The 120317-nt window shown below is 45.5% G+C and overlaps 1 protein-coding gene and 2 long non-coding RNA genes across 5 annotated transcripts; 1 reads left to right on the top strand and 2 right to left on the bottom strand.

Annotated features, from left to right (window-relative positions):
• Window positions 1-29336: 29336 nt before the first annotated feature.
• LOC135908176 (SEC14-like protein 2) lies at window positions 29337-119599 on the bottom strand. Its single transcript, XM_070533905.1, has 12 exons — window positions 119180-119599; window positions 84257-84326; window positions 81531-81574; window positions 80937-80999; window positions 79140-79233; window positions 72970-73064; window positions 53483-53561; window positions 41865-41945; window positions 35989-36075; window positions 33683-33795; window positions 32467-32815; window positions 29337-30931 (listed from the first exon to the last, which is right to left on the bottom strand). The coding sequence occupies exons 1-12, from the start codon at window positions 119231-119233 to the stop codon at window positions 30831-30833; spliced, it is 1230 nt and encodes a 409-aa protein (XP_070390006.1). The 5' UTR covers window positions 119234-119599; the 3' UTR covers window positions 29337-30830.
• Window positions 45782-47182, top strand: LOC135918886 (uncharacterized). Its single transcript, XR_010569816.2, has 2 exons — window positions 45782-46014; window positions 47049-47182. It is a non-coding gene; the product is annotated as an uncharacterized lncRNA (long non-coding RNA).
• LOC135918888 (uncharacterized) lies at window positions 55833-67355 on the bottom strand. 3 transcript variants are annotated; one of them, XR_011512118.1, is made up of 5 exons: window positions 65494-67355; window positions 64683-64773; window positions 61748-61933; window positions 59825-59933; window positions 55833-55971 (listed from the first exon to the last, which is right to left on the bottom strand). It is a non-coding gene; the product is annotated as an uncharacterized lncRNA (long non-coding RNA). The 3 variants fall into 3 exon arrangements; XR_010569818.2 differs by having other exon boundaries at window positions 55834-55968; window positions 59772-59933; XR_010569817.2 differs by having other exon boundaries at window positions 55837-55971; window positions 59772-59933.
• Window positions 119600-120317: the final 718 nt, after the last annotated feature.

The following is a 120317-nucleotide window of genomic DNA, read 5'->3' as shown; positions in this document are numbered from 1 at the left end:
GTCTCCCATCTGCGGCTCTGAGCGCTTTGCGGAATAAAGTAACGAATCTAATTTTCTTTTGCTTGGGTGTGCTGTACACATTCAGCAGGAATATGCTATCTCTATTTTTCTTCCCTGTGATAATCTCGACGAGAACAGCCTCTGCCTCGCTGGGGGAGACATCATGGACAATGGCTGCAATGTTTCGCTTTACGAAGGTGGTGACTCGGCATTTATCCCCCTTGCCGCTGTCAAAGCTTTGGTAACCCGATAATCTAACATGGGCCTTTCCCGTTTCCTGCACGACTATGGCTACGGGTGCTTCCTGTTGCAGCTCGAGGTATTGTTGCAGCAACGCTCTTTTCTTTTGGTACCCCCTACAATTCCACTGCCAGAATGTGGAGGCATTTTTCTTAACCGAATTTTTATCCATTTCTATTAAGAATAGCTTCTATGGCGCCGATTTTCTCGCACAGCCTAGCTATTGTCGTGCCTAAGGTATCCATCGAAGTGCTTAGGGCGTCTATTTTGCAAGATTGTTGGTTTACTTGCACCTGTAATAGCGCAATTGCTCCTCCATTCTGTAGCTGTCCTGCTTTCATGGTTTCGTTCTCCTTGTCCATTTTCATCAGCCACGTTTCAATTTTCTTTTGCCAGCTCGCCAGCGGGTCGGTCTCCCCCGCCTTACGTTTGGAAGGGGGTTGTCTCGTAAAATCCACATTCATATCCTCTTCCTCCTGACCAGATGCAGCTGGTACAGGAGCAGGAGGAGTGATGTGGGTGTTGCATTTTTTGGGAGCCTCTGCAGGTACCCTCTGTGTTTTTAGCGCGCTCAGCTGAATTTGGGTTTCCCTCAGCAATCGTTCTAACCTCATGTTTGCTTTCTTCTGCTCCTCTATTTCTTTCTTAAGTAAGCTAACCTCATCTTTTTCAGCCTGGGAGCCCTTGCTACAAAAGCTTACCAAGTGGGTATTTTCTTCTTTCTTCTTTTTTCCCCACGGGTCCTTCGGGTCCCTGGGCGGCAAGCCGGGTCCCCGGCCCTGGTTAGCAGGTCCCCGGCCCTGGTCAGCAGGGCACTTGGCTGAAGTCTGCTGGCGGCCTCTCCGGACCACGAATTGGACCTCCTTCCGGGTCTCGAGCTAGATCTCGCTCTCGACTGCTGCCCCGCCTGGTCTCTGGTAGCATCCCTTGCTCTGCCTCGGTGCTCCTCTCTAGGTGCCGAGGTGGTGGCCTGGGGCTTGCCTTGAGTTGGGTATTGCACTTGGAGCTTCTCTTGTTCTATCTTCTTCTCCCATATTTTTTTCTTTATTATGTACGGCATGCGATATATCTCCCGGCACTTGTTGTCGCCTAGTAGGTGGGCTTTCTTGCATAGCAGGCATCGAGGCTCGCAGCTGTGATCTGGTTCGGGGTTTTCGGTTCCGCACCCCCGACATCTGACGTCGTTGGGGTTCGGGCAAACATCCGCCCGATGTCCAAGTTTTCCGCAGGTGACGCATACTTCATATTTTTTCTTGTATAGGTAGCAGCGTGTGGGGAAGCATCGGAGGTAAACTTGCATCGGCACTTTCCAGTCTTCAAACAGGATCAATACAGATTTGGATTTCGCCCCAAGTCTTCTGACTCCAATGATCGATGGGTTTTTCTTATTTCTTCTAAGTGCATCGAGGATTTCCTCGTCAGTTGCATCTAGCGGGACGTCGTGGATCACTCCTTTCCCTCCGCTTTCCGGCATGGCAATATACGCCTTCGTCTCGACCATCGATCCACAGATCCGAAGGGCCGTGATCGCAGCGTACTTGCTTGCCCGTGTCGCATCTATCGTAGCTATCATGATCGACTGCTGCGTCAGGTTTGGTGATGCTACGTCTTCGTCTGCAGCCTCCGGGTCGACCCCGGCTGCCTTGGCCAGGTAGACGTGCATGCGCAATCTTCCAACTTCCTCCAGGATGCGATTGATACCTCATTTCGGGCGAATAATAATTTTCTCAGCACCTTCCGGAACCTCCGCGTGCTGCTTCTCGACCGATCTTGCAGCCAGCTTCTTCCCCAGTCGGGGGTTGGGCCTCGTACCGCTCCCCGTCGCCTCGCGCACGGCGGATGTGTCACTTTGCTCGGGCGTGAAACGGCCTTTTCTCCGAATAAACCACGTTCCCCCGCTTGAGAGCTCGTCCGGGGGAGCAGCATCGTCCATGGTCTCCATTTCCAGGTCCTGTTAGCTTGCGAGCGCCGCACCGCCTCGCCTAGGCTTCGGCTCGGCCCCTTCGCGCGTGGAGCTCGGTTAGGCCTAGCGCTCAGCTGGCCGACTTCGAATTTCAAATGTCCGTAAAAGTCGAAAAAGGGGCCTACCGCCAGAAATCCGGTATCCCCATGTTTCTTGTAGGTTCCGCCGGTCGCTTGTATGTAGAATTTCCAGGAATAGTTCGATAGTCCGCCAAAGCACAGGAAAAAAGCAGAGCCGGCACGAAGCACGTCCGCACTTCGTGGTCTTCTCTACCAGATGTGATCCCACCTTGACTCGCGTGACGCACTTCATTTGAAATGGCTGGCTTTCGCAGTGTTCCGAAGAGTTGTGAACGTTTTATTCACGTCGCGACGAACTATATAGAGCGCAAGAATGCATACGATGGGGAACATGGGTCATCATACCTGATAAGCTTCAGCGAATGGTATTGCATTGTAGCTCACTACTGCGTGCCACAATGGTCCGGTCACAAAAGACGACAACGACACGCCCAGCACGCTGGCGGTATGCGAGCAGTGGAATCGGCGGAGTCAGGCTTCCGTCTGATTGAGCGAGCTCAGCTAAAGATATAATTTGTGGGCACCATACACCAGGATCTGTATGACGAATCGTTCCCGCGTCGCCGCCATCGCCACATGCTACGGTGTCGGCCATCCCTATGCGGAACGCGTAGGCGTTGGTAAACGAGACGCCCAACCATTGACTACACAAAAGGGCCGCGTCTCTTCGGGGAATTCATAGTGGAATTCGGAGGCTTAAGGTCGGATCCAGGGTGAATAAACGTGTGTGCATAAAATGTGGTTCATTCCAACCTGTTGTAGTGCATTGGCGTGCAAGTAGGTGAGCATCCTTGCAGCATCTGTCCTAGACAGCGGGATCGATAAGCAGTGGTCTTCTGCATCAGCTGAACGAGCGGTTTGATCGGCACCTTCATTGCCGATGATACGGCAGTGACGTGGTAGCCACTGAAAAAAATATTTCATGTCCTTTCTCAGTCGGGTGGTGTATGGCTTCTGTGATTTCAAATGCCGACTGTTCATGCGGACCGCGCCGTAAGGCGGACAATAAACACTGTCTTAGAGTCACAGAAAATCGACCGTTTGTGTTTTGATTCGTCCCTAATAAAGTGTAGTGGGACTCGAAGCGCTGCCCCCAGCTCTTTGGACCAACCTGACGCTGCACCTACGGCCGAGCCGAAAACTGTGCGCCGTAGCACACGTGTGCGACATCCTCAAACATTTACCAACCCAGTCACTTTCGGAATCGGTGTAAGGGCGAAGAAGTGCTGTAGCGTGACGTCGGAGAAACAGTGTCGAATACCTAGTACCGAGCCTTGAGGAACGCCAAGTTTAACTAAACGGGAATGTGAGGAACCATTATCAGCTATTACATATTGAGTGCGATTAGTCAGCAAGCATTCAGTCCCATGCACTTCCATGATGTTCGGGTCGGTATTTTAAAGCACTAAGTTTTAAAAGTAGCGGCTGGTGGGACAATTTGGCAAAGGCTTTTGCAAAGACTACAAATGTGCAATCAACGGCTGTTGTCCTGGATTCACCGAATGGCACAATTCTGTACGGCTTCAAGGATGTTAGTGAAGTAGATTATATGAAGGCACCACACGGCGGAAACGTATTCAAGTTTAGGCCTAATGAAAGATTTGTAGGCTAGAAGTTCAATATGGGAAGAATTTTTCCTTAAGTGACGTTTCAAAACTTTTCAATAATTATTGTTTTAGATTTTCTAATGATGTAATCTGTCCTTTTCGGTCAATTTATTCTGGTAAGGGAAGCAGTTCAGTAATCAATAACGTGATTAAGGAAACATTTTCAGACACAAAATGGGTACTAGAAGACTGGACGTAATTCCCTATGTCCGCATAAGATCCAATCGGCCGTGTTTTACGCAAGCGACCCTGGACTAGCGCTTTACCGGCCGGTATTGGTATTCAGCTCAGGGATTATTGTAGACGTGCAGTGAGCCAGGCACGCAATACTAATGCGGACGTGTTTAAACGATGAAACATGCTTTATCGAACGCATTTCATCGGCACAGGTCCACGCCTAGTTGCGGTCAAGACCATCGACGGAGAAAGTTTCGTGTGCATTCAGCTCCGTCTTTTCGTGTTGGTAACACGAAGTGCACCTTTCGAGACAGATGTCCCGTTGGGCGTTTAGTATGCAGTGCGTGGAGACCGACTTCCTGCTATTCGTTGCGAACGTCGTGAACGACGTCCTCGAGGATGTCGTTGATCCAGCAGTACTTGTGCAATTGTGCTTTCTTACTCACTTCACGACCCACGACTTCGGGTAATAAGACGTCCTAGTGCACTGCATGCTTGACAAGATGGCCATTCGAGATCAGCAAGTCAGTTTCCTACAGGGTCATTAATGGATATTATCCGTGCGCTGTTAAACAACTGCTGCACTACGCTGGCTCAAAGTGGTAGGCATGTGCAGTCTACTTTGTGTGCAGTTCTGGTGTCCCTGGAGTAGAGGAGTGTTCTACAATCTAACATGTTTTACGTGCAGTAAACAGGCATTAAAGAAGCAATCTCACTGATTGCAAGCAGAGAAGAAGGCTCGCTTTCTTCCTACCGTTGGCGTGTGTGAACGACGATACACATCAGCGTGTTTTTGAGCTCCAGGTGGTGCTGTACTCGCCTTGGTGTTGCTCTCTCTTTCTCTCTCTCTCTCGCACCCTTGATATATTATGTTATACTTTTCTTCCCCACAATGTATGGTAGCAAATACGATTTTCCTATCCGGTTAATGTCTTCGCTTTTCCCTTCTATCCCTACCTCCTTTCACCAATATTCTCTAGTCGCTGCTGATAGCACAATTTCACCAGGCAGCAGTAGCAGAGTCAGAAAAGTATGAGATTCTTGACCTAGATCAAAATGCATGGGAATGTGCTTCAGCTAATTTGGGGTAGGTGACCGCCATGAACCATGCGTTACGTACGTCGAGCGAGTAACCTCTCCTTCATTACAGACAGTCGCGAGTAACCTAGCGAATTATGATCTCGACGCACGATGGCCACGTCCTTGGCTCATCTTGTAGGTCTGCCTCGCCAAGGTATTGCTACTAATCCTCGGTGTCCACACTGCCGCAAGCCCTAGGGAGGCTACATGCAAGCTCGGAATGTAGGCTACCTAGCAAGACCTAGACGGCCCTTCACGTGGCAATGACCGGCGTGGCAGCAAAACATTTCTAGAAGCGAATACATCCCATTGCTTCAGACTAATACTGCCAACCGTCGATTTTCTCGTGATCGATGTGTTCGCATTTCTCTCGAACTCTTTCTGTTGCTGCTGGCGAGCTAGTATTCTTGCGAGTGCGGTCACTGAGAACTCGCTCTACGCATGCGCTGTAGCCGCCTTTGGTCTAAATATGAAGGGTGCGTTTGGAAACAGCTAGCAATAGGATGTATGTGTGAGCAAGTGGGCGTGCCATTATTAAATTATGGGGTTTTACGTGCCAAAACCACTTTCTGATTATGAGGCACGCCGTAGTGGAAGACTCCGGAAATTTTAATAATCGAAATGCGGCCGCCGTGGCCGGGATTCGATCCCGCGACCTCGCGCTCAGCAGCCCAGCACCATAGCCACTGAGCAACCACGGCGGGTGGCATTCCATTATTGGAAAATTAGACCGTGTAGGAACGACAAGACACGATATACGATGTCTCGCGTTTGTGTCATCTACTTCGTGTCTGGTCGTTCCGGCGCTCGTAAAGGCTATCGATCATTAATTTCCTTTCCTTAAGTGTAAGCGTCAGCAGCGTTAATTATATGAAAATAGCATAATGCTGCTAAATACAGTGCATGTGTACGGGAATGTGATAAATTTGTAGAGCACATTTCCTGCGATTCATGGAATATTGAGTCGTATCGCGATAATTTTGCGTTTAGTTTCTTGCAGAGTATACGCTGTTTTATGTTAATTTTCTCCATGAAAGTGTAAAGTCAACTATACAATATTTTACGGAGTTTCTGTAAGAATATGCACAGCCATGTAGATGCAGCACTCCAGAGAAAGACCTTCCGGATACGCTCGCGCGACGAGCTTTACCGTAACTAGACCACTGTCGTTATATCGCGAATAGTAACAAAGAAAATACATTCGCAGAGACGCTTGTCGCCAGTCAAATGTCCTTCTACATTCCATTTATCGGAAGAAAATTAAATGAATCATTCAAACGGTCTAGAATTAAGGAAGCCGGCCAGAAGCGATTATTTCATTGATATGACCGGATGCAGCTGAAAACTCTGACAGCGTAAGTTCGCGACTACGCGCGGGAACTTGAATCTACATGTACCGTAAGAAGGGGTATTAGACATTCCCCATGAGTTGCACTTAGATGTGCAGACGAAACTGTATGCATTAGTAAAATGTCATATTCGCGAGATCAAGATGCATCCGCAGAAGGATTGTCTGCATTACATTTGTTATAGACACCCAAGGGAAGCTATTAAGGGCACTGGGGGACAAAGGTTATAAAAAGAGATGAAGTGCCTCAGAAAGGCTGGCTAACGTTTCGATAGGAGGACATATCTTCGTGAAAGGCGAAAATAGGTTGTCCTATCGAAGCGTCGGCCGGCATTCTTGAGGCACTTTATCCCTGTTTGTAACCTTTGTACCACAGTGTGATAATAAAAAGAGATGAAGTGCCTCAGAAAGGCTGGCTAACGTTTCGATAGGAGGACATATCTTCGTGAAAGGCGAAAATAGGTTGTCCTATCGAAGCGTCGGCCGGCATTCTTGAGGCACTTTATCCCTGTTTGTAACCTTTGTACCACAGTGTGATACCCCATCTGCCAACTCCCTTCTTGATTTTGGATTATTAAGGGCAGTTATTATGCGAAGCATATTACGAGAGCTCAACCCAGCTCCTCAGGCGCGGCGGTGTCGCCTTGAATACCACGTGACACCGTGACGTCACGACAGAGGAGAAGTGGCTTTGGCTCAACTCTTGCAAGATGGGCTGGGTGGGAATCGAACCAGGGTCTCCGGAGTGGGAGACGGAGACGCTACCACTGAGCCACGAGTATACGATGCTTCAAAGCGGTACAAAAGCGCCTCTAGTGAATGCGGTGTTGCCTTAGAAACGAGCTGTTTCTAAGGCTCAGGCGTGCGTCGCTTGCTCAGGCGCACATTTCGTTGCCGCGCCGAACGCTGAGTTGCTCGACGCTCACCGCGTCCAATGCGGGGCGTCCAAGGCGAAGCAGGGTAACGCATGAGTTGTTTCTTCGTCTAGCCGAACCAAATATAGCCAAGCAACAGCAGTTCACCAAGCTAAACAGTGGTTCAACAACTAAAATAAAGGCTAGTATGCTTCGCATCCTGGGCTTAACCTTACCTAAGCCACAGCCATTTTTTTGTTAATATCGATGAATGCAGGAACTATATCAGGGGCAAGTGAAGATTTCAGCACAGGTCTGTCATTATTCTAAATGCATGCGTATATTGCCTTTCATGTACACAGCTGTGGTTCAGTATTGTCTTCGCACTTCCTGTTAGACAATACCTCCCAGGGATTTTGCCACACGCACATACAAAAAAAAAAACAAGGCAAAAAGCAATAAAGAGGTTGTAGAAATCCAACGAAATTATTTATATAGCAAATTCTTCAGCGCATTTTGTCCAGTGATGTTTCGGTGCAGTCTTCAGACAAACAAGTTTTACGTATTCTTATTAAGTATGTAATTAATTATTTAATCAATTAGGCAATCATTTACCTAATTAATTAATTAATTGTTTGTCTATGCTCTTATCTTTGCTATCAGATATTGCCTGGTGGGTACAGCATGGGTATATGCATAAACAGCGCATGAATCCACGCTCAGCGATGCTGATCGAGCAATGGCAGAACCAGGCCTCCTAATTTTTGTGCCATAATACAGTGAGCTAGGCTGTTTGTTGCAGCCAATTAAGCTTCTTGATGTACTTACCGGAAGCTGCGCCAATTCTAATGCTAACGAATACTTCTCTTCCACTGGTCGAGTAACCTCCGGTGTACCGCAAGGCTCGGTTCTAGGACCATTATTGTTTTTAATTTATATTATTGACCTCCCAGACCAAATTAAATCATCAATTAAGTTATTCGCCGATGACTGTGTTCCCTATCGTGTCATTTCTAACTCTGGCGACTGCGATACTCTTCAATCAGACATTGGCATAGTAACATCATGGTGTGCTAGATCCCAAATGAAGCTCAATTCTAATAAATGTAAGGCGATGCGTGTGTCCCGTGTTGTAAGAAATACCACCCTTCCTGCGTACAATATTAACAACATACCTGTAGAAAATGTATCATCATCTAAATATCTTGGTATCTACATTACACACAATCTTGCATGGAACATTATTATAAAATACATTTACGGTAACGCTAATCGCATGCTTGAGTTTTTACGGCGTAATTTTTCATCGGTAACTGCAGCTGTCAAGTTATTTCTGTACACATCCTTAGTGAGGCCTAAACTTGAATATGCATGCTCCATTTTCGACCCTTCTACTCTAAAGTTAAAAAAAAAACCATCGAATCCATTCAAAACCGAGCTCCTCGTTTTATTCTGTCGAATTATTCTCGTCATGCAAGTGTCTCACTAATGAAACTAACCCTTGACTTGCCTAACCTAGAGTTACGTCGTAAATACTTTCGCCTATGCCTTTTTCACAAGATTTATTACTCTAACGAAGCACTTAAGGATGTACTAATCTCCCCGCCATCATACATATCGTCACGCATGGATCATCGTTTTGAGGTTGAAGTTCTAACTTGTCGCACCAACGTTTATTTTGATTCCTTTATAGGAAGAACAACGAATGACTGGAACCGCCTCCCTGCCTCCATCACTGCTATTTCTGACGCCGCAAAATTCAAGAATATTGTTAACGAATTTGTTTGTAATAATCACCACTCCTCCCTGTGATGCCTCCGGGCCTTGAGAGTATGATAATAAAAATAAACAAATAAATAAATAAATAAATAATAAATAAATATGCAGTTGAAGAAACTTCGTATGACCTCGAAGAATCATTCACTGAAGTGATGGCCTTAATTACCTGTGTACTTACAAGACCTCATAGTAGGAGACAATTCACTTTCACAGCCTGAGTCTTTTTGCAACGCCAAGCATCTGGCGTCTCTCGGTGCTGCAATCTTCGTGGAATTGTCGTATACATCACGATCAGTAATACTGCTTCTTTTCTCGGGAGAAACTGCAGCCTCCGTCTCTCGCTCTCTCTCTCTCTGTGTTTTACTGTCAGTCCGACTATAAAGGTTACTGCACATGACTGCTGTTGATTCTCATTTGGAGTGAATCTGAGTTGGCTTTATTTCGGTCATTTAGTTCATTATACAGGGTGTCCCTACTACCATAGGTTTTCAAAAGAGATCAATCGCGTTAATCGAGCAAAACCTAGTGCATATGGTTTCCAGCACAGTGGAGCAGCCGCCAGCAATTTTTCGTTAATGATATTTAATTAGCTTATTCCAATTAATTATCTAACTCGATAATTAATCGGCATTTGCAATAAGGCATTTGCAGGCACCACCAAGGAACATCAAACTGCGGTATTTTCAGTGACGTACTAATTACGTACAATTTTTTTTCCTAGTGGTAAAGATATCCCACGAATTATCAACAAATACCACGTGGTCGCGCTCTCACCCGCATCCATAAAGCAGCACCCTGAAATGAGCTGATTGAAAGCAACTTCACTGCCTGTCGCAAACCGGAAAAAACAGAGCGTCACCTTGATAATGATACGGAAGGCGCACCAACGGCAGGTTTTGCGACTTCGCAACTATTACTTTCTTTCATTTCTATGTTACACTTACTATCCGTCTCACAAGGCCAACTGACCACATTGATAACAAAAGCCGCTTGATAACGCGGCTAAAGCGCCCCTCTGACCACGCACGAAATGCGAAGAGCAATGTAATAGGCATAGAATGTTCCAAAATCACGGCTTTTCTCGCAACGCATCGGAAGAGTGCGCGCGAGAGCTATATTTCGCACCAGAAACTTGATTCGGACCAAGACCAATTTAAAGTGAAGGTTTTAGTTCTCACGACAGTGCATACCTGCTGCAAGAACAAGCTCGTGGCAAAAAATAAAAGCGAAATAAACAGACCGGGAGGCGACTCACGTGTAGAGAAAAGGCAAAACCGATGCGTTCAAGAAAGTAAAAAAAATTAAATTATGGGGTTTTACGTGCCAAAACCACTTTCTGATTATGAGGCACGCCGTAGTGGAGGACTCCGGAAATTTCGACCACCTGGGGTTCTTTAACGTGCACCTAAATCTAAGCACACGGGTGTTTTCGCATTTCGCCCCCATCGAAATGCGGCCGCCGTGGCCGGGATTCGATCCCGCGACCTCGTGCTCAGCAGCCCAATTCAACAAAGTAAATGTAGCGCTTCTAAATCAGCTGAATTGTGAGTCGGGACGTCTGCACAAAAAACAACTGAAAAAGAAAACCATTAGATTTCAGTGGCCCTTATTATCTATGAATGCGTAAGCGCCATTGAACACCAGCTGCTGCATAGAGGGCTTGTTCGAACAGTTGTCCTGCTGCCGCTAGGCGGTAATGAGTCCGCTTTATTCAGTGGCGTTCTTGATGACAAACGCTCGAATACTACGGCAGACATCCGTTATCCTTGCCTCTAACTAATATGAAGTCCGTCTCGATCATGTAAGCACGATCTTTCAAATAACCCCAAAGAAAGAAATCGAGTGGAGAGAGCTCAGTTGACCTAGTCGGCCAATTTACAAACCCGTGCCTTCCAATCTATTGAGCATGAAAAGTCGCGTTCAGCCAGTTTCGTGCTCAGCTGCTGCTGTGGGCTCGCACCCCATCTTGCTGATACCACAGGAGTGGAGGACAAGACAGTGGGACTTCGCTGAGAAACTCATCCACTACTCCTTCAAGGATTTCGTCCACGTAACGTTGTCCATTGAGCGTGTGATCGAAGAAGGTGGGACCGATTATCACAACGGAGTAAATTACGCACCGCACATTGAACGCCCACTGGTACTGGTGTCGAGTGTGCTTTACTCAGTGTGGATTGGAGTCACACCAAATGTGTGTATTATGCAAATTTACCTGGGCGTTTCTGCGAAGATTGGCTTCATCTGTGCACATGATGTCGCTCAAAAAGTCCGGTGACTCATCGGCTTTTGTGAGGAGCCAGTTCAGGAAATCTAGGCGATTCTGCAAGTCTCTATCTTCCAAGCATTGGTGCTGTTTAAGGTGGTACGAGTGAAAGGCCGAGTGATTTAGAATCCTCCAAACTGATGACTTGAATATTGGTACCTGGGCGGCCACGTCCCGTACGCTAGCATGAAGGTTTGAGGCCATAAATGCTAGAACATCCGTGCGTAGGCTAGAACTCAAGGATGGAGTCTTCCGCGGCTGTTTCTGGAAGCGGCCGCTTTGTCTCAGGTTTTGCACAATTTCTGATGATAGTCGATGCGTTTGGTATACCGCCACACTTCCATGACTGATATACATTTGTGGCCTTCATCTTGTTGCCATTTGTAGCTCCCAAGGCAAGGATCATTTTTTTCCTTCTGCTCATGAGAGAAAGACTTGGTGACTGGGACGAAACAAAACGCGCCTTTAAATCTTTGCACTCACGCTATCAATTCGCTATTGTGGTGATAGGCTTGTGGCAAAAAAAGAAAAAGAAGAAGAAGACCCATGCGTGCACTTTATCTACACATAAGGCAACATCTATATATGACAGTTTGTTTTCAACTGACACCAAACGCGGCGTGTTACTTCGGCCAGTGCGCGGCAGATACGGCACTAGCTCGATCGCGACGTTTTTCTTTATTTCCTTTATTTCGTTCTGGCTGACTCAGAGGGAGCCTGTTCGAGGGCGCTGCTTTATAATGCAGGTGGCGGCGCATCCACGTGGTATTTTTCATATTTCGCGGAATTCATTTACCAGTCGGAAAAAGTTAGTACGCTATTAGTACGTTGCTGAAAATACCGCAGTTAAATGTCCCTTGGCTCTGCCTTCAAAAACCTCATCGACACTTTTTAATTAGGATACTACCTCTCGAGTTAGATAATTATTTACAATTACCTAAATAAATCTCAATAACGAAAAAATTACTGGCGTCTACTACACTCTACTGGAAGAAATATGCACTAGGTTTTCGTGAAGTAATGCAACTGGGCTTATTTTTAAATGTTGGCGCATCATAGTTAATTGGGACACCCTGTATATATTTATGACCTCTGCTTGAAAGTAACGATGTTTCCATCCTTTATAAATGTTGTAACTTATCAGAAGAGTTTCTCCTTTTTTTCATGAGTCGTTAGATTTGGCTAATAGAAAGAGAAGCAATACTGAAACACATCTTTCACATGCATTTCATACGCCATTCATAAGATGCTCTGCCGAAGGGGTCACTGAAGTTTGCAGGTTTTTCTTTTTCACGGTCAAAAAAAAAAGCAAGCAAAGAAATTTGAAACGAGGTGAACATACAGAAAGATATTCATTCTCTAGGCAAAGACTATCCATAAGTTTAGAAATAATTGTTAATTGGCTACCTCCGCATCTTGCAAAAAATATAATAAACTTTGTCCTCTGTATATACATAAATATATTGTATATGCGGTGGTGTTCACAGTGAACATTTAAAACAATGATGAAGTGAGAAAATAGGGATGAGACAGCCGCCGCTGACGCTTCTCAAGCGCTTGCCATCCTATTGTCAGGGTTTGAAGAAATAAACCGAAATTATGAATTAGAAGCCGTGCGCGTCCGCGCCAACAATGATGCAGTAAGGTAGTAGCCCCAATGAAATTTTAGGTGAAAAGGTAGAGGCAATGAAAATAAACCTCAAATGATGTGGGTGACAAAACTGGTAATGACACTTTAAGTGTGTGTGTGTGTGGGGGGGGGGGGGGGGTGAGCTTCGGCATGTTCTAGGTGGGGGGGCACAGCCCCTATAAAACCCCCGTAGTCTCTCTCTACCCCCCCCCCCCCCCCCACGCTTTGTCGGCGCCTATGGTTATAATTACTGAAAACCTTTGAACATTTCCACCGGCAAACCACTGGTCGCCGCTTTGATTCCGGCCCAAATATGCTCTCGATCCGATGTTCTTTGGCGATTTGCGTTAGCCGCACGAGAAAGGGTGTCGCTTACACGAATTATAACTTTAGTCGAATCATTCCGTGAGGTGTTAAACCGATAACCCGACAAACAGGTGAAGTTATTTGCATTCACTCATATGTTTATTGCATACACGCGAAATACAGGGCACAGTGGTCCTTGTTTACTTCGTGGTTGGAAGAGGGGCAACAAATGAACACGAACACAAAGAAGAACTGGACAGCACCAGCGCTTTTCCTATTCAACACGCGCAGCAAACGACGTTGCTTCATTCGCTTTGCGTCTCGAGAACTTGCATGAGTAATCCATTCACCTTATTTTAACGACGACAATTCAGTCTCTGCAAAAGAGAAAATGAATGAATAAGTAAATTACAAAAAAAGCCTTACGTAGTATACGTGGTATTCTAAGAACAATGCCCTTTATGTTTAAATGCCGTCGCGTGCCTGCGCATGCCCGCGCGCGATGGTCACTGGCGAACACAGTCAAGCGTACTTAAGTCGTGCCGAGCCCTTGGCGCCATCTATGGAGTAGGAATACAAAAAAGAGAAACTAGCTTTATGCCGCGAAAGCCGAATCGGCAAACAGGCACTACTTTATGACGCATTGGCCCTCCCATGGCTCAAAACTCTGTTATACTTCAGTAATCTAGCCCAATCTTCCTTGCGTCGTGTACGAAACACTATGAAAGAACGTACGTGTCTTTGAATTTACATTTGTTGCATGACTACCTTCTCTTTATTGCCCTCTCCCCGCGGCTTTTCTCGGTTAAAAAAGCCCGCTGCCTTTTCGAAAGTAACCAGGCTCGTTCAAATGCGCTATCACACACGTTAAAAGCTTCGTTCGAACGCTCTTAAAGGGAGATCAAGCATGCGCTATCACAGTACTAAAATGTTCATTCATTCGAACCAATAGTACAGGAAGCTTTCTGCAGCCACAGCAAGCTGAGTCCACTTACTGAAAGAATCACTAGGTGTCGTTGTATGTATTACAGCCAACACGCATGAATTCAAACTGTGTGCGCGTAAAATCTTCTCTGTATAATTCGCACCGGAGCCTCGCATGCCTTTCCGGCATTTTTTAAATTTTTTTTTACACTCAGTGCATATAGCTGCAACACTTTCAAGAATTATTAGCGTGGCGAAGACGAGCAGTAGCAAGACAAGCAGCAACATCTGCTTAAACAAACGTGATAATCGGATTACGGCGAAAATGCAGTTGTTTAGGTCAAGTAACCAAGTAGATAACCGGTGGTTCATTAGAGCAACATACTGAGAGCTGATGGTAGGGAAGTGTTTCCGAGGGTGGCAGGGTAACCCGTTAGGTAAAGTGATGAGGTTTGGCGGCAAAGTAATGAGCACGTATACCGTACGGTAGCAGTAACTGGAGATCACTGGGAAAGGGATTCGTTTTGCCGTGGGCCTGGATATGAGGAAGAAAGCGACGGTGGTGGTACATACGGGGCCGCGAGAAAGCGGGTGTATTTAATTATGTAGACTACAGAGAGAGATGAAGAGAGATAAAATCGCGTTCTCTTCGTCAGTTTTAGCCCTGCTTGACAGTTTGATTGCATACAAGTCGCAGGCGGGGTAATACGGTATATAGTAATTTTTTTACTCCTATACATAGTCACGTAAAGCACATGCCCTATCTGACAATAATGGGCCTTCTCAAACGAATGTCTCGCTTCTTTCGTAAAAGAACGGCAAGGAGGAAGTGACTGTAGCGCTCGAATGTGTGACACTTGCACGTAATTACTATTACAACGTTGACGAAGTCGACTTGCACCGTTTCACCATCCATGTCACCACCATCCATCCTCCTTGCACGGTAACTTTATTTTCAAACTCTCATTGTCCAAAGCTGTCATTCTGAAATTTCAAGTTCGCCTTTCATAAAACAACGGTATGCACAACGGTTCGATACGCTATTGCTTATGCCGATTAAAAAAAAGAAAAGTAAAATGGAGCACACTGCACGGCTGTTGATTGCTTAGCAACGATCCGTTCGCTGGACATGAGCGCAGACACGCACACGGGCAGCTGCGCACGCGTGTGCGTGGACCAACCGCTCGGAGCGACCCGCTACATCTCTCGCGCGGTACAGACTCCGTTGGATCAGACTTCTTGTGCAAACAACGCCACGCTTTATGTTCCGGGAAAACAAGGTTCTCGCTGGCGAAACGCATGGAGGGTGTATTCTTTTTCGCGAATGTGTTGGCCCTTGATCGCCCCAGCGCCATGGTGATCCTCGCGATGGTGCTTGAGGCACGTGTGTTTGCACAGGTGGCGCAATGAGCCCGTAAAAGCGCGGACTGATGAGGGATTGATGACGGATGTGTTGGCCAAGCCTGCTCTTCAAAAAATAAAACAAAATAATAAAAAGAAGAATGAACAAAAGGACGATGTGAACCAGCGATCTTTCTGCGTGCATTCATTTATGCTGGAAAATGATTCGCTTTCAGTGAAGGTCACGCTGCCCGTAAGAAATCAAAATTGAAGTTTCGTGTGCGAAACTTATCATTCTTTTCACGGCATAAGGAGCGTATTAGAATCAAAGGTGTCATTAATGATATAATTTAGACTATGGCAAATGTTGTCGAATAGAGCAAGTACAGGGAAGTAGCAGTCGTCGGCGGGTGAAGATGTGTATGGGAATGCATGGGGCTAGTAGACAATTACATTAGATCGGTAGCGCTCCCTTGCGGAATAAAATCTAGTCATGGAACAGCTGAGGATACTGCAGCGTTAATTGCAAGGCATACTTTCATTCGAAATCCGACTGCACTATGATTCTAGTACAGTTCCCGCCGTCGAAAACGAAGCCGTTTCTTCCTGCTTTGGTATCTCCGCAATATGTTCACTTGTTAATGGTGTTATAAAAGCCGAAGAAACAGTTTCATAAAACGGGTATGTTACTCTTCAGTTCGTCATGTCGCCTGGTTCTTAAAGGCGTTTACTTTGCTCCGTGCGCTTCACGCTGTGCACGAATGTGTTACTAAAGGCACGGACTGCGAGTAACTCACGCATTGTGAAGAAACATACGGAAGCGCAACTGTAGGAACTGAAGTTTATAGCATTTAGCATGTTCATATACGTGAACCACGTGATGCTCACTGTCTACCTTACTGCTGAGTTAAAAAAAAGCACAAGCATATTTTTCTATGCCACACCAAGGCAAAGGGCTCCTACCTCTGCACCGATTGTGGCTTCTCCTTAATTAATCTATTTACCTCGGAGGCAAAACTACGCTGTAAAAATGTTTACACCCTTAAGGGTGTTTTATTGTAGCACTGGTAACCCCCTTACCGTTAGGGCCTTACAAAAATCTATAGAGGCTGACAAGGGAAATCTAACTAGACGTGCGAAAACAAAATACGTAGTTGAAAACTATGCAATGATTCGGACAGCGTTGGGCGCGCAGAAATGTGCGACAGGGGAGTTTCATATCTCTCCCGTTGGGACTCGTTTCGCCATGTATAGATACATACGAGGCAAACACAAGTTTACAACCGCGACACCAGCCCCGATTGCTCCCCTGGCTGACAAACTTGAATGCAGAGGGTCGTTTGCAGTATTGGGCCCCTTGACCGATACTCTTCCGAGCTTGAAAATGTCACGGAGGGGCTCGAGACCGCAGGAACGACCGCGTGCGCACTTGCATTAAAGTGCGGGCTACTGGTTGGGTTTCCACGATGGCAAGCGTTCTCCCGCCGTCCCGCAAGCCTGGCACACAGCATTGTCTGTGTTGTTCAGCGGCACAATAGCCTCGAAAACACGCGACACACTCGAAAAATTCTGCATATTTCGGGGAACTTCGTAGACGAGACAAGCGTCGAACTGTAGACGCAGAGTCAAATTGCGCGTATTTATTTTTCGTATGCGTTCTTTTCGTTCGCATATTGTGGCAAGTCGAGTGACTCTTACTTCATCATCATCATTATCGTCATCACCACCGCTATAACCATCTCTTTATGTACACTGCAGGACAAGGGCCTCTCCTAGTCACCTGCAATTATCCCTGTCTTGCGCCAGCTGATTCCAACTTGCGTCTGCAAATTTGCTAATTTCATCACTTCACCCAATTTTCTGCCGTCTTCGACTGCGTTTCCCTTTCCTTGGCACTTATTCTCTAACTCTAATCCGGCACCGCTTATCTGACCTACGCATTACACAGCCTGTCCAGCTCCATTTTTTTTTCTCTTAATGTCAATTACAATATCGGCTATCACCGTTTTCTTTCTGATCTACGCCGCTCTTTTTCCGCCTCTTAACGTCATGCCTAACATCTTTCGTTCCTTTGCTCTTTCGCCGGTCCTTAACTTGTTCTCGCGCTTGTTTTTTAACCTCTAATCTCCTGCCCTATGTTGTAGCACCGCTGGAATCCAATGATTGTGCCCTTTAGTTTTCAACGACGGTGACAACTTGCCATTCAGGATCTGCCAACGCCTGCCGCATGCACTCCGACCCATTTTTATGCTTTTGTAATCTTCCTTATCATGATTAGCATCTCTTGTTAGGAATTAGATAAAGGTACTCCTGAACAGACTCTATAGGCTGACTGGCGATCATTAATGCTTGTTCCAGTGCCAGGCTAATGAACATTTCCCTTTTCTTCTGTTATTAACATTCAATCCCGCTTTTACCATTCCTCAGTTAGGATCCTCAATAATATTTTCAATTCATCCCCAGGGTTGCTGAACAGGACAATGTCATCTGCAAACCGAAGGTTGTTGAGATATTCGCCGTTGATCCCCACTCCTAAGCCTTCCCGGTCTTATAGCTTGAATACAACTTGAATATCGTTGTAATATCATACAGATTGAGTATCATGGGAGAGGCTGTGTCTCCTTGCCTGACTCCTTTCCCGATAAGCATTTTCTCACCTTTCTTGTGGACAATTAAGGTAGCTGTGTATTCTTTGTGGATATTTCCCAAGATTTCACGTATGCCTCTTGTACTGCTTGATAACGTAATACCTTAATGACTTCTTATATTTCTCCTGATTCTAATGATATTTCATAATCTATGAAAGCCACATAAAGAGAGGTTGATTGTACTCTGCAGATTTCTCAATTATTTCATTGATGTCAAGAACGCGATATATTGTGGAATATCTCTTCCTGAAGCCACCCTGTTCTTTTGGTTGATTGAAGTCAAGTGTTGCCCTGATTCTATTGGAAATGATTTTGGTGAATATTTTATACAAGACTGAAAGCAAGCTAGTGGGCCTATAATTCAATTCTTTAACGTCTCCCTTCTTATGGATTAGTATAATGTTGGCATTCTTCTAGTTCTCATAAAACTAAACCTGGCAATGTTTAACATGTGAACACTCTTGAGTGAGACTAGTTTAGCAAGGCTCTCCGCTGAATTATCAAGCATTTCCTGGGATATTAGTGGTCTCAGTCAGGTTATAAAAACTGCTGAGTCATATACAGTGCTTACGGCCACGTCCTCTGCCACAGACGTGTTGTAGATGAGAGAAAAATACGGGGTAGTATTTCTAATTCATAAGGAAATAGCTGGCAATATCGCATTCTACAGCATAAATGAGAGGGTAGCAGTCGTTGTACTGAAGCTAAATAAGAGATATAGATTAAATGTAGAAGCCTATGCTCAAACCTCCAGTCATGATGACGAAGACATAGACCAGCTTTATGAAGATGTTAAATTAGCAATGAGAAATTTGCAAATTCACCTTACTGTAGTGATGCGCGACTGCAACGCAGAAGTTGGCAAAAAGAAAGCTGGCGAACAAGCAATTGGCAACTACATCATCAAACCCAGGAATAGTAGAGGATAGATGTAGGTAGAATCCGCGGAAAGGGGTAGACTCACAATAATGTATACCTTCTTCAGGAAGCGCAGTAACAGGAAGTGGATCTGGAAAAGCTTTAATGGAGAAACAAGAAGTGAAATAGATATCATACTCTCTGCCAATACGAGCGTATTGAAGTACGTAGAAGTGCTAGAAAGGGTAACGGCCAGTGATTATAGGTTGGTGAGCTCTAGGATTGCTCTCAATTTGAAGAGAGAAATAGCAAAATTAGACACGATAAAACAGGCCAGCCTAGACGCAGTAAGAATAAAAGCAGACGAATACAGGGTGGTGCTCACAAACAAGTATGCAGCTTTAGAACAGGAAAATGAAGATAACATAGAAGTAATTAATGAAACCTTAACTTGGCTGATTTCAAGAGCAGCAACTGAAGTGCGAGGTAAGGTACAAAGGAAACCTGTAGGTAAACTCTCCCAAGTAACAAAGGACATAATAAAGAAATTACAAAGCATGAAAACGTCTAACTCAATTCTATCTAAATCAGAGAGAATTCGCTGACTGTCAAGGTTGATAAACACGAGGAAAGTAAGTGATATATGAAATTATAACATCGGAAATATTGAGGAAGCAGTAAGAAATGGCCGCAACATGAAATCCGTGAGAACGAAACTTGGCACAGGACAAGGCAAGATCTATGCAATCAAAGATAAGCAGAGTAATGACATCAGCAAATTCGATGGTATAGTAAAATCAGAAGAATAATTCTGCACTGAACTGTACAGTACCCAGAGCAGCCGTGCTACCCATAACTAGCGATGAAGTTAGAAGGGCCTTGCAAGAAATGTCGCAGGGAAGAGCGATAGGAGAAGATGGAATAATAGTCGATTTAATGAAAGATGGAGGAGATATTATACATGAAAAGCTTGTGGCCCTTTATACGCAATTAATGCCTCACAACTGAAAGCGTACCAAAGGGCCATTACCTGTAGAGCGATAAGGTTTCGTAAACTTCCTACGTAACGCCACGCCCACTCAGTGCTGCGCTTCCAAAATGAAGGGCACTGCAGGATCGGTTGAAAAGAAGCATTTTCGTAGTTGGTTGCACAAAGCGGCCTTTTCGAAATGCTCTAATTGTGACGTCTTGTATAGGCGGCAACTGAAACTGCAAATGTGGATATTTTCTGTGATCTCTATCCGCGGTCTGGGAGGCACCAGTGTGTCGCAAGAACGACATCAGTGGTCAACATCAACAACTTAGTTTTGCCAGTGGTCACATGTCTTTGCAAGCCCCTGCACTGATAGCACATACCTAACCGGCGTCAAAGTAAATATAATTTATCACTGTTAATTACGCTGCTCGACAGCAATGAAGCCATGTTCGAGAACAAACGTTGAAGGATCGAGGGCGTCACTATTGCCCACTGAACTTGAAAGATTCAATGACGGTCAGCAGTTTTTGGACACGTGACTCAACAACATAATGAGTACGGTAGCGCAAGACAGGACCAGGACAAGGAAGGAAACATGACGGCTGCTTGCTTGGCTTGTCCTTGTGTTGCATGTCTTGAGCTACCGCATTAATAATAAACCACAGCGAACAAGCCCGGTTGTCAGTTTAACTAAGTGACATTCACGACTGCGTGTCTTTCGACAAATTCTTAATTACGCAATTCGTTCCTTCAGTTCTCGCAGAGCGGGGCAAATATACTTTGCAAACATATCATGATACAGATACGAGATACTGAGGCGATAAGTATTTGCGAAACAGATACAAAATTCAGGCGGAATAATTGTGTCCGATACGATACTTGCTATATGTATCTTAATATACTTCGATACATTAGTCCATTCCCGATTACATAGTTCCACTGTAGAGGCAGCTACAAGTATGTAGGTGTTTATTCCCAGGTTATCTCTAGCCAGCACACATCACCACTTTCACATTTCCTCTACAAATACGGGCGAAACTTTTCCTATGTTACAATTCAGCGACGATATACGGCACCATCACGACTTGCAGCAGATGAGCGTAAATGAGTGGCGTAACCAGCATTTTTTTCACGCTATCTTTATGAGCGGTACGATGCACTGCTTTGCAGTCCATTCGTAACGCGGGTCAGTGCCTCATGTTGCAACGCGTTTGTTACCATAGTTTTGTAATTGTCTAACATTAAGCTTCAGTGCCTAATCTGCTTGTAACGAACCTAATAGGCTACAATTGTTCTTTGGGCATAAAAAATGTTTATGAACAATACATCGCGCTATGTAGTTTTTGTTTCATGGCGCGAGTAAACGTCGGTTAGTTTATACTAGGGTCTAAGCCCTGTATTCAGAAATTAATTTTGGCTTGAAGCCCATGCTTGACTCGATATAGATGACGCTTGGTGTGAACGCGCCCAAGACGCTCATTGCATCTCCTTGGGTGCGTTCACGACAGGCGTCATTTAAATCAAGTGAAGCGTGGACCTCTAATTAGGATGCATTTCTGAATACGGGGGTAAACGTATAAAGACTTAGGCACACCAGGAAGTCCAAAGAAGGAGCTTGGTAACGCTTGCATACCTGCCCACCAGTGAACATACCGATTCGTAAAATTCCGCGGGGCAAGGTGTAGGAGAAGGAAAGAGGCAAATATCACGCATTTCTTTATTTATTACTTGATGTGAGAACACGTCTTTTCAGGGATACGAACTTGAGTAACGACGAGTTATCTTTAGACACATGCAGCGCACCGAGCAGCAGGAAACTGGGGAAAGCGAATACTGACAAGCAACAAAGTCTTTCTAGGTCATAGTGACTTTTCAGTGACTGCTGCCGGTTTCGATTTCGTCCCGGAAAGCTATTTTTTCAATTGGCGCTTCAGGAACTTGTTTGTATAAACGTGTTCGTATATACGAACTGTCTCACCAGCGCCCTCTCATCATCAGAAGAATTGCAAAGGAAGGTACGGGGACCGACGAGCGAAACAGTTTCGCAAACCAAGTTACTTTTTCGTAAAACTTGACGCAACTTTCGTACATTCGTAAAACGGGCCCCAATTAGTAAACATCACGAAAACATTCGCGAAAGTTAGCAGTTATGCGCATGTCACAACCCAGTTTTAAATCCGATGCATGCATAATCATCATCGTCATAATCGTCATGACAACGGCATAATTCATTTGCACCAACGTTCAAAGTGCATTGAAAAATGATGAAATCAAAATAGAGAAAGCTTTATGATAACTCAAAACGGCTGAGTCCTAGTCACATAATCCACGTAAGGGCATGGTAATCTCTGGACGCGTGGCTGTAGAAGCCAATTTGTCGATGGTGGAATACTAACCCGTAGCGTCAGGAAATGGCGCAGAAACTATTGAGCCTCGTCTGTTATAATGTCAAAGTTACCGCGAAGGGGTTAATAAATATGTAGTTTCTCTGTCGAATGTGTTACGTCTTAAAGGTGGCAGGAGAAAAGTAAATGAACCTATGGAGGCAAATAGTAAAACACGAGAGGAGTCGTAGAGTTAGCCCGCAGACATTACAGCGAAAGTAGACTCCACGTTCTCTTGCACACCTTCCCACGATGCTCCTTAATTGTGACAGCAGCCATATTGTTGTGACTTTTCTAATTTAGGTGATTCCTAATGGGGAACTGCTGACCAAAGTTTGTGCAGCTGCCGTGGAATAATGTGAAAAACAGGGACCTTTAGGTCACATCAGTTTAACAGAAATGCCTGCGTGGAGAGAGGTGTGCGACAGGGGTGGCCGGGTGACCGCGGTGAACGAAATAAGTCCAATAAAACAACGCTATCCTTCTTAGCGCTTTCTTTGGCGGTTTCGAATTTTATTCGTCTCTGTGGGTGTTTAGCGGTTACTAAATCTGCGCTCATAAACAGCAATCAAAGTACTTGGCCCATGGCCAACTGCGGGCCTTCAAAAAAGAGCGCTTCTTGCTCTGAAAAAGTTTTTAGAGGAGACCAACATTTTGGGAAAATATTAGGCATCAGATGATCCGAATGCGCTAAATGAGTTACATAGACGTTGTTCGTGATTCATAATTGGTTTATGAGGCGATCGCAACTTTTATGCAATATGTATAATTCTGTTCTGTACTTGCAGTGCATTACATGTGTTGAGTGTTATGACTGTTCTAAATATCTGAGTTTATATATGCGTACGTGGACTGGACTTATGCACAGAACTTTGCGACTCATATACTGTTGGACTGTATATTTTTTATTCATCCAGTTTTCTACTGAGTGCCATCTTTCGTGTCGCTATTCTCCCTTTTTACGCAAACTTGTTTTCCTTTGCCAAGTGACAAGAAGTAGCCGGTGCCACCATAAAGGCGCCAACCTCTCCTAATATTCATCTCAATAAAAAAAAAAGTACTCCAAGATCTACAGTGATGCGTGTTGATCCAGATATGTTTATTCGGTGTGCAAAATGATGTTTATAAAGGTGTTAGTTGGAGCAGCAGCGCATTCCATGAACCGTGCCCAGAGTGATTTCGTGAACTGGTTAAAGTACGAAGTTCCTAGCCAAATTATATTAATTGACACCGCCTTGACTTCCATTACGTAGTCGGAACTTTCAACCTAATGACAATACTTAAGGAATTATTATATTAAATCTTTATTCATTATTGCTGATAGTGCAGCGTTCAATTTTCTGAATCATCTTTGATTATTCGAAAAATGACCTGAAATGCTGTAAGTGCACTCTGAGTGTCCTTGTAGATTTTGCCACTGTATCTCGTATCTTAAGACCACGATACTTCGTACGATGTATCGAAAATACAGATGCTGCTACAAGTTCCGACGAAGGTTTAACGATACAGATACACGATGCTCACAGAATATCTTGGGATAGTATATAACGTACATGTATCAAAGATACTGCCAAGCCCTGAATTTTCGCAACGTCAGCGTTCAAATGTAACCAAAGCAGTCTTGAGCACGTAGCGCATGTTACCGAGTTTCTGTGGAACATGAGCGTGAACCATAAAATCAGAGTGCTAGTTTTGAGCCTATACGTACAAAATATTATATTTATTACGTTTAGTTTACAGGCAGGTAAACGCTTCGGATAGGCGCATGGGACGAATTTTCAATAACCATGCTGTTCTGAATTGATGAATTTATTTTTTTGCCCGCGCTGAGGTATCTGACCAGAAAGAAACCGTGACTCTGCGTACGGAAAAGACGAGTAAACAGCGGCTGACATTGAAGAAAGATAACGTCGTTCTGGGGGTACCGTCTTAGTGTACCGTGTAGTTTGTTGTTTGGAGTGGACCAGCTGCGGGATCGGCCCACATTTCTGGACTGCGCTGTCCCCAGGATCGGCTCATATTTTTTATGTTACACTTCCGGTTTCAGGTGCCAGCAATTTGAACGAGCGCACCTGCGTTTAAATTCGACCTTTTCACGCTAACTGCGCATTATTACTGCTCCGTACATACATAACTCTATATGCTGACTTGGTGAGGGATCTTTTGTTCGAAGCTTGATTTTGATGCCTTTTTCGTTTATCTACATGCAAATAGAGGGTCTGAAATTGTCTAGTTTGGCGCGGCGAAAGGTGTACAAATACCCAGATCCTACAAACCCCTAATCGGTCGCAAGTCTCCAGAGAAGACCACGTGTTCAAAAGAGCGGCGCGACATTCAGTACACACGAGGTCAACGCCACTTGACAGCAGCGTAGTCGAGGCCAGGCTGGCGTCCGTTTACAGAGGGACGATAGGCTTACGTGTGCAAGCCCGCGCGCTGTACAGCTGCACTCGGCACTGTGCAGACATTGAGAAAAAAAAAATGAAGTAAGCCGGATGAGGATGGCAACACACAGAGGGAGCAGCTTCATGCGTATGTGCGTGTAACTTGTTGGCTGCATGACGAAATGGCGTCGACAGAGAGGTAACTGGGGACGAGCGTTGCAAAAGAGAGGCAGCACGAGCGTTATCTTTTTAGCTAACCAAGCCGGCATTAGGTCAAGAGCCCCCGACTGCTGGGACAGTTGGGACAGAGAAAACATAGTATGCTCGCTACGGATACATTAGTCAACTGTTTTCGCCAGGGACGACGAGTTACACGTTGAAGCGCAAATATCGTGCATGCGTTGACATACTTGATAGCCGATGCTTTCGTGAAAAGAGTGCGCCGTGCATCGATCCCGAGGGCGTCATGTTGCTATTGTGGACAAAGTCAATTTTCCCGTTGTGTCGCAGTGCTAGCGTCGCTAGCTGAGTACGCGGGTCATCATGCTTCTACTTCGTGTTGCAATTTTCGATACAATGAAAACTTGACCGATGATACTTGAGCCACAGTCAACAGCGAAGCGGACCCTTTGTTATTCATAACCCCTAAAAAGCGTTCCCATCGACATGTCCCAAGGAAAGTTCATTCCGCATATAGTTTTCGCATATAGGTATGTAAAAGTTCATTCCGATATCTATTTTCACCAAACATTGACTCCCCGTATAACTACTTGGGCACAGACACAGAAATAGGCAAGCAAGAACATTATAGACTGCTAGCTGGTGGATTTAAGCTCTGCAAAGAAAACAATGACGCGCATAAGTGTCAGTGAAATTTCCCTCCACAGTGATGAAATGGCGTCCAGGGCTGTGGCGTGAAATGCATGGCTTGACTTGTGGCCCTTTTCGGGACAGGCTGTGGAGCATTTGCATTGCAGCACATGGTGGATGCTGCATAAATACTTGGGCTGACCACAGGGCTAATGCAACCTTTACTTTTTCCATGATTGGGATAGTGTGAATTTTCATCAACTATGACACCAACGCCGCGTTCTGGCTCTTCAGGTTCGATTGTAGTTTAGCTGGAAGCCACGGATGATGATGATGAATTTTGTTGTTTTATGGCGCAAGGGCGTAATATCACCGAAGAGCGCCAAGCTGGAAGCCACGGAATCTACCTATAGCGGGCGCAAAGCCTCGGCATCAATTGTTAGAGTCCGTGGCTGCAAGAGAACTGCCGGAGAAATGACGGTAATGGGTTAAGGGCTACCAAGAGATGAACTCTGCTGTGTCGTATGAGAACAACTGTTTTCTTCTACTCGCGGTTATGTTTCTTTACAAGTCCAGATTGTTGAAGCTCAGGAGAAGATGTCTGTGTACTGGTTAGTTCTAGTGCCACAGAGTAAAGGGACGCTTAGCCACATGACTGGTCACTTGAATTGTTTGAAGTCCGGTTTCTTAATCGGCGCATTGCAGTGTTGTCGGGGCGGATGGAACAGCGGCGAAATGCTGCTACACAGTAGGATCCACCTACGCGTTTCATACGATAACCACAGCAGACCAAGTTTGAGAGGCCGTCGTTGGAAGTGTGCCTGACAAACACATTTATTTCTGCTAATAATATATCATCGCTAATAAGAAGTTGAGGAATGGCAGTTTAGTTAGTCCTTTGCAAAATAGTTACTTGTGTTTACAAATTTTAAGATTTCTTTAGATGTAAAACGATCAATAATCCTTGCGTACGCTACAAACAGACTTTGCAACTAGTTTACCATGCGATAGCCTAGTTGGGCTCATTTAGCGCTTAACTTTGACTGTGCTTCAATAAAGCAGCTAGAATTCGTAAGGGTCGGCGATTTCAGAAAGATGATTGTACTGAATGCTTGCATTTTATGAGCTTCGTCGCAGCCTTTGGGATAATTTGTCTTTAAAGTTGAGCTTTATTTGTCTACTTTCCCATGTTTGGCGCGACTGCCTGGCTGTTGGTTAGGTCGCTATCTCACCTGGATATATTGGTGAATAAATATGGAAAGAATACATGAAAGTACCGGCAAGTTCCTCATATAATGTTTGTGTGCTGAAGAAGCATGTCTACCTCTGTTCTGCGCAACATCATCAACAGCAAGTTTCCTAAGGCCCACAGTCGTCTCTAAAGCACACTGATATTTTAATTGAATTGTGACTTGTATTTAACGGTTTCTTTGTTTCGTTTTACTTTCTTCGATTTAGTCACTCTGCACATCGCTGCGTGTGTGCCCGTTCTCAGCTAATTCTCCAGAACGGGCACGTCCAACTATGACGCAATAGGTGCAGAATCCCTAAATGTTGCTTGACACATGCGTACTTTCCTGTGCACACGCCTCTCATCAATAACTTTCGCTCGACGAACATCATACACCGCAGTTCATCCTCGTGAGATTATAGGCGTGAAGTTATGGACATCAGCATGTACTCACACCGATAGTACCTTCTTCCCTCCATCTCCTTTCTTTTCTTTCCTTAAACCCATTCCACTGTGTAGGGTAGGAAACCGGATGTGCGTCTGGTGTGACCTCCCTACCTTTCCTCCTTTTTATCCTCCTCCTCCTCCTCCATCCTCGTCACCTCACTGCGTAGACGTCTCAGAGTGTGCATCCACATAATTTGGAGTAGGCATTTCGGAATAGCTTATGAACTTTACAGTATAGTGGCATAAATATTGCACAATAATGTTATGACCTTTATAGCGGATAAATAAACATTTCATGAGAATACAATTTGCACAGCATGAAAGTCAAGAGAATTGTACGCATAGTCGTTAGTTGTAAAGCATTTATTTATCTCATTCACTGAAGCTTGGCTTCACAGAAATTCCAGCATGCACGATGGATATGTGCATGCATTCTTATATAAATTGAGATCCCAGATGCTGCATTGTATTGTACGCACGTTGAAAAGTACCTGGTTGTGCGCTTTAGTTATGATTTGGCAAATTCACGTGCTTAAACGTACAAAATTTGAACAAGAAAAAAACCTACAAAGCAAGAAAGAAAAAGGCTTTTCCCACACTGCGGGAAAAAAAGAAGGACAGCTATTGCTTTTAGCAAGTGGGGTCCGGTGCATCGTAATACGGAGATCATAGGCGACCTCCAGTGGCCCAGGCTCGAACGGGACCAAGCTTTATATTTCTGTAACGATGGTGACGTCATTACGTTACGCTTCTCTGTCAAAGCGCGTTCTTATATTTCGCAGAAGAATACACAAGAAACACAAAGTATATCCTCCCGATACCCGAAAGCAGCTTAGAGACCTAATCGATTTCCATCGCTTTCCGAATCTATATTACTGGCGGGCATAATAGGAACGCGCCAAACAAATTCGTATATATGTCGCCGTTAGACGCCGAAAACAATATCTCCACGTGGATGAGAGTAGCAACCATATCCTTATGCCAGAGGTGATGAAATATACTTTGTGTAAACGAAGAGACGTAGTTGCAACATCGTGGACTGGGTCCTCGTGTCCACGCGTTATGTTGTGGATTTCCACGTCCTTCTGCGAAATTCGAAACGAACTTCCTGGTTGATTCTCACAGTTTGCTCCGCTACAACGGCCTATACGAAGTGAACGTCAGTTTTCTCAACACCTGTCGGAACGAATATAATTCATTTTTCCCCCAAACGATCCGTGGCTGGAATCGTCTACCATCAGCTGTTATGCATATTATTGATAATGCCAGCTTCGCTGCGTCACTTTGAATGTGTACGCTAACTTGTTTTGCATTGACAACTAATAGGGCCCTCTTACCTATATATCATGCTCAAACATCCTTGTGTCTGTCTTCCATTTCGTTATACGTATGTAACCCCCCCCCCCCCCCCCCCTCTGTGATGCCACTTAGGCGCAGTGGGCAATATGAATGAATAAATAAAGCATACTAAACCGCTTTCATACAGTTCCGTATGCCTTAGACATCGTATCCGGGAATAACATTTAATATTATTGTTATATTGTTAATATTTGGTAGGAGTGAAGTCAATGCGCAATCTAATGTACGAGGTGTCTCAGTAGTGTATAAGAGACAAGCGGAAGAGCAGTATTTTTCATTCGAAATTCGCACCACAGATCATGCATATATGTGCGCGCTCCTTACACTTTATCTGTTGATGTCTCAGTAACGCCCCACCCAAACATCTATGCACGTGTCGCAGTCCACTTCCCTAAAGACACGCATGATCTCACGTATTTTTGTTTCTCGTAGATTTTTTCTGCCGCTCGGAAAGTGGATCACCGGTTACATTAGAGCCACTATTGACAAAGTTGACTGATCGAAAGAAGGTACTCGGCGCAATTCTAGATATTTTGGAGCACGGTCATTGAAGTTGCGGTGCGGAACACATCCATCACCCTTGAGAGTGACGTGCACCTTTGTCGGCCCGGACAAGCGAGGTCGAAGAATGAGAGATGCTGACACAATGAGGAAAATAACGTGCGTTCTGCGAACGCTTTTATTCGCAGTCATCACTGGTCCACCCTTGAGGAACAAGTTCAGATCAAGGCGTCAAGGGGCACTTTCCGCTTCGCCAGCTTGGTCTTGCTCCTTTATGCCGGAGCCGGAAGTGGTGGACGCGATTCGTAGCTGCCTTGGAAGAACGTTTTCATCACAGTCTCTGCCTCGCGTTGCCGCACAAAGGCGTTCTCAGTCATTGAATGTCCATAGCGCTGACGCCGGCTTTCATTTTGAGGAATAAAAACCACAATAATTGGACTATCTAGTTCGTTCACCGTGCTGCTAACATCAATCACAGATAGCAAAACAAAAGAGACTGCATAGGCACGCTCAACCTGCCAAGAGTATACAAGCGGGACGTTTGCACGAAAAGCAGCGCTCAGCCCTTTGGTCGTCTTAAGTTTCAACTATTCGTTTCCCGAAGCCCCAGATAGCTTTGCATGAACCGCGTTCATGGTAACAATGCTCAAAACATGAATGATATATGAGATCATGGTCCGTGTTCACAAAACGTTCTTAGGCTAGAGTATTTCTTAGGAATAACTCGCATACAGTCGTGATGTTGGATGTGTTAACAGAAAGAACGCCAGACCAATAACAAATTGCTCTTACGAACGGAAAACTTCGTAACGGTGGTACTTCTTTCTTATATAAGAGTTGTGTTCTTTAACGTACGATACACAACAGTGGCGCTACAACAATTATATACGACGTCATAGTGTAGGTTACACTGAGAGTCGAAACGACACAACACAAGCACACCATCGTTCTAGGAGAACATTCGTGCTAATGCCAGGAGGCCCAACAAGGGAGTACATAGGCTTCCGAGTGCACCGCTGGAACGCAACATAACGCTCGCTGCAGAATGGTGTTGTTTTGTGGCTGAATAAACAATGTGCAGGAAAACCAGCCGTTTGCGTTTCATAGTGGCGGTACACGTGCGGACATGTCATAATGAGGCCATACGTGCATTTGCATGCAACACCACTCTCCGCAAAATCATACAAGCGCGTCGAGAGAGAAAAACACAATGGAATTGTTATTAGAAGGTCAGTTGCCTCCGCAGCAACTAAATTGGCAGCTCAATCTGTCGAGCGGGGAACCACGGTGTACGCCGTGCGTGTGCATGGTTACTGTTACCCGCGCAACAGACGCAGCTGGCTGTAGCGCTTTTGTCCTACTTCTTACGTGTCGCTAAGGTTTCAACTAACGTCCCACAATAAAGTTTGTACCACTCCCCGGCAACTATCACCCCATCATGTCCAACCTCGTGTCAGTCTGAGACATACGTGCACACAAATGCCCGCTCCACTAGGGTATACTAGGACGGGCCTTACGTTGTGTGCGTGATACATTAACAACGAAAAACAATAACAACGATGGACGTTCTGCTTTGAACGTGGAGACCCGTGGGAAAGTTGAATGCGTCGGCACCGCCGGTGGGCAGGGCGCGCACAGGTTTAGGACTCGGAACGCATCGCAGACGCCTCCAGGAGTCGCACCGAGTAGGAAACCTTCTTGGAGGTGAACGTGCTGAAGCTGTTGTCAAAGTGGAGTACGTCTGCAAGGAGGCACAAAGAGAAGAACGGAGTGTTAACGCAGCCGTGCCGTCGGTGCGTGTGCGCCACGAAAGCACGGTGAATATAAATAAGCGGTGCCATAACGCAAGAACGTTGGACGACGAGCGCCTACAAGGCAGCGAACACTTCTACTGCTCTGAGAATCTAAACATCGACTTAACTCGGCCACAGGAGACGTCGTTCAGATACCACAGCAGAAAGCACACATGGTCTGGAACTGTCACCACAGCACGTACCACCGAACCCTTCACCACACATGAGAAACCTAAAATCACGTTTCGAATTTTGCTGGCACGGCGCAGGCGGATGTCACAGTTTTAAATGCGTAAGCATGTCTATGCCTACCAAACGAGAAATTTCTCCGCCACGTAAGACAACGAATACATCATACCCCTGTAAGCAAGCAAAAATGTACAATGCCTCATACCCACGTAAGGCGCTCAGCAAAGTGAAGCGAACAGCGCATACACTGGTTAAAATTACCTATACAACGTTGTGCATGCAGTGCATACGTTTCAACAAAGAACAACCTCAAAAGAATTCGGAACCATTCAGTAAAGCACTGGATGCGCCCCTCAGCAAATGTGGTGGTGGTTTTGCAACATATTCGCTACATTAACCCTAACTCACCTTAATTAACCCAAAGGTAGTGAGTTTGACTCCCACCAAAGGTAGAGTGTTCGAGTACTTTAATTGACTCTATCTTAATTAACTCTGGCTAATAACTAACCTTAACACCAATGGTCGTGGGTTCAAGTTCTGTATTGAATTATGTCTTAATTAAATCTACCTTATCATGTTCGCTTCGAATATCATAAGCGGACGAATAATGAGGGTTCATAAGCGTTCATACTGGTCGGATGATGTTCCATAACATTAATAATGACACCGGGCTGCGTGGAGATGAGCAAGTGGCATAATGCTTACACAACTACCAGATGAGTTTTTGCGTGATTCTTTCTCTTTCTTGGAGCTCTGAGTTCAAAGCCACCGGCTAAAATATTTGTCGAAAAACTTTCACAACATTAAAACGTAAAATTTCAGGAGTAGTGACGAATTTTGAAATCAACCGAACGACGCATCTTCTGCCAACATACCCCGTATTTATTTTTCTAAAGCATTCAACAACAGCATAAACAATAATGTTTATCGGGTCTACACACCAACTTGTTCGCTTTCCGGCTGTACTACCAGTAACACACTTTACAAGGCCCAATTGTAAAGAGCTCTTTGGTCTTTAATTCTCATCAGGGCAACTTAGCGTAAGGCGCTGGACAGAGACAAAAACGAGATAAACAAACAGCGCTAGTCCTTGTCGCTGTCTGTTCAGGACAGTGCGCGCTGTTACCCTGATTAAAACGTTTTACCAATGGTGCCAAGACCAGCGGAATGTGCGCTGAAGACGAAGTCTTCTAGCCATGAATAAGCAGCTTCGCGAGTGCAACAGCAACGTACACGAAACAATGGTACGAGGTACATTTCTCGGCACCCGCCATGCCGCGCACTCCATACGTACACAGCCCCGCCTTGGAGCACGTCACCGATCCGGTCTCGGGCACCTTGGCCGCAGCCTTGATGCGGTATGGCTTGAGAACGATTTCGGCACTGTTGTTCTCAGCGGGCAACGCGCCGGTTCCCTTGTAGGAGATTCCAAAGAGCAGGTCGTCGCAGACTATCTCCCAGGCAAGCAGCATGCCGGCCTCTTCGACCCGCACGGGCACTTCCAGGGTCGCTTGGCGGCTCACCGCCGTGTTCGCCCGCGCCACTTCCGCGGGGATCTGGTCCGAGCAATCCTGCAGCTCGGACGGCGAATTCCCATTCGCGTTCCGGTAGTAGCGGGCCGGAACCACGCCGCCGTCTATGACCTGTGCAGAGGAAGGAGGGCCGCGTGCTTCAGAGCCCGTGTGTGCACGCATTCGTGTGAAGACATTGGCGCCTACTAGAATTATCGGAAACGCTGAAACGGTGCACGAAACAGTGCACGAAACAGTGCACGAAACAGTGCACGAAAGGTGGTCAGTCACCACATGTAACAGACCGCAAATGAAATATTTTGGTAAATTCATTGTAGCAAGCGCACGCTGGTGGGAAGCCATATGAATAAGAAAATATTTTCGGATAATGTTTCGCGCTTTGCATTGTCTTGACGACGACGCGGGTGGAGCACAGTGCCAAAATGAATAGGAAAAAAGAAGAATAGAACAAGACAAAATTCAACTGCTGCCGTTGCAATCGCTGCAGAAAGTAAACTCTCAGTCATTAGTTGATTTGAATGAAAATAAAGGATTGGATGTCTTGAGCCTGGACTGCTATTGCATCAAGCCATTTAATTCAATACATGAGGCTTGTTCCTTCATGCGCATTTAGTTACTCATCGGGGATGGCAACTCAAGAACGCAACTGTGGAAGGCTCTTGCCATAAATGCTGGTTGAGAACTTTCATCGAAATAGTTTTTATGTACCTAATAAGTACTACACTAGTGGACCTTTATGACGGCAGGTCATACTTCAGATAAGCATTGCTCTCACTACACGCAGTTTCCGAGTGCATCGGCTGGATAGGCTGCAGAAATTTCATAACGTAACGAGTGCTTTTCGTTGCAGTGAAGCATCGCGCTTCAAGTTGCATAATGGGAATGCAAAAGCATCAGAAAGGTTGATCAATCTAGTGTGCGACTCCTTATAGGGTGTTATCTAAATCAAGCGCAGTGCTAACAACACCGTATACTCACCACTGAAGGGCATCGGGGGTTTCCGTCGGGATCTGTCTGCGTGCCTCCCCAGTGTCGCGGCAGCTGGTCCGCGTCGATGTCATCGAGCAGGGCTTTCTTCCAGGCTTGCTCGTCTATCATTCGAAACAGGAAAGAGCTGCTGCAGAACACCGCGTGAACAGCGTGTTCACGAACCAGAGTACTGGGGCACTTTCAATCGTTTGCTGTTTGATAACAGCAAATTAAAGCCCATTATCCGAAGGTGCAGTAAAAGAAGTGAGAGTTCCACTTTCCTTATATAAGGGGCACACACATAGCCCCAAACACAAAGGTACTAAGTCTATAAAAAAAGTTTATGTAAATATCTAGACAAAGAAATGCAGAAGAAGCTAGCTATGTGCAACAGCACTAACAGAAGTTCACGAATATTATTGTTGAAAAAAGCCGTGAAAGCGAATGCGCAATGTAAACAGAGTACACAAAAACCTACAAATCAAACCAATTAGATCGCTGCTTAGTAGGATATGCCCTACGGCTGTCAAAGAACGTCTGTCTTTAGCGAGGCATGACGAAGGACCAAGTATTTTGCTTGCAGATAAATCTATTTCGGGGATTGCTTGTTGTCCACGGTATTAAACCACAGTGGAAAGTCACACAGCACACGTGCATTTTGCCTCGCTGCACAAGATCGAGACTCCCGCACCTCTCATCACAAAGGTCCTGATTACGTGATCACGCTAGAACAGCACTCTGTGGAGATGGAGAGATAGAGAAATGAGACAGAGGGCAATGAACTAAGGACCAAACGCCAGTAGTTCCTATTCTAGTTGAGAAAAAGGGCGAAGAAGTGAAATTATAAGCAGATCACAAAGTGTGTAAAAATAGGTGAGCGGTGGTCTATTAAATAAACCGAGAGGGCGGAGAGAACTGCAGTGATGGCTCAGGTAAATGTGATGTTTCGAGTAAGAGAAAAACTTAGAACTGAGGTGAAACAGCGCGAAAAAGACGAGGACACAAGGAAACAAATACCACAGACAAGCGCTGACTGCCAACCAGCGGCAGTCAGCGCTTGTCTGTGGTATTTGTTTCCTTGTGTCCTCGTCTTTTTCGCGCTGTTTCACCTCAGTTCTAAGTATGAACCAACTAGCCCTCATCAAGATCTTACTAATGCAAAAGAGAAAAACGTTTGTTAAAGGCTGGTTGAACTGTTTGCCTAGCCATACGACTAGCATACTACTCCAAATGACGTTGGTGAGGCATGAAATGACCCACTCGAATAGATTTGGTACACATTACACATGCACACGACACGCACAAGCAACACGGCAACAAGCATGTAGAGTAGCTGGTCCAGGCTAGGGTAAGCTAAGCGGTGGTAGCTTTCGCCTCCACATTTCACGTGACACTCCGACAGGACACCACAATACAGCAGAGAGAGAGAGAGAGAGAGTACTCAAAGCGCGTACAATGCGAGTAATCGTTTATACAAACACCAGCTGCGAATTGATCTCCCGCGATCGAACAACATATGGTGCTGGAGCTAATATTTGGACAAGGGAATTTCCTTTAGTCAAGGCCGTTGCTGCCCTGGTGAAGGCAAACCCCCTTGTACACAGGTCGGCTCCAGAGCTACTTTTCTTGTTCGGACGCTGATGACCACTTGAAGCCTCCATCTTTCTGTGAGCATCTGTCTCGTTTGGACCGACTGCGGAGAGATCATGGCGGCCGCGAGAAGGTGGTACAGAATGATGGTACGGAAAGGCAGGCGTGCAAAGCATGGACCCAAGAAGAACGAGAAGGACAGCACGAAGGCACACAATCACATGCAAGGTCGTGAGGCACCGGAAAACAAGGAGGACGCGAAAACCCTCCACGCATGCTGATGAGAAGGCGACACCAACCCTTCACGGATCGGCGCCCTTGTTTTTTAATTTTTTTTTAATTATGGTGTTTTACGTGCCAAAACCACTTTTTGATTATGAGGCACGCCGTAGTGGAGGACTCCGTAAATTTCGACCACCTGGGGTTTTTTAACATGCACCTAAATCTAAGTACACTGGTGTTTTCGCATTACACCCCCATCGAAGTGCGGCCGCCGTGGCCGGGATTCGATCCCGCGACCTCGTGCTTAGCAGCCTAACACCATAGCCACTCAGCAAACACGGCGGGTGCTGCCATGTTTCAGAACTAACTTACATGACTGAAAGTACAACTTATATCGGCAATGTCTTTTTTTCTTCGTTTCTTTCGTTGTCTTCCCAATAAGGGCCATGAGTCTTTCTTCTATATATTTCGATCGAATTAGTGGCATATGAAAACATTCTCACCTTTACCGAAGAGGACCAGCTTTCGCGCCGTCTGATCACTCAGGAATGGCCGAATGATCTTCCAAAAGATTGGGAAGTACCTGGGAGCTGTAGGCAAAGAGAAGAAACTATTCTCACCCGGCACTTGGCGAAAAAAACATTTGGAACGTTGCGGACAGGAAAGGGCAACGAGGTAAAATACCTCATCAATGTTAACCACAGATATCGCGTGATGAACCAAATTTTATATTCAGGAAAGAAAAGGCATCCGCTGACCGAAGTGGTGTGGTTAAAGGGGTTGCAAAGACGTTGCGCCTTGTTCATCGATTAACGAGGCTTTTAACAAGGTTTCTGCTTGGAAGCCTAAAGGTCTCTTGGCCCCTGCAACCACACCGCGTTGGTCGGCATTTCACTTTTTCTTTCTTTTGTACGAACTGTAGACAGTCGATCATGCACTTCAAAGATTGGCGTGTGACTGCTCCCTCGACTCTGCAACCTCGTCGCAATGAGCCAAGTATTCCTTAGGCTCATAAGCCCTGTTTGCATGAATGCGACGGTGACGCATCACATCGAATCGCATTTTTAGCGAATCGCATTCATGAAAACAGCGGTAATGCGCTAGGAAGATGCATCGCATTAATGCGCTAGGCGAGGGTAAATCTACGGGTGCGAATCGACTCACACATGTGTCGCTAAGTTTTTGCGAGAGTTAATACGCTACATGTAAACAGAATAGCATCGCGTTTTCCATATGTGCTTCGAAATGTAGTGCGCTACCGTCGCATTCACGTAAACGCGGCTATAGGCTGCATTTGACGACGATGGAGTGCCTCTTTGGTAGAACGCGTCTTTCCCTGTGCCTTGCATTTTCGTCAAATTTTCCACATTTTTCGGGGACGCTGCTCCCAGCGGCCTCATGGCGACGGATGCGGAGCCTTCCACAGGCCCGCCCAGCCTGACGTCTGCTATGGCAAGCACCCTGGGGAATCAACGCACCTGATCGAGCAGTAGCGAGGCGATCAGCGCGGCTCACCGCCTTGTGGCTACGGACGCGGTCAAATGCGGTGCCACCAGGCCAGAAGTCAACCATGGTGAGCTCGTCGAGGAAACTAGGTACTTAGTCCAGCACCAGCGAGGACATCAAACTGTACTCGGTCAGAAGCGACGATTCGACAGATGACAGCTCTGAGTCTGATAAACAGGAAGGCCGAAAGAAGGACACTGAAGGTGTCTTCACCAGCGAGGATATTAACTATGAAGGCAAACAGTCAACGTTGGTCGCACACCATACTATTCGTACCTAGGGAACTCCTCCATCAGCCTTCGAACTCTTTACCAGGCAAGCCCTTTCCGTATTTCTCGAGGGGATCGCGCCGAATGAACTAAGGGATGTCCGATTAAACACGCGAAAGAATATCCTCGCTGTGGACGTGACAAATGGAAGCGCGTTGGACAGGCTTCGAAAAATAACAGAAAAATAACAGCTCGGACAGAAGTCCGAGCGATTGTACCATTGGACGGAGCCGGCATGATGGGCGTCATCTACGGCACTGATTCGGCCATAACGAACTCAGATTTGCAAATTCATATTGAGCCAGCGGCCGAAGAAGTTATCATGCATATACTTCGCCTTCGTAGCACCCGGTGCGTAAAGTTGATATTCAAGGGCGATTCCATCTCTTCGCAAGTCAAGGTTGGACACTTGTGGCATGCGGTTCGGCCATTTGTCCTCAAGCCACTTTAGTGCCGTAACTGCATGAAGATTGGCAGGGCGTCTGTACAAAGAGCACGGTTTGTCCACGCTGCGCTGAGTCGCACACTGCGGACGCTTGCCGCGCAAGAAACCTAAAGCGCGGCAACTGTGATGGCTCCCATGATGCCTCATCCAAAAAATGCCCGCAAATTAAGATAGAAATTGTCATTCTCAAACAGATGGTTAGAGACCCCAGCTCATCCTACAGAAAATCTTCTGAAACAGTACTACGTCGGTGAAATCGTCGACGCAAGCGAACAGGACGGGGTGCTGTTAATACGCAAACTCGATACAACTCATCACCTTCGCGCAGAAGTACACCTGCAAACACGAAGAGGAACGATACGCCGCGGGTCACTGGCCTGCTTTTCGGAGCATACAACCTGCCAAGAACCCTCCCCCACCTGATGTCTACTTCTACGCATAATTTGGTTGATGAAATATCAAGGGTTGACTGACAGGCCATACCGATGCAGCGGTCCCTAGTGAATGTCATCGAAGAGTTACTGACAAGTATCGCAACTCCAACCGTTCGAAGTGGCCTGAGGGTGCTGGACGTACTGAGCCCAGTCCTCGCAGCCCCCGGGTAGAACCATGGCTAACACTCATCGATCGTTGCTCAAAGATGTCAGAGAAGCGTAGATTATCCAGTGGAATGCCAGAGATCTTAGATGTTGGATGCTTGATTTTTGTCTTTATGTATTCTCAAACCACTTGGCAATCATCGTAATCTGAACCGAAATTACTAAACCCAATCTGGCTATCCGGCTACGAATCAATCATGTCCTCAACCTACAGCGAAAGCAGCAAGGTCGTTGTGTTTATTCGTTGGGAGATTACCTACGCCGTTCAGCATGTGCCGCCTCATGATAAAAAACAGTATGTTTGCCTGACTGTTAAGAAGAAAAAGCTAACCTTCACACTAATGGGTGTCTACTAATCCCCATCAACCCGGTTTGATAGCAAGAGGCTAGAAGACATCGTGACAGCAACCTCTGGTCCATGGATTATCACAGGAGATCTTAACGCCCACCACTCTATTTTTGGGGAAGCTCGAAAATTAACGCAACGGGTTAGCAGCTGGCATCATTTGTATCTGATCATGGATTGTCCCTGCTTGATGATGGGAGCCCTACCTTTCTACGAGGCTCATCGTACAGCTGCTGTTTTGACTTGGCGTTCGGGTCACGTCGCTTCGCTACTCGTGTGAAGTGGTTTTTAGACATTGAGATGCATGGGAGTGATCATATGCCCACATACCCTAAGAGCAAAGGGTTGGGCAGCTGTCATTCGCCAAACGCAATCCGGCGAATTGATTGGTCTACATTCAAAAGCAGCATGGAAGAAGCTTGTCGCAAAGGCCCCCCTTCTGGCTTTCAGCAAGCTTTCACGGAAGCAACGCAGAATGCCATGTGCACGCTGACATATCGACCGATGTTCTCAGAATCTGAATCTAACGTGAAGTTGGAGCGACTCTGTGTGATTCCCCGGCGTGCGGAGCGTAGATACCGACGCACGAAGTCAATCCATGATCTATGAAAAGCCAGGCCCACGCAATAGATCCAGCGCCGAATGGACAAACTGGAGTCTGAATGGTGGACAATATTTTGTGAATTCCTAGACCCCCGAAAACCTCTCTCTCACATATAAAAAACCGTGCGAGGCCTAAGCGTACTCCCTGAACAACGCGTGCCATTCAAAGCCCTGGCGCTTTTTCAATGCCGAGAGGACATCGACGTAGCGGACGATTTCTGCAGGAAGATTGCAGGTCAATCAATGTACACAGGCCCCCTTGGTGCGGATAGCATCAAGCCGCATTCACGGGATTCACACATGGACCTGCCTTTCACCGCCGAGGAGCTCGATGCGGTTCTTGCATTGCGTAATCGGTCATCGTCGCCTGAACCAGATGGCATATTGTACCGCACCTTGTGCCATCTGGGTGAGCGGGCACGAAATTCGTTGCTGGATAAATTCAATGAATCCCGGCGGGATGGAAACGTTCCTCAAGGATGAAAGACAAGCCGTCTGGTACCACTCTTTAACCTGGCAAGTCACCACTAGAGCTCACATAATGCCGGCCCATCGCGCTGGCTAGTTGCGTAGGTCACTGAATCTAACGCATGATCCTTGCCAGATTGGAGTGGCACCTGGAAGGCTGCAAAGTTTATCCATACGCTATGGCCACTTTTCGACATCTCCACTGCTTCATTGATAATGTCATCAATCTGGTCCCTTACGTCGAACATCAAAAGACATGTAAACGGTTGTCTGTCGCCATGTTTCTTGACGTAAAAGGAGCTTATGACAATGTTGCTCATAGCACTATACTTGATGCTCTTGAATCGGTTGATCTTGGTGGCCGAGTGTACCGGTGGACCCGCAACTACTTGCACATGAGGTCTTTTTATGTGCAGACTGATGACGGTCCGGCATCTCAACCCTACATACACCGTGGTGTTCCACAAGGTGGCGTCTTGAGCCCCACACTATTCAATCTTGTCCTTGTTGGTCTCGTGGAACGCATACCAAGTGTTGTGCAGATATCAATGTACGCCGATGACATATGCGTGTAGAGATCAGGTGTAACCCATCCTCAGGCGCGCGCGAGGCTTCAAAAAGCCGCGACTTCAAAATCGGCGTATCTTGGTGAACAAGGTCTCTAGATTTCACCTAAGAAATGTACGCTGGTCGCGTTTACGTGGAAGCCAATGGCGCCCCACACCATATTTATCAATGGGAAAAATCTACGTTACGCCAGGACGCACAGATTCTTAGGGGCGATCATTGATCGAGACTTCAGCTGGAGTCCCCACGTGGTCCACCTGAAGAAACGCCTAACGGCCATTTCACATCTTTTCACATTTCTTGGAGGGAAAACGTGGGGTACGTCAGCACTCAGTACGTCAGAATAGTGTGCCATCCGCTCTACGTCATGGGCCACACGAAGAACTTGTGCTAAAAGTAAGGCAGTTATATCACCAGCTTGCAGAGAAAGGTAATGAAATCCCTTTTCAGTGGCTGCCACGCCACTGGGGCATCAAGGGCAACGAAAACGCCGATGAAGCTGCTAGGAAAGCTCACGAAGATGCCGTGAAGGAATCCATCTCCCTATCAAGAAGTGACGCAGCAGCAAAGCTTCGCATACTAGCGCGTGATGCCACACGATCCATGTGGAACACGCCAGCTTTCCGACATACTCGACTGCACCGTCTGGACCCATCCCTCCGACTACGCATTCGATCTGGACTATCCCGAATCGAAACAACTGTTCTCTGCCGACTATGGCTAGAAGTGTCTTTCACAAATGCAGTTGCCTGCCGCACAGGAATGATTGACAGTGCTACCTGTGATAGTTGCGGCAGCGAGGAAACAATCGAACATATCCTCTGTTTAGTAACCTCTGCTGGTGGGCTAGTTGGTACATGGTTTTTAGATATGGTTTTAGGCGAAAAAAAAAAAGAGAAGGGCCACAGAATAAGAGACACGGTCAGGCGCGAAGTGCACCTGTCCGTGTCTTTTATTCTATTGTCCAGTCTTATTTTTTTGCGCCCAGACCATTACTAAAATATCATCTGTCATTGCCCTCGGTACAGCTCCCAGAGGCAGTCGCTCATAACGGCTTTGGCACACCTCAATGACCGGCAGCTTTCTGAGCAGACAATCTTGGAGTACCGGCTCATGCTACCATAAGGCGGTGAAGACGCTACTGAGGTTTCCGCGGGTCAAGCGGCCTGCTTGAACGACGGTGATACTCCTGCGTTCCTTTGTGTGTGTGTGTTTCTCATTTTTTACTTTTCCCTCTCCCACTCTTCATCTGTGTGCACTATTTAAGATCTTCTTGTCTCCCCTTACCCTTTCCCCAGTGCAGAGTAGCAAACTGGATATCTATCTTCCGGCTAACTTCCCGGCCTTTCTCATCGCTTATCTCGCTCTCTCTCTCTTCCGTACGAGACTAATGATGCATCTGGTGAAACAAAGCAGGCGCGTACGCTGCAAATGTTCAAAGCCCGAACCATCAAGTCCGGCAAGGCATTCTTTGTTCTGTGCCGTTAGCGTAAAGGAGCCCTATCTTAGCCACTATTGACGCAGGCGTATGGTTGCCCGGTACCAGCGGTACCGTCTCATACCGTCGCAAGCGTACCGTTGATGGCGAATGCCTTGTGCAGCCTCTCTGGATAGTTGTCCTCGAAGATGCACATGAGATTTGTAAGGTAGTCGATCACTGAAAAAGAAAAAAAGAAAGAAAACGAGAAACGTGAGACCAGAAGCGGCACTGAACAAATGAAAGCGAAGTGCCAGGACTTTCTCCCGGGCTAGCGTCACATAATGGCATACGGAACCCTAAAGCGACGCTACTCGTAAGAACTTTAAAACAAGCAACAAAAAGGGAACTGATAAGCGTAACACTTGCCACGTAACAGGAAGACGGTAGTGCACATTAGAAGCAAATATGGATTTCTGACACACTAGTTGAGATTAGAAGAAAGACGGAGATGGCCTAGTCATTTAGAGCATTCAACTGGTAATCGGCAGTTCTTTTTTTACATTACTGCAAAGGGTGACAAAGGGAGACAAAGGCTATCGAATGTGAGAAATTATTCAGTACGGTTATCATATTAGGAAATTTGCAGGCGTAGCACGAAGTCGGCTGATGCATAGAAAGGATAACTGGAGATCGCTGGGAACTGAATGAGTATCACACCCAGATACTGCTATGGACATGAATGGTTTGATTATGATTATGATGGAGATGACGTGAAGCCGCCCACACACCACACCCATTCACTATTGCAGGGGCAAGATAACAAGCGAGAAGGTGAATTCTACAAGGGAACACAAACTGTCCGACGGTATCTGCGATAATGGTTCAACACGCTTAGGTGGGATATATCGGTTATTCAGACTGACAAAGTCACGGAACTCGGTATATGCTAATGTCCTTGCGCTGTGAGGTAACTCGGAAAATAACATGTAATATATAACTGACCAGCTCAACAGGCGAAAACGTAACGGCAGACTTCACAAAAGAAAATGAAAGCCAATGCAATATTCAGGATATAGCTAAGAAGAAAGAGGTTGCATATGACAGCCAGTTTCTGGAGGAAGCGAACTAGCATATGTGCTGTTTTAGTCGTGGGGCCCCAGGCCACAAGAGAAATTTGACGAATAACAAAATATAGCTCGGGATGCATTTGGTAGGTATTAACATACGGAAAGTTGCTTAAGACTATGTTTGAGCATCCTTGAATGGAAAGGTATACATTTTTCGCAGTGAATTGAGAGATTGTTCCCTCCCTACGCTGAAACTGACATTAATTTCTGTACGTCGTGACGCTGAATATATTGCCCAACATAATTAGCATGCCGTTTCATACTTCGAACACAGCTTGCATATCTTTCACCAAGCCTTCTTGCACACGTAACTTCCACGAGCCTAATCTTAACCCTTACTGTGCCCGTACAAATACTTTCAAGTACAGCTGCTTTCCGCGCACTATAGAAGTATAAAATTCCTCACCTGGCTGCCTTCGTTCACTCCCGATAGGCGAATTAGAAATTGCTCTCTATGAAAGCCAGTATGTGTAACTGCTTAAATTAGGTTTCGTTTAAGTTTTATGTGTATGTATTTCACTGCTTCGCTGCTTTTAGAATCGAAGAAAACGATTTTCTACTTCTTTGATTGTCGTGCAAACACAGTTGCAAATGTTGTAAGGGTCATTCATGATTTCACGTTATTTTTTGTTCACCACTGTATTAGCCTACTCCTGCAATAGCCTTCCTACGGGGCTGCAGTATGTACGAATAAAATAAAATAAATAAATTGTCTGCCAGGAAAAAAAAACAATCGCAAAGAAAGCATTGACAGGACGTGTGCAATGTGTCTTTGAGTGGTTGTGTTTCTTTCAATCCCGCAGACAATTGTGCTAACAAATATTTACCAACTACCGGCCGAGATATTCTTGTGGATGTAGATTGTGGTCGGCGATTTCATTATGCTTATGTAGACAACAGGAGAATTGACATAGAAATAACAGGGCACAAAATGTCATTTATTAATAGCATGACCTTACTTTTCTTATGTTTAGAGCTGTCGAATCTGAGAACACATCGTCAGTCCTCACCGTCTCATTCGACGTTAAACTTGTTACATTCCTTTAAACAATTGATTACACGGTCTTAAGGAGCCACTGCTATGATTGAATGCCATGAATGTCTAGCTCAGTGAGCAAGTTCCATAGTTCGGTGTCAAAACCAGCGCAGGAACACTAAGTTTTGGTGCTCGTCGATGCCATCACAACAGGGTCAGTCACCGGCTAAGTGTAGCCTTGGAATGTTGACACCAATGAACTATTAAGCTAAATCGAGAGAGAAAACCAAACGATACGCGATTTGAGCACGCACTTCTATGAAAACATAGCGGTTGGCGACTTGGCCTAAATAAATTGTACGTTGTGTATGCATACATTGTCTGCTGTACGCATACACAGCCTACAATGCATACTGTGTTGCGAATCGAGTCTTCGGACACAACCTGATGAAATCGACTGCGTTTTTCGCATGTCTTACGTCTGTCTGGTAAGTGTTCAGCACATTCTGTTCACAGTATCACACCACAGCGCACCTTAAACCGGTCCACAGAAGATTTCAGAACACGGACGCCAAAAAGAAAAAAAAAGAGAAAAAAATGACTCGCCATTCCGGCCCTACGAAAGCGGATGTCCAGCGAAGCTGTTGAAAACCAAGACTACAACTGTTGAGGTGAGTATCCAGTGCTTTATTGCTTTATAGTAATGGTAGCAATGGTAATTTACACAGGCCTATGTGAAATCTACACACTGCCTCCCCTGATGTTCAGGTACTGGGCCTTGGGAAACAGGAAACCTTTTTAAAATACGTTTCTTAAGCTATCTAATGCACATGTTCTACAACGCCATCTGTTGCTCGAACTCTAGACTCCAATTTTTTTGTATAACACCATTTTAGTAAGAATAACTGCTACTATTTAGCACCTACACAGCTTGACAACGAGATTCCTATGGCGAACTCCCGCAGATTAATCTTGAGATCTAAGTGCACGGACGCCTCGATATTGACATCGTCGAAGTGCGCGTGACAACCACGGTCGGCGAACGAAACCGCGACCTCGTGTTCCGCGGCTCGACCGCACGGCCTTTGGCGATTGTGAATGACGTAATACCCGAAGGCGAGACGAGACGAGACTCGCGCTATTTCAAACGTCCAGTTTTGTAACTGCACGAAAAATGAGGCGTTTGTCATCCTCCCAAATAAAAAAAAAGCAGAAAAAGAAAATACGCGTCTGTACTTACCGGCGTTTTCCTGCTTTGCTGCTAGTCCTCGCTATTCCACCGCGACTTCGATAAAAAAAAATACGAGAAAAGAAAGATATAGCAAGGAAAGGAGAACGAAAAGAGGGGGAATCGAAATACTGGCGCAATCCAACTACGGCCGAACAGCTTACAGGTGCCTTTCTCAATCGCAGATTGAGTAGCTCGAGTTTCCTGCCCACCGCGCCTCGACTGCATACGCAATCAAGGGCGGCGAAATGGTTCTCCGCTCCGTGCTGAGCTGAATCGAGTCGGTGGTTTAAATTTTTTTCCGGGACGCGTCATTTCTCACGTCAGCGCGCTTGTAGCGCCTCGGTCCGCACCTAACTAACCCAACTACGAGCAACGCTTCAGCCTATGCTCGCTTCCTGTATTACACGACGCGAGGCGATTGGACCAACTTATTGCTGAAGACCGGCGCCTAGTTGTCGCACCAGGCGTGTGAACGAAGCGCGTTTATTGAGAACGGCAAATTGTCATCCACTCGAGTGAAGCACGAAGCTGCTTCAGGTACCTTCGTCCAAATTGCGGGTTTGGACTCATTTGCCACAAGCGTATTTAACTATTAAATATTTTCTATTGCGTTCTAATATTTTGATAATTATTTGCATATTGACATCTATTATAGATTGTTGTTTCAGATTTTCTGTATATGTACAGGACAATAAAGACGCGGATGAAAGCGACACGTAATGGACCTTTTCACAAATTCCGCCGCGCCACCAAGCGGCCGCGCAAAGCACTCTGGGAAAACGGAGCGCCGCCGCGCCGCGCTCGCGTCTTTCCGTCCGCCTCTACGACTGCGCCCGGCTACCGAAAAGACTTTCTCAGCCATGTCGTCGTCATCGCTGTTTCTTGGTCTTCCTGTTGTGTCTGCTGTTCCTTTGCATGGCATGACACAGTTGGATGTTGCGTTCTGCCGCCATGGATCACCAGCCGAACACGGTAAGTAGACGCAAAGACCGGCGTTTGCCCACTGCATGTTACATCGAGCCCTCGCCGCACATTTGCGCATTGCTCCGCTGCTGTACACGGGACATAAATGCATACTTCGAAATGATTATGCCCAGCTTGTAGGTCTGTGTTTCGTTGCTGCTGCTGTGCAAGTCATCAGACAGCTTGGTCTGGTACTGATCGTTCGCGGTCGTGTTGTTTCCACTTCAGCAGCAACTGAATGAGCGTGCAACGTTGCTGCCATAAATTCGGAATGCTATAACTACCTTTTCCGACGCGAATAAGTGTCCGTGCAAGAGGAGGGCGAAGGTTTCGCCGCTAGCGCTTCAGCCACCACTTGGGCGTGTGATGTGATGTCGCATAAGATCGCGCTCATATGCATGTTGCGTGCGATGAAAGTAGGTTAGGCAGGTTGGCTGGATATTTTCGGAACATGGAAAAACTCTGTGCGGTTCTGTCCATGTTCGCTACACCACGCTGCGATTATACAAGTACGATGCTTGCATCAAAAGTGTCACTGTCGAGACAGTGGCTCTTGAAATGCTGTCGTAAGCCAAGTACGATGTGAACTTTCAAACCTAGAGCGAGCGCAGGAATTAATCTTCAGTGAAAATATTCAGACGCCAGTTCTGCAATAGCTAATAAAAGTTACTTCCCATTACCAAGAACAATATTAGATTGTTAAAATTTTCGTTCTATAAATGTACAGGTAGTTTTCTTTGCTCTTGATGTCTGCAGAGTAGTGAAGTAAAATGTTTCTTTACAAGTGCTGAAGCATTGAAAGAAAGTAATCTACTGATGAAGTTTTGTGTTAACCTCGCAGGTTTTCAATGGCATGCAGAATTTCTTCACTTCACTGATTGCCTAGAGTATACATATTACTGCCTCCCATCGTAGAGCTTTGAAAGAAATTTTCGTTGCTTATCAGTGACTTATTTTAGTTGCAAAAAACCTTCATATCTACGTTTACATAAGCAATCAAATGGTTACTCCTAGAAGGTATCATTGATTTGTCTATCTTCCAGGCACCACTGCAAGCCGTGGAAAATGTTCAGCCACTATCACTGAGTCTGCCGAAAGGACCGTGGACTAAACAGCTGAAAGACTTGTGCAGAAGTTTTGCGGAGAACTCCATTAAATGGAATGATATGTTTTTGTCCTTTCTTGTGTTGTTGCTACAGCCGGGCACGCAACACGTTTGACCGCCACCGCGATTCTCCTTTGCGGACCTGTCGAACGTCTAAAAAGCACCACAAAACTACAGAAAGATTAAACGATAACCACCACTACAGCCCACTGCTAGATATTACTAAGAAACACCAACAACACGCACGAGAAGAGGCACAAGGCCAGAAAACTGCGGCAGAACAACGCAACACCTGACGGCAGCCGGCAGGCGAGCATGGAAAAAGGCGGAGACGACCGCTCCGTTCTCCCATCATGCTTTGCGCGGATCCGCTAGGGGATGGCGCGGCGCTGCAATTTGTGGAAAGGTCTAAGGTATTTTATTTTTGTACTTAGTAGATAGGCGTACAGGCGAATGATGGATAAAAGTGTTTTTGGCAATAGATTACAATAACAGTTATTCTAATGTAGTAAACATGCGACTATTAATATTATGTCTGTCATATATTTATACAGCCTTAAGTTATTATTAAAAGAATTCTCCATTTTGCATTAGCCCTCCCGGTATATCGCAAACAGGGATTGACAGTACGTACAAATAAACGTAAATTCCGCTGCAGTTTTTACGGTCGCGGTAGCAAAAGTTGATTTTAATGTTCTGTCACTCGAAGTACATTTAAATATGCTGTCACTCAATGTTCTGTCGTTCGAAGAACACGTAAAGGTTGGCTGGTTATATTTGAAAACGGCTCTTATTTTCACAAAGCCCTAGAACACCTGAGACCACATTACTCTCACAAGCACAGCATCTTCTACGATGAGAACGAGAAAAAGAAAAAAAGGAAAACATCCCCCTCAGGCAGTATAAAACTAAGGCACCCTTGCTCAGATCAATGCGAGTTGTATATAGAGCAATACGTTAACTTGTCCGTGCAGGCCGTCAGACCAATCGTTGCCTTTATGCAAGACGCAAGTCATTATACGAGTGGCACACCCCATCAATAGGTCACTAGCGGAAACTCGAAAACATGAAACACCAACTTCTTCAACTTCACCAATACCAACTTCAAGCAATAGCGGAAAGCGAATAAAACCATAGAAGTTCTTCGATGGTTATTCCGAAATTAGAACATCAGCTGAGCCTTTGCAAGGCGCAAGTAAGGCCTTTGCCTTTTCCTTTCTTCGTCAATGTTGGAGTGCATTTTATCTCTAGCTGACCACACTGTCACCTCTTTGTTACGTGCAAGCAAGGGCGCAAAGTCATGGATACATTTTACGTTGCTGAAACTTCAAAATATCAGAAAAAGTTATCCTTGATATCACAGTGATATCATTCTTTTCCAGTGCACTCTTGGAATCCCACCATAATTGCCCTGTCGTTAAGGACAAATAGACAATCGTGAAATGCATCCCCAACTTTGTGCAGACAGGCTTATAAACGTGTAATGTAATGGTCCTCACAGGGCCCTTGAATACTACTACTACTACTACTACTACTACTACTACTACTACTACTACTACTACTACTACTAATAATAATAATAATAATAATAATAATAATAAAAAAATAATCATTGATAACAGTGAATAAAACGTACGGTGGTGTGAAATGGCTTGGGTTCTGCCAGACTGGTGTAAACGCATGTTCTTTTGTTTGCTTGTTTGTTATTTGCTTCTGGTTTGCGCAAAGGTATGTCTTTACCGCATTGTCACGTTGCGGTGGCGGTTAAGAAGCAAGCACTATAGAGCATATTGACGAGTAACTCTTTATTGGTCGAGCTTGTGCCCAGAGAGAGAGGAGCAACACTAAATCACAAAGATTGCGGCGAGCACAATCGCTAGTCCTATATTTACACTTGCTTTATGGTTCGCTCACGCACTCTTATCAGAGGAAACCCTTTCGCTATATAGCATGGGCGACAACTTGGAAGAAACTTCGCATACAGTAGGCGCGCCTTGCACCGTATGACAACAATAATCCAGCGAAAATTATTATTATTATTATTTGTTTTGAACACATATACACACATACACAGGTATTAGGAAAGGGAAAGCGAGGGGCAGGCTGGCAACTGCCACCGGAAGGGGCACAACGCCTGCCTACTCTTCTGAAGGGAGGTGACAGCAACACAGAAATAGAAGATAGGAAGGAGGGGAGGAAAAAGGAAAAAGGAAAGGAGAGCAACAGGACACTGCAACAGGACAAATCTAAAGACTAAAGTTGAACTCTGCAGCCGGAATTAAAGTGACGCCGCGTCGAACAGCCTCCACAATTATCAACCACATCCATGGCTAGTTCGCTATGCGGCTAATTGTGTTCTCCACGATGAGACGCCAAATAAAGCTGCACGTAATCACCGTTTCACCGTTAGTCGGTTCACGATATACACAATAAGGAGTTTGAACCCGATGAACGACAAAAAGAAGAAACAATGAGCGCGTGAGATGTCAAAGAAAATTAGTCACCCCAAGGTGAAGCTAACCGCCGATCTGACAGCCACCTTAACCTTCGCCTTTACTGGGAGGACCCAGGTTGCAGATTAGACGCGGTTTCTTTTTTCTCTTTCTGATAATGTGCCATTGGCATTAGTATAGCTTATTGGTCCTTCATTAGCTTACGTCTGTTGTACTATAGTGCAGAGAGACGTTTCATTTAATTTATTCGTTTTTGCCGCAAACTACTTTTTTCTATTCCATCATAGCAATCGCCTACATCGATGAGCAGCTGACCACTGAAGTGCCCGGAGCGGGAACATGCGATCTGCACGCATTGCCAACCTTTGGAACAAAGCCAGACTGACACAAGAGACGTCGATAGTGGGTGCTCAAGGACGACGGCTATGTCAGGAGGCGTGCAGGAGCAGTTGAGCATAAAGTTATTAATGACCGGCACTCCGACGGTCATTACATCGAGTACGTACTTCTGCTTCACGTGAAGACGACTAGTGCAAGAATCACCAGTTACCTGCTCTCATTTGTAGACATTTTGAGAAACGAGCTCCGAGCCGCACCTTGACTCCCCCATCTGCTCTTAGATGCCAGTATTTGTCAGAGGAGCATTTGCTATACGAAAGGCAGAGAGGTCGGCTTCAGCTAGTGTGTTCTACTCCGCTATGTTGCACGGCGAAATGAAGAAAGGGGACAAAAAACAAAATGACGAATGATGATTCATCATCAGCAGCAGCAGCCTATTTTATGTCCACTGCAGGACAAAGGCCTCTCCCTGCGATCTCCAATTACTTCTGCCCTGCGCCAACCGATTCCAGCTAGCGCCTGCGAATTTCTTAATTTCATGACACCACCGAGTCTTCTGCCGTCCTCGACTGAGCTTCTCTCCTCTTGGTACCCATTCTGTAACCCTAATGGTCCACCGGTTATCTAACTTAAGCATTACATGGCCTGCTCAGCTCCATTTTTAAAATCGTAATGTCAATTTGAATATCGACTATCCCTGCTTGCTCTCTGATCCACACCGCTCTCTTCCTGTCACTTAACGTTATGCCTAACATTCTTTGTTCTATCGCTCTTAGCGCGGCCCTCGACTTGCTTTCGAGTTTTTTTGTCAGTCTCCAAGTTCCTGCCCCATATGTGAGCACCGGTAGAATGCATTGATTGTACACCTTTCTTTTTAATGATAATGGTAAGCTTCCAGTCAAGATCTGACAATGACTGCCGAATGCGCCCAATTCCTTTTTATTCTTCTGTAAATTTCCTCCTCATGATCAGGGTCCCCTGTGAGCAATTGTCCTAGGCAAACGTACTCCTTCGCATAATCCAGAGGCTGACTGGCGATATTGTTCCCTTGCCAGGCTATTGATCATAATCTGTTTTCAGCATATTAATCTTCAACCCCACTTTTACACACTCTCTCTTAAAGTCCTCAATCATTTGTTGAAACTCGTCCCCAGTGATGCTGAACAGGACAATGTCATCTAAGGTGGCCGATGTATTCGCCGTTGATCCTTACGCCTAAGCCTTCCCAGTTTCATAGCTTCAGTACTTCTTCCAAGCATGCAGTGAATAGCATTGGAGAGATGGCGTGTCCTGTCTGACCCCGTTCCTTATAGATATCTTCCTACTTTTCTTGTGGAGAATTACACTAGCTGTGGAATCTTTGTAGATACTGTCCAAGGTATTTACGTAAGCGTCCTGTACTTCTTGCTTACGTAATGCCTCTATGATTGCTGGTATTTCGACTGAATCAAATGCCTTTTCGTAATCCATGAAAGCCGTATAGAGAGGCTGATTGTACTCTGCGGATTTCTCAATCACGTGATTGACGACATGGATGCGATTCATTGTAAAGTGTCCTTTCTGGAAAGCTGCCTGTTCCCTTGGTTGACTAAAGTCCAGTGTTGCTCTTATTGTATTGGAGATCATCTTGGCAAATATTTTATATAATATTGGAAGTAAGCTAATGGGCCTATAATTTTTCAATTCTTTAATGTCTCCCTTTTTGAGCATTCGTATAACGTTGGCATTCTTGTAGCTCTTTGGCACCCTTGAAGTCGATGGACAGTTCGTATCAGGTCGCTAGTTTTTCAAGCATTATGTCTCCACCACCTTTGAATAAATCGACTGGCAGTCCATATTCTCCTGATGCTTTTCCCCGTTTCATGTCTTGCAAGGCCGTTCTAAGTTTATCGCTAGATAAAAAAGGAGCCTCTGTAGCCTGTTTTTTTCCAATTTTTAATGGAGTTATCGTGGCTTCTTTAGGTACTGTACAGGTCAATATAGAATTCTTCCGTTACTTTTACTATAGCTTAGATTTTGCTGGTGAAATTACCCTGTCTATCTTTTAGTGCATACATCTTGGTTTGTCGGATGCCTAGTTTCCTTCTCACTGTTTTCAGGATGCATTCATTTTTTACTACTTCCTTAGTCTTTTTCACGTTATAATTTCGAATGCCATTTATTTTCTCCTTGTTGATTAGTTTTGACAAATCGGGAATTCTATCTGATCTCTTGAGTTGGACACTTTCATTCTTTGTCATTTCTTCATTAGGTTCTTTGTTACTTGGGAGAGCTTACCTACTGATTACCTTGGTGCCTTACCTTCTACTTCAATTACGACATAAGAAAAAAGAAATACCGCATATGCAATAACTGCGCAACAATGCGGTTTGCCTTAAGTTTCATGTCCGATACGGCGTTTCGAGACAGGTCCGTAACAATGTTCGTAGCTGGTTTTGCAGCCGGGCGGTCGCTACGATGGGGACAAAATGGTACCCTTTGATAATGCTTGCATTCCAACGCCTGCCAGCGTAGAGGCGAGTGTTTACGATTGAGGCACATACTCATGACATTACAACAACAACAACAACAACAACAACAACAACAACAACAACAACAACAACAACAACAACAACAACAACAACAACAAAAGAATGTGTTGCATAGTCGCAGGCTTTAGGAGGCATTCACGCAGTTCTGGTTGTCCGCACGACAGACGCTATGTGCATAGCTCGGAGTGAAAGTGAGTTACAGTTGAATTCGATGAGCTGTGCTGCTTGGCTTAGTTTGTCTATAGCTGGGAGACAAAAAGTCCTGTCGGTGCCTACTTCTAGCAAGAGTCCTTGTCGACGGTCTGGTCAAGCCCACTGAGCAACTGCGGAATCTCGTGCGATCGAAGTCAGCAAAGAATTCGTATTGACTCACGAACATGGGATGTTTATTTTTGGGTCTTCAGAATAATTAAATAGGCATATAAGACGCTACTGTATATAATAACGCACTGCATCCTTCACTCACAGCTGGCATGTCACGATTCAGGAGCAGCATAAATCAATTAGACGCCCAATATTTTGATCGGTCGATTGGGTGATTGATTGATTGGTTCATTTATTGGGTTTAAATTTCCGAAGTAACACACAAACTACGAGACGCTGTGGTGGAGGTATCTGGATTTATTTTAACCATCTGTAATTCTTCAGGGCGCACACAAGGCCTGGCAAACGAGCGTTTATGCATTCCACCTAATCGGAAGGCAACCACACCAGTCAGAAAACAAACCCGCGCCCTCGTGTTAACTGAGCCATTGCGACTAGTGCCAGTACTTAGATGACGAGAACTTAATTACCCAGACTAGCAGCTGATTCTAGCTAGTGATCAATAAACTGTACTATACGAGGAATGACCTCGCAGACCAATCTTAAAGTATAAAGCCCGAAGTGAGCGCCTATCTTCAGTCTTACGCCGTCCAATGTGCAACAGTACTTTTATGGTAATTTGAACGATTGTTCTTTGAGCTGGCAATGCAGCACCTGTGAGTGAAGATGGCAGTGCTCACGTGACTACCGAGAATTGCCCAACCTGCAGCGTGAATGTTGCTCACCTGCTTTCGAAGCCAGTGTGGAGAGGGCGAATCCGTCAAAGTCGAAAATGTACGTGATGGTCTCGATGACTTTGCCCAGCTGCAAGTGTCCACACAGGACAGGCCGAGAATAAGGTTAGCATCACAGATAAGCAATCGCAGTGTGCTGAGCAGCTGTTAAACTTATCCAGTGTCACTAAACGGTGAAAAAAAATAGTCTATACTTTATAGATGCCACATATGCTTTGCGGGTTAGTAATAATATTTGCGACCAAAAATCAGTTCGCAATGCCTAATGCACAAAAAAAGCTTATGTAAAAAAAAAACAATCCCAAACATTTGAGGCTTTATGCAAGGTGCAGCTGATTGAATGAATAAGCTAAGCTTTCTTATTTTTATTAGCTGTCAGTTGAAGTGAACAATTTCAATAACAATAGAAAATCAAATCCTGTTAATGATTGGATCTTCAAAAGGGCTCTTAAGAAATGCAGTGCCTAATGTAAAATTATCATGATTTAACATAGATTCTCATATCAGGCACGTACCCAGGATTTTTTTTCGGGGGGGGGGGGGGGGGGCCCACCACCTTCACCACCACCACCACCACCACCACCACCATCACCATCATCATCATCATCATCATCATCATGTTTTATGTCCACTGCAGGACGAAGGCCTCTCCCTGCGATCTCCATTTACCCGTGTCCTGCGCCAACCGATTCCAACTAGCGCCCGCGAATTTCCTAATTTCATCGCTCCACATAGTATCTTGTCGTCCTCGATTGCGTTTTCCTTCTTTTGATACGCATTCTGTAACCCTAATGGTGCAACGGTTATCTAACCAGCGCATTACATGACCTGCCCAGCCACATTTTGTCCTCTTGATGTCAATTAGAATATCGTCTATACCCGTTCGCTCTCTGATCCAAACCGCTCTCTTTCTCTCTCTTAACGTTATGCCTAGCAATCTTCGTTCGATCGCTCTTTGCGCGGTCCTTAACTCGTTCTCAAGTCTCTGCCCCATATGTCAGGACTGGCAAAATGCACTGATTGCACACCTTACTTTTCAATAATAATAGTAAGCTTCCAGTCAGGAGCTGGCAATGTCTGCCGTATGCGATGCAACCTATTTTTATTCTTCTGTGAATTTCCTTCTCATGATCAGGGTTCCTTGTGATTAATTGACCCAGGTAAACGTACTCCTTCACAGTCTCTAGTGGCCGACTGGCGATCCTGATCTCTTGTTCCTTTGCCCGGCTATTTATCATTATCGTCATCTCCTGCATATTTATATTCAACCCCACTCTTACACTCTCTCTGTTGAGGTCTCCAATCATTTGTTGTAACTCGTCTGCATTGTTGTTGAATAGAACAATGTCATCGGCAAACCGAAGGTTGCTGAGATATTTGCTGTCGATCTTTACTCCTAAGCCTTCCCAGTTTAACAGCTTGACTACTTCTAAGCACGCAGTGAATAGCTTTGGAGAAATTGTGTCTCCCTGTCTGACCCATTTCCCTATAAGTATCTCCCTGCTTTTCTTGTGTAGAATTAAGGTAGCTGTAGAACCTCTGTATATATTCTTACACGAAGGACGAGCCAGTAAGACGAGAAACTATTTACAGATTATATTTACAACAACGGTTGCAGCGCTGACCGGTTAGATTCCCAGCGCGAGCCCAGTTCGTTCTTCCTCCTCGTTTCTGGAGTGATGGCGCCCACGCACCTCGTTCAAACAAACAAATACCACACGGATGTAACAATATTTTTCAAGCTTTTTACGTACACTGTAAAAAAAATTTGCCTTACTTTACAGAAAATTTGCTGGTAATTTGTGACCGAACACTCTTCCGTAAATTAAGAACGGTCATTTCCGTAGAACGGACAACTGTAAAAAAAGAGACCGTAATACAAGATACGAGTGCTTCTGTATCTAGAAAACGGAAGATTCTGTATTATGAATCTGTACTATAACCGTTAAAGTACAGGTGCTTCCCGTATTTCATCTTGCAGAGCATATCCATTCGAAGAATGTGCCATCGGGCACAAAATTGCCCAGGACGTGCGAGAGTCGACCGAATTTCATTGGTGTGCTATTTGCTGGGATCAGCCGTGCCACCATCTGCGTTCAGCATGTGCATACGTGACCCACTGTTTTCAGCGGTCTTGAGCAGAAATGCAATTTGGTCAACGCTCGCACTTCCAGGGTACTTTTGTCCACGATAGTACATCTCCTTTAATGCAAATGTCATGAAGGCAGCTCATAGTAAAAGCAGCAGGTCACCATTGAGAAAATTGTCTTGCCAACACACTGACATGGCTGCAGAGATGAAACACTTTGCACTTTGTGATATGAATGCACTGCATAGCATATATACAAAAAGGTGCAACATTTCAGTCCTCAAGTTCTTAGATCACAGAAGCAACTTTATTTTCTTCAATCACTCGTCTTGCACTTCTTCCTGGTGAAAGTTGTTCTTGACTCCAAACACTTGCAAGGATAAACTTGCTGCTGTTAGGAGAAACAAATAGTCTTCGTGAATATCCATCCTAAAGAAAGCGGCAAAAAAGTTTAATCACAGAACACGAGAAAGCAGTAACTTCTGTGTTAGAAAAACATGTAAGTAGATCAACATTGCTGGCACAAGGGATGTTGCTGTAGCCAACATTTCTACATAGGTGCTTGTCATTAGGGTAGCAAATGTTTTCCTTGGCTGTGTTGTGGGATTGTGCATATCTCACTGGCCCCTAGCCTCATTGGGGGAGAAGTAACTGGTGCATTAATAGGTCAAGAGAAGCCAAAGTGTTAAAATAAAGGAAGGAAGGGTGTGCTTAGCAGTGGTGATCGTGATGGAGCGGGTATGAGCAATGCTGTCAGTACTTGCCAAGAGTAGGGGTGACCAAAACAGAAAACGATGTACACATGTATGCAGTCATTAATCCAGTAGAACCAATCTTCCCAGAAGACAAAATAGGTATCAAGATAAACAGTTTGCACTTTTGAAAAAGGAAAACGAAGAATTAAGGAAAATAAATTTTGTATCAAGATGCATCTGGTTAAGATCACTGCAAATGGTAAATGAAGGCACATTATGAATATATATTTTGTTGCAAGCCGATGAAGAAAGTATATATTAACCAAATATTAAAAAATAGGGACATTAAAATTAAACTGGATATGACCATAAAACAGTAAAGAACAGCCTGTGGAAAAAAATGGGATGGATAATATAACCAGGTGCAAGATTGCAAAACGTCGAGTGCTGTTTATATTCATGCTGCTGTTGACGGCTTCAAGTTTCTGTCTTCCTGTGGAACCTTTGTCTTACTTGAACAAGGAAATGGGTCATTTTTTAAACAAGCCAGTTCAAATGCAGTTCAAAGCTTCAGCGGTGTTATAATGAAAGAAAATATTATGGTCAGTTCTCCTGCTCATCTTGAAACTTATTGTGCGCAACAAACAGGGACGAAGAATAGAAGAAACACAATGTTAAGCGCTCGTCCTTGTGTTTCTTCTATTCTTCGTCCCTGTTTGTTGCGCACAATAAGTTTCAAGATGAATTTGTTCCAACTAGGCCGACTCGCAGTCTTGCTTGAGTTCTCCTGGGTGTGCTTTCATTCACCAGTTATTTCCACCGGTGTAAGTTCAAAATTTAATGGTCTAAATGGACCTTAGCTCCTGGCAAACCATTAGCTGGTCTTTTTTTCAACACAGATGCCTGCACATTATATGTGTTGGCAGGAGTGCTAGCGAACTACATTATACTTGTTGCCACAACCAAAGTGAAACTAGGTAACAGTGATTGAAAAAAAAAACCAGCATTCCACAATACTGATTCAAGTCGTCTGGAAAAGTTGCTTAAGTTAACGTACACCCCCTACTCCACCAGACAATTATTCACCACACTGACTCTCATGGTGTCAACCATGCTATTACAACACTAGGCATCAAGTGAGGAGAATTAGGGGATAAGAGGGCACAATGCTTTTTGTTAGAACATCAAATGTGCTTTACATAAATGCTACATTCCAACTAACAAAGGAGCAACCGGTTTGTGAGATAGTGACCAATGCATACAAAAGCTAATGACATTCTGTGCAGCAGAATGTTGACGATGAGGTGTTATGCGCACAAGTGTACTCTTTCACACAAAATGACATCCTGCACTCAAACCTTGTGCCAATATTAGAGTTTGAAAAACACCGTAGTGGAAAGCAAAGAGTGCTAAATTTGTTGAAAATTACTAAAAATTATTCGATTATTCATTATCGTTACTGTTCGTTAAAGATTCACAGATTGTTCCCTATGGGTGCTGTAAACAGGCACCCTGCTTTTACAGTGGTAGCAACAATGATCTGTGGCACAGACAAGAATAAATGCTCATTAAGTTTATGCAAGAGTATATCCTACAAATTACACCCCATTTCACATTCCAATATGGTAGAAGAGGAAGACGAAAAAAACTACTTTCTGGTGGAGGATGCATACCCCAGAATAGAAGAAACAAGCGTACTCTAACCATTGCTGCTGCCTATGCCTGTGCACTAGCAGTTACATATAATATGGCAGTTACAATTGTTTTTCCACAAGCACTGCAAGCTGCGGCCAGTTTACCAGTACACAGCTGTAATAAATTTAGGGCAAGCTAAAGCTCTCTAATGGATTTATCTCATATGACACAATTGGAATGCAATATTCTGCAAATAAGTGAAGCGCGATGTGCCATCCCATACAATGAAACACCTTTGAAGAATCTGAATCACCACCTGCACTCTTAGGCAAAGTTACACCCTTTGGAGTGCCGCTTCTGCCACACAACAATAATCGTTATTTGCCTCGATGCGTTTCCTTTCTTGAAGACGCCACGCCCGCTACTTTGTTGTCGGGAATGCTATCATGCTGATAACGCGCATGCCGTTCGTTACTGGAAAGCACAGGGCTCGCAGCGTTAAAGAAAGAAAATGCATAAAGGCAGATGACAATTATCGTTGTGTGGAAGAAGGGGCACTTCAAAGGGTGTAACTCTGCCTAAGAGTGTGAGCCGTGACGAGGGAAAAGAGTGTGTTCTGTGTAAAGTAGTGCACCTGTATAACCTAAAGCTTTGGAGAATGCATTTAGTATGAGCTGGGAAGGTTCCTAATTTTATATGCACACAGTGAAAACCTCCATGCAGTTTTGCAAAATGCGAACCCCCAACCTTTTTGTTGTTCAAACGTAATGACACGTAGGGCCATAACATGTACATTATGGGTTTCGTTCCCAAACAATCAAAGTGAATAGCACCACCCTAAGTGTTATGTGCCTTCTTGTTAGTGTCGAATGCTGCGATCGGCAGAGAAACGGATTTCTGGAGCAATATAAAGTATTAGGTACTGTGATATCAGTTCTTTCACTGCTGTTTTAGCATTATCGGGTCCTAAAGTAAAGAAACGAGAAATAAATACATGCATATTTTATGCTACAACCCTCATAAGTATTTAGTAGTCTGGATTATAAAGGATTCCAGATTTACAATGCAGGACAGATTTTATTCCACTGAAAGAATGGCATCATGCCAATGATTCTGCATTTGGTGCTATATTTATTTGCATTTAGTTCAGTTGGAATGTGTGTGTGTATCGCCAGCGATATCGCTTGACATTTTTTATATTGGCTGTTTTCTAAATTTAGGCAAATTCGTATTCGCAAATAACCTTGTATGACACCAAGAACTTGCTTAGCAGGAGTATTTCTAACATTTGCAAGATATGAGGCCCTTGAAAGCGGCCTGGGGTACACGCCGCCCCCTAATCTCATCAGCAAGTTTCTGGAACTCATCTACGAGGTTTCTTATGATCAATGTAAAGTTGCTTGAATGGGGGAAATAGGGAATTTATAACAGGTGAATTATGCAGCATAAGAATGATGTCAGCAAGAAGCAAGCATCAAGAACTATAAAATGAAGACTATAAAATGCAAGAATTATTTGGGATGATTTAAAATTCTGGCATTGGAACGAAATGTCTTTCAATCTGTATATAAACTCTGATTATTCACTCTACTACCACTGCCTTCATTAGAAACATTCATAATCATTATCCTATCTATGCCACATCATCCTAGCTAATATTCAAGCCTTCATAAGCTGCTTTTTTTACTGCTAATTCTCTGTGGGAAAGAGGTGTCCGTATGAAGACCATATCATATACTTATTACCCGTTTTTTTGATAAATGATAAGGGAAAAACTTCACACCAAAAATGCATTGAGCTTGAGCAAGTTCTGCGTTTGATGCTGTTGATTCTTTTTTTCCCTTTGCCATCATTGACCCACCTGGTTAGCTAAGTAGACAGAAAAGCTGCAGGAGAAAGGTGGGGATGCCAAACCAGACTTGTGCCCCAGGGGACCTTTTCACGGTCACTGGAGGAACTGCCTGTGGCCTCGGCATCTTCCTTGAGGGCCACGGCCATGTCTAAGAAACCTTGTCTCCACAGGCTGCACAAAGAAAGATAATTTGCTGAGCTAAGTCTTTTTCTTAAAAGAACCCATTTAAGTTGTATTCGTGGCTTTGCACCACAAAACTGACACATGACTGGCCACTCAAGACACTTTATGTGTATTCGCAGGCTTATTCCTTGGAAAAACACTTTTATGTAGCACACAATGAGTAACAGTAACAAAAAAGTGTATCAGGAGGCTTTCATATTGCTCTACAACTTTTCATTGACACATTTCATTTAATTATTTGAGATATTTAATAAATAATTAAGAATTATGTAATTAGGCAGAATGCACAATATAATCAGAGTATCTCCAGGCGATGGCAAACATTACCTTCATTTTGTCTAGTTACATCGCATTTACATATTTCTGAATCTTGGTGCACGATAGTTAAGACACCCTGTAGATCAAAAAACAATATTAAAATTTTCATAATCATCTCTTGCGTGTTATTGGTGGCTATGGCTGCTTCAAGTTATTCTTTCAGTGTGGTACAAGCAGTTTTGAAGTGAAATTGTTTTGCATCGAGGGCATGTAATCTAGGCAATCAAGCAAAAGGTCAAGTTGTGTTCACTATTCAGATGTTTAACTAAGAAGCTGCAGGAAAAGGAAACAAGACACAACACCTAATAAACAATGCAAAATTCGAAAATTTAAACTGAACAAGAAACCAGTTTTTGAAAACACAGAAAAAAAGCCAGCAGCTTACATTGAATACACCCTTGCTATGTACTCCAAGTGAAGTTGTTACCGCAATGCTTGGGCACCATATGAACGTAACAATCAACAACTTCGAGCAGAATATTAACACCACTAAATGAACTGGCCTTTGAAGATTCTTGATCTGAAATCCTCAACGACTTGTTCTGGCGTTTAATCTGTCAAGCTCAATCTGTATTCTCAAAAGCTGGCTCTCGGCCATAATTTCTCTAAACGCAACATCAGCTTAAATCTCAAGATAGGGTTGACCTGTAAATAAACTGGATAATGCGTGGCAAACATCATGAACTCTCTTACATGTTAACCAGAGGGTTCACTCATGCAGCCATGAAATTGTGATGCAGACACGATATATTGAAGCTGGTTTTGTGAAGTGTTTCATGCTTCCAAGGCTTCTTCAGTTGTGAAAGCTGTCTCCGTTAGCTAAATAAGCGATGAGAATAAAAAAAGAACTTCAACATGCTCACAATATGTTGGCCATTTGCAAGTAAACAGCAGCCTTTTTGGGTACCCAGGTTGCCTGGTGCAAATCTACTATGCCACAGTACTTGCGTTACCCAGTACCAGCCACTTTAAAATGCAATGTGTTCAGAACCCTTTCCTTCTGTTTGTCTGCTTTGGAAACAGTTTAACATGTGTTCAGTAGGCGTCGAGAAAGGGGACAGAAAACACTGTGCACCACTGATTTCTAACATGTTTCGCTGGGTGCAGCACACCGCACCGGATGCAGGTGAAGCCAGTGGAAATGCGATGTCATGCAGTCGCTTGTCCTGGAAGCAGGGCATATGGTGGACTAACTAGTGCGTGCGATCAGATAATATTGCTGCCGAAAAACTTTTCTTTGTGGTTTTTCACATTTTAGGAGGTCTCTACATGTCTGGTAAGCACTTTTATGACAATCTGAACCCGTATACGATAGTGTTCTTTTACATCAAGTTTTTTCTGATTTACCAGTGTTTCCATTGCACGCCACTTATGTTAGCGACACTGTAGACACTACAATAGAAAAATTCTGGACACCTCGAAACACTGCTTGGGTAGTTTATGGCACATCAGGCAGGCATGTTAGGGGAAGAAATGCTACACACCCGTGCAACAAAGTGCTGCCGCAAAGTTGTCAAGCACCAACTTCCGGGACAAGGCCGGCTTCAGTCGAGGGCGCTCGATGTGCTGTTCATCCCCTGTAGTAGAGATCAGTGGCGTGGACCCTTTTATACTGGCTGTCTTTTCTGGTCGGAACCTTGGAAACAGCTTCCACCATACCTTTTTTGAACCTGCAACATGTGCAGAGAAAGTCACATCACTGTGCGTTGATTGTATGGCTTTATTGTGCTACACATTCTATCAAATCATTAAAAAATACAGTTCACACATTTTTACTTCTGTATATAGACAGTCTAGTTGCTATACACGCGAAACATTATCATTCCTCTGACAGAATACAACAATAGAAGCGTACACTGTAAAGCTACACTAAAATTTAAATTGATGTGACACCATATGAGCATACAGTATGCTTACTGTATGCTTTAGCCCTGTGTCAAGTAAAAGTTAATTGTCAATCATTTATGGTGTATTCCTACTTATTCTGGGTCATCAAACTGTACAATCAATGTTCCAAGTTTACACAATGTTGGCTTTTGATTGCTTATGTGATCCGTTTCCTACTTACGCATGCAGTAATCCCACTGTATTAAGGAAAAAGAGAATAGGAAATGCCGTGATAATCTTCTACATTTGATGAGGGCAGGAGCAATGACCAATAGCATGTGGTTGAAGCTACATATATACTCAGTTTTCACACAGCTTAATTATTCAGCAAGTAATAAAGAGCTATCCTGTGTACCTCTGCATGACCAATAAAATCTGACTACTTGACACTGCACTAAGGCTGCCGCTTGGTACTGTTCGGCAGTTCAGCTTTGGTTTTCTGATATACAGATCTGTTTAGGTACCAGTAGTTTACTTGCGATAAAATGGAGCTCGGAGCACTGGTCATTTGCACATAAATAATGCGACAGCAAATACAACACAAGGATAGGAATATGGGTCTCTTGGAAAAAGTACATACACATTATGATTATATAGTGATGTCATGCCACAATGAAACAGAAAGCAACGCATAGAAGTGGACGGCGCTTCTATGCCACCAAGGTTATTGGACAGACAGTACTTCAGAAGTGCCCGCAACACAATGTGTTGGCGGGCTAGTTGGTGTGAATCCATAAATACTTTGTTAAGTGCAAAACAATGGACACAAGAAAGACGACCAGCACAAGGCGCTACACTCAACTGACATCACTTTATTGCGTCGCTCCTTTATAAATAGTAGAATCTAGAAGAACATCCGCAGTTAGCACCATGTGCAGAGACCACCAACAACCAATCACAAGAGCGTACTCATGCGACGGGATCCAAAAAACCATATTGAGCACTGCACAAGGTTAAAGAAGGCACACTAATGCACTGTGACCCCAATGACTGTATGAAGAAAGCTTCCGATAACTCTCAGGCGGTGGTATCACAGCACTTTTTCAAAATCGTAGTATCACGAAACATGGCTTTGCACTTCCATATTTTACAATGTTGAGCCAAATGGGAACCTGTGCCTGTTGGTATGGATCGCTTAGGTTCGCAATGTTTCGTGATGCTACGATTTTGAAAAAAGGGCCGTGATACCACCGCCAGAGAGTTATCAGAAGTTTTCTTCATACAGTCATTGGGGTCACAGTGCATTAGTGTGCTTTCTTTAACCTTGTAAAGTGCTCAATATGTTTCTTTTTTGGATTCTGTCGCATGAGTGTGCTTTTTTGATCAGATGTTGGTGGTTCCTGCACTTGGTGTTCACAGCAAATGTTCTTCTAGATTCTGCTGTCTACAAAGGAGGGACGCAATATAGTGATGTCAGTTGAGAGTAGCGCCTTGTTCTGTCGTCTTTCTTGTGTCCGTTATTTTGTGCTAAAAAGCAATGATGTATTCCTTGTGTGTGTTTGAAGACAGCTCCACACGCAGTAGCGTATCCAGTATTGCTGCCCAGTGGTTTAGCTCGCCGCAGTTTGAAGTGCCACAAAACATAAGGAGAGAAACCTGCATTTATAGTCTTGTTGCAAACAAGAATATAACGTGAAGTGCATTCTGAGGCCAGAAACTATAAAAAAAATTTCACGATGCACCGCTGTGCAAGGTTTTATAGCAAAGTCAAATACATTTAGTGTAAATATGACACTATGATGGTGCACAATGGTGGTAATCTGTAATAATATAAAAGGTGCCTTAATGTTACAACAAAAGCTGACATTACTTAATAATAGCCCTGTAAAATTTAGCATGCAGGGGCACCGCTTGGTTAAACAATAGTGATGTATTGACTATGTACACAAGTATTACCCACGCATTTCTGCCATTGTCTAAATGGCATAAATGAATGGGTAATACTTGTATACATAGATATTACATCTCTATTGTTTAACCAAATGGGTAAACTATGTCTGCCTGACACAAGACTAGAATTAAACCATAAATTATATATAGTCACCCTAACAGTAACACTTCACTTGAACTTCACAGTAAGTAGACGCCTGTTGATGCCAGCCTCCCCCAATGCTAAACTGTGCTGCATGCTCTACAGAGAAATTATAGTGGTATCACTCAACTCTGAAGCCATTCAGGACTGCAGCACTGTAGAAGACATCTACAAATGTCCCATTTCATGTATAACAGCCTGAATTGCTTGCACATCTTACCAAGTGCAAATTAAAATTTCTTTTTGTTTAGCATTTTTGCCTGCTAGACCACAATCCAATGTCATCAATATATTAACATATTACCTCAAAGAACCTAATTTGGCTTGTAGATTAACACCTTTGCATACTGCCACAGCTGCACTCTGTCATATGCGTTGCAATCATAAAGGAGTGCTGGTACACCAGCACTCCAATGTCACTAACAGTGATCACCTACACAGCTAAGTAAACGGTCCTGATTCAGGTGGCAAATAGCTATGAGAAAAAAAAATCCACTCACCTTGAGAGCTATAATACTGCAATAACTTGAGAGAGATGGACCCATTGCAGGCAGCAGACCTCTTCTCAGCTCCAGCACAACAGCAACTTGCCTTTCAGTAAAAGAAAAGGATTGATTAGTAATGATAAGTTACCTTGTTTTTGCTTAGTATCAATACAATCTGACTTTCATGCATATCCACTCTCCGCTTTAGTAATACAACTGAATTATTCATCAAATAAAAGAGTCTATGGTGATACCATTCGCTTCTCTTGTATGTCCAAATGTTTTCGCACTGATACCCCGTTTACTGCTTGCTTAGTGGCACGAATGCCTTGACTGCCCAGACATCATTCGAAGGAACACGTCTTGCTGCACCGCAAACGGTGCAGCAAGACGTTTTTTCCCGGTCACAATTAAAACGTGCACCCAAGCAAGAAAGTAACGATCACAGGTAGTGAGCGACTGCTATTGCCTCGAACGTTAATTTCCGTATTTTAACAGAAGTTCTTGTATCGGATACAGTATGCTCTCAAGCCAATACAAGCGTCAATACAAGAGCTCAACTGAACGCAGTTTTATTCTACGCTTTTAACGCGAGTGAACAAAAGGTTAGAAGTACCTCACGGAAATTGCGATCGAGCCAATCGCGCTACGACTGGAATCGATCTGAAAAGATAGGTTTTATCCTTTCCCCATTCATGCGTGATTTTTGCCCTAAGACGTTGCATAGTGGTCTTTTGAAACAATATTTCTGTTCGCGACACCGGCTTACCACACATCATTTTAACACCTACGTTATGCAAAACAAATAAGATTAAAATGGGCTTACCTCATGAGCAAGTTACCAGCGCGCGTAGACTGTTGAACACCCGTTGAGAGCAAGCAGGCTATCCGTGTCCAAGCGCATACGTGCACCCAAACACAGGACAACTTCTTCGATGCCGCAGCGAGCAGAGTTTTGTACACGAAGTGAAAGACATCCAGCGCAAATATCTCCGAGCGATGACGGCAAATAACGAGCGCACAAGCGGACACAACACAGCAACAAATTCGGAACTTTGCCAATTTGAACGTGCCGAGACCCAAGCAGCGTAACCATCCATCGTTTCTGTTCTTCGCTCCCGATGAGTCAATCTCTCTTCCTTGGGGTCTTGCTCCACCCTTGAGTACAAATCAAGAGATATTTACGGCGAATTAACAACATTTACAACACAACTCGAAAAATGCCGGCTGACTACACATGTGCATCTCCGTCTGCCACTCCTAACGGACGCGCAGCGCGCGCTGCCCCCTGGTGTCGCACTCTGAGCGCGGAGAACCGAAGAGAATCGGTTTCGTTTTCGCATTTGTGCTCTAGTTACTGGAACTGCAATATAATTGCTTGACAATTAATTGAATTCTAAAAGAGGAGAATGCTTTCTCTCCCACAAGTTAGTGCGTTTTATACAAAGGGAGAGAGAATTCAAAAGGAAGAAAGGCAGGGAGGTCAACCAAAGCATTCGCTACTGGCGATAGCAAACCCCTGTGCTACAATGAAGTGCAAAGCAGTGCACTGCGATGCGTCCATAAGCTCGAGTACAGTGATAATTTGGGCGGGTTGGTGCATGTAATGAACGGTTAAATAATGAGTTGTGTCATAACATTACCCATGCATAAAGCACGTGGAACTAGTGGTGTTGCATTCTATAGGTCAAAAAGAAATAAAGCTTGAATCGTTACATCTCGACACTGGGCATTCTTTCTTTCCGAAATATTTTTTTCTTCTTTTTGACAGTATACACAGTACTAGCACGGTAATAGGTCCTTCATCTTCAGTCACCTTCCAGTAGTTTACATACATGTCGGTGCATGTTCGCGTTCTTGATTCTACCGTACAAGAACGAGCGCGCTTACCGGTCTTGTTTCAAGATGAAGCACCAAATGTTTGCGATTACATCTTACCGCAAGAATTAACACATGAACAGTGAAGATTATGCGTAATCGATTTGTCTCAATGAATGGGCAGTTATTGTCAGAGACGAGATATTTTGTAAATATCATGGGAATGAGTTCAACCAACTACATTGCAGTTCAGCAGTGCTCTTTGACACTTGGGTTAATTGCTTGCCGCATTCGAAAATTTCCTCCGACCGTTGTACTTGGATCTATAGGCCGCCAGTCCCCTTCGAGACCATTTATTGCCAAATGTAAACGCAGTTACGGTCATTATACCACTCCCTGCGTTTCGGTACTGATTTAGAGTGCGCACAATTTTTGGCGTATAGAGCACCAATGTCATTCCCAGTGTACCAGCACCTGAGTGCCGCAAGCTTGTTTACGTATGCACGTATGTCCCCGGCTCTTCATTCACTTAAACATATATGCTGCGTTATTAACTACAAAGCGCTTAATTTGAGAACATTGCGAGAACACGCATATATTTGCGCATATGATCAGCGTTACTAAGCCCATATGCATATGCTATGCCCGAAAGAAAAATACAGGTGTACAGAAAAGACGACGAGCAACAAACCGAAAAACGAGTTGTGGCCGCGCTATTGATGATCGTGAACGACCACGGATGTTCCATTGATGAAAAGAGTGAGATCGCGCCTTCAATGTTGGACCATCGCTTTGAATCGAGACGTTGAAATAATTAATTTTGGCCGCCCGATCCACAAAGACGCTCGCCTGGTGTTGATGAACACACACACACACACACACACACACACACACACACACACACACACACACACACACACATATATATATATATATATATATATATATATATATGCACATACAGCGCCGATGTCATTGTCAGCGCACCATGCAGCAGCTGAGCGGTGCAAGTTTGTTTTCATTGGAGATTGGAACGTGTATCCACCACACTTCGTCCACTTACACATATATGTTGTATTATAATCTGCACAGCGTTTACACCGAATAATATATATATATATATATGGAGAGAGAGAGAGTGCGCGTCAATGTATATCTATACGATCTGTTATTGAAGCTTTCGGTAGAAGGCTGAGTCTGCACGTGTCTTCATAATGTGTACAGTTCGCCTGTTCAATAAATTGTTCTTGGATGGAACTCTGCGAGTACAAGTGCATGCTCATTTAGACAGCATGCGGGTATAGTTTTCGTCGCGAAAATACGGATGTTCGCATAATAATAATACGGAATTCCGTCTGTTTCGTGCAAAACAGGGCAGTTACCGTAATAATACGTGCAAAATGTCCGTTAAGCTGAAAACGGAGAGCACTTTCCGTATTTTAACGGCAGTTTTTGCAGTTTTTTGTGAGAATGACCGATTTTCCGTTTTTTTACTTGCAGTCCTCCGTATAATGACGGAAATCCCCCGTATAATTACGGAAATTTTTTACAGTGTAAGCGTTCTGTAGTCCTTGATTACGTAGTGCCTCTAGACTGCTGGTATCTCTACTGAATCAAATGCATTTTCGTAATCTATATAAGCCACATAGAGAGGCTTATTGTACTCTGCAGATTTCGCGATAACCTGATTGATGACATGGATGTGATCCATTGTAAGGTATCTCTTCCTGAAGCCAGCCTGTTCCCTTGGTTGACAAAATCCAGTGTTGCCCTTATTATATTGGAGATTATTTTGGTAAATATCTTATATAATACTGGGAGCAAGCTAATGGTCCTATAATTTTTCAATTCTTTAACGTCTCCTTTTTTGTGGATTATTATAATGTCTGCATTCTTCCAGTTTTCTGGGAACCTTGCAGTCGATATACACTTCGTATAAAGAGCCGCCAGTTTTGTAAACATTATGTCTCCTCCATCTTTGATTAAATGGACTGTTATTCCACCTTCTCCTCCCGCTCTTCATCTTTTCATGTCTTGCAGCGCCCTTCCGGCCTCATCGCTAGTTATAGGAGAGTTTGTGTATCCTGTTCATTACTGTTTCTAAGTGAGGTATCGTGACTCCTCTGGGTACTGTATACAGGTCAGCTTAGAATTTTTCCGCTGCTTTTACTGTATCTTCGAGTTTGCTTATGATATTATCCCTCTTATATTTTAGTGCATACATCATGGTTTGTCCTATGCCAGGTTTCTGTTTTACTGATTTCAGGCTGCGTTCATTTTTTCACGGCTTCTTCAGTCTTTCACATGTTATAGTTTCGAATATCAGTTATTTTCGCCATGTGGATCAGTTTTGACAGTTCCGCGAATTGCGTAGCGCTGTGCGGCCGCCAGTCCCATACAACCGCGTAGAGCGCAGGACTCTGCGATTCTAGACGTACTGCGCTCACCGAGAAAGATTAGAAAAACACCCACATAAGCACAGCAGAGAAGTGGCTACGTGAGGCGGTTCGACCGATAACTGTAGAAGCGTCATTCAAAGCAAGTAATTATTCTCCACTTCCGGCGGCGTTTTCTCTACTTCCTTTTTAAATAAAAAGATGTTGATCCATAAATATTCTCATAAACAACGGTTAACATTTTTATTATTCGCTTTTGCTTGCAGTTTGGTTGTTGCGTTGGCTCTCTTCCTTAGTAGATCGCTTAACTTCTCAACTCTTTGCGATTTTTGTTTCCGGTTTCCAATTTTGCACGAAAAGTGCTATATAATTAAGGAAAAACAGACGAGGTAACTGGGGACAGTCATCTTGCTTATGGGTTTAAGGGTTATTGCAGGGTTTCATGATGGACGCTCTTTCACATCATTTTATTTCCCACCTTATCTAACCCATATCACTTGTATATGGTTCCGGGCATCTGCCAGCATCGCGGCGAGCCGTAACTCAAGGAAATAATGAAGCAAAGGGAAAAGTTAAACGCAATTGGTGTTTTCTCCGGCCGCAACTCGTTCCATGAGAGTACAGACCAGCTGAGTAACAGCCGCATCCCTCTCCTGGTTCCAGGATCAGCCTAAACAAAGAAGGTGAAACTAACAAAAGCAACAGCTATGTGCGTGACGGTTCAATAGATGGTGACAACTGAGCGCATCTCGAGTTAATCGCGTGGGTGCGGAATCTATGAGAAAACTGTCCTTCACATTACAAGAAATGCCGATAACTACCGCCATCTAAAAGGAGTGAAAAAGGCAGCATAAGGCTGACCGATGAACAGGTGCCAAGTCTCAACATTAATCTGGCGGCGCTTTAGAAATGTGTGAGGAGTGGTGGCGTGAGTGGGGAGGGGGGGGGGGGGGTATGCCACTTGATTTCGGGGGGGGGCCCGGGCCCCCCCGGGCCCCCCCCCCCCTGGGTACGTGCCTGTCTCATATATTAAGAATGATCCAGCCGACTATATCGTTAATTCCTCAAGCGCTCACAGACCACAGCTCGAGTTTTAATATTTTAAACAATTTAATTGGTTAGCACCCTAAACATGGCGGCAATGACGTATTTTCGGCTCCCGCGATCGCTTATACAGCCAGCAAATGCAATAGCCTTCGAGACTGGGTTCAGTTATTCCGAAGAACCCTTCGCCGGGCGTGCATATAGACTCCACCTATTTCGCACGCATGGGCACAGACCTGAAAGCTGTTGAAATAATTTTCGAACAATAAACACGTATACGATAACAAGGCAAAAAAAGAACTCCTGGTAAGATAGCTCGGCATAAGTGTATATATTGTAGATGTTCATCGTATACCAGGAAGGCGACCGCCGCGATACACAGCTCCATCCGTTATTTACTCGTAGAAATAGCCTCGTGATGGCAAACGTGTCTCGACACAACACAAAAAGAAAATTCCGCAAGTCACTTGCAAGAACAATGCGCAATCTTCTGTGCATTGCAATGGAATGTCTATGAAAGCAACAAAAGGTCGCCAGAAAGACACCAATTTTGTATGACGACATTTGTGAGAATACAGCGAAGACCGTTGTAAGTCCACGCGAATATCAGCCTCCGTAATAAATTGCAGCAGTTTTGCAGTTATACCTAGCGTGACCGCCGCCTAGCGATTTGATCAACGACGGGGATTATTACCCTTTTGAACATTCTCTTTTTGTTTCCAAGGCGGTACTATTGTGTGTCGTGACATCAGCTTTCTCTCGGCAACGTCGAAGCAGAAAACAAAAATTGTGGGGCAGTGAGATTCGAACTGCACAATTTAGAAGCCCTGCATTCACGCCCTGTGCCAGACATATAAACTATTGAGCCCCTGTACAGTCAGCATCAAAATGCAAGTAAACGAGCTGGATATTTATCACTGCCTAGGTACGCTTCCTTGTGTTCAGGTTTCCGGCCCATGCTAGCATAATGAGAAAGAACAGTGCTTTACGGTTTTGCCAGCTACGGTTACAAGGTGCTCGAAAATTAGACGTTCTTTTCAGATTCCGAGGTCTAGAAATTTGACGTCGCCTGAAACGGCACCGTCGGCTGTGTGTCATTAATAGCCCGGCATGCAAGACCTCGGCTAATACCAGGCGCAAATCTTGGTCCCAAGCGCTTAGTACAATTGCATGGCCAATTAAGGGGCGGTGATTGATTACTAATGAAAGTCCCTTGATGAGAATGAAACATTTTCTGCGGTTATAGCAGACCCTGGTATACATATACTAACATAGACCCCATAGTGCTCTCAACACATGATGACCAAGCGAATTTACAGCGTGATGATGCGTGGCACCTTTGTCACTCTGTTGGGCAGGCACCGAGCAGCGTCTTTTGTGCTGGTAGCACCGACGCGGCCGCGTCGGTAAAATCGTATAAATGTAAGTTCTCGTCCGCCTCGTAGCGGGTGTTGTTAATGATGTTCTTCTTGCGACCCGCGCAACCGGATATGATGTACGATCAAAAAAATTCACCGTCGTTTAAGATACGCCCTAACGTGAAATTCGAGCACAGCTCTATAGGCGTTTCCATGTCGCGATATAATGGCTGGCCCGGACAACCTGTCTCGTGCGTCACGTTGCAAACGAAGCCAAGCGTTGCGCGTCTGCCTCGCTAATCGGGAGACCGCGAGAGGCAGCGCGTGGCGGACGCGGGGGGTGCGATTCACAGCAGCCGCCGCAGACAGACTTCCGCTCATGCAGCGCTTTGTTTCCATAAAGACGACGCGCACTTTCTCTGGCGCCACATCGTAGCCATCGTCCCCCCGCACAGCCCCTCTTGCGCGGAACTACGCTTTTATTCTCACGCTTTCGTTTCATCGACGGCGAGAGCGGCCCTTCGTCGCGGGTAAGTCGTGCAACAATACCCAAGGGAGCGGCCACATCGAGCCTTACTCGTGGCCGCTCGCCACCGCCCCTTGCAGGAGCAGTGATCCCCGTCACACAAGCTGGTACCCCAGACGGACCTCAGCAGTGGACGCGGCGGACGAGCGTAGCCTTCCCCACCTCACGGCATCCTGCTTGAGGTGTGGAGGGCTACTTAGACATAGTTGCACGTTACAGAGTCCCAGGTGGTCCAAATTATTTAGGAGTCCCTACAACGGCGTACCTCATAGCTAAATCGTAGTTTTGGCAAGTAAAACCCAAGAATTTAATTTTTTTTTTCGCGGCGCTCGTTCGCTCGGTTACGCCGACGCCGTGTCGGACAACGCGGACGCTCACCGCAGGAACGTGGAGCCTAAGATCTGCGCTCTAAAACGTAGTTCACCTTTTTTGCGGATCGAGGCAAAGCTCGTTTAATAAGCCTGGGGCGATTCGTTGTTGTATGTGTGCTGTACTAGGGGAACGAAACGCGACGGTTGTAGCGTGTGGCCGCCGCTACATGAAGCGCCACGCGCGGACGCGCATAGAACCAGGGTATTGCATTATGGGTGGTGTACTGCGAGGGCAAGCAAGTTTCTTAGAGCAGGATTACTTGTTCTGGTTGCATGCGAGTGAGTAGACGGTTCACCACAGACCCGATTGTAGCGACTGTCTGACTGTGGGTTTTTATTGCGTGAATACTGCACATGGTAGAATCGAGTATTTGACACCGCTTCTTTCAAGTCGCACGTGCGCGGAACTGCACGTAGGTGCGAAGAGCCTGCCTTTTATGAACCACAAGCTCGAGTAGTTGCGCTTTGCAAATGAAGAGAAAACAGATCTTTATTTACACTAGCGAAAGAGCTACGTATGGATGTTTGCTACAGATGCTAAATAAACAAACAGAACACACGGTAACTCTGCACACGTGGGAAGTCAAAAGCTTGTTGTTTTCGTTTTACGGTTTATTTTAGTAATACACAGTATCTTCTTGTACTTCCTTCTGGCACCGTTAAATTTAATAGCAGCGAGCTACACATAGAGTTCAACTCTCCGTGCATACTGATCATTTGCTAGAGTTACCGCATAAACACCCAGGTTTGATCATAGCTCTTACTCGGCATGTATGCAGCACTGCTCACCTTTTCGGACTGCTGCTTGATATCCTCTTCCGCATTCTCGAACTGCCACACAACGTGCCTCATGACTTCGTCTAAGCTTACGCTGTTCAGCAGGCCTGGAAAAAAAAACGTGATTCGCTACCTTTTAATATTCGCTCACATGAATAGATATACATATAAAAAAAAAACCGGTGCGTAGAAACCATTGAATATGATCGTTAATGTAAGCGATCGTTAATGTAAGCAAATGGCCAAACGCTTCTGAAAAGCTATTGGCTTTATTAAAGGACTGGTGCGCTTAAAATGTTACGTTTGTTGTAGTGCGGATTTTCAGGTTTTCGCTTCATTACGTTATTTTGCAGCGAACAGAGCCGTCAACCTGCCCGTGTGCACTGATAGTATAGGTGGCTCTGCACATAAGCTGATGTCTCATGTGTGTTGTCTGCGTGAGGGATAGCGCCGGTGTGACCTCCGCTCCCGCAACCGAACAGGGGAAGAGGGCGGCGTCGTGAGAAGAGGGGGGCTGTTTTTCCCGAATGCTCCATCCGAGCATCAGACGATCTATATAGCGTTGCTGTACACGTTTCCACATGGAGGTGAGTTGCGCGAAGGTCGGCCATGTCGCGATCGTCTTTTGATGTTGGGAAAACTCCTTCTGTACTTGCGCGAATTGAGATAACGAGCTTAAAACCAACATTCGACGTTTTGGGGGGAGAGAGAGAGAATGAAAAGGAAAGGCAGGGAGGTTAACCAGATATGAGTCTCCGGTTTGCTACCCTGCACTGGGGATGGGGGATAGGGGTTAGAAAGATGGCAGAGGAAAACGCTAAAAAAAAGGAAAATAAAAAGACACGCACACATGGAGGCGCACACACAAATGGCGTTCCAGCTAAAGTCGTTCACACAGGCCGGTAGATCGTAAAAAGCGCAATAGCGCTTGCACGGCCATCTTCTGTGACGATAGGTCCTTTCGATGTTGTAGAATTAATTTTTCGGATAGCGGTTGGTCATCCAGTTGGTCAAGTGCGTGGCGAAGGCATGCCCTCTGGGAACTGTACTGCGGGCAGGCACACAAGATATGGCCAATTGATTCTTCAAGGCCGCAGTGGTCACAGGTTGGGCTGTCGGTCATCCCTATGCGGAATGCATAGGCTTTAGTAAAGGCAACGCCCAACCAAAGTCGATATAAAAGCGTGGCGTCTCTACGGTGAAGCTGTAATGGCGCTCGAAGACTTAGTGTGCGATCAAGTGAGTACAATCGCGTGTTTCTTAAATGTGGCTCGTTCCATTGCGACGCGGTGCACTGCCGAGCAAGTAGGCGGAGCTTCCGTGCTGCGTCAGATCTAGAAAGAGGAATTGGGACGTGGCGCTCCTCAGTATGGGCTGAGCGGGCAGCGTGATCCGCCCGGTCATTGCCGATAATCCCGCAATGACTTGGAAGCCACTGAAAGGTTATTTTGTGGCCTGCATCACTTGTGTGTTGTAACATTTCTGTAATATGGAATATTAGCTGTTCGTGCGGTCCGCGTCATAAAGGTGACAGTAGAGAATGCAGTGCCGCCTTCGAATCGCAGAATATTGTCCATTTGTGTGGTGGTTCATCACCAATGTGTTGAAGGGCAGTAAAGAGCGCTGCGAGCTCTGCTGCCGTCGATGTTGTGGCGTGAGTCGTCTTAAATTTGATTGTTGTAGCTTTCGCTGGTATGACGATTGCCGCCGCGGAGCTGCTTGGAAGAACAGATCCATCAGTGTAAATATGCGTAGAATCACGGTAGTTCTCGTACAAATGTAGTAGCGTGAGCTGTCTAAGGGCTGGCGATGATAGATCAGCTTTTTTCGAGATACCAGGTATAGCGAGGTTGATTTTTGGCTGAGCGAGGCACCATGGAGGAATCGAAGGTCTCGCAGCCGGGGTGAAACAAGCTGGCAATGACTCATTATATGCGGTTATCGTCTGGCTGAAAGATGTGTGTGGTCTGTCCGTTGTTAGGGAAGCCAGGTGGTGACGGGGAGTCCTGGCCAGATGCCTTATATGTGTCCTGAGTACTTCAATTTCAGTGTGGGTCCTGACAAGGTGGTCTCCAGCGATTGCTATTGTAGCCACTGTCGAAGCACTCTGAGGCAGGCCTAGACAAATCCGGAGCACTTGACCCTGAAGACTTTGTATGGTGCGTACATTTGTTTTACCTGTGCTGCTTATTGCTGGCAAGCTGTATCGCAGAAATCCTAGAAAAAGCGCCCTGTACAGTTGCAACATGGCACTGGGCGACATTCCCCAGGTCTTGCCAGCGAAAAACTTGAGCAGGTGACAGATGCCTGTCAACCTTTTTTTCACGTATGATACGTGTGGGCTCCATGACAAGTCCCTGTCGATTATCACACCTAGGAACTTGTGCGATCGGACACGTCGTATTATTTGGCCATTTATCATTACACTGTAGTTTGCCATGGGTTTGCGCGTAAATGGCACTAGTGCGCATTTCTCGGAGGAAATTTCCAGGCCTCGATTACGGAGGTAGACAGCAGTTTGTGTCGCGGCTTTCTGAATTCTCGCTCGCAGCTGTAGGCGCGTTACTGCAGATGTCCATATGCAGATGTCATCCGCGTACATTGATAGCCTGACTGTGGTTGGCACGTGCTCAAGGAGAGCAATTAGTGTTAGATTAAATAACACAGGGCTAAGTACACCGCCCTGGGGGACGCCGCGGTAGCTGTAATGTAGAGAAGTATGGCCTCCCTCGGTGCTTACAAAGAAGGATCGCATGGATAGATAGCTCCGTATCCATTGAAACATCCGACCACCCACTCCTACCTCTGCGAGAGCAGAGAGGACGGCTTCATGCGTAACGTTGTCATACGCCCCTTTAACGTCGAGGAATAAAGAAGCGCAGAGACGCTTACGGCATTTCTCATGTTGAATGTAGGTGACCAGGTCGATGACGTTATCGATCGATGACCGACCGCGTCGGAAGCCCGCCATGGCATCTGGGTAGGTGTTGTGGTACTCCAGGTACCACTCCAGACGTCCTAGGACCATCCTCTCCATTACTTTGCCCACACAGCTCGCCAAAGCGATCGGGCGATAGGATGAGAGCTCCAACGGCGATTTGCCAGGCTTCAGCAGTGGAACAAGGCGACTTGTCTTCCAGGTTGTTGGTAGCATGCCATTTCTCCAAGATTCATTGTACACCTCGAGGAGAACTCCTCTCGCTCGCTCCCCCAGGTGACACAGAGCTCGGTAGGAAATTCCGTCAGGTCCTGGCGCTGATGTGCGGCTACACAAAGCTAATGCTGCCTTAAGTTCGTGGACTGAGAATGGTAGATCCAACCGGTGATCACGTGGTGGCGGACAGCTGCTCGAAGGTGATAGAATGTTGGTAGCTGTGAGTTGGCCTGATAGTCTGGCGCAGAAATCCTCTGCCACGTCAATCTCCGATCTCTTTTGAGAGAGGGCAAGCGCTTTGAATGGGAATCGCTGTACGGGAAGTGTCCGGAGACCACGCACCGTTCTCCATAGTTGAGATAAAGGCTTGCGTGGATCTAGCGACTCACAGAAGGCAGCCCAACGTTGCGAATCGAGCTTGTCTAACCGGCGCTGTATCTTCTTTTGCGTGCGCCTGGCGGTCCGTAGATCGTCCATTGTCTTCGTACGTCGGTATCTTCGTTCAGCACGTCGTCGGATTGCTCGAAGTCGTTCTAGTTCCACATCAAAGTCATTCAGTCTCGAAGAGCATGTGAGAGTATGCATAGTGTCTTGCACCGCGCTCTTGATTGCCTCTTCCAAGTCGAAAGATTGATTGGCGTCGCAGTGTTCTTCGACGTTTTATTATGTGTCGCTACTATTATGGTGACGCTGAGATAACAATTACTCATTGCAGACAGAAAATTTATCTCAGATAAGAACTGCGATGATATTGAACTGCATATCATGTGCTATAAATGTCTCTGCATCAATAGTATTTCCGCACCTGCCAATAGGTGGCCATTAACATTTTTTAAAAACTTGTGGTTGATATTGGTGAGGCCTATATATATATATATATATATATGCCCTCCCGATCCAAAGGGCATTACCTACAGCCATCACCATCATCCCCAAGCTTTTCGTTAGTAGTGTTTTCTTGCTGCCTCCATGGTGAACAGAACGAGTAAACGTAACGAAACGTGAAATGACCACGCTGCAAACGAGGCAGACAACTGGAAAACTGCAAACCCTTAAGGCAAGGGCTCGTTCTGTGGTACAAGCGAATACGACGAACGAGCGAGCGAGTGTTACGAGTGTTGGCACTGTCACCCGTGGCAAAGCCAACACTGCAGGAACAAGGCGGTTTGGAAGTTGGCTTTTCTGTCAAACTGCGAAGCTCCACGCGACAGTACCTGGCGAATGGCTGGGCGAGCGGCGCGTGGGGACACAGACGCGCAACTTTCCGAAACTCGTGTGTGACCACGCATGCGCTTTAAAGAGTTGGCGTTCGGCGATGAACACGCCCCGAAACTCGGTCGGGGCAGAGCGCGTGCATCGTAGGTGAATGTCGGACCACCACCGGCGAACCACCATAAAAATGGGCGGAAGAGCCAAGGGAAGCTATTCGTTATTAAAATTAAATTGTGCTCCGCTGCGATGGACTAGAGTACATACCGCGGCGTATGCGAAATTCAGTTGTTCCTTCTTGACAAACCTCCGGTTTCGCACAACTGTTGAGCGCGATATATGAATAAAAGAGGCAGTCTGCCCCTAATGGCGCGCATTGTACTCGACGCGAACTTGCCAGCGTTAGCGAGCATAGAAGTGGCTGGTGTGACATCGCTCTTCTCGACGATATGCCCCCAATGTTCTAAGTAAACGAAAAATTTTCCTCGACGGCGTACGTATGTATCCACAGTGGGTTTTTGTAAAACAATCCTTTTGAGTGTCTTATATGCGGTATATACCTAGTGTTTCGCGGAAGGTTGATTCTCGAGAAGAAACTTGGGGACAAATTCACAAAGCTTTCGCTTCATAATAACTCTTTGTCAGTGGCAAATCATCTTCGTTTATAACATGTACACAATCGCCTGGTGACTATTCGTACGAACAATTCTGGCGTAAGAATTATTTTGTGTGTGTGTGTGCGTGTGTGAATACGTAGCCAGAACATTAAGAGATAAACAGTGTCCTATAGCACTATATTGTCAGTGGAGGTCGCATATTTGCGGTTATCCCTGATGGAACTTTAAATAGCCAATATGAAAAAAAAGCTAAATATTTCAGAGAAGATGTTGCAGCTACAGAATTCAGCACGTGAATGCTATAGATACGTTCACTTAGTCGGCATCGTGGGAGAGTCTTACAGGAGCTGACACATATATGCGTAAACCTGCGAATCGCCTTGGTGTTCCAGTCCTTATTTTTCTAGAGAGCCTTCTTTAATCACTGCGGTACAAAAGTGCATGCTGATGAAGGGAAAAAAATTTGACAGCGTGAGCTATCAAATTCGTTGAAGAAGTACACACCTAAGTGACTCATAGAACTTATTGTAGTCAACAGTCGTACTCAAAATAACATGTTGTAGAGAAATATAAAAACTGAGACTGACGACTTATGCTCGTACGATTTCGATATAGGTTCTTAGTGCAGAAAAAGATGGAAAAAGACCCATGGCTCTGCCCTAAAGGGCTATTTTATGAACTTCACTTTTGGAAAACTATTCTAACCTTCTTAAGCAAAGTGACAAAAGCATGTAAACTGCAATACAAGATGTTTCTTTATCTATTTCAATTGTCTCTATCATGAGCTAGCTACAGGAATGCAACATCTGCTCTTGATGAATTTGTTGCGAAGTTGTCCATATGCTGTTTGAGTGCCCTGAAATTTCTTATATATATGCATGCTGATCAATTTTCGGAGCCTGAAACCAACAAGATGCGAGGAACATTTACTAGGATTGGATGATGCTCCTATAGCGCAAAAAAAGAAAAAAAGAAGAAAGAAGTCTAGATCGGCGCAGAATTTGCCCTTTAGAGCATTTCCAAGCCTCACCTCCATTTGAATGGGAAAGTCGGCGTTTGAAACCCGAGCTAAACGCAATTCATTCAACTGCAGATCTTGGACTGTCCAGTTGCTTCCAGAAAACAGTGCTTTGCTCTAGGAAGTGAAAGCAGTAGCACGGCCTTCGTAAATTGAATTTAGATCAAAGTGCGGCCATTCTTACCTTTAAGGTCGCAGCTGCCGAGCGTGATGATGGACACCGGTCGACCCTCGTGGTCGTGGCCCACGAAGCCACCAGGGTAGTACTTGCGCAGAACCTGCGCACCACCGCGTCATCAACGCAGAGATTAACGGAGAGAGAGGGAAAGAGAGAGGGAGATATATTGAGATAGACTGATTTGAATAGAAGTCGGAGTGGTCCTCCTAGAGGCTCGAGACAGACAAGCTAAGAAGCGATGCGTATATAGCAAAAATATGTGCACAATTGACAGAAAAAAAAAAATAAGCGAAGGAGACGCATATACGAAAGGGACGGGAAATGCACAGAAATACTGCTGGTCCGATGAATGTTCATTTGTTCCCGTGGGGACTCGGGGTAAGCGCCTTGCACACATCCTATTCCAGAAGTCTTCGCGCAATTACCCCGTGTTGCGCAGTTTGTTGTCAGAAAGTTGCATGTCGGAATTTGTGTACCCAAACAGAAGCGCACCTTTTCATTTTAAAGCTTTCTTACAGAAAGCACATGCACGCTTCAATATATGCGGCTCCATACAAAACCATCAAGAATTTCTCTTGTCAATTAGCTCCCCCCCCCTTTTTTGGGGGGGGAGGGGCAAAATATCTCACTTGACTAAATAACAGAGGGTAGGGACGTCGACGGCAGGGATGCGATAGACGACCACATCCTGCCCAGGTTATATCTTATAGTATAGACAAAACCACGAAGCAGTACTGTTCGTGAAGGAGCTTGCGTGTTACTTTTCGTCGACATGTATCCATGTATTTTGCGCACCGAGTGCGGGAAGAACAAGGCACACCTTAGTTTGCGCGTCATCCTGTGTGTGCGATCGTGCCTTCTCGTTTCTATCTCGTTGCAAATATGCAGAGCCACTTCACATCGACGCTCCAATTTTCGTTTTTTTTTTCGTAAGCGCTTATTTCGCTGCTCTCTCCGCGTTTTCCCAGAAATCGTAACACTTGTTTTTCTTTTTTTTTTCCCGGCTTCGCTTGCCACGCAGCATAACGTTAGAGTGAAATTCAATTTAAGCACGTAGGGCCCCTCTCATGCAGGTACCGCACCTAAGGTGTTGCCAGAACTTATGTGTGAGGCTTCTATAATAAGCAATTTATTATCATGCGATCGTACCAAGGCCGTGTCTTTGAAGAAGCGCAAATGTACCGCTACGCCTCTTTGCCATGCTACCACTACAAATCCCCCCGAAAAAATCTAGTATGAAGCACAACCCAAAGTGAACTGCAACCACGTCCAAGGAAGGTTTCAGGCTGAAAAGCTGCTTACAACGTGTCGTTAAAGTGCTGTTGCCTTTAGGAAGATCATAACAATATTTGACGAGTAAAAGGAACGGGCGATGCTTCCGCATGACTTGGGGGTCTTCATTCTCGCATTCCAGCGTTCTACGCTTTCTCAGTACGGTTGGAAGTGTCAACCTTAAGTGCTTGCTACAGGACGCGAAATATCCAGTATTGGTAGGGCGTATTTCTCTCTCGTATTTAAGCGAAACTTTCATTTGTCCTTCTCGCCTGAAGGACGTAGATTTATATTTACAGAAATGCGCATTTTGTCTGAGATGAGCTAATACTACTGGAACACGATAGGAGTTGATTAAAATGAAGTGCGGTAGGGTGGAAGTAGTCTCCGAGAAGAGTTGGCTATCGACAATCGATATTCTACGGTATGACAGTGCGAATCCTGTAGAGATCTTCAAAGAGATACGGCAGCTACAAAACAAACAATAAATAAAAAAGATTAAGGTTTCTGTAGACAAATCGAGATTCCCACCTCTGGTGACTCTGGCCACTTCCTGACGTCATCGGTGCCAAACTGCTTCCTCCATTCGACGTGCTGCAAAAGGCGTAAGGAGGGATGTTGACATTTAAGGTTGTCGCACGGCAAGCGGATATTTATGAGATGTGATCGTGGTAAATTATGGCTGTACGCGTAATATGCGAGGAATGTTCGGTGAGAACTAGACAGTATATTTCATAATACAGGTTGAAACAGAGAGGAATGGAAAGAGAAAAAAGAAAGGAAGGGAAAAATAGGGAGGCACTGCAGGGAGACCAACGAGAAAAAAGAAAGCATCTGTCTGGCTACCCTACGACACGGAAATTGAACTACAAAGTTGCAAAAAGAGAATGACGCAATAGAAGTTTCAAAAACTAGCCAGGACCAAATGAGCTGCAGTTTTGCTGACAAACTTAGCCAAAATGTCCGTTTACATGGCAGCCATTCTCATTCATGTGTGTCGACATTATCAGGACGCTTATGTTACCTGTGTCTGGAGGAACTGAATATTTGTGTAGCCGAGATAATCACAATAGACGAGTTTTCAGTGAACTTTTTTTTTCTTTCAGTGAACGATTATGAACTCACCGTCCGCAGCATCTGTTCGGCTTTGTTGAGGTTGAAGTCCCGGGCTGCGAGAAGGAAAGGAAAATCGAAGTACCGCAAGTGCAAAGCATTGTACTTCAATAGAAAAAAAAAATACAAGCAAACGTACATCTACCGTAAAGTTGAATCTGGATAGTGCATAGGGAGCACATTTTATTTCAAATAAACTCCCGCCGAACCATTGCTTATATGATTGCACGTATGCGTGTCGTTAGCCTCATAGCAGTGTTTTTTTTTGTGTGTATTTGGCTTTTTGTTTTTACTGTAGTCTATTTAAGTTGTCAAATTTTTCTTTCATGACTTTAATATCGACTTGCAACTAATAAAGTAGCTAAGGACCCAAATGCTTAAATCCCTTATTTCTTATGTGTCATATAAGAGCGTCATATAGAAGTGAAACCTAGCTAGCAGATCATTATGCGCGATGGAAGTCACACCATTTTGCACAGTGTCTCTTGCAGCCAAACAATCGCACTGGTCACTATATAACGCAGCTGTCACACCTTGTACTTTCTTGTCGTCCTTTGTACATTTCTTCTTTGTTTTGCTGTTTCATATTCTTTCACGCCATCGCTGGTCATGCTTACTGCAGCGCGAACCATTGCCGATTCCTCGTGAGGCAGTTGTAGCATTATAGCTAATAAAAGAAAGACTTTGATCGAAATACTCATCCCGTGCGATATCCGACTCCAACTAGTTGTGACGTTGTACTATTCGATATATATTTAACTTACAGAATTGTCTAGCTTGTAGAAGACACGCATGTTGGAGCATAGCGGCGAACTTAGTTTCCTCAGCAACTAATTTCTCTAAAATAATCATCCACCGGAAGGATCTACGTGATCAAATTGAATTTAGAGCACTGGCACACTGTATCAGTTTGGCGTTAATCCTTAGCGGCGTTTTAGCGCTTCTGACAAAGCTCGGCCTTCGCCTGAGAAACCTGTCGCAAGGCTGAATAGAAACGTTACGGGGATCATTGTGTGTTTGTGTCGCCGTGCAAACGGAAGAGACTTTCGTTATTTGCACGGTAGACTTTCGTTAACTCGTCTGCCTATGTTACCTGCAACAGTCATTTGTACCATGCATAAACACCATAAGAGAAAGAAAACAACATCAATAAAACTAGTATAAAAGCTTGCATTTCGCCGATGTCTCGCGCGCCTTTCCAGTGCTCTAAATCTCCTCTAAACTGCTCCTAAGGGCTTTACGCGTACCTTAAACTTAAAGGCTTCCGCATCGGGCCACGGCAATGTTGACATTGGAGCGAGCCTTTTCTTGAGAGGAGCGTTCTAGTAGCCCTAAATGGCCCTGATCGCCCAGTGGAAATGCTCCAGTGTTAGTGGCGCTGTAGATCGGAGCGCCTTTAGCATGGCTAAATTACATGTCTTTGCTCAAATTCCCGAATCAAATGTTTCATATACTGTGCCGACTGCAATGTCTTCTACTTTTCAACGTGTTCGGTGGGGCAGTAAAGTGATAATTATTATCGGGGCTGCACAGCAGCTTATGGTGACGCGTTGAACACAGTTCGAATGACAACAGTCGCAAGAAAGTGGCAGGACGTCATTATAAGTGAGATTATGTCACTGCATACGTCGTAATAAAGCGAAAGGAGAATTGCGATTCATTGCCCCTTTGCAAGATCGTTCCATCGCAAGACAACTAGGTCGTCCGTCCGTACCACAGTAGAACGTACAACGCAGTTCGGAACGCAGCTTGATAGGAACAGTGAAAGTTAGCTGGCATGTACAGCTCTAGACAAAAATTAGTCACACACCATAAGCATTTGCATCAACTGAAGATAATCGCAGATAAGACTTTTCTATTTGATCATGCACCAACGTTTGAAAACATCTCAGATTTCTCCGCGCATCCGAGCTCGTACGTTCCGTTTCGAACTTTCTGTATATTGTTGAGAACTCAGACGTTGTAATTTACGAGATCGGAAAAATCAGGAAAGCTTGATTGCCTGGCCGGTAACGCTGGGCTAGTGCTATACTGCGAGTAGCTTTCGCTACACGAAGACTTTTTCTCAGCGAGTCAGTAACGTAAACCGTGAGAAACCTTCCGGTTCTACAAGCAAACGTACAAGTCCATGTGTGATACAAAAATAAAGCTATTTCGACGCTAAAAAGAAACTAAAAAAACAATAGAAGATAGGCAGATCCCTCGATTAATGGGAATTGGTGTTAAGCGATATTTTCTTTTGATGTTTACGCAAGCGTTTAAGCGAGTGTTGTGCGAACGTGACGCCAGTGCGGAAGCCCTGGCTCAAAGTGACGTAAATCTTATGCAATGTTCATTCAAAGGTAACGGGATCACGAAATTTTAACGTAATGACGAAAATATTTCGATACAAGTGCAGCATCGGTTTAAATACGACAGAGGCGCACATTCATGCGCACATTTTCTTTAAGTTACAAATCGCCAGAAACCCAGCTTCACATTCGTAGCCCAGCTTCACATTCGCAATGGCGCAAGTTGTTGTCGACCAAGCAAGATAACACTCGCACTGTCAGGAGGATTTCTTATCGTACCGATAGGAGGTCCCCCGTCAGTTTTCTCTTTGGGACCTCCTCATGTAACACTTGTGACTAAAACAGTTATGTATATTTGTGACGTGACAATAGACTTCAACTTCAAGCGGGAAACGAAGCTTTGCTTAAGAGAAAAATGTTGAAGTGTTTTGTCCTATAGTCACCCACCTCTGAGCCATCGAAGGAGGTAGCGGTCGTCATGCTCGGGCTTCAGTACGTCTCCAACCGCCTCCCTGAACTGTAAGAAACAAGGATGCCAAAAATGAAATAGAAGTGCCTCAGTAAGTTGTACTTGTTTCTTGCTTCACAAAACACACTTAACGCCACATCACAGTGCCGTAATGGCTAGTGCGCACGCTTGGATCCCAGAAACGAAAACGGAAGGAACAAATTTTGTGAATACATAACGTAGTGAATGACTCGCGGATGAAATGGCTGGTTTCAGATAAACATGCGTTGTAAGCGGGTGCATGTGAACGCTTCAGGCACATTTATTAATTTCACGACATGCTTGACAGTATTCATTTTACCCTACAGTTATCATCTTTGCCTATACCTCCGCCCTGTTGTCAGACTAAACGCCGCACGCAACAGCCGCGTCACATCAAGGAGGAGCTTCGCGCCGATCCTCAGCCTCTTACATGCGTAATCATGCGAACAACAATAAAAATTTGGAGTCTGTTATCTCGAAGCACAGACACGCTAGAAGAATTCTTCCAACTGACACTGTGTAGAAGCACGACTGCCTCTAACTTTTCAATATAAACATACCCACTTAATGCCGTCAATAAAAAGTTAACTATTCCATTTTAGTTAAAGTTTTAGTTAAACAGTAAGAATTATCATCTCACTTTGTGTCCCCCTGGCCACATCACTTATTTGCACAGGTGGTCTTCGCTTGCCTCCCAGTGCCCATTTTTAAGAAAGCCACAAAGCTTAATTTTGAACATCCTGTACAGCTATGCAAGAAAAACAAAATGAGCTATGCAGGACATCAGGATGTAATGCACAAAATTATCTCGCTACAACAAAACGAACTTTGCTACTCTTATGGGCTGTCAGACTGCACTACAAATATTCCTGCCTTAACGGCACGAGTACTATACCCGGGACAACAGCCGTGTGTCCCAAAACACGGTAGAAATTTCGTATCACAAAAAAGAGACAAGTCGTTTGGTTCTTCAAATTAGACACAGCCATTGTTTCAGTTTCTCCAAGAGCTCGCCACATCGCTGCGCCGAGGCAGCGTCAACGCCGCAGGTGTAAGCCCTTGAATGGAAGAGAAGTGGGAGTGAACAGCGCCGTCTGATACGCTACTAGTGAACTTTATTGCGCGCGTTTTCAAGAAGAACGAGCAATCGCGTAGATTACCATTCACTGCAACATCAATGAGCAGAATTCGAAAAGACGATCAGCGATCTCGAAGGCGCGTGGCATCGAACATGTCGTTACCTCTTTATAGAGTCGGAAACTCCGCTTGCATAGTTGTGAAGTCGAGCTAACGGCGTATGTCCTTTTTTTTTTTGTCTCCATCTTTTATGTTGAAGGTCTTTGACACGAGGACGAGGAGCAACAAAACAGCGCTGCCCCCTCCGTCGTTTCTTTTTTTTTTTGTCTTCATTATTTTTTTATGCGCGCGTGCATTCTTACAACGGCCTTCGAGAGGGCTTTCACTCCGTTCCTCAAACGATATTTCTGTGCAGCGCGACGGATATGCGAGTTGCCCACTTCTACCAACGACAGCACGTGATCGCCATTCAAAGAACAGCTCAGGTCACTATTGTTTTTATGGCGTTGTCCCAGTCGAAAGCAGCGCGGACGCCGCAGTGTTCGAGTCCGTGAGACTCTAGACTGGCGTCGAGTTCTTGCGTCAAATAGCGCCGCGTCCAAGCGTCCACCGAGTATGAAAAAAAGTTCACACGAGAACCTGGAACCGCGCCCGTCCCTACTGTACGGAACTTCTTCGACCGAGTGCATGTTGTCAGGATTGGGGGCTCAATCCCTTCGTCCGTGGTCCTTTGCCAAGATTGGAGTACGGCATGAATTCGAAGGTAGCTGGCCCATGCCGTCGTCCAACTTATTTACGCTGAGATCGTTGATGAAGTGAAGAACTGCTTCTCATCGAGAACGAGGAAAAAGGGGTTTATTTACAGAAAATTAACTCAGTCTAACATGACTGTTTGAGAAAAATAGTATTAGTCCAACAGGACTGCATGAGAGAAGTGAACCAGTCTAACATGACTGCTCAAGAGAAGTGTCTCAGTCTAACATGACTGCTCAAGAGAAGTGTACCAGTCTAACATGACTGCTCAAGAGAAGTGTGTCCAACATTCGCACAACCACAGTTTTTATACACTCGATCCGCCGGTCCTACGACGCGGCGGCTGTTCGTTTACACATCACCAACTCGCAGCTGCTCTGAAGACCAGTTTACAGACACAAAGGCACACACATTCCGAAGCCCAAGCGACGGCGTTGAAGGTGGTGCCGTTCCGGAAAATCGACGCCGCTCGAGGGTCGCTCGTTGTTTTGCAACATGCAGAACCGTGAGAGCGCAAAAATAAGACTTTCCCGCGGTAGCTTCTTCAGGCGTGTCGGATCAGCGCCGCGTTGAGGAACTCTGGAATCATTGTCCACACACCAAACTCGTCTTGTCACAATGTCGAAGCGGGCTGGAGGAAGGCGGCGGATTCCAGTGCAAAGGTCGCTTCTTTGTTCGCCTTGCAGCTGCAGCGGCGGAGAGCGGGAGGTGCGCGTCTTGCACCCCTTTGCGTAATCGGGTGGCAAGGTGACAATCTTGTCGTGCAACCCGCCGTTCTTTACAATGTATGTTCAGTTCGCTGCCGGGAGAAAACCGGTTCTCCCGCTGGATTGCCGTCGCACGCGGCACGTGTGGGGTTGTTCGGAGGGCAGGGACTTGGCAGCTAGACGGTGTAACCCTTCACCGACGTAGAGACGACGGCTGATGCGGAGGTTACGCAGTGCGCAACGTACAGCCGAATAGCGTCCTCGCGTTGGAGGTCAGTTGTGCGCTTAATTTCTTCGGCAGGCTTGTCGTCTGACGCTCAGGAAAATTGCTATAAGTGATGCCCCGGTCGTGCTCATCTCACGTCATTGCGGGACGGGACGATTAAAAAGCCTGATAGGTAACCCATCGGGTGTTCTTCTCTCGTAGCGACTGGCTGGCGCATGGAATGTGTAGGAGCGGCCGCTCAGTGGTAATCGAGAAGAACCGCTGGGAGCTGCGGGTATTGTGCGACGAGCTGGTAGTAACGGTGATGACTCCAAGAAACCAGAGATGTTATGAGCCATACAACCGGGTCTTATGCCACCAGTGCTGCCTAGGTATAATAGTGGGACCGTTTTACGGCGCTGGTAGATTACGGCTGGTTGGTTCCAAAGAAACTTTCGTGTTATCAAGTGGCCGCAGTGCAATCAGTGAATGTATGGGAAACGACTATACTGCCAATCTCACCGAATCAAAGCCTTCTCGGGACAATCTTTTACAATTGTAACGATACAACCTCCACTTTTGTGACAAGAGTTCAGAGGGATAGGAACGGTGCTCAGGCGAATGAAATGGCTAGAATATGTTGCGACTTGATCCAGTGATCGACGAATGCATTGCACATGTGCAGCGAGCAATTCAAACGACTCGCTTAAGATACTGAGAGTGTACATGCCTTGAACCTGCTCAACTCTGTTCTTTTCTGGTTGCGGTTTAACTCCCATTTGATTGTAGGTTCATCCTTTCTTTCTAGCTTGATTGCTTGAGTGATAGTGAGTGTTAATTTTACTTCTCATTTGAAATGTTTACAGCGACCAAGTCACTCCCATCTCTGATCTTTTTCAAGTGCCCATGTACCGGATTCCGGCGCCAATTTACGAGTGAAATCATGGCGTGAAGCGTTGCTCGACTTTTTTATATGAACTTTCACTTGACGCGAGCAAGTCTCTCTGCAAAGACAACGAAGCACGATGCAATAATAAATTTCTCGCTGTTGACGCTTTCTCTTGTGCAATTGATAGGGCTATTAGTTTTTTTCAGCCATGAACACTTCCAAAAATCCACAAAGAATTTCAGCATTCCGCATAAGGGATTTTCAATGCGAGCAAGGGAAACCATTACGGTAACTGCATTCATTCGAAACACTGAAAAGTAGTTCTAGGAAACATTTTATAGAAGTCTCAATAAGGCTTTGGCGACAAGCTAGTGGTTAGTACTTATCGATTCCTCGAAAAATTTTGCATTACTTTGTATCGTGTGTGGAAATCAACCTGCCAGAAAAAATAATCTGGCCTATCCAGCTTTTGTCGATAACGACCACTTAGTATCTCTCCGCGGAGTTCTAAAATAAAGTGCAAAAGCAACTTAAGTTATGGGGTTTTACGGGCTAAAACCACTTTCTGATTATAGGGCACGCCATAGTGGAGGACTCCGGAAATTTTGACCACCTGGTGTTTTTTAACGTGCACCTAAATCTAAGTACACGGGTGTTTTAGCATTTTCGCCCGCATCGAAATGCGGCCGCCGTGGCCGGGATTCGATACCGCGTCCTCGTGCTCAGCAGCCCAACACCCTAGCCACTGAGCAACCATGGCGGTTAAAGTACAAAAGCAAGATATAGAGAAATGTATGAAGGAAATCTGGGCCTAATGTTGGGCTTTTGTGTGTCAAAGGACAGAAACAAATAGGCCGCCGGGAAGACATCCGAAGCCTGTACGAAAATAAGGCACATTTATCGATCCGTTTGCTTCGCCTTATCGGTCACTGTAGCAACGATCTCCGCACGCCAATTCGGGTGGCTGGCCTCGGCGCTCCGACGCTCGGATAACAGCGTAACAGTGGCCCCCTCGGTCTCACGTCCTTGACCTCTGTGCCCGTCTCGCAAACAGCGGGTTTATTCGGTGGTACAATGCATGCTGCTTCTCGCGGGATGGCTTCAAAGACCCGAGCGCAGAGCTTTAACGAGCTCTGGCCGACAACGGGAGAAGTTTAGGTGACATTTTGCACTATTTGAAGCGCTCGTCCTGATTTGGTAATGTAGATTATAATGAGCACACCAAATAACGATAAATGTCGGTAGCTCACCGCTATACTTGAAGAGAAAAGTGTACAATCATTACATTCTACCTATACTATCATATGAGGCCGTAACATTGTGTGTAAAAGAAGCCTGAGAAAAAATTACGGTCTGCAGAACGGGAGGGATGGAATGAAAAATGTTGCGCATAACGTTAAGAGACAGAAAGATACCGGTGTGGACTATAGAGAGCAAGCGGGTAGAGTCACCATTCTAGGCCATGTACTGGGTAGATAACCGGGGCAGATAACCTGTGGTTCATTATATTTACAGAATGGGTGCAAAGGGAATTGAAGGCGCAGTCGAGGACGGCCGATAATTATGTGGTGGAAGGAAGTTGGCAACCTTGCAGGAATAGCTATCAACAAGCTAGCGCAACACTGCAAGTGATCGTTGGGAGAGGTCTTCTTGCATTGTATATAAAGAAATAGGCTGATGATGAAGTGCTCGTAGATTTTCAGAGATTCGGAGGGCAGGCACAGATGGAAGTAATCCTACCCTCGTAGCGACTATTAAAAAAAAACACGCCAACGTTAATTCCGCAAACTGACTCGCAGCATTGGGCACCAAGGTAAAGCGCGTTTTCCAGAGCGTTATTAGTTGACGCAGCACTGAATTCAGGCGCCGTTAACACGTATTCGACGCCGCGGCAAGGAAACCACTATGCGTCCAAAGAAGCAAGTAGCACAGCATGACAAACGCAGTGGTTGCAATACACTGGCAAAGAGAACCGGAGAACGAACGCTTGTTATCACGAGCCGTGGACGCTTGAATCGTCGTGAGTCCAGTTGCAGCTCGCCGTTGTTCTGCATGGCACTAGCGAAATGAGAGGAGAGGTTTAGGGAGTTTAAAGTGAGGGAAAGACACACGAACAAAGGAAGTGCGACACAGAGGTGCATCAGAGCTGAAGAATGAATGGCTGCCATATATAGCTAGCACATGGGTTAGTCGGTTGGTCAGCCGACTAAGGGTACTTCTCTCGACATCGTCAAATTGCGCAATGTTGTCGAATTTCGCAATGGCGACATTCTGAGCCAGTCAGAGGCTCCTGTGGGCCTTTGTGTACCGCAGGGCGTCTTTCACTACACAGTGAGCTCCTTTAAGTACAATAAGCTCTTTTCAGTACAAGAAGTGCCTCAGGCCGTCTTTCATCGGATGCCGGGGAAGACGCCTGCTCACTTGACCCGATTAGGCAATCCTCTCGGCAAGCCTAATGTTCGGCCGTTGGGGCCAGGGCAATCGCTTTGGATTCCCGTTGACTGCACCCTTGTTGCCTCGCACCGTCCTTTAGTGCAGTTTCGCACCCCGCTATGGCCCGATCGGAAGTGGGACACGTATTGGCAACAAACGCATTTCTGCACGAAAAAATAAATTAGGTGCAAGAACGTTTAAACGCCCAACTCCAAGTTCGTGTTTCTCTTTTAGTTAGTTGCTGTTTTTGATTGTATACTGAATACGGACGTTTTTTTTTCTTTGTTACAACTGTGGATGCCTAGAGACAGACCAAGAAATTAAACTCGTCAAGTACAGCACTCAAGGAAGGTATTGCTGCTCAGCTAATTCCCTTATGTATCTGTGTGTGCCCACACGCGCACGCGCACACACGCACCGCCAGAGATGGGTGACGATTCTTCCGTTTCATGAGCCTTTCTCCACCTTGCGGGCTTCCGGAGAACTGGTTTCACCTACTGTATTCAGTATTCGTGCACCATTCAACCTCGCTGTGGGACCTGCTGGTCTCCTGGTTAGCTGAGATGATAGAGCGACCACCCTGGAACGGCGTTTGTCCCGGGCTCGATTCCCAGACAAGGATGAACTTCCTTTATTTTTCAACTGCAACGCTTTCTTTCCAAGAAACCCGAATGGGTTGCCTCTGTATAGCGTTGTGCTGCACAAGAGCGGATGACAATTATTCACTGTCCATTTCACTTCGGGTTTTCGTATACTAGACATGTGGTGCAAAGGAAGACCCGTGTTCGATAGTGTCAGCAAATGCGTCTCGAGCACCTTGAAAGGAATATTGAGTGTAAAGCAGCGCACGTGTTTCGTCTCTTTAGCGCAGCCCGGGTGCGGGAAGGCCCGAAATGTAGCGGTAACAAAATTTTATGCAAGGACAAGGAGGCGCGTGCTCGGTGTCCCCATAACCGCACTAGTTCAAACATCTCAGTCGGCCAGAAAGCTGCGCGAACACGGCCGGCCTTCTGTTTCGTATAGAATGTGCTGCTCCGGCTGTTTACGAAAAGAGCACGCGCCACAAGTGAACGTGCGCTCAGAAAGAGTAGACCAGAGCACGTCTACCACATGACTCTCTATCACGGTTTCCTTTTGCGGCGTATTTCGTAACCGGCGCTCTGTTGTATTACAAATACCACGAACAAAGATTTGGAAAATCCCGAAACTTCTGAGAGCGCGTATGCTTGTCGTAATAAATGTCGTTAATTATTTTTTGTTTCTTTTTCTTATTCGTGGCCATGAAGCGCGACCCCGAACCTTGCTTTCTTTTCAGCGGTAAGGAAAGTGCGGTCATTCGCTGCGGGAATTGGGAAAACGTAACTATTTTTTTCTGTCGAGGGTCATTTGTATTCCGCGGATGTCATTGCCCGTATACCACGCAGTGCCGTGTATAGCATCGAGGAAAAGAACAACGATACGCGATCAGGAAAGACGGCCCTTGAAGCACTCCTTGTAGCCTGCAGTGGTGGTACACACGTGCTCGTGCACAATGTATCACAGTGGCGCCGAGTTGACAAGGGTAAATAAAGTTCAACGTCAGCCAGGCACTAGTCTGCGGAACCTTCTGGACCTTGAGAGGGCTAAAGCTTGCGGCGTGGAACTTACAATGGTCATGTTCAGCGTTGCCAAAGCTCTGGTCAGCGAAATGTTCGGTACGTTGAGAAAGCGCATGTTCGCGGCGCGGAGTTGTTGATGAGGGCTAGTTCAGCGTTTTGAAACTGCCGTCTGAACAACCCGAAAGGTCCTGCGGCTCAAGCAGGCATGAAAAGGGGGCGCCCTGGTGACGTAACATTAGCGAGCATTCTTTATTAAAATGGCGACCCAAACTTCTTGGAGAGACCCGTGTGAAAACCTACCCGTGTGGAATTGGGCTTTGCCACTTAAGTTCACATATGATCGAATACAATAAAAAATTATACTGAATTAGACGTGGGAATCTAGCTGCATCAGTATATATCCAATCGGCACTTACGTCAACACCATCGTTACCAGCAATACGAGATTCTTTACTTCTGTTCTCTATCGCTTATTCTAACGAGCTTGAACTGAAACTTCCAGCCTTTCGCGATATCTTTTCTCTCTCTCTGTCTCACTCTCTCTATATGGGGTTTCCGGTACAAGAAAAACGTAAAAAGAAAGTGCTTGAATCATCAGCCCTACGCCAAATAGTTGTTGCGGCAAGCTGGTCATGGTGGTGACAAGAAAGAGAGAAAGAGAGAGAGAGAGAAACCGGTACAGTTAACCATATATATATATATATATATATATATATATATATATATATATATATATATATATATATGCTTTGAGATTGATCTGTATGATTAGAACGGACGTGGTTACGCGATGGTCAGATGATGCAGACGTTACCCTGCGCTTTAGAAAATGCTGAAATTAACAACCCTCATCATGCGCCTGCAGTATTCTTAGTGACGAGCATTTCTTGAATTCTCCAAACCACAAGAATAGTTGGTAGTTGATTCGCCTTTTGGACGACCGTACGTCAGTTACGTGGACAGATGCACTCGTCAACTAACTTTGCGCACTACTGACTGTCAAAACAACTTGTAATAACTTTGATATAGAACGTCACGAAAACTGAATTCATCAAGCGAGGTTTTCTAGTAGCGTTCTTGTTGCTCGGGGGTCAATTTCAAGCAGGAGAGAATACCCGCGCGCATGACTGTGCTGGCGCTCTGCATCAGACAACAGCTGCCGGAAAATTACTGTGGGAGGAAGTTTCAATAATTGTTAGCCGCGGTTGCGGTTCCCGCGGCGAGGTTTACCGTTATACGCTTACAAACGCTTTTTTTCGTCTTTCTACAGAAATTCTACGAACAATATGCTACCTTCGCTGCAGAAAAGGTGGAGACAATCTTCAGGGTGTCTGAAAGTACACATGTGCGGCTGCGGTTGCTGTTATTACGGGGCGACACAGTACGCGAAATTCCTGCATACACAGTCCTCAGAATTACTGCAGGATATAGTATTATCTACGTGCCAACATCAAAAGGTACGCAGAACGTCTGTATACTCGTGCCTCAAGGAGTCTGCAGGATAAATCCTACATTAAGGCTACTGGCCGTATGCAGAAAGTCTACCGACCAGTTTAGTTATACATGGGAAGTCCCGTTGAGCTGGAAGGGGACAGGAGTGGCACATAGCCTAGAGAAAGTACGCAGAAAGGTCCCAACCGCTTCTGTAAGGGCTAGAGAGTTACCGTAATTCAATGGGGTTACCTTGGACAGTTTGGGGAACGTTGATGGCACGTACCTTGTCGTTGGTTATGACAGTTAACTCACGAGAGTACACATCGTTTTACGAGTGCAAGAAAGAAAAATGATCAAAAAAAGAAACGAAAAGATGTGGAAAAGGTTACTAACGCGATGCCGTTGAACACCTGCACCGCAGACTCATGACCTGTCGTCTGCCATTTTTTTTTTGTCGTTAGGTTATCAACCAGACGAACGTCTGGTTTGGGTCCAGTTTGGGTAGCAAACCGGATGCTCCTCCTGTTCACCTCCCTGCCTTTCCTCTCTTTGCTCTCTCTCTCTCTCTCAGTTTACGGTAGCCCGCGCCTGCCTGACCGCAAGGCTGTCGCACTTTTGTCCGAGTAAGCGCGCACAAGTGCAGTTAAGCACAACCACGGTCGCCTTAATCGTGTTCAAGGGAACGCACCGAAAGACAAATGCGATACGCACATTCTCCGAGGTCCGCTTTATTAGTGCTCGCGCCAGCGAGAAACCAGCTAATGCCCCGGTAGCCGTTCCCCTCGTAAGCAGCCGTGCGTGCTGCGCGCACACGCGCTAGGCAAATTTTCTTTTTTTTTTTCAACAAACGATGTTTTGGTGGTCGACGGCTGAGCGGTGACCTCACTGCCATGGCCTCTAGTACGGCGGTATGTTCACTTACACTAATACTGCGCGGCGGGACGGGAACGGCAAAGCGGACCGATAAATAATCAGCCGCTTTCTGTTGCTCGTGAAGTATCGGACGGATTGCCAAGCGATTATTGAATATGCTTGAAAAGGCCGCGCTTCCCCCTTCTGAATAGGTAGATTGCTCGTGCTACAATAAAAGTATAGTGTTTTTATGGCACTGGATGAAACCAGTAATATATATATATATATATATATATATATATATATATATATATATATATATATATATATACATAGTTATTGTCATGTCATAAGAAGTAAAAAAACACTGACACCAAGGACAACATAGGGGAAATTACTAGTGCTTAATAAATGAAATAAAGAAACGATAAAGTAATGGAAATTAAAGTGGATGAAAAAACAACTTGCCGCAGGTGGGAACCCAACCCACAACCTTCGCATTTCGTGTGCGATGCTCTACCAATTGAGCTACCGCGGCGTCGTTTTCCCATCCACTTTCTTGGGTATTTATGTGTCCTAGTAAAACCCCGGGAGTGTTAGCCAGCGCCACCACTCACAGACCTTGGCGGCGGACGTGGAACGTCTTTTTTGCCGCAGGCGTCACGAGAACGTGATCTTTTAGGGTGAAGGCAACTGGTCAATAAACCCACATATGCTACCTGCAGGCATCAATGTTGCCGGATTCGAGACCCTCGTTATGTAATGAACGAGAAGAAAGGGGGTTAACCGAGGGGCCCGATTTTTATTAGTCAATATCATAAGAAGCCAACAAACACTACAATCTCTCGGCACTAATATTATTCGTTTCATTTGTCTGTCAACTGAAATGGAGTAGGAAAGATGGTCATGCCCATGTTGAATTATATACAGTAGCTACCGCGAATTTCGGTCCCATTTTGGCTCGTTTTTTTCGTGAGAACGAAATTAAACGGGCGTTATCAAGAAAACTAAGATATGATTTCACTCGGCCTTCGTGATCCAACACTTTGCAAAAAACAATTTTCTTTTTTTTATTGAAATGAATATTAGGAGAGGTTGGCGCCTTTATGGCGGCACCGGCTACTCCTTGTCACTTGGCAAAGGAAACAAATTTGCGTAAAAATGGAGAATAGCGACACGAAATATGGCACTCAGTAGAACACTGGATGAATAAAATATATACACTCCAACAGTACATGAGTCACAAAGCTCTGTGCATTAGTTCAGTCCACGTATATATATAAAGCCAGATATTTTGAACAGCCAAAACACACAACACATGTAATACATTGCAAGTACAGAACAGAATTATGCATATTGCGTAAAAGTTGCCATCACCACATAAACCAATTATGAATCACGAACAACGTTCATGTTACTCATTTAGAGCATTCGGATAATCTAATACTTAATACTTTCCCAAAATGTTTTCGTCCTCTAAAAACTTTTTCAGAGCAAGAAGTGCTCTTTCTTGAAGGCCCGCAGTTGGCCATGGGCCAAGTATCTTTTTTAAAGTGAATGGTGTTCTGTGTAATATAAACAAATTAGCTTCCAGTACCGTTCCTTGTGTATCGTATTTCGTGCACTCGAGAAGAAGATGATGCACATCTTCGTCTGGATGGCCACAAGAACACTGCGGACTAGAGACACGGTTTATCCTGTACAAGAAGTGTTTAATAAATGCAGTACCAAGACACAGGCGGTGTACCAATGTTTCAACTTTGCTGTTGTCTCTTAGATTTTCCAGGCATTGGTAAGCTTATGCATGGGTTTATAAAGTATAACTCCGAGTTTTTAGTTTGCTGATCGAACCAGGTAGTTTTTCTGAGGCGACAAGAAATCTGTCTCAGGAGCAGACGGACTTCACTACGCAATAGGGGAAGAATGGTTGCCTCTGCGTTATTGTGCTCCCGATTCTCAGCTGCGTCCGCTGCAGTATTACCAGGAATAATGCAGTGCCCAGGTATCCACTGAAGTGCAATTACGTGGTTCGTTGCGCTTGATTTTGTAAGTTGTTTGAGTGTCTCATACAGCAGCAAAGTGTTCAAAGAAGTTTTCTTATTGCTCTGTAGTATTGTGAGAGCGGCTTGTGAATAGTTAAAGATAACCCATTTTTGCGAATGCTTTTCTGATGTTATGAAACGCAATTCACACAGGATTGCAAACAGTTCTGCCACGGTGTAAAATGTCTCTCGGGATAATTTAAATGTTTGCTCAAGCGCTAAATGTGGAATGACGAATGCTATAGGGAGTAAATTTGGAAGAGTGCCAGTTGTTGTGCGGCTACTAGGAACATGTCTCTCTTAGATATAATCCCGTCAACCGATAATTCTATTTTAGGACATGTTAACATCCAGGGAGGGTAAGAAACATCCACTTTGTATAATTCAAATCTTGGTAACAATGCGTTATGTTCTCGAACAACATTGTGAATTTTGCGTCTGTTTCTTTCCGTAAGCGCGAGGTTTAATAGATGCTTCTCGTGTTGGGTTAACATGCGATTAATATGTCGGCATTGTTCCACCGTTCGTATGACTGGAAATGGTGGGTGACGAGCTTCAGCAATTACTAAAGAACTCGAGGTAGCGTGCGGAACCCCAATACACACTCGCAGCCCTCTTGCCAGTAAACGTTGAAGACGTTCCTCAGAAGTTTGCGATAAACCATGGAGAATAAGTGCCGAGTAAGCAATTTTTTTGTTTTATGAGTGCGTTATGAACTTGTAGTAGCGAAGAGAGTGATCCCCCCCACGTTGTACCTGCGAGTCGCCGAAGTACGTTTATTACTGCATTGGTCTGCTTTTCAATTGCGCGGATGTGTGAAGCCCATGTTAGCTGGCGGTCAAGAATAACTCCAAGAAATTTATGCTCTTTCACAAACATCAAAGTTTGCCCATTAAGCGCAAGTTGGAAATTAGTCAGCTGTCGTCTAGTGAAAGGAAGTATGGCTGCCTTTGCGTATGAAAGACTCATGCCTTTTTCTTTTAAAAAGGTATCGATACTATCACGAACCTCTTGCAGCGTTGTTTGAACGTCTTGTATATGAGATCCAGAGGCCCATGCGCAGATGTCTTCTGCGTACAGAGAATACTGTGGACCAGACGGGAGTTTTTGTGGCAAGGCTGCCATGACAGAGTTGAATAAAAACGAACTGAGAACACTGCCCTGCGGAACGCCCTGGGTGATGCTGTGATAATTACTCTCTCCTTCGATTGTTTCCATAAATGTTTTTCTATCTTTCATGAAATTTGATACCCATCGCAGTGTTTGACCGTGTAGGGCAAGCTCTACAATACCAGCAAGGATGTGTATGTGACTTACAATGTCGAATGCTCTTTGAATGTCTAAAAATACTACTACTGTCACATTTCCGCAGCTTCTTTCATGTTCGACGCATGTGGCAATGTCTAATACTGAACCCATTGTACAACGACTTTGTCGAAAACCGGTCATGTAGTTGGAAAACACATTTGTGTGTTCACGCCACCACTGCAGTCGACGGTCTATCATCTTCTCCATTAGTTTAGAAGAATAGCTTGTGAGACTGACGGATTGGTAGGAGTCAAGACAAAGGGGATTCTTTCCTGCCTAGTTTTAGTACTGGAATTACCCAAGCTAATTTCCATGAATTTGGAAGAACCTGTCTTATCCAGATATCATTAAAAAACTCCAAAAGAGCAATCTTCCTACTGGACCTAGGTTTTTAACATCACATACGTAGCACCATCTGGGCCTGCGGTTGTCTTCGTATGGCATGACGAAAGAGCACATTTGGTTTGGTTTGGTTTATTTTTGTTTATTGACAAAACAACGCCCAAGAGCGGTTTGTCTTGGTGCCAAGGCAAAAGGCGGTACTAAAAGCCACCTGACTAGGCCAATTCTAAACTCACAGTCAAGTTGAGGATGTTGTTACATAAAGCACGCACGAACCTTCTGTTCTGCTAGTGTTGTCGAACTTGTTAATTGTGGGCCAGTAAACGGAATTCCTGGTCTGGATATAAGTTGACAGAATTCGTCAGCAACAGACATTTCCGGAGTGCCTGGAGCTACGGCAAAGGCTCGGAAGGGGTGGCTCTGGCTAACTGGACCACTAAAAGATCGGGCAATTGACCATATTCTGGGAACTGGAGTAAAGGGAGACAACGACGCGCAGTATTCTCGCCATCTTCTCGTACCTAAGTCTTGTAACAATCTTCTTTTTATGTTTATACTATTTTACAGCATTTCACACGGCAAAGGCACCATTTTTTTTCCAGGCAGGCTTGACCAGGAGAAATATACGTGTGATCATTCTTCGATGCTTGAATCTATCCTCCTTCAAGCGGTGACCAATGTTGATTATCTTCGTTCTTACCAAACGTCTAAGCCGTATAACAGCGACTACTATAGCTGTATCGTTATTCGTCCAGTAGAATGATATCGAAAGAAAATCAGAGATAAACATTCGTCTCCTTGCAATTACGACATACCGAGTTGCCTCGCTGGCCATGCCATTGTGCGTTTGAGTTCGATCCCTGAGACGCGGAGGCAGCACTGCGATTGAGGATGACTGCGAAAACACTTGTTTGCTTAGTGTTAGGTGCGCGGTAAAAAAAAAGAAAGAAAAAAAACCTCGTCGCCAAAATTTTTCAAGACGCGTTCGCTCCAGTTTCTCGAATGACCAACCGGACGTTAAGAAAACAACACAAGAAATTACCCGCACTTCCGCGAACTAGTAACCATTGCATCTATTACCATTTCCTCGTTACGCTCCAACTCGGCCCACCTAGTAGAACTGCGAATGCCCACAGAACACAGCTGCTGAAATTCACAACTTCTTTCTAGAGCTAAGTTTAGGCGCAGGAGGTTCTTCAATATATAACTTGCTGCTTTTATTGATTCTTTAACGACGGCCCGCTCAGATTCGTGAGGTTTCTCGGGGCACTCGAGAGCTCTAGACCGACGCAACGCTTTAAACAGCGCTCGCTATCTGCGCGTCAGTACGGCAACTCGACAGTCCTGTGCGTGGAGAGCGTTGCAATGCGATATCGCCAGCGTGTTACTGACGGTGACCTGAGTGACCGCTTATCACAGGCGCAGCTGTATAGTGTCAGCCACATCTGTGCGCGAAGTGCTTGCACGTACCGCGAGAGCGTTCTCCAGCATTTCTTTTCATTTGTCCCGATTAGCGACGCTACCGAATGGACAGAAGAATTTTAACATCCACTGATTGATTTCACCCGAGAGTGGCTTTAATATTTATTATGTTTTTTTTTAAGGGGGAAGGACACGTTTCACCCCTACCTTTTCTAATGGAGAACTGTTATTGCCACAAATTAAGGCGCACCGCTTTGAAACTAGCTAAAGCGCTTCGCAATTTTTGAAGAAACGCTGTCGAATGACTTATGCGCCACCTGTGGAAAGAAAGCTTCAAAGCGATGCTGGCCACTAGGTTGGCGAAAACGGAGCAGAAATATTGCGGGAAAGGGAAACGAAAGCGGTCGAAAGACTACTAGTGGCCGGCGGCAGCCGAACCCACAACCTCTGCATTACGCCTGCGGTGCTTTTCAGATTAAGCTAGCGCACCTTTGTTTTCGTGTCCATCTTCTGGATTAAATTACACCAGCTTAAAAAAAATATAATGACAGATCTAATCTTTTTTTACCCCGTTTTGAAGCACGAGGCCAACGTGAATGTAACCATTACAGTGCCCCTCACCAGGCCAGATAGCAAATTTTGGTCATACTCTGGAAGCTGTTACATGCCCTCCATAGGGAGCCTTCTACCGCAAGAATTTTTTAAAAATTGGTTCGTTAATAGCCGAGATAGAAACATTTCAGTGCCACAAACCCACGACTTCAGGAGGCGAGCGTCACCGTCAACATAGACACTCTCTCCAGTTGCCCCCGTCTAGCCTCAGCAAGTGAAGTTCCTTCCCTGCCTTCTCCCATGCCAAAGCTAGAGGATCACATGACACTACGGCACGGGCTCCACCTTCTATTTCTTTTTCTTTTCTCGCTTTCTTTTTTTCGCTGTGCGGCGCCGTTCCGCTGACGATCCCACGGTGCCACAGTTAGAGGACAACGTGACGCTAAAGCACGGGCTCCGCCCTTTTTTTCTTCTTTTCTCTCTTGTTTTTTTCGCTACGCGGCGCCGTTCCGCTGACGATCCCACGGTCGAGTTTTAGCGCTTGCGTCGCTTCGCGAAGCGCACGATGTTGCGCGCTGTGCACGAGAACACCTGACTAGCGGCATAAGTCAAGTGCTACACGAACACCGAGGCACACACAAGCGGTTCATAGGGCATGGTCACGCGCTCGAACGCAGTAGAGAATGACGGTGTCGCTCTCTGCGCACGCGACTGCACGACACCGGAACAAGCAGACGACACGGAAGTGCTCTTTATCTATCTTGGTACGAAGTAAAACAAAGAACACGCGAACATTCGATTTGTATGTTTTATTCTTGCTCTAAAATGCAATCTGTAGCAGCAGATGAAACCCATAACTGATGTTGCCTCGAATAATTCCTGAAGTCACGTGTCACTGCGAGTGACGTCACGCAACACTGCCATGTACGTAGGCGCACTTGAGCGATGTACGTTGACTCTCCGGCTGGGATCGCGGCGCCCCCGATGTGAAGTGCGCGGGGCGTTCGGTTTGCAATTTCAGCTTTTTCCGCGGCGCGTAGCGGTGTGGTGATCGGGCGATCACCACACCGCTACGATCGATAGCGTGCATTGCACGCACTGCGCTTGCCAGTTCGAAACGGCCAGACATGTGAGGAGCCCTTTAAGAGTTCGATCAAGACAAGGTCGTCAAATGCTGGCAGCACCATCAATACTATGTATCGAAAACATAAACGGAATGCAACACTGGGCTTCATGCCGGCAACACAATATTCAAATAAGTGATTCTGCAACATTTAGTAGGATCCATGACACAAACATGGGTAATAGCATATGTTGCTGTTTCAGTTTACAGATCCACAGACGTTCTAGTGCGGTGTTGGCTAACACTTTCGCTGATGCGAAAACATCCCATTGAAACTGATCCAAGTGGACATATTGAAGTCATTAAAGCTGTAGTTTAGGCTAAATGAGCATATTGTAAACGTGTATCAACATCATGCTACGTTAAACAGCTAGACTCAATTTATTCGTCCAATACCGAATGACAGGGAGAGAAGTCGAAAGTGTCGGGAGGGTAACTAGAGCTGAGTCCTGCGCGATCGCCCTCCGATGTCCGTCGCCGTCTCTCTTATCGTAGTAGTCGGTGGTCGACTCGAACGTCGCCGTCGTCTAGCCTACTATCGCCGCTTCGGTCGGCACTTGAGAATTCCACTACGGTTACTCAACATATTCTTTTATTCTTAACATCTAAACGTCTAATATCTAACATCTTAACATCTTAACATCTAAACGTGCGCCAGCGATGAAGTCAGTTGCTTAACAAACCTTTGAGACGTTGGCGCTGGAAACCTATCCACAGTATATGCGGAATACAGCACATATTTGAGAGAGAGAGAGAGAGAGAGAGAGAGAGAGAGAGAGAGAGAGAGAGAGAGAGAGAGAGGCTTGCGTATGCTTTTGCGGCATATAGTAATGATTGAGAAATGGAGAGAAAAAGATGCAGCAGACCCAACAAGTTGGAATCTACATACAGCGAAGCTTTGTGTGAGTGCGCCACCAAGCTCGTGCTATTATAATGCATAATGTCCTACCTAGATTAAAAAAAGAAAACAAAAGCACGTTGAACTCCCAGAACCAAATTTTCTGACCCCCTATTGTGAACTTTACTTTTGTACGTCTCCGTTTTTTGTCGTTTGCCTACTTTTCTTCCACCAATCTTCCAATCGCCTCTTACTAATCTCTATTGCGGACACGTTTATTTTTCGCTGAACCCGAGGGCTTCAAGGAGGCCAGTGGTGCCTAAATCTCCCGCTAGGCAGACGTATTCACATTATAATAAAACATGCTCCATCGTTTCGCTAGCTTTACCGTAGCAAGCACACGCTTCTTCTTCCTTCTTATATTTCCCTTTATAAGTGCGTGTTCTAAGGCATCCCGATCTCGCTTCGAAAAGCAATGAGCTTCCCTTTTAATTATCATAAACTGTTTTCTTTCTTGATTTTGTTTTTTCCCTCTTAAGTAGTTACTCATGGCAGGTTTCCTTTCCATTGCTGCCACCCATGGGATTATTTCAGCCTCTCTGACATTCCGTTTGACGGTCCGCTTGACGTAAAGCTTGACGCGAAAGCGAGCGCCATCTGATGGTGCTGCAAGAAACCCAACGGCGCGCGCACCGCTGATATTGGTTGGCCTATTCGGCGAGGTTCGCAAAGAAAAGTTTTCCTTCAAAAAGAAAAGATAAGAAAGAAAACGAGGGAAGGGATTACGTATAGCAGCACGTGAGGCCTTGGGAACCGGAAATATTCTTGCGTCACAAAGTGTTGCCGGATCCTCTCGGCGCGTGCCAGCTTCCGAAGACCATTAGATACGTTCCACCCCTTACGCATGCATTTGACGAGCCGCTTGGACTGTGATACCCTCACCCCGCCCCCCCCTAGAAAAAATAAATAAATAAAAATAAGTGGGGGCCGACTCTTTTGTTGGGAGAAGTCTTTTCTCCGCCGTCCTTGCGCTTAAGTCGCCGCTAGCTTCGTCAATACACGCGACTTTCCTCCCGTGCGTGGCGCCATGCGACGCAGGATCGTGCTTCGCCCTGTGAGCGGCCCGGGACAAGCGCGGCTAATAATAAACTTGTCATGCGTACAGGGTCACAAGTGTGCACTTTCGAGAGGCAGAACGCCAACGAAATCTTCGTCTTTATCTTTCTTTTGTTGTTGCGACCGTCGCGAAAGATCGGCTCTTTTGACATATCGCGATGCTCGATACGTTACCACGCCCTTCGTCGGTAAGTGCCGGCCCTTCGGGGCTACTCACTGCGGTGGCGGAACGCTCCATCGCATCGTGCGAATACGCGGTCAAACCCTTACGCGAGCAAATTCCGTGCGCATGTGCTGAGAAATGAGCACTTACCCGTCAACATCGACGCCAGTAGAAAATGTTAACGGGCGATTTTTGGCTGACGTGAAATATTTAGCGGCGTGAAGTATTGCCTCTCGTACTGAAAATCTTTTTTCAACTTGTACTTAATTTCTACGAGTAATTCAGACCTACTAGCGATTTCCCCGTTCTTAAACAGCTTTCCCATACAATTGGGGAACAAATGGCGGATCAAGCATGCACATCTACGTCTGCCCCATTCGTAGCTATACGGAGAGCCCATGATTCTAGAAATATTTTTCTTCATGTTCATTTCTCATGTGGTGGTATTGCGAAGAGTAGCGTGTAAGCGTTATTGTTTGTCGAGTCAAGCAGTACGTACTGGAGTCAAGGAGTGGAGTCAGCACTGGAGTCAAGCAGTACGTACTGCCTTACCTCCTTGCCCAACTAGCTCAGTTTTCTGTCGTTCTAATATACTTGGTATGAGCGACTTTAGTGATAGAATGGTGTGGCAGTATAACCCGCATAAACCCCAGGCCATGTAGCATGGCATACGTACACCTAAATATATACGGAACCACACGCCGACGACAACGACAAAAATTCGCCTGGAGTGTCCATATAATTGATATCGCAATAATAAACAAAACGACACTAAAGATGACGATGTCACAACGGAGAGTTCATTCGGTGTCTAACACCCGTCCGCGCCACTCACTACACAAGCGCTCTACACGATTCGCAGCCTTTAACCTCGATGACGCAAGCGTCGCCCACGTAACAACATGAATGATAGGAGGCTCAAACAACAGTCGAGTTCAAGTTCAGTCCGTACTACAAGGAATTAGTGCGTCACTACAAAGATTGCTGTACAGCACCCTCACAAACAGTTATCTAACCTCGCGTTCACTGAAATGTCATTTGTGAAGACGTTCGACTTTTGCTAACCAGTCTTTCATTTTTTTTCAGTTTTTTTTTTACTTACAGTTGCTGACCTGAACTTGCGTTATGATGCAGCAACTGCTTCGCGGTTTCTTTTGTGAACGTATATGCGTTCGCGAAGTGTCTGTTTTGAATGCCGCTCGTCGTTTATTCTTCGCCGAGTACTTCCTTCCTCATTGTCAACCGTTAAACAGAAAAGGGTCCGACATCTCAAAAAAGAAACCACTAGTTCATAGCATACTTTAACAAAGAAAGAAAGAAAGAAAGAAAGAAAGAAAGAAAGCAAGAAAGAAAGAAAGAAAGAAAGGAAGAAAGGGTGTGTTGTTGCAATGCCGTAGCCCCCTGACTTTTGCGTCCAAAGTCTACTAATGCTTTCGCCTAAGACGAGGAGACAGATAACAGGAAAACGGCGTTATTTTCGTGTCTCGTTCTCACTCAATCCTGACCTTGACATTTTCGTGACACCCTCGTTGACTGCGGAGTGTTACGAGCTACGGGGAGGAGGAGGAGGGCCGCAAAATTGTTGTTCTCGCCTCACGACAACGACGGTTGCAGAAGAACTGAGCTTCGCGTTAGCGGGGGCTGGCGTTCACCCGAATCCGCGAAGAAAATCACCGCCATGAGACGAGACGTCGTATGCAGAAAGCATCGCTTCGAAGTTTTCGCACCGTTCGCGACACCAAGCATGAAACGAACAGGTTTTGTTTTTCTCCCGGAGCGCCTTTCAGCGGCAGACATGGACGCGGTCGAGCAAGCGGTAAACGGAATAGAACAACATACGCTCGAAGGATGTCAGCCTGCCCACCTCGCAGTTCTAATTAAAGAAGTCAAGCTTTTAATGCGCTCGTTAATGCCATAGATTAAACGCTTAAACACAACGGCGACAGTTAGGATAGTTAGCGACAACGTAGTTCCTTTCGGTGTCCTCTCTTTTTCTGATAGTAGGGGACAGAATGATATGATATGTGGCATTTTTTTTACGTTCCCCGCTGAAGTACTTTCTCAGAAAGTTGGTGCGGTCGCTGTTCTTCCAGGCCGCTAGCCACGAACAAGCGCTTTTTTGAACGCGCACCGCCACGTTATTCCAACCGCGTGGCGTACCCATCGTGCAAACAACTTGCATGTTCTATGAACGCATCGAAAAGCCACAGATGCCAACCAGTGGGTCCGAAGATATGCGCGTGCTACTGTGGGGGAAAGCTGAATGATAAGAAGAGAGGTTAGCCGAGCGAAAGGCTTGGCATGGGACTATTTGTTCGATATATGTTTGTTCAATATATATATATATATATATATATATATATATATATATATATATATATATATATATAAAGATAATTTTTGCAGGTTACATTTCACATGTAAAGAAATTGAGCGATGCTGCAAGGTAAACAGAACAAGTATTTAATTTCAACAGTTTAGACCCGTGGACCAATCTTCACCAAGGCTTACAAGAAAATTGCAGTTCGGCACTGAGAGTGAAGACAGCAGACCGGGTGCCCGGTCGTTCTCAGATACATCAAACCGAAAGGGACAGTTGTGACAGTGATTGACTTCTTTCTCGGCGCTTTGGCAGGTTTGCAGCTACCTTATTGGCAATGATGGAGGGCAAAAGGAAGGCGGAGTCCCATGTGTATATGTAGGGCGAGAAGGTCAGTGAAAAAAAAAAAAAAACGAAGATAGAGGAAGAACACAGGAGGAAGGAGACATGAGCCGGAGAACGGAAGGGAGGCGGAGTGTAGCGACAGCTAGGTTCCCGTTGACACGAGGTAAGGAGGGAGAAAAGCGCAACACTTCGCAAATTAGTAAAATTAAAAATATTAATGTATGAGTGACTGCTAGCTTTGAAACGTACGCAATGAGTTTTTCATAGAAAGTCCCCAGAAATTATGCAATTTTACAAATTTCTGTATTTATTCTGGCGTAACCGACCGAAAAATACCCAGATGCCCCATCTCCGATAATCCCATGCGAAATGTTTAGGATCCTATATGAAAACCCGTATGTTCTCGTATAACATGTTGGATTATGGGAAATGGGTGTTACGACGCATAAGGGTTTCAAGGCGAGGAGTATTCTGTGGTAACTTGACCCAATTTTGGGTACGCATGTCAGCCTGCTTGTGCCCGCCTAACCCCTTTCCCGCCAACATGGGCCACTGGGCAGTATACGGTCTAACGTGTAGGAAGTGTCGGGCTGCCGTACAGAAGAAACTGGGCTGAGAAAACCAAGCATAGGACTAACTTGGGTCACCGAGTACGCGACACTGGATATGCGACGCTCTTCAACGAACCTCTTTGACGCAAACTTTGGTCACTAGCGATGTGCCTGGCACTCTTGAAGGACAAAAGCGACTGTTTCACGGTGCTCGACTTCCCCCCGCTTTTGACCGTGAATTTAACTGGCGCAAGTTTGTTAGTTTATTCGTAGCTATACAAGAAACGTGCGAGCAGAACGCTTTCGTGCAAGTTATGGCATCAACCGGCAGCGAAGGCGCAACCCGCATAAAGTGGTCACGTGATGACAAACGACACACGTTGTCCGGGGTGCGCTCGTACATCGTGCGTTTTTCCCATGGCATTCGCGCTTCGGCGTTATTTTATCTGTTACCGTTTTCTCTTTTTGATCTTTTTCTGCGCTCTCCCTTCCGTTGCTCAGCGCATCGAATTTCGTTACGCGCAGTGCCCCTGCACTGGGCGAAACAGGAAACTCGAGCCTATAGACTTGGCCCTTTCGCCATGCATGCAGAGGCTCATTTCGCGTGGACATCTGAGAGCGGGCGATAAGCGGGCAAGGCTCTTTCCTTGGGAAACGGAGAAACCGCAGGCTCCTTCGCAATAACCAAACGCGCGCTTCTCGAGGCAAGCCTCGAGGAATCCCACACTGCATGCACGTGTGCATCTGTGACGGCGCTTTTGAAATATGGCAGGCATTTATATCTCTCCTTTTTTTTTTCTGTTCGACTGTATAAGAAGGCAGTAAAAGATTGATCTAATACGGCAGAAAAAGAGAAAAATATAGGTGAAAGCAGTCACGACTGTTATGTCAAGGAATTCATTTCGATTCGAGTTTTCTTCGAGAAAAATGTTACGCAGAGGCACATGGGCTAAACAGGGCCTTCTCTTTCCACCACTTCTACCCACCGCAGAAGCGCAGTGGCCATATATGGTGTTGCGCTATACTGAGCTGAAGGTCGTATATTCGGTCCCGGCGGCGGCGACCGCGTTCAAAAAGCTCGTGTACTTAGACGTAGGGACACGTTTCACAACAACAGGTTAATTTAAATTAAATTCTGGGGTTTTACGTGCCGAAACCACTTTCTCATTATGAGGCAAGCCGTAGTGGAGGACTCCGGAAATTTCGACCGCCTGGGGCTCTTTAACGTGCACCTAAATCTGAGTACACGGGTGTTTTTGCATTTCGCCCCCATCGAAATGCGGCCGCCGTGGCCGGGATTCGATCCCGCGACCTCGTGCTCAGCAGCCGAACATCATAGCCACTGAGCAACCACGGCGGGTTAAAACAACAGGTGGCCGAAATTATTTTGGTGTCCTCCATTAGACATCTGGACACAGACGCATCGTCCTCAGCGAAAGACCGTAACGCCAGACAAGAAAGCGACGACCTCATCGAAATGTGGGAGGCCAAGATCGTCTCCGAGCACCTTGAACAACAACAACGCCTCGTCGCCAGGGCCAAGGAGGCAGTGAAGGCCAGAGGGTTCCTGGAATGAGGAGACCTTCCATCGATAGTAGAACCGGCGCTTGCCCCGGGATACCACTTCAAAAATAAACGTTTGTTCCTCCTCCTCCTCCACTGTACGGCATGCCTCGTGATTGGATCGTGGATATGGCCACTTAAAACACCGTAATTTTTTTTAAAGTACATGTCTTTGCTTGTGGAATGTGCGGCGGCCGTTGCTTACGTCGTATATTTCACTTTCGTCGCAGTTTGTAGTAGTGACGTGTAGCGTCTTCGTCAACACAGGCGCCAGTATATATATATATATATATATATATATATATATATATATATATATATATATATATATATATATATATATATATATATATATATATATATATATTACTTCAAGAACATCGTTTATACGAGTTGCGCCGACAGAGAGAGAGAGCAAGGACAGCAAAGGCAGGGAGGTCAACCAGACGAGCACCCGCTTTGCTACCCTAAACTGGGGGTGGGGAAACGGGAATAGAAAGAGGAAAAAGGGGAGAGAGTGAGCACCGAGTGCATGAGGGAGGATGCACAGGGACACTATAAACGGTCTCTTAAGCTCATGGTTATATTGCGCTCAGTTTTACACCAACTAGCCCCCTTCATTGCTTTACTAAAGGTCTCTTAAGCCTTAAGTAGCGCTGACTTTTTGACTAAGTCTTGCAGCCCACGTAAGGTGCTTTCATTCCGTGAAAGTCGCTTTCCGTTACCGGTCTAAGCGTACTTCGACGTCACCTAGAAGACTCAAGACGCTTACGACAACCGTTTCGACATAACATCATAAAGAAAAAGAACTGAAGTTCGAGTTTGTGTATCAGTCGCAATCACGTTTTATACAATTGCGGTCTATACACACTTTTCTTTTTTTCAAGTTTCACTGTTTTCACAGGAAAGTGCTCTCACTTGATAACATGCATCGGTATTGATGCCCTTCACTGTCCCCCGATAGCAAGGTTATTTCATGTCTTGTTCTTCGTGTGGCGCTTGCACAGACGTTCTGGCAACGTGCACTCTCACTGGACCGCCCCCGTGTTGCCCATGCATCATGCTCTATGATCCTTCATGGAGTGTATCACGACAGGCTGCGCTCGATTTAATACGGCATTTTACATTGCCGATATATCTTCGTTTCCGCCTATGTTATTCGCTTGTTTATTTTTTATCTTCGCATTTCTTAGTCCGCGGGGTTCATTTCTAGGCCTGTTGGATAGCCGGCCCTTCGATGACATGTTTTGCCGTACTTGCCTCACTTAGTAAACAACAACCTTCGACATGAGAAGCTTTCGGCCAGTCACCGTTTACCCACAGTATGTGTTTACTCTAACGATTCTGGGAGTCTCTTCTACATAACGCATTTTTTCTTCCATGCACCTGCCCTACGGAAAATGCCAGATGTCAGAGTTTCAACTTCAGTGATAGCATGTCCCCCTGCCGTATTCGATCAAACTCAGCGACATTTAAGCAAAGTATACGTAGTAAGTACACAGCTTCTGTATGGAAAGCGGGCCGCGGTCGAACACGATTGATCAACCGAGACAAGCGCTTCCTTTATCGATGCAGCGAGCGGTAGCTCGCTGTCGCATTTACGAGAAAACTGACAGCAGTGTGGCCTCTTGTCCTTGTCTGCTTTGCGCGCTGTCTTCTTGCTATGCATTATGAACCAAGTAGCCAACAAGTGTTATTGTTGTATCGATTGCGGTCGTGGGGTACATGCGGACGTTCTCGCCTCGCTTTGCTCCCCTCAATGCGTCGCCCTACCTATCCGGTGGTCCACTACTGAGCAGCCGCGTGAGAGTGTAATTATATATAAAAGAAAGAGAAATAAAAGCGAAGAGTGACAGTTGTTCGCGGTGAATTGCGGACACACAGTTGTTACGCAGTCACCGGATTGCTGCAGCCGTCGGGTAAACAAGGTCGCCGGCAGCGGTCCCCTTTCTGCCTGCACGCACTACGCCCTCTCATCAAGAGAGAATACGTATTATACGCATTCTTGTGTAATTTCTTTGTTCCGAACAGCAAATAAGCCTCGCCTAGAAGAAAATTACGGTCATTTTTTTTATTCCTTTTGCCCTTGATCACTTGAGAACTTGCGCGAAGCAGTAGCCATCCAACAAGAACGCGTAAGTGGCACAGTGAAATAATGAACGGTTATGTAAAAAAAAAGGAACAGTCAGACAGGAAGAAAGACAAAATAATGGAAAGAAAAAAGGAAACTGTCTCCCTCGAATATTGCGCAAGATTTGTGAATGCGCGGCCCTTGTGTTTAATACCGCGTGGCGCTCTCGTCTGAGAGGGAACGCGTCCAGCAACATTAACGGCCGCGTTAGCAGAGCGACGTTTCAAGCACTTCCGTGATTTACCCACATGCCGCAGGAGATACAGCAAATTCACTGAACTTGCAGCGCCTCTTTGAAAGTATAGCCTCCTTGGACGAAGCAAATTCACCGACGAGTGAAAAGTGCCATAAATTGGCTTCCCTTCCATATCTACGCTATATTGTACACATTTACCGCGCGTATGCAGATCTGTCTATTTTTTTCGTGCCTTTGCTTTACCTTCCCGCTATTCTTTCCATTTTTCGTTTCCTTTTACCGTACCCCCAGTGCAGGGTAGCGAGCCGGGATCTCTTCCGGTTAACCTTCTTGCCTTTCCCGCCTCGTTTCTCTCTCTCTCTCTCTCTCCTTGCGGGCGCAGTACTGATTTTTTTTTTCGTCTTCTTTTTCTCTCATCGCTCACATCTCTTTTCCCTTCCCCAACAAACAACATCGCGAAGTGTCTGCTCTTATGCCTTACCCCTTCTGGGCGATATTCTAGATCTATCCATTTCGCGGATATCGCTTCTATATCACTTTTTATAGCTCATCGATTAACTAAGCTAGATAAGTGGATCGGACAAGTGGTTTCCTCTGCGTTATCTTGACATCGCGTATTCTTTTCCAGTGAATTGGCAGGATGCCCATCACTCGTGAGATCCGTCGCGCCAAACGCAAAGTCACACAGCAGTGAAAGTATTGCCGCGAGAGCGATCGCTTAGGTTAGCGAGACCCTGCTCCTGTCTTTCCACGGAGACACAATCACACGAAAAACGCGAAAGCGACAAGATCTTTGAAATCAGGCCACCTCACCGCATCGGCGCTCCAACGTCGAGCCGCACTCACAGCAGTTGCCCGTACTTCCAACGCCTCCTCCTTTACCACCAGTTTTTAATTATTCACGTGTTCCGCTTACGCTTATTGATTGTCGTGCCTACGTTTACGTTTCTTTTCTCGTATATTTAGCCGGTATTTTCGTCTTGCAACGACGAAAATAGACAGACGAGAGGACGCCCTTTCCTATCGCCTGTCTCTTTCTTTGTGTGCTGCATCGTTTTCTTTGTAAGAAGCACACACGAACTAGCCCAACGACTAGTTTTATTAAGATATTTTCGTGCTTGCGGTATGTGTGGGTTTATTAAATCGGATAACGGGCATCCTCCATTTTTTTTATATATCTGTGTCTAGGGATACGCTGCTCGCGTTTGGCATACTGTTCTACTCATTAACAATTAAACAACAGCCACAACGACAACTATGTGAACGCCTTTGTAAGAGATAAATAGTTTGGGAGGAGACTGAATGCAACCTTCCGAAACATAGTATGTACCGCTTACCAGGGATGTAGCCAGGGAGGGGCCCACCGGGAACGTGGCGCCACCTCGGAAATTCTGTTGTATCACGATGCCGCCTGCTCAGCTCCCGCCCCCCCCCCCCTCCCCCCCCCCCCCCCCCCCCGCCTCGCCTTCCGGAGAAAAAAAAAATACCCTTCCTGGACCACTGCAGTCTACGGTATGCTAGTTAGCATGCTTACTCTGTTACACAAGAGCGTGGCGAAACGCTTCGCTGAATCAGTGTCATCTGGCACGCAGGTGACCTTTCGGACAAATGCAGAGACAGTTGTGCACTGGCATTCTCTGTGAGCGAAAGAGAGGCTTCTACCGAAAAGCGCCGACGTCTTCGCCAGCAGTACTGACTCAGCGTGTCTAACGTGTTTGCTTCCAATTTTATACCAGCCTGACCCTCACGCTTTCCCTTTCCTGTCAAGTGTACGTGTGTTTTCATAAACAGTTCTGTAAGTAGCCGATGCCCAGCGATACCTGGAAACCTGCTTCTTCGGGAAAATGTGTACGAAGACATCCTGCTCGAGGCCAAAGGCACGCGAAGAGCCAGACGACGAGATCGACCGATTGAAAGCCTTTACACCGGCGTACGTCGCCAATGGTCGACAGCTTATTACTCGCAACCAGAAACTATATTTAGCTACGGGTCATTGCTTCCTAATTTTCCCGATTAGCTAGAAAGCTAACTCAATCTTTCCTTTTTTTTGTCGTCTCGCGAACGCGTAGGATAAAAGATACAGTGTCAAGAGGAAACTTTAGCTTTGGATCTACTGTGATCTTTTTTTTTTATTGAAGTGAATGCTAGGAGAGGTTGGCGCCTTTATGGTGGCACCGGCTACTCCTTGTCACTTGGCAAACGAAACAAATTAGCGTAAAAAGGGAGAATAGCGACACAAAATATAACACTAAGTAGAACACTGGATGAATAAAAAAAATATGCAGCCCAACAGTACATGAGTAGCAAAGTTCTGTGCATTAGTTCAGTCCACGTACGCATATATAAAGTCAGACGTTTTGAACAGCCAAAACACACAACACATGTAATACACTGCAAGTACAGAACAGAATTATACATATTGCGTAAAAGTTGCTATCACCACATCAACCAATTATGAACCACGAACAACGTTTATGTAACTCATTTAGCGTATACGGATCATCTGATACTTAATATTTCCCCAAAATGTTGGTGTCCTCTAAAAACTTTTTCAGAGCAAGAAGGGCTCTTTTTTGAAGGCCCGCTGTTGGCCATGGGCTGAGTATCTTTTTTGCAGTGAATGGTCTTCTGTCTAACACAAACAAATTAGATAGCAGTACCGTTCTTTGTGTATCGTATTTCGTGCACTCGAGAAGAAGATGATGCACATCTTCGTCTGGATGGCCACAAGAACACTGCGGACTAGAGACACGTTTTATCCTGTACAAGAAGTGTTTCGTAAATGCAGTACCAAGACGCAGCCGGAGTACCAATGTTTCAAATTTTGTGTTGTCTCTTAGAGTTTCCGGCATTGATAAGTTTATACATGGGTCTATAGAGTACAACTCCGACTTTTTAGTTTGCTGGTCAAACCAGGCAGTTTTGCTGAGGCGACAAGATATCTGTCTCCCCGTCTCAGGATCAGACGGACTTCACTACGCAATAGGGGAAGATTGGTTGTCTCTGCGTTATTGTGCGCTCGATTCGCAGCTGCATCCGCTGCAGTATTACCAGGAATATTGCAGTGCACAGGTATCCACTGAAATGCAATTACATGGTTCATTGCGCTTTCTTTTGTAAGTTCTTTGATCGTCTCATATAATAGCGAAGTGCTCAAAGAATTGCTCTGTAGTAATGTGAGAGCGGCTTGCGAATCGCTAAAGATAACCCATTTTTGCGAATGTTTTTCTGATGTTATGAAACACAAAGCACACAGGATTGCAAATAGTTCTGCCATGGTGGAAGATGTCTCCCGGGATAATTGAAATGTTTGCTCTAGCGCTAAATGTGGAACGACGAATGCTGAAGTCGAGGAATTCTTATGACACGAACCATCTGTATGAACATGGTTGTACTGGGGATATAATGAGTAAATTTGGAAGAGTGCCAGTTGCTGTGCGGCTACTATGAACATATGTCTCTCTTAGATATAATCCCGTCGACCGATAACTCTAATTTAGGGCATGTTAACATCCAGGGAGGGTAACTAACATCCACTTTGCATAATTCAAATCTCGGACAGCTCTTGAAGACACACAGGAAGAGGCCATACCACATTCGCGGTCCGACGCAGCCAGCAGACTTCAAGTGCTTACACGGGAGATCACGCTCTCTGCAATGCCTGTCTTTGCGAGTAGACGCTGGAACACATTCTGTGCAACTGTCCTGAATATAATGTTCAGAGACAGTCCATGGCGTCTGTTCTAGCGCACCTGGACAATAGACCATTGTCAGTTGCAACCATTTTCACATATCGCCGATAGAAGACATCGCAGCTGAAGGCGACGAAGGGACTACTTCGGTTTATGAAGGATACGGGCTTGGACAAGCGGCTGTGACAGTGATATCGCGTACTGCGCAAGAGTGACGGACTGTAACTGACGATGTGTTCGCTGTGCTATGTGCTCTCTCTCTCTCTCTCCTCCCATCTTTCATCTCCCCCATCCCGCTCCCATGTGTAGGGTAGCAAACCGGTTAAGCTAAACTGGTTAACCTCCCTGCCTTCCTTCTCCACTTTTTCCTTCCTTCCTTGGTAACGATGCTTTATGTTCTCGAACAACATCGTGAATTTTGCTTTAGTTTCTTTTGGTGAACGCGAGGTTTAATGGATGCTTCTCGTGTTGGGTTAAGATGTGATAAATATGTCATGTTTCAACCATTCGTGTGGCTGGGAATGGGGGGTGACGAGCTTCAGCAATTACTAAAGAACTCGAGGTAGCCTGCGGAACCCCAAGACACACCCTTGCTAGTAAACGCTGAAGACGTTCCTCAGACGTTTGCGATAAACCATGGAGAATAGGATCCGAGTAAGCATTGTTTTGTGTTACGAGTGCGTTATGAACTTGTAGTAACGAAGAGACTAACGAGAAAAGTCGTTTCGTGAGGCTTTATTGTCCTCGGCAAGATCACGCGTTCGAGCAACACCCGGTCTGACCAATTACGCTATTCACTTCTTGTAGGAATGAATCACTGCCAGAGGCTCTCGAAATCAAATTGCACGTATTGCTGATTACGGCCGGCACCTTCTGTGGCAAATTATACGGTTGTTTCTTTTTTCTTTTGAGCGTGCGACTTCTATTGATTCAGGTTTGCGTCTTGTATTACCTTGGTCTCCATTTTCCTTAACGTCGCTTTTTTTTTGTTCTTTGTCGTCTCATGTGATGGCGACAGTAGTCTTTTATGTCTTTCTTTTTCCTATAGCTCGGTGCCTTGTAGAGGTGATTTTAGTTGACATTTTTCTCGATATGCTCTTTTACCGCTTGCGAATAACACTATGCGAACGCTGTTTTGTTCACAGTTGCATAACGCGCGAACGATGGAGATTAATTAAATACTAGGGTTTTACACACGCCAAGACCACGATCTCCTTACGAGACGCGTTGCAGAGGAGGGCTATGGACTAAATTTGGCCACCGAAAGGTTCTTTATCACACAACCAATGCATGGCAGACAGTATTTTTTTCTTTATTCTTGCTTTTTTTATGCAATCCGCTACCGCCGCAATGCTGCCGCCTCCCCCCCCCCCTCCCCCTTCCCCGCGCGTGGTCGGTACCGAACCCCCTTACCTTGTGCTCAGCGGGCCACTGGGCTACCGGAGCGGGCGTTAAAAAGTATTTCTGAGCTAGCTGCATTCTCTTGCTAAAAAAGTGTGATTTAGTGCCTTAGGACGCAATTGTTTCTTCCCTGTTTTGCTGCAACTAAGTTTCTTTTGTCTAACTTACTCCTTAGCTTCCTTTGGCTATTGTCCTTCCCGTATGTTTTCCCCACGAAGGACCTTTAGGGCACCCGAATAAATATTATTCGCTGCAATTAGGAGGAGCCCGGTGCAGGCGCCGGCTCCTGAACTTCTCTGAAATGTAAAAAAAAGTACTCGCGTGAGCACTTGAAGTGCTACGCGCAAATTGAAGAAACCCGGAACGTAATTTTTTCTTGTATTTAGCCTCCCAACTTCGTTGTGAAGAATTGCCGGAAATGCGTTAAGAGAAACGGAGCTCCCAGCTTTCAGCATCAAGCACATTGAATACAAACAAACACGTATCGCTATGCCATAAAATGTATCAGCTAGTAGCGACATCCAGAGCAGGAAAAAAATTTACCTGTCGCACAACACCCTTATTCCTTCTTATTTATCGCAATGCTCTACATACCTCGAAAACAGAATGTTCGCGAGAAAGACGCCGACAGCCATTACAAGCGCGAGTGGCCGTGATGGGCTGACGCGGCAGGAAAGCGCCGCGTGCTCAAATCGAACTTTATTCCAGCTTCACTGCACTTGAAAGCAAAAAAAAAAAAAAGTTGCGGTTTCGATTCGCTCACAACGCTCCAATGTTATGAGCAGTAAGCATGTATTGAAAACCAGCGCTGAAACTTCGCCCACCACCAGCAGCAGCGCCATAACTCACAGCTTATAGCGAGCGGAGGAAGCAATTTTCGGTAGCACGTGCGGCAATTTCGCGCGACCAATTTCGCCGCTAATCTCGGAGTGCGTGCGTGAGTCCGAGACATGCTGCTCAAGGCCAAAGGCACGGAGCTGGACACACGTTTCCCAGTGTGTCCAGCTCCGGACACGACTGGGAAACGGCGTGCTGGAATTTTAGAACGCATAAGAACGCACTCGCTCCATGCAACGCCCACTATACTACCACATATTCGGCGCGTGACTGGACGCGTCGGGCTAAACCAAGAGTTGACACGGGCGCGTGTCCGTTGTCGTTCGAGATATCGCGCCACTCTCGGCCGGACGGCGGAAACGTATTTTAGTTGCCCAGTCAAACTGGCCGTATAGCGCCTCCCGGCAGGCGCTATTCTATTCTCCATTACAGTGTTTACGGTGGTATCGATTGAACTAAACGTTCGCAGATGCGAGCGAGCAATCTTTTTCCGAGAAGACAACCTTACGTCAGTGCGCTATCGGACTCTCTGGGTTCTTTCCTATCGTACGTTTCGCTTCTTATCGCTGGCTTAGCTCAAATTCCTTCATCGCTTCATCTCGGTGCCTGTTTATAGATAAGCGGCAGAGCGCGGCGTAAACCTATTCACATTACAGAACGCTCAAGAGGCCAGACAGTATTGTTTAGGCGCAAGAGTCTCTGCTGCAGCATCGGTGGACTGGCTGATCGGTAGAATCTTCGAGTGAAAGTCTTAGAGTCTGGAGTTATAAACCTCGTGGCTCACTTACTTTTTTATAATATGTAAGAGCACTCTGGGATTTCGGCGATGGACACAGGGGGACACCGAAACTATTAATTAAGAGAGCGAACCTATACCGACTATCGCTGTGAAGCGGCTGTGAGTGCCTAACGCCGTTTCGACGCACCTCACCATCTGAAATAGTACTTCCAAGGAAAGAATCATACAGCTGCCGCCAACTCATTCATTTCGGAATATGTCCTTCAAGGCGGACCGTGAGGTAGCACGAGTAAATCGATTAGAACGAAATAATTGCTTGTTATGAACTCTTTCTTTCAAGTCACGGTCGATATTACGAGCATGCGCGTATCTTCTCTACCTTTTACGTCTCACACTATTTTTGCCTTAATACGATCGACAAAAGCTAAAAAAAAAAAACATTCCTAGGCCTGTCTGAAGACGTGCTAACTTATTTGTCGCACTCCCCATTACGCACGGAAGCTGTAATCGCTCAACTCCAAAAAATTCGCTCTATTCATTTTCAGAGTAACCGCGCTCACGCCCTTGCCTTGGAATCTGCCTAATCTGTTCTTCGAGCCTCTGTTACCTCCACTACGTCAAAGCCTAACGACGCCGTTCCGCTTTCATGACTTTGAAATCAATCCGGCCAGCGCGACTTAGGAGTAACTGGGGCCTTGCCAACAACCGTGGCCAGTGTATTCGCATTGCAAATGCCGATTGGAAAAACGCCATTTCCTGCCGGTAAGAAAACCGCGCGACACGCTTGCGTGCAGTATAATGTGAGGTCACAACTGAACTCGAGCACAAGTGAATCTGTGTGACTCGAGCAGAAGGGACCTCGTCTCCTGACTGAAGACGAGGCCGTTTTCGATCTTCCGCGTCTCTGACCAAACGAGAACGTTTCGAAACACCGCGTGAGTGCCGCATACATTTGCGTCTAATTACTGCGGCGCGTTCCCTCGAAGCGACAACGAGCGGCTGAAGCAGATGTAACGCCGATGACGCCACCGGAATAACGTCGACTGCCAAGAGAATTTTGTTGGCGTACTATCGTTTCATTGCATTTGAAATGGCATCTTAACTCGCGACAAGAATGGTCAGTGCGGTTTAAGCTGAAGCGGCGGATCGGGACGAAAAGGGTCAAGTACCCTTCGTCGCCTATACGTGTCGCGTAGACTTCGGAGAGTGCGCGCCAAAATTTGGGTGCCCCCAAACGGGCCACGAAAGATGTAGTCAACGTTCGCGTTGTACCGCTTTACAACAACAGCGACGATGACTGTCCATCTCGCCTTGCGTGTTGCCGGACTCGTTGCTCAACAAAGGTACAACAAACACGAAGACAGGCAATATTAGAGCCAGCTATGCCGAGACACAGTTAAGAAGTTGAGGCTGCACCTCTCACCATGTAACACGCTCGGCCATACCAGTGACACAAAAACCTAGTAAGTCTACGAACCAAGAAAAAAGAAATCCTACATGCAAACAAGACACAAAATAAAGCTAATCAGAAGAAGCATCCCATGTGAACTCGCGTTAGCGAATAAAGGTCCAAGTGCACTGTGCGATAAAAATACTATTATAAGCGCACAAACTCATGCTATTGGTCAAGTATTCCTGAAAGCAAACACTCATTATCAGAAGAGTTTGCATGCTTCTGCAACTAAAATCAAGGAATTAGTTTTCTGTTCCCAAGGAAATCTTTTGAAAGGCTGTCAAAGCAAATTCCCGTTTTGCGAGGCATGAACAGGGCTTAAAGTCAAGGAGATTAGAAATGGTTGGGGGGAAAGAGGCGGTCCCACTTTTTCTGGTGATCAGCGAATACATACACACACCCGCGTTGTTCTACACACATTTACACACACAGACAGTCCACGTATGCGCGAGTGCGTCCCCCCGCCTCCATCCATTTCTCGAGAAAAGGAATACTTTAAAAATTAAATTTTGAAATTTTCCATGCAAGAACCGAAATATGATTACGAAGGCATGCTGTGGTGGGAGACTCCGGAATAATTTTGACAATGCCAGAGGGAGACTTTAAGCACTAATTTCGGTTACAACCGCTTCTCTACCCTGTCCGAAGGAAACGCTTACGTGGGTTATGGGCAAGAATCAAATCACTGTTCGAGCAGAGAAAGCGCACGTTCCTAAGTGAAACTGGCGGGAAAATTGTTCCTTCCGACCAGCCTCTCGCACGCGACGATCCAAAAAGAACTGAACTACAATAACTTACGCTTCGGAGTGCTGCCTCCTGTGTTGGGCTCAGGTCTCCGAGGTGGCCGCTCATTTTCTTTTTCTTTTCCCCCACCGCGTAAACAGGTACCTCCGTCAAACTTCAGTTCTGTGCGTCCGCACTCCAAAAGCACCAGGCTAGCCACGCAGCGCGAAGAGATCGCCAACTCTACCGAAACACCCACGCACCAACGATCACACCGTCGCTCGTTTCAAAGCAGCGGCAAGGGCTTGCTTGCATTCAAAGGCAAACCACCACTGTACTCGCGTTGTTCTCGAGAGCCGGGGAGTACAGTGTTGTACGCCTGGTGCAGAACGATGCGACGACACTGCCTCCGTCTGCTTTGTTCCTGCGGTCGTCTGCTCTGTTCCTCCGGTCGTCTGCTCGTCGGGCGAAGCGCCGGTGCAGAATACTTGCAGGCGTGCGACGGGTTCCCGTTTTTGTTTGCACCACAGTGGCCAGACGCACCGTGCTGCTTCCGCCGTCCTTGACGGAACAGGGTTCTCCCGCGGTCGCCGATGCGGAAGGCCAGATTGCGCTTGCTCTTACTCGCCGCATTGCGCAAACCGGCCGTGAGCTTCGAGGGACGACTTCGCCGGAGGAGATAAACTTACCTTGATCCTAGGCGAACTTGTCTTTTACTGACCTTCTTTTCTTTCTACGCTCGTACGGAACAAATTCGCTACTGAAATGCCTCGCCTGCGTCAGCGGTAGGCTGATAATGCAAAGAGGGGCTGGTATTCACGTCTACGCCGTTTGCCCGGTCTACTCAGGTGCCATTGAATGTTACTCACAGATCGGCTACGCTAAGTGTATCGTAGAGACAGCAGCAATAATAAGCGCGCTAAACGCAGATACGCAACATATGTCACCATGCGAGGCTCTCTTACGCTCGAAATTCGATAAAGCGCGCCGAGTTCGATAAATATTGTGGAATAATTGTCAAGCGTACATAACGAATGTGAATAATAAATCACCGCTAGGTATCGAATGATGACTAAGTAATCAATGCAAATCTAATGCAATTTATCTATTTATTTTACAGTTTATAAAAAGCTATCAAAGCCCAGGTGGTGAGAAATATCGCATCAACTAAAAAATAATCTAAAAGAACATACGGCAAAAAAAAAAAAATGTG

This window comes from Dermacentor albipictus, chromosome 2 (genome assembly GCF_038994185.2).
Source record: "Dermacentor albipictus isolate Rhodes 1998 colony chromosome 2, USDA_Dalb.pri_finalv2, whole genome shotgun sequence".
NCBI classification, from domain to species: domain Eukaryota; kingdom Metazoa; phylum Arthropoda; class Arachnida; order Ixodida; family Ixodidae; genus Dermacentor; species Dermacentor albipictus.
This window is presented reverse-complemented; position numbering and strand designations above follow the sequence as displayed.

Bases quoted from the DNA above. Each gene is read 5' to 3' on its own strand.
- LOC135908176 (XM_070533905.1), bottom strand. From the start codon at position 119,233: ATGAGCGGCCACCTCGGAGACCTGAGCCCAACACAGGAGGCAGCACTC. The intron at 84,327-119,179 runs GTAAGTTATTGT...TGTTTCTTACAG, and splicing joins AGGAGGCAGCACTCCGAAGC to TTCAGGGAGGCGGTTGGAGA. The intron at 53,562-72,969 runs GTGAGCAGTGCT...GGACACTTGCAG, and splicing joins TCAAGCAGCAGTCCGAAAAG to CTGGGCAAAGTCATCGAGAC.